The 144,179-nt window shown below is 37.4% G+C and overlaps 8 protein-coding genes and 1 long non-coding RNA gene across 10 annotated transcripts; 6 read left to right on the top strand and 3 right to left on the bottom strand.

Annotated features, from left to right (window-relative positions):
- The first annotated feature begins 15,960 nt into the window (after nt 1-15,960).
- On the top strand, nt 15,961-19,134 carry LOC136811829 (huntingtin-like). Its single transcript, XM_067068453.1, has 7 exons — nt 15,961-16,150; nt 16,999-17,083; nt 17,372-17,492; nt 17,689-17,748; nt 17,891-17,970; nt 18,197-18,496; nt 18,999-19,134. Exons 1-6 carry the CDS (start codon nt 16,123-16,125, stop codon nt 18,384-18,386), a joined length of 564 nt encoding a protein of 187 aa, XP_066924554.1. The 5' UTR covers nt 15,961-16,122; the 3' UTR covers nt 18,387-18,496; nt 18,999-19,134.
- Nucleotides 19,135-21,879: 2,745 nt separating this feature from the next.
- On the top strand, nt 21,880-38,050 carry LOC136811825 (huntingtin-like). Its single transcript, XM_067068449.1, has 7 exons — nt 21,880-21,962; nt 22,441-22,576; nt 23,180-23,716; nt 25,394-25,590; nt 25,980-26,179; nt 37,077-37,227; nt 37,960-38,050. The coding sequence occupies exons 2-7, from the start codon at nt 22,504-22,506 to the stop codon at nt 38,020-38,022; spliced, it is 1,221 nt and encodes a 406-aa protein (XP_066924550.1). The 5' UTR covers nt 21,880-21,962; nt 22,441-22,503; the 3' UTR covers nt 38,023-38,050.
- Nucleotides 38,051-38,198: 148 nt separating this feature from the next.
- On the top strand, nt 38,199-43,183 carry LOC136811826 (huntingtin-like). Its single transcript, XM_067068450.1, has 5 exons — nt 38,199-38,283; nt 39,522-39,758; nt 40,441-40,669; nt 41,396-41,724; nt 42,146-43,183. Exons 1-5 carry the CDS (start codon nt 38,230-38,232, stop codon nt 42,230-42,232), a joined length of 936 nt encoding a protein of 311 aa, XP_066924551.1. The 5' UTR covers nt 38,199-38,229; the 3' UTR covers nt 42,233-43,183.
- An 8,920-nt stretch (nt 43,184-52,103) lies between these two features.
- LOC136811817 (fibrinogen C domain-containing protein 1-like) lies at nt 52,104-53,047 on the bottom strand. The gene is given in 2 exon segments (XM_067068444.1): nt 52,104-52,508; nt 52,511-53,047. Coding segments are annotated over 2 exon segments (942 nt in total).
- A 6,764-nt stretch (nt 53,048-59,811) lies between these two features.
- Nucleotides 59,812-60,124, top strand: LOC136811820 (uncharacterized). The gene is made up of 2 exons (XR_010847276.1): nt 59,812-59,855; nt 59,888-60,124. It is a non-coding gene; the product is annotated as an uncharacterized lncRNA (long non-coding RNA).
- A 16,258-nt stretch (nt 60,125-76,382) lies between these two features.
- LOC136811824 (DNA polymerase alpha catalytic subunit-like) lies at nt 76,383-132,439 on the top strand. The gene is made up of 36 exons (XM_067068448.1): nt 76,383-76,467; nt 76,730-76,884; nt 77,364-77,592; nt 77,926-78,195; nt 101,965-102,027; nt 102,241-102,382; nt 112,430-112,491; nt 113,016-113,105; nt 113,730-113,789; nt 114,595-114,645; nt 114,899-115,010; nt 115,198-115,267; nt 116,466-116,505; nt 116,676-116,765; nt 117,513-117,580; nt 118,043-118,085; nt 118,544-118,697; nt 119,314-119,432; nt 119,638-119,730; nt 120,157-120,207; nt 120,853-120,893; nt 121,733-121,814; nt 122,292-122,417; nt 123,388-123,476; nt 124,216-124,253; nt 124,550-124,631; nt 124,967-125,043; nt 125,440-125,495; nt 125,887-126,015; nt 126,703-126,778; nt 127,449-127,547; nt 128,300-128,394; nt 129,749-129,853; nt 130,503-130,570; nt 131,258-131,357; nt 131,798-132,439. Exons 1-34 carry the CDS (start codon nt 76,432-76,434, stop codon nt 130,560-130,562), a joined length of 3,153 nt encoding a protein of 1,050 aa, XP_066924549.1. The 5' UTR covers nt 76,383-76,431; the 3' UTR covers nt 130,563-130,570; nt 131,258-131,357; nt 131,798-132,439.
- Nucleotides 82,394-100,695, bottom strand: LOC136811828 (uncharacterized). Of its 2 annotated transcripts, XM_067068451.1 has the most exons (4): nt 100,427-100,691; nt 99,806-99,900; nt 87,085-87,177; nt 82,394-83,647 (listed from the first exon to the last, which is right to left on the bottom strand). In XM_067068451.1, the coding sequence occupies exons 1-4, from the start codon at nt 100,485-100,487 to the stop codon at nt 83,324-83,326; spliced, it is 573 nt and encodes a 190-aa protein (XP_066924552.1). In that variant the 5' UTR covers nt 100,488-100,691; the 3' UTR covers nt 82,394-83,323. The 2 variants fall into 2 exon arrangements, with proteins under 2 accessions (XP_066924552.1, XP_066924553.1); XM_067068452.1 differs by lacking the exon at nt 87,085-87,177 and having other exon boundaries at nt 100,427-100,695.
- Nucleotides 108,459-111,583, bottom strand: LOC136811822 (Kruppel-like factor 18). The gene is made up of 4 exons (XM_067068446.1): nt 111,369-111,583; nt 109,613-110,584; nt 109,110-109,175; nt 108,459-108,644 (listed from the first exon to the last, which is right to left on the bottom strand). Exons 1-4 carry the CDS (start codon nt 111,525-111,527, stop codon nt 108,459-108,461), a joined length of 1,383 nt encoding a protein of 460 aa, XP_066924547.1. The 5' UTR covers nt 111,528-111,583.
- Nucleotides 132,440-133,977: 1,538 nt separating the features above from the next.
- LOC136811823 (uncharacterized) lies at nt 133,978-137,543 on the top strand. Its single transcript, XM_067068447.1, has 6 exons — nt 133,978-134,058; nt 134,381-134,522; nt 135,030-135,189; nt 135,698-135,848; nt 136,247-137,011; nt 137,384-137,543. Exons 3-5 carry the CDS (start codon nt 135,162-135,164, stop codon nt 136,848-136,850), a joined length of 783 nt encoding a protein of 260 aa, XP_066924548.1. The 5' UTR covers nt 133,978-134,058; nt 134,381-134,522; nt 135,030-135,161; the 3' UTR covers nt 136,851-137,011; nt 137,384-137,543.
- The last annotated feature ends 6,636 nt before the right edge of the window (nt 137,544-144,179 follow it).

Below are 144,179 nucleotides of genomic sequence, written 5' to 3'. Positions count from 1 at the left end.
CATTGAAAACATAACGGTACCGGTATTTCGTAGGTTTTCTCTCGGTATTTTGCCAAAATCTTAACGGGACTTCGGGATTTCACACCCTCGGATACCTGTTTTTTGTTACCCGAACTACTTTTCGAATTACTTTTAATTTTAATTTTATTACGAATTAATTGGAATATTAGGTGAAATTTTCAACTTTCATTCGTCATGTTTGGTATCTCTGATCTTCTAATGGGTATTTGATATTAATAATGGTCTGGAAATCGAGTCTAAATATAAGCTAGTTTACATAAATTTTAGGATTAATTTATTATTTATGTGGTTACCCCAAACCCTTCTAAAAATCAATTACGTTAAAATTTCTAAATTAGGTTTTGAAATACCTTATTGGAACTGATTTTGGCGGGAATTTAATTTGTCGGATGGCCGAAAAAGTTTTTCGGGGATTTAAATCAGCGGTTGCTGAAATTTTGAAATTTGAAATGGTCTAAAAACAACAAAAAAGCACCTTTTAAAATTAGAGAATGAATGAGAACTCAATGATACAAAGGTAATGATGGGGGTCTAAACAAAATTGGTCGATATCATAACTTTTGATTGATTGGTTGATTGGATAAGATACAGTGATCTCTAATTACTTGACTGGATCGGGCTTGCTATAATAATAGAAGTGAGTCCAGCTTTTGGGCTGACTAGTCCGCATGTTGCTTTCCATTCGATTACCATTAGTTTATCTAATGTGTAAAGGAAAATGATACCTCTACTCTATATTGCAAATGCTTACCATATCAAACATAATCCAACACATAAAAACCCCCGGTATGAGCAGTCACAAAACAAAGAAGACAAATGAAATTATATTTAAATAGATATTTAATTCATTTATAAAATTCTAAAAACAAAGCCTTTACAAAAAGCTTATATTGGGTTTCAACTAAAGCTGGCTCGCCTAGTTGGCCCGAGCCATTTGGTCTACTATATGGCCCACCTTTTGACTCGCTGATTTTGCTGAATAAGCAGTTTTTCAAAAAAGCGAGTAAGAGTCGATCGTCGATATAAGGCGACAATTACGAAATTTGGTGCTGACGTACACCTTCAGCCAAGTCTAAAACATACTTTGAGGGGTCCCTATTGAGCTCTGGGCCAAGTCAAGCTAGGGAAGGAATGACATTCCTGAGAAATTAAAACAGCGCACGGCTTGAAGTTAGCCCAGTGGTATAGGGCGTTAGGTTCACGATCCCCAGTTCGAATCGGGTTAGGGGCACCTTTAAAATCTTTATCCATGTTGGATCAGGTAAGCTTTACAGGGCCCATGGGCACCAAGCGGAACAGTGAGAGCGACTGTTCCGCTTGACACCCAAAGTAAATTTTACTGACCAGAGCTCCCCGCATACTTTCCCTCCTACTTTCACTGTTCCGCGTCGCACCCAAGACTCGTTTGTTCACTGTTCCGCGTCGCACCCAAGACTGATTTTTTCACTGTTCCGCGTCGCACCCAAGACTGATTTTTTCACTGTTCCGCGTCGCACCCAAGACTGATTTTTTCACTGTTCCGCGTCGCACCCAAGACTGATTTTTTCACTGTTCGCGTCGCACCCAAGACTGATTTTTCACTGTTCCGCGTCGCACCCAAGACTGATTTTTTCACTGTTCCGCGTCGCACCCAAGACTGATTTTTCACTGTTCCGCGTCGCACCCAAGACTGATTTTTTCACTGTTCCGCGTCGCACCCAAGACTCGTTAGTTCACTGTTCCGCGTCGCACCCAAGACTGATTTTTTCACTGTTCCGCGTCGCACCCAAGCCTGATTTTTTCACTGTTCCGCGTCGCACCCAAGACTGGCAACTCTACCGACTGTTAACTCTTTTCGGCAAAAAAACCCGTTTGCGAATTTTCTTCGGCTTTGGGCTTTTTTCTTAGATAGTGATTCGTCTTAGACTATAACATAGTCTACTTTTAGGGCTCATATTGCAAAGAATTTTATCAATGTGTCCAAGAAATTTAATTTGGCGGGAAAAAACTTAATCTTGACGGGAACTTAATATGGCGGATTTTGGATAAAACCGCCAAGTCCGTCAAATTTTCTTCCCGCCAAAATTAGTTCCAATGACGTATCATAAACTACTGGGTACTGGTCTGAAATCATAAGTACTGATGTAGTACTACACGAGTAAACGAAAAAAGGAAAATATTTTGGATTTAATTTTGCAACTAAAAGTCTATTCGCTTTAAGTGTGCACTAATTCTTATCTTCCTTATCATTTTTCTACCGAGGCTTCAATTTCAATAAATTTGGTGTCGCTAAAAAGATATTTCCAAGCGCTATAATTTTCAAAAATGAAATTTCAAAAATAAAGATGAAAAAAACTAAAAGATCAAGCATATGCAAGCATACTTTCAGCCTTAGAAAAAGAAACTTGGATGTAAAACAAATGAATCAAAAAGAACGGCGTTTTTTCCCTTTCATTCAAAGTAAATATAAGAAACATAAGAATATAAGGTAGTACAACATCTAAACCTTGATAAATAAAAACTTTCAAAATGCTTGAAAAAAAATGAATGGGTCTTGTATCAGTATAAGCATACTCTGTAAGATTTCATGATCTTGTAAACACTCAAAAAATGTCTGTATTGAATACCTGGTTCAACCATAAGTTATGTAGGAGAATTACATGGCACTCTCCCGATGGTAAAACAGAAAAGGTATATGATTTCGTTCTATCATGTAGTTGGATTAGAAAGTTCACAACAAACTGTCGTGTTTACAATTCTTATGATCTTGACACAGATCACAGGGCCGTTATAGCAAGTCTCAATACTCCAGTCACGAAAATCGCACGCTTTATTGGTAGAAAAAAGACAGTTATCAAACAGAGAATAGACTTCTCAGCACCGCTATTGACGGTGTAGCAGAATCTAACTTTCATTATACTGTAACCGAGAACTTTTCAAATGAAAATTTGGATGAATCGACCAATACTGAACTGACTGAAAAACTTGTTACCGTAATCAAAAGTAGCGCAGACACTACATTACCGAAAAAGAATCGTGTCAGATAAACTCAACCCTGGCATAATGATGAAAAACTGAAACAATTATTTCAAACGAAAGACGAATTAATGTCAAATAACAGCGATCATAAAAGTCTGGCTTCCATCCGCAAAAAGATCAGATCACGTGTCAAATATTTGAAAAATAAGCATTTTAAACAAGAAGCTGAAAAGATAGAAATGTCTTAGCGATCAATCGTGAAATAGAGAAACTGTTTGCGCGAGCCAAAAATCAGCAAACAACTCTCAAACCAATCAATAGTGCATGTCCACCCGATAAAATTTTGGATCATTTAAAAAAAAATTTCAATCCGGATGATCCATCTAAAACACGAACACCTGATGAATTGACCGAGGAAAACCTCCCAGACTTTGTAGAAGAACTCCGTACACTCTCAGACAATACCCCAATCATCGACACCCCTCCCTCTGCAGAAAAAATTCAGAAACACCTGAAAGAGCCCAAAGCAAATAAGGCAAGTAATGACATCGAGTCTGAACTTTTGAAAATATTGAACAGTCATCCGATAATGATTCAAGTAGTCCCTCGTATAATGACCAATCTTTGGGAAAACCTTGACCTCCCTGTATCCTTGGGAAATTCCCGTTTGAAAACATTATGGAAAGGGAAGGGATCTAAAAGTGACCCCACGAAATACAGAGGTATCAGTATTGGCTCTACCGTGTGTAAACTTACCATAAACATTATCCTTAGCAGACTTCGAAATTGGTATGAATCCCAGTTGTCTGATCATCAAAATGGATTCCGTAAAAACCGTGGAACTACCGATGGAATATACACCATCAAAAGGATACAACAAATATCTCATCGCAAAATGCAACCAATCTTTCTAATGTTCGTAGACCTATCGGCGGCCTTCGACCATATCCCTCGTAGATGGTTATTCAAATCGATACAATTGCGTTTCAGACCTGATCAACTACCAAAAATGATAAATATTCTCAACATTCTTTATGAGAAAACTTCATTGACGTATGAGGAAAATACGTTTACGACTTCGTCAGGGGTTAGACAAGGTGGCCCAGAGAGTCCTCTCCTTTTCAATCTTTACATAGACTTCGCTATGCGTCTCTTCATCGAAAAGGGGAAAAAGGAAAGAATTGATTTTTTTGAACATTCGTACCGTATCAATATGAAATCGTTCACCAGAGATGAAAGAGCGGCTCTTAGAGAACAAGGGAAAAAGCTCGCTGGAAAATCAATTCTCGAATGGTGTGGCTATGCTGATGACCTCGTCCTGTTTGTTAATTCTCGAGAAGGTCTCCAGAAAGCTGCAGAAACTCTTGATAATCTTTTTTCGAAATTCGGTTTTGACAATAAATGTCTCAAAAACTGAAACTATGATAATTAATTGCAACACAGAATATCCTCAGTCAATCGTAACTCTAAGAGGAATGATTCTGAAAAATGTCGTCGAATTCAGATATCTTGGCTCGGTTATCAAGTATGATGAACCCAACACAGGCGACTCCGAAATTAACCAGCGCATACAAATATCTCAATCAAAGTTTGCTGAAATGTCAAATTTATTACAAAATTTCACGATAAATTTAAGAACCAGAGTCATGTTCTTGAATAGTTTTGTGCGTAGTCGTTTGTGTTATTCGTGTCAGAATTGGAATCTTACTCAATATCAGTATGATCGTTTGGACTTGGCATATAGAGTATTTTTGAGGCGTATGGTTCGTGGTGGCTTTCGCTTTTGTGACGAGAGCAATGGTGATTTTAGATATATTATTAATAATGATCGTTTGCATCCAATATGTGGTACGTCAGATTTAAATTTATTTATAAAGTTGCAACAGCGCAACTATGCATTACACGTGGTTAGAATGTCCTTGGAAAGAAATGTTAAGTGTTTAACTTTTAACGATGATAAAAATGTTAGAAGAGGTAGACCAGTAAAGTCACTTCTCAATCAGGTGACTGATAATGAAAATGTTTCAATAGACCAATTGTGTAATATTTCCCTAAGCAAGAAACTTGGTAGATCGACTTAAAACCAATTCACTGAAGTTGGTTCTTGGTCCAATCTTTTATCTAGAAATATATTTTGATTGTAAAATTTATAATAAAGAGTCATGACACAATATCTTTGTATCAAACTCAGAGTTTCATGGTGCACAGGCACCAATCTTCAGTGAAATGAGATAACGTTAGAAATATAATAAAGAGTTGACACAATATCTTTTTGTTTCAAAAGTAAAGTTTCAGTAATTTTATTGTAAAATTCAGGTAGAAACTGTTCCAAATTGAAGGTAATCTATAACAATTGTTATTTTGCAAAAAAGTGGCTCCCGAAAGAGATTTTGTAGAATTATGCGGTCGCCTAACACGACTTCCTGGTGAAATTGCTTTGATAGCACACGACTTGCGACTACCATACGGGTTTTTGCAACCAATACAGGCACAACTGTTACTAAAACCGGCGACTAAACGAAAATAAGGACACTTTGACTGGTATTCAAAACAAGACGACACTTCACCTTGTTTTCTTTTAGCGCCTTTTCCACAGCGACAATGGCGATTCAAATTTGATGTTGACAGTTTGTCTTCTGTCTCTGTGGTTGGTTCTTTACCTTTTGGATCCGAGCATGCATAATAACCGACGCAAAAAATATGACCCACGCAAAAAATTTGACCCACGCAAAAAATTTGATCCAGGCAAAATCTTTGAACTACGCACCCACGCAAAAAAATGACCCACGCAAAAATATTGACCCACGCACCCACACAACCCACGCAACCCACGCAATTTAGCAGACTCAAACGTATATAATCCAATAATTTCCCAACGATTCGAGATCAAACGATCCAACGATCTAGCGATTCAATGATCCAACGATCCAACGGTCCAACGTTCCAAAGATCCAATAATCCATTGATATAATGATCTAATGATCCAATGATCCAGAGATCCAAAAATCCAATATGATCCAAAGATCCAATATGATCTAACGATCTAATGATCAAACGATCCAACGATCCAACGATCCAACGATCCAACGATCCAACGATCCAACGATCCAACGATCCAATAATCCAATGATCCAACGATCTAATGATCCAACGATCCAACGATCCAACGATCCAATGATCCAACGATCCAATGATCCAACGATCCAACGATCCAACGATCCAACGATCCAACGATCCAATAATCCAATGATCCAACGGTCTAATGATCCAACGATCCAACGATCCAACGATCCAATGATCCAACGATCCAACGATCCAATGATCCAACGATCCAATGATCCAACGATCCAACGATCCAACTATCCAATAATCCAACGATCAAATGATCAAACAATCCAACAATCCAATGATCCAATGATCCAATGTGATCCAACGATCCATTGATCCAATGATCCAATAATCCAACGATCCAACGATCCCCACGATCCAATGATCCAATGATCAAACAATCCAACAATCCAATATGATTCAACGATCTAATGATCTAATGATCCAATGATCCAACGATCCAATGATCCAATAATCTAATGATCCAATGATCCAATGATCCAACAATCCAATATGATCCAACGATCCAATGATCCAACGATCCAACGATCCAACGTGATCCAATGATCCAACGATCCATTGATCCAACGATCCATTGATCCAACGATCCATTGATCCAACGATCCATTGATCCAACGATCCATTGATCCAACGATCCATTGATCCAACGATCCATTGATCCAATGATCCATTGATCCAACGATTTATTGATCCAACGATCCATTGATCCAACGATCCATTGATCCAACGATCCAACGATCCAACGATCCAATGATCCAATGATCCAACGATCCCCAAAGATCTAACGATCTTAGATCCAATGATCCAAGATCCGAGATCCAAGATCCGAGATCCAAGATCCAAGATCCGAGATCCGCGAGATCTGAGATCCGAGATCCAAGATCCGAGATCCAAGATCCGAGATCCGCGAGATCCGAGATCCGAGATCCGAGATCCGTGAGATCCGAGATCCGAGATCTGAGATCCGTGAGATCTGCGAAATTCGATCCTAGATCCGAGATGCGAGATCCATGATCACGTGGCTTACTGTACGTGACGTCAGTTGTGCTTCTTACACGGGCGATCAGCCCAAAATTGCAGCCTAGCTGTACACAAATCTTGCTTGTTGGGAGAGAGTTATATCGGATCACCCAAAGTTACCTTCATTTTTTTATTTTTCATTTTTTTATTTTTTTATCCACGGATCGCTGATAGTCACCTTTCCGGGGGTTTTGTTGTTTGGAATTGATTAACTAACAGTTAGGTAGGGTCAGGGTTGCTAGTAACGGCTTGTCACTGTGCCGGGTGCATACTCGGCGCCTTGGGCCCCGCAGGGTTGCTAGTAACGGCTCGAATTTCAGTCAGGTTAAAAAAGTGGTACTTTTACCCATATTATAATAACATTACCCCCGTCTTTTGCCAGTTCGGTATAATATGTTATGAATTGCGTTAATTTGCTGTGCGGCGATGGCTCAATGGATAGAGCGCTGGCTTCCGAATCTGAAGGTCTTTCTTTGGTGGTGGTTCGAATCATTGAGTTTCAAGCCGAAGGCTAGAGGTCAATCTCCTTGGTAGGATTTGAAGCCAACAAATCCTACCAAAGTTGCGCGGCCTTGAGCGACCCGCCTGGTTTTCACACAAATGACAGATTGAAACTAAAATTTACCGCTTAATTTCGAAAAATATATCACTCGAAAACAAAGGAATTGCTAGATTCAATCCGTCATCAAAAATACGGCGCATATTTTAAGGCTTCAATTTTTCTTGCCTGAGAAAGGTTGGAGATTGACCTCTAGCCTTCGGCTTGAAACTCAATGGTTCGAATCCCACTCGGTGCGAATAATAAGTTGGCCGAAATTGATGGACAAATGATTGACAGGTATGAAAACTCAGTCAGAAATGAGAAACTAAGTCTCAGAAACTCAGACAGTCAGAAAAGAGAAAGACAGGATCAGAGATAAGAAAATAAAATAAAAACATGAAGGTACTTTGGGTGATCCGATGTAACTCTTTCCTGCTTGTTGGCTCTGCTCTGGTGTTTTTATTTTATTTTTGTCTTGTTTTAGACCCACCATGATTAAGTAAGTTTACTTTTATGTCTACACTATTCCCATGCTCAGTATGTTCTAAGACAGTCAAAGAAGAGAAGGTAACTCTATATTCTGTGACTCCTGCAAACTTTGGACTCACCTAAAATCAGTTACATCAATATGCCTTCTTACCTGTCTTTAAAAATATAATTAAAAGTAATCACGGAAAAGGACGCGAAAAAAAAAGACATAAGTGTGAGAACAGAGTAATCAAACTCGTTAGAAAAAGTACCATTAGAAGTCATAAAAAATCAACCTGAATAAATGCAATCGAAATCCCAGAGAACTTCATAATTCCCCAAACAACATTACATTACTATGTCAAACTCCCATTACATAAATTTTACAATTACGTCAGAGTAGACTACGCTCGCCACCGAAGAGGTTTATTTGAAAAGGGTAATTACATTTTATTGTTCGCTTTTTTTTTAAAGATTGGCCGGGTTGGAAAAGTATGAATTTCTTTGTACATATTTTACCTACCCCAAATATTTAGGAGGCTGAGTTTTAAACAAATGGTCAAGTTGAAACGAACGATAAATGTATCAAGGTCTGTTTTATTTACCCCCTGGTGACTTAACAAAAGAGACTTAACTCGATGTTACAATCCAATTATTGAAAGTTTGTCTCGGCCTTTTTATAATGAGCGAGACATACGTTCTCTGATTACGCAATTTTCATATTGACATTTTCGAGGCATTTTGATGTAACTGAAAATGCTCAGGCTTAACTCTTGCTGAATTTCAATTTTTATCTACCAGTCCTAACGACTGGTACTGCCCCAAATGTCTCCTTGGGGCTCTTCCCTTTAATCTCAAGTCCCAACCTTCCCTCTCTGGTGCCCTAAACCCTAAACTTATTGATGTTGCTCGTAATCTTCACCTAATTTCTGACCACTGCCAAAACAACTGTCTGGACCTTGATAATCTCATGGCTGCTGACTGTAAGTACTACAAAACTCCTGACTTCCAAAAACTTGCCCGTGAAAGAGGGCCCTTCTCTTTTTCTTCTCTTCACCTTAATATTGCTTCAAATAGCTCTACACATAGATGATCTAACCACTCTTATTTCTAAAATCAATTTTAATTTTGATGTTATGGCGATCACCGAAACCCGTATTTTGAAGGGGAAAAAACCATCTTTCAACTTCAATCTTGAAAATTTTCAGGAACCAATTAACACGCCTACAGAGGCTTCTGTTGGTGGCACTATGTTATACATTTCGAAAAATTTCTCTTTTGAACCCCGCAAAGATCTTGACTCTTGAATCTACTTTTGCAGAAATCCAGCATCCAAACTCTACTAATATTATTGTTGGATCCATCTATAAACACCCTCTTTTTTCGCTTGATGAATTCAATAAACTTCTTGAACCACTTTTGAATAAAATCAACAAAGAAAATAAACAAATTCTTTTGCTAGGTGATTTCAACATTAATCTTTTGAACACTTCTTCTGATCCCAATATCTTATCTTACTTGAACAACCTTGGATCACACTTTCTTATACCTAATATTTTTCTTCCGACTCGAATTACTGACCACTCCATGACACTTATTGACAATATTTTTTCTTCAATTTCTGAAAAGCGTACCTTTTCAGGAAATTTGCTTTATTCTATCTCTGATCATCTTTCTCAATTTCATCTTGTCTGTGGTCCCTCTGTAAAACCAAAGAATGAAAAAATCTTCCGAAAGGACTGGAAAAACTTTAAACAACAAGATTTTATTTTTGATTTTCTTAATATTGATTGGGTAAATAAATTATATCGAATAACAGATGTTGATCAAGCTTTCAAAACTTTTTATGATCTTATCCAAGACCTTATTGATCAACATGTCCCAACTGTTGTTGTGACCAAACGCCAACAAAAAACTCGGGCTAAACCATGGATCACCCCCGGAATTATTAAATCAATCTCACAACGTCAATTTTATTCTAGAAAATATATTCAAACCAAGGACCCTATTATGAAATCTTTTTACTATCAAAGATATAAAACATACAAAAATCTCATAGTTACTCTTACACGTAAGAGTAAGACACCCCTGTCTCAGTGCCCCGGTGGCATGATTTCAGTACATGATTTTTTTCAGTACATGGTTTCAGTACATGATTTTTTCCTACGTCACTGCAGTAATCAAATTTTTATTGCACTCATTTGTAATCATCCTAAATGGCTTGGGAATTCAAGAACTGTTTTTTATTGTCGCTGTCTTTATTCAATTTATATCTCAATTCACAAATGAGTGCAATAAAAATTTGATTACTGGAGTGACGTAGGAAAAAATCATGTACTGAAACCATGTACTGAAAAAAATCATGTACTGAAATCATGCCACCGGGGCACTGAGACAGGGGTGTAGTAAGAATAATTATTATTCCAATTTTTTCTCCGTTCATGCTACAAATATTTTGAAAGTCTGGGAAGGGATCAGAGATATCATTGGATCTGATTCCAAATCTTCTCCTTCATCTGTTCGTGTCAATGGCCATCTCAACTCTGACCCAAACGTTGTTGCCAATGGCTTCAATGACTTTTTTACTTCTATTGCAGATACTGTCCGTTCCAAAATTGGTCCAACCAATCGTCACTTCTCTCACTATCTCAAAAATCGCATTAGGAACTCTATTTTTCTTGATCGTGTTAACCCTGCTGAAGTTTTACTAACAATTAATTCTTTATCCTTTAACAAATCATCTGGCCCTTATAGCATTTCCCCAAAAATTCTTCGTCTTCTAAAGTTTGACCTCTCTGGACCCCTTTCTTTTCTTTTTAACCTTTCATTTGAATCTGGTTGTTTTCCCTCAATGCTTAAACTCTCGAAAGTTATTCCCGTTTTCAAAAACAAAGGCTCTCCACTTGAAATATCCAATTATCGCCCTATATCTCTTCTTTCCAACATAGAGAAAATTCTTGAGAAACTTATGTACTCTCGTACGTCTTATTACTTTCTTAGATTCTCATCGAGTATTTTTTGAGCGCCAGTTTAATAATTGGAGTTGAGTCCCGAGTGGGATTCGACTTTTCAGACAAAGGATTTTCGTCGATTTTGTACTTAACCATAAATTTATGTCTTTACCTTTTTGGGTTTTCTTTGGAATCGATTCTCTTCCTCTTCTCTTCGTCATTAGGGATCCCTCGTCATTATGCGTTTAAAATAAGTCCATTCTAATTTGCCGGAACCCGATTTCAACGTCATTGTAACACGCCCGGAAAAGTACCATACCGATTTAAATATTTGGAAATGATTGTCCGTGTTTGTAATACTCTCGGGTACCTAATGGCCGTCCCCCCCCCCTGCTAATTAATTTTTCGAAAATTTTCCACTACCCATATTAATTCAGTCCCGAATCTAGCCACATATTTAACACGTTCGGGACAGTCCCGAATTCAACCTTTTTGTTATTAAAATCGGGACCGTCCCGAGTAGTGTATTCCCCCTTCTTTAGAAACACTCGAAAACGTATTTTTTTAAAGAAGGCGGAATACTATGTAAGGGCAGTAAGTCCATATTAGTATATTCCGCCTTCTTTAGAAACACTCGAAAACGTATATTTTTAAAGAAGGCGGAATACTATGTTAGTGCAGTAATTCCAAAGTAGTGTATTCCGCCTTCTTTAGAAACACTCGAAAACGTATATTTTTAAAGAAGGCGGAATACTATGTTAGTGCAGTAATTCCAAAGTAGTGTATTCCGCCTTCTTTAGAAACACTCGAAAACGTATATTTTTAAAAAAGGCAGAATACTATGTTCGGGCAGTAAGTCTATAGTAGTATATTCCGCCTTCTTTAGAAACACTCGAAAACGTATATTTCTATAGAAGGTGGAATACTATGTTAGGGCAGTAAGTCCATAGTAGTGTATTCCGCCTTCTTTAGAAACATTCGAAAGGGAATTTTTTTAAAGAAGGCGGAATACTATGTTAGGGCAGTAAGTCCAAAGTAGTGTATTCCGCCTTCTTTAGAAACACTTGAAAACGTATTTTTTTAAAGAAGGCGGAATACTATGTTACTGCTGTAAGTCCAAAGTAGTGTATACCGCCTTCCTTAGAAACACTTGAAAACGTATTTTTTTAAAGAAGGCGGAATACTATGTTAGTGCAGTAAGTCCAAAGTAGTGTATTCCGCCTTCTTTAGAAACATTCGAAAGGGAATTTTTTTAAAGAAGGCGGAATACTATGTTAGGGCAGTAAGTCCATAGTAATGTATTACGCCTTCTTTAGAAACATTCGAAAGGGAATTTTTTTATAAAAGGCGGAATACATTGTTTGGATTTTTTGTTCTAATATTTTCGCCTTCTTTAGAAATTTTGAAATAAGGAAAATCGGGACTAAAAATTTCTCGTTGCCTTATATACTTTTACTTGAGTCCCGAATCCAATATGTTCGTAAGGTAAATCGGGACTAAAAGTTTCTCGTTGCTATATATACTTTTACTTGAGTCCCGAATTCAACCTTTTCGTAGACCAATTCGGGACCGTCCCGAATCAAACCTTTATAAAGACAGATTCGGGAACGTCCCGAAATTTACATTTTCAAGACAAGCTATAATTAGCCCGTATAAATAAAGATCTGCCCCACACTTCCCTGATTTTCAAATTCAAGCCGCCATATCCATCTTTTCAGTGAGTCAGATATTAAATATGTATTATATATATACTTTTACTTGAGTCCCGAATTCAATATGTTCGTAAGGTAAATTGGGACTAAAAGTTTCTCGATACTATATATACTTTTACTTGAGTCCCGAATTCAACCTTTTCGTAGACCAATTCGGGACCGTCCCGAATCAAACCTTTATATAGTATAGACAGATTCGGGACCGTCCCGCAATTTACATTTTCAAGACAAGCTATAATTAGCCCGTATAAATAAAGATCTGCCCCACACTTCCCTGATTTTCAAATTCAAGCCGCCATATCCATCTTTTCAGTGACTCAGATATTAAATATGTATTATATATACTTTTACTTGAGTCCCGAATTCAATATGTTCGTAACGTAAATCGGGACTAAAAGTTTCTCGTTACTATATATACTTTTACTTGAGTCCCGAATTCAACCTTTTCGTAGACCAATTCGGGACCGTCCCGAATCAAACCTTTATATAGACAGATTCGGGACCGTCCCGAAACTTACATTTTCAAAACAAGCTATAATTAGCCCGTATAAATAAAGATCTGCCCCACACTTCCCTGATTTTCAAATTCAAGCCGCCATATCCATCTTTTCAGTGACTCAGATATTAAATATGTATTATATATACTTTTACTTGAGTCCCGAATTCAATATGTTCGTAAGGTAAATCGGGACTAAAAGTTTCTCGTTACTATATATACTTTTACTTGAGTCCCGAATTCAACCTTTTCGTAGACCAATTCGGGACCGTCCCGTATCAAACCTTTATATAGACAGATTCGAGACCGTCCCGAAATTTACATTTTCAAGACAAGCTATAATTAGCCCGTATAAATAAAGATCTGCCCCACACTTCCCTGATTTTCAAATTCAAGCCGCCATATCCATCTTTTCAGTGACTCAGATATTAAATATGTATTATATATACTTTTACTTGAGTCCCGAATCCAATATGTTCGTAAGGTAAATCGGGACTAAAAGTTTCTCGTTACTATATATACTTTTACTTGAGTCCCGAATTCAACCTTTTCGTAGACCAATTCGGGACCGTCCCGTATCAAACCTTTATATAGACAGATTCGAGACCGTCCCGAAATTTACATTTTCAAGACAAGCTATAATTAGCCCGTATAAATAAAGATCTGCCCCACACTTCCCTGATTTTCAAATTCAAGCCGCAATATCCATCTTTTCAGTGACTCAGATATTAAATATGTATTATATATACTTTTACTTGAGTCCCGAATCCAATATGTTCGTAAGGTAAATCGGGACTAAAAGTTTCTCGTTACTATATATACTTTTACTTGAGTCCCGAATTCAACCATTTCATAGGCCAAATCGGGAATTTTAATTTAGTCCCGAATCCAAACATTTCGTACGCAAAATCGCGACTCAATTAAAAGTATATATAGTAACGAGAAACTTTTAGTCCTCGTTTACTATATAATAGTATAAATCAAACCATCGATCAATTTTTTTTTTCATCGATTTCGACTTCCTAACTACGTCGTTCTAGTTCGGGACAGTCCCGAGCGGGACTCAAGTTAAATTAGGCCGCGCCAGTTTGGTTTTCGTAGATCTCACTCAACCATCCATACCTTACTTAATATTGTTGAACGTATTCGGAAATCTCTTGATGATGGTAACTTTGTGTGTGGTGTTTTTGTTGATTTGCAAAAGGCTTTTGACACTGTTGATCATTCTATTCTAATTTCAAAACTGGACCACTATGGGGTTAGAGGAAAGGCTAATGACTGGTTCAGATCATATTTATCTAACAGATCCCAGTTTGTCTCTATTTCATCCAATAAATCTTCTATTAAAATAATCCCTCATGGTGTTCCACAAGGCTCTGTTCTAGGACCTCTCTTATTTTTAATCTATATTAATGATCTTCACAATGCAATCTTTTCAAGTGAAACTTTTCATTTCGCCGATGATACCCATATTTTACATTTTAATGATGATCTTCTTTCCCTTTGCAACAGAGTCAATCGTGACCTAAGATCCCTCCAAACTTGGCTCAAAGCCAATAAAATATCCCTTAACGCTGGAAAAACTGAATTTTTAATTTTCAGACACTGTCGAAAAATTCTTCCTTTTGTTCCTTTTCTTAAAATTGGAGGTAAGAAAATTTTTCAAAGTTTAAATATCAAATATCTTGGCGTTTTGATTGACATGCACCTCAACTGGAAAGCCCACACTACATCTTTATCAGCTAAACTTGCCAGAGCAAATGGTATTATATCTAAGCTCAGGCACTATGTTTCAACAAAAACCTTAGTTAACATTTATTATGCTCTTTTTCATTCTCATCTTCAGTATGGTTGCCAACTCTGGGGTCTTACTGACAATACCACCTCCAAGCCTATATTTATCCTTCAAAAGAAAGCCTTACGTCTTATTACTTTTAACAACTCTCGATGCCCTTCTTCTCCACTCTTTTCTGATCTCAAAATTCTCAAGATTTTTGACCTTGTCAAATGCCTTAATATATCTTTTGTCCACAGATTCCTAAATAACAAATTACCCTTTGATCTTCTGGAGTTTTTTAACTTTATTCAGCTCGATGCTGAAGACGAAAACACTCAAGATACCAGAGGAGCATGTTTGAAACTACTTTTTGTTCCCTCCTACAACACCATTACCTTTGGGAACAAATCTTTCTCTAAGTTTTGCATAACACATTGGAACAGCATGCAGCGATCTTATCCAAATATTACCCTGAGCTCATCTGATTTCAGTTTTGTTAAATCTCTCGCCCTTACTCACTGTCTTGGGAGATACTGAGCACACCCCTCCCCTACCAAGAAAGGTTAGCAAACTTTTTTTAAATTTATTTTTCATTACATAACAAAATTCTTAAAAATATATAAACATTTTTAACTAATTTACAATGTGTTATAAACGCAATCTGTACTTAGGTGGCCGCATCTTTTTGATTAGCTAGACTATAAGGCGGTCTCCTTCCATATATTTTTTGTGCATATCATCACTTGTATCTTTTCTGTAGTGTTAAATGGTAAATAAATACTTACTTACTTACTTACTTACTTACCAAACCTAATTTAACTTTTGGTGTTGTTTTTTTGTAGAAAGGATAATTCAAAGTGCCTTAAAATTTTTTTTATTTTTATTAGAGTCTTATAAAGGTGGATAAAAAATGACAGTCTTGTTGTTTTAATTTATCAAAATGGCTGATAAAATAGTAAAAGCATTTGAAGCTCTGAGGAGCCATTATTTGCAAGAATCTACTCAGGCTGTAAACTTGGCACAAAAATCTGTTGCAGTAGCAGAGGGAAATGAAACAACTTCATCACCAAATCCAAAGTAAGAATATTGTCTTTTAATAATGTTATATTATGAAAAGTTCAAATTATGAATTGGTTAAAATACTTGTATTTGTAATTGAAAACTCTCTGGACGAAAATTTATCCAAGGCTTTGTCATGTGAAAAATGAAGGTCTGTCCTGAATAACATTTCCAAAACTTTTAAAAGCTTTTGAATTTGGGTGTTTGATAGAATGTTCTGATTCATTTACAGTGATAAAAAATTTTGAGAATTTTTTGTTTGCAGTAAACAACTTTTCAACAGAAAATTTTTTTTAATTATAAAAATTTTCAGATTTTTTCAGAAAAGTTATCCAAAAAATTAAAAGAATTACAAAAATAGCTAAAATTTGCTAATTTTACCAGTTTTAACTACCCAGGTAGTAAAAATTTTTCAACATTTAACACATAGATACCACCCATTTTAGTATTCAACTACCCTGGGTAGTAAAATTTTTTTTCTATTTTTCGTCACACCACCACTGTAGTAAACGTTATTATGTCTGAGATTTTACTACCGACGCCCCCTGTGTCCTGAATAACATTCCCAAAACTTTTAAAAGCTTTTGAATTTGGGTGTTTGATAGAATGTCATGATTCATTTACAGTGATGCCCCACTCTTGATAGATATTATATATAGTGCTTTGACGTGTTTGCTATCACACACCTCAAATAATACTGCCCATATTGATATTTTCATTTCTGACAACTTTGAAAAGCCATTGGCAGCATTAACTAATGATTAAAGAGCTCCTATTGATGAGGGCCATGATGGTATAGAGTTTTTGAGGCAACGTCAATATCAAACAAGTTTTGATGAATGTAACTTTTGTAAAATTTGTTTTAGGAAAAAGGATTCACAACTCACTAATTCGAGAGAGAATCAACTTCTGCAATGTCATCTCAGATTATTTACCCATGCAAACAGTCAAGTAAGAGAATGGAAAACTTACAATAGATTACAGATCTGTACAGATAAGTTTATTTGTCAATAAACAAATTGGCATAAATCTCCTTTATGTACATCAATTAACGAGTTTTAGGAAAGTTTTTAGTTTTAGGAAACAAATGTCAATACAGTGCCCCATACACAAGTAGAGCTTTTCAATATATATTTCAATTTGCTAAAATTTAAAAACATATACCAATTAACTAAAACCTTGTAATGTAGTGGCTAATTTGTTGGAAAAATATTGTACCTATGAAATATTTTAATTTAGAGACATCAATGAGTTTCCAAGGTTGTTAACACTTGCAATGGAGTTGTTGCTTGTCTCTTGTGATGATAACGAGGCAGACGTTCGTCTTGTTGCTGGTGAATCCATCAATAAAATTATGAAGGTAGTTGGTAGTCTCTATACAAAACCTCATAGAGTATTCTATCTCAAAGGTTAATCGGTTAATTTTTGAACAAATCTGTATTTTTGCAGATTTCAAACTCTAATACTTCTGAGCATTGAGTAGATTGTGATATTTTCCCCAACCCTGAAAGCACCCATAGGGCTTTATTAAAACTGTAACAATGTTTTTTTAATAGGCTTTCCTTGATTCAAATATTGGAAGGATCCAAGTTGAACTCTACAAAGAAATTAAGAAGGTAGGTATACACCATTTTCTTAAAAATTTCTAGAATTCCTAAAAAAAGAATACAAAATTTGATTTCAAAAGAATTTGATTAATGGTTGAATAAAGATGTTACATCTTTCTCAAGTCTTTTTTTGATTCCATTTATTTTGTAGAATGGATCTTCGAGATCATTGAGAGCAGCCATGCAAAGATTTGGGGACACAAGTCACTTGATAAGAGCTCACAAACGCAGGTACGCAACCTCGTCAATTTCATAATTATTTGACCTTTTTCTTTGCAATGTTTTTTGTTTTTTGTTTTTTCAGAATTACATTACAAATTTGCTTCCACTATCGGTTTATTTTAAGTAATCTATGTCTCCCCTAACAGCTAAAAATTAAGCAAGATACCAGTTGTTCTCTGGTTGTAGTTTCAGTCCATGGCTCAGTCCATATATACACTTCTTTTTCTTGTTCCAGACCTTACGTTGCAAATTTGCTTCCATGCATTGTGAAGATAGCAAAGAGGAATGATGATTCCATTCAAGAAAATCTTGGTACTTTGTTGTCAAAAGTCATTCCTGTGCTGGGGCCGTTCATGACTGAAGCTGATGTCAAGCAGGCACGACGGAAGCTTTTTATATCTGGTACGGCGAATGAGGAAATTTAAGCGATTTTATAGCGATTTGACCGACGAAGAGGAAAACTTCGGGTATTTTTGTGAAAATCTGGTACGGCGGCCGCCGTACCTGCCGTACCCGTTGCGTCGTGCCTGTCAAGGTAAGATGTTGTTTTCATAGATTTGTTTCATTTGCATGCTCCTGTGTTATGTTTTTCGTCTTAAACAGGCATTTAAAAAGTTTCTGAAAACTATAAAGATATCAACCAGTAATTAAAGTCCATTCGCTTTAAGTGTGTACTAATCTTTGTTTTCTTTTTCCAACCAATGCTTCAATTCTAACATTAATTCTTCTATTTTATATACCATTCATTATTAATTTTTTGAATTGTTTTTCTCTATCTAAAATTGTAGTGCTCTTAACTATTTTTTTCGACGATACATAATTTCACAAAATTGAAACATTGGTTAAAAAATGATAAGCTGAAAATGAAGATCAGTGCACACTTAAAGCCAATGTACTTAAGACCCATTCTTCAAACATCATTAAAGTTTCAAAATACCACTAAATTTAAAATCGGTTTCATGGCTTTGGAATCAGCAATAAAGATGGTTTTTTGAGGTTTATTTTATGTTCAATTAACGTTTTTCTCTTTTGTTCAGATATTGTTGAAATCCTTTTTACCAAATTTGAGGGCCACATCAGCAGTGCAAAGAAGAACATCATCTTCTTCACTTAACAGTCTATGCCAATATTCTCGAAAACCCCTTTTCTTCTATGGTTGGCTTGTTAATATGCTGTTGGGTTAGTATATTTGTTAAAAATGCATTTAAACTATTTAACAGGTTTTTATGGAAAGGTATTATTCAGAATAACATGAATTCAGATTAACAATAAAATGGTGGAACACCAATATCTTTCCTAAGCCAGACAGTTCTTGCATAGTCTTAGGCTCTATCTTCATCTCCTCATTCTTCTATCTATTTTATTGGTTTTGATTTACTTCCTTGCTTACTCTTGGTAGTGTTATTATTGTTAGTGGAGTTTAATTGTCATCTCATAACGGATCATCCATTCTTTAACACGCCAAACTCTGACCATCTCACCTGGTTGATGAACCAAAACATTCAAAACAACTTTAAAAATATTTCATCTATTAATACATATTCATTGTGCTTTATTATTTACTTTGCTATTCTATTTTTCAGGTATGATAACTCCATTGACTGACAGTCTACCTGTACACACTATACTTGGAGTGTTGCTAAGTTTCCGTAACATAGTACCTCACTTGGACAGTGACCATTCAAAGCATGGCATCAAAGGAAGTTTTGGATCAAAGAAAACACCACTCAGTCCTACTAAAGGCAGGGAAGCAATTCTGGAGAAAAAGCAATATTTGCAGGTATTATTTTTTTTGCAACATCATTTTAAATTCAAACTGAGTTTAAAAAGTATTTACATTTCATTCGATCCTACATAAAATTCTTATTTCTAATTGAATTGATGTGACTTGTTTTTAAATCCTTTTATTTTATTATCCTGATCGGAATGTTTTAATTGTTATGTTTATAATTTTACTAAGTGTTATTGAACTTGTCACTGTTGCTACTGAAAGATTCAAATCTGGATAATACAGGAAGTCCATAGTCAAAATCTACAAATTTTACTTTTTTATGGTTAAAATAATTAATCTTATCGTGTTTAAACATTGCGATTGCATTTTAATATAGATTTACGAAGTGACAATGTTTTGCACCAAACATAAAGATCACAACGTGGTGACTGCAGCTCTGGAGAACCTGTACCAAGTGTGGCAATGTCAAGCTAAACCTTTGTTGGAGATTTTATTGTCCTCCACTGGTATCGCTCCAACGATTACTGGTGACCTGAACACTGAACAAGGTAATATTGAAATTTCGTTTGACTTAGCATTTGATTCTTTCATTAGCGTGTTGCTGTTTTTGAGGAAACAGTGCTTTGTCAATTCAACTTCATTTTCGTAGAATCAATGCCTTATAACGTGCAGTATAGATAATCATAGCTATGTAAGTAAGTAAGTAAGTAGTAAGTAATAGTTTATTTTTCATGTTGACGAAAAGGTAGCAACAAAGGCTAATAAAAGTCAACGCTACTTTACAATTAAAAAAGACTAATGTTTTGTTGGCAGCTCATCGTCGCTGCTACTGAGGCTAGATATTGACAGCTTTTGGTTGGCAAAGTTTTTGTTTGTTTTTATCAAGTGAAGGTTATCTGTTCTGGGACTTCCTCTCACACGCCAAATGAAATCACAATCACATTCGGAGTTCCATTTTTTAGCTTTTTCGCACATCTCTTTGATTTTTCTTCTTTCATTGATGGTGAAATCATCAGTGATGCTTAGATGATATCCAAACTTTTTTAAGGCTTTAAGGTTGCTCATGATTCTTTCTTTTTCTTCTTCACTTTGCAAGGTCACCTTTATCGGACGATTTTTCTTCGATTTTTCATGTTCGAACCCAATACGATGTTGATGCGTTGGTTTGATGTCGCGGATGCCGATATCTTTGAGCAGATCCTCAATTTCCTTTTTGTCCTCTTCTTGATCTTCTTCTTTCGTGTCTTCAGCTTGTTCACAGAGTCCATGAATTATGATGTTTTTTCTTCTTGATTCGATGTCTCGTTTTTCTCTCCTCTCCTCTTCTTTTTGTTCCGCAACAACAGATTTAAGATTTTCCTTGTGTGCTTTGGTTATATCAGCGCAGGTTTTACGGGATGACTCTTTCATAAAATCTTTTGTCTGTTGTATCTCTTCTTTTATCATTTTCCTTGTTTTGGCTTCTAGGTCGCTCATCTTTTGTGTTAGCATTGTTTCGATGTCGTTGTTGATGACTTCTCGGTTTTTGGTCAGTTGTTTTTTGAGTTTTTTGATTTCGTCGTCTTTTTTAGCAATCTGCTCTTGCATCATATGGTACTTGTTTTCTCCGATTTTACTTCTTAAGGATCTCGTTATTCGCACACAATTGTGACATACATATTGATTATTGTACGTGTTAGCGAATATTTGCAGTTGGTAAAGTGGCAATTGTGTGCATTCGTAATGTACCATACGTTGGCAGCTACGGCATTTGGGTCGATTTTGATCTTCATCATCAATACACGTAACAAGGGTGCATGTTGCAGTTGTGTTTGTTGCTTCAATTGGTGGGTCTTGGGTGTTTTTATCGCGATTTTTGTTCATATTTAGCGAATTTCGATGCTTCTTTGAGTTTCCACCATTTTTTTGAAAGGTTGCTGGGCCTTTATGCTGCATGCTGTTTGTCTTTTTTTTGAATTTCAAAATACTAATTTGTTGATTAATCTTGTGATTCATTTCCCGTGAATGTCTGGTTTTAAATGATTACTATTCATCATTTTCTAGGTCGAACCGATTCACCAGCACCAAGTGAGACCACTGACTCTGGAATGGCCAGTGAAGTACAAAGTCTCTCATCTCTCTCCCTGGCTTCTGGTTCAACAACAGATCTAAGAGACAAGAGTGATGCTGTGAGCTTGGATCTTTCTTTGGGTGGAGTATCAGGAATCAGCGAGGGTGGCCAGCAACAACGCCTGTTTTCTCTGCTATACCGAAAATTCCCTCAGTTCAGGTGAGATGAAGCGAGATTATTTCAAATTTCTTATTAAACATGTGAATGTGAAATCTTGGTCATCATACATCAACCTAGTGGTTATTATTTTAGACCTACGCCACCTAAATCAGATTTTTGTAGTGAAATCACTGCTTTCTCGGCTGGGACGGTGAATTTCCCCTATAATAGAATTAAATTGGCATTCATATACATTTCAACGTTGACCACATCACCTATTATTTTACCTTTTCATTTACATTTTGACATTTCCCATTTCTCGATTTGTTAAGAATGATCTGATTTCAAAACTCCTCGGTCTCATCTCTGTCTTAGTAAAGTGTTGAAAGTAGCCTGTACTTAAAAATAAACTAAACCCAAACAAATTATGAAATCCATTTTCCGAAGGAAACATAAAAAATACACACCTTGACCACTAAATAATAGTCGAAAGTTCTCGTATGTCTGCTTCATTTTTGCTATTATATACATTCTTTAGGTCAGCAACATTGAAACGGAAGCTCTTTCACCATCAACAGAAGTCATTGAAGACGATCCTGAAATGGACCAAGAAAATGAAGAAGGACTTAAATTGCCCAGAACATACACCAATGGAAGCATGGTCGAAATTGAAGGTAAAAAGAACCTTTTTCATAGCTCCCAAAAAAATCCTTGTTACGGGGATAGCTATTTTACCAAGATTACGATTGGCGATTGACGAAAAGTCTCAAATCCTATCTACTTTATACCAACTAGTTTGAGAGTAAACGATTTAAGTTAATTTCATACTCAAAGTTTCAAAAACGTTTATTTCACTGAAGATTACCATCCTGGATGGCATTAAACTTTGAGTTTGAAATTAACTTAAATCGTTTTCTCTAATCAAACTAGTATAAAGTTCTGTTACCATTAACATTGATTGTTATTGGTTTTGGCTTTCACAAAGCATACTCACCAACTAACAACATGCGGTTGCGTCCCACAAAACATCCAACGAATACTAAGGGTTAGAAGGGGACTAAGAGTGGTCTACATTGATGTTTGAAAAAAGTTATTCAGCATACCATAAAGTAAAAATAGGTGGAAACCTCGCTTTGAGCATAATTTAATCTCAATTAATAGCTAAAATTGAATTTCCATGAAAAAGAGAGGAACCCACTTGTATTATCCTAAAAGGAAGCTATCTGGTGCAGTTACTCAAATAATAAAACATGCCATTTTGATAAATTTTTTAAAAGGTGATCCGCTGGGTGCGAAAAGGGACTGCTTAGAAAGTGCTTTCCTCGACATTCAAGAAGAGACGAGTAGCCAAACCAGTATGGATGAAATTTTTCGCAACGAGTCATTTTGTAGCACAGTCGTCCAAGCTGTTGTGGAGAGACAATTCAACATTGATGCTGTTGCTTGCACTGGCGTTCCACTCTTAAATTGCGTACAATTGTTATGCTCTTTCCTACTCTCTGGTCAGCCTGGTAAAGTGTTACCAGACTCGAGCACAAGAGTTAGTGTCAAATCTCTGGCGTTACATTGCATCGGTTCGGCTTTGAATCTCTTCCCAGAAGCATTGTTAGCTAGAGTGTTACCGAAAGAACTGCAAACGGAAGGGTCCAGCCGACAACTTGTGAGGGATGTATTGGAGTTAAAGAATCACGAAGATCCACAAATCAAAGGATCGGTTTCCGCTGTCATTGGTCACTTCATACAAGCTGCAATAAGATTCTCGGTTGGTCAGTTCACAGATTGGAATTCAAAGATGTCAGCTAAATATGAAACTGGTACGTAAACTTTATTAGTAAAGCGCAAGCTCGCAAGCTCGGTCGTTATTTGACCTCGGGCAATATTTCTCAGTTCAGTCCTCACTAACTGGTCATTATTGTATTAAAATGACATTTTGCTAATTTTAGACAACGCGCCTATTTGTTGAAAGGTGAGTGAGTCACTTTTAACCTCTTACCCTAAAAGTTTATAGAACAAATGGAAAAATCACAGACAGAGCATCTACAATAATGGTCATAATATATTGGCACTTTTGGCTTATTTACAATTTTTCGAAAATTGAAGTTCGAGCGAGAATGTCAATTTTTAGGCCTTCAACTTGATTTCATCGATTATTTCGATCTGGGAGGGATTTATTGGTTTCTAGGCGATATTTCAAGCCCTACTGGACCATTTTTGAACTTTTGGATCCTCAGATCCTAAGGTCCTAGTCTAGCGTTAAAACTCAGAGTTAAAACTCTACCCTTCGAGCCTACTTTAGAGCACTTACAAATCGATTGTGGTTTCAAAACACCCCGGTGAATTTCCCTTTTGTGCCAAGTATTTTGTCCATCATTGTCTTTGAAAATCAAAAATGCCGATTTCTACTCTGCGGGGGGTCTAAAATTAGGAGAAAACCCCAAAAATGTGAAAAATAACCCTTTTCCGACCATTTTGAGGCATTTTCATTAGGTCAAAATCAATTTTTTGTGAAATATTTAACTTTTTGAAAAGGTCCAATTTACGAAAAGTCAAAAACGTGAAAATTTCAGAAAATTTTAACTTTTTTTCAAGTTTAAGCCCCTAAAATTGACAAAAAGCGGATTTTGAGCCCGAAAAATTGCTTGAAACTTGAAATTAGACCCCCCGCTGAGCAGAATTTGGCATTTTTCAGTTTCTCAGACAATAATGGTCATAATATATTGGCACTTTTGGCTAATTTACAATTTTTCGAAAATTGAAGTTCGAGCGAGAATGTCAATTTTTAGGCCTTCAACTTGATTTCATCGATTATTTCGATCTGGGAGGGATTTATTGGTTTCTAGGCGATATTTCAAGCCCTACTGGACCATTTTTGAACTTTTGGATCCTCAGATCCTAAGGTCCTAAGTCTTAAGTCTAGCGTTAAAACTCAGAGTTAAAACTCTACCATTCGAACCTACTTTAGAGCACTTACAAATCGATTGTGGTTTCAAAACACCCCGGTGAATTTCCCTTTTGTGCCAAGTATTTTGTCCATCATTGTAGAATCTAAAAATCTTTCTACATAAGGTCTCACTTTGTTTCTCGTTCTGCTTGGCCGGCGTAAGTCAAATTGATTGCGGTTGGTAGAATTAGTATGGTAATATCTTATCGAAAAAGGTACATATCAAAGTAGTATGTAAATAAGTAAGTAAGCGACCGTAGTCGGAGGCGACTCCTCCTCTTAATTGTTGAGCATCAAGCAGAGAGGCATCAAGTACCATTTTGGGAATCTTTGGTATGACCCGGCTGGGGGTTGAACCCACAACCTTGCGAACCGTAGCCGAATACCACTGCCCTACGGTCACTATCAAAGAGCGGATTACTCATACTTGAACCAGTTAGTAATAATATAGGTTGATGAAATTCAGATATTTTTACTTTCGATTGCTGGGACGAAATATGAAGTTTTATGTATTCATCGAAATCTTTCTTTTCTCTCTATCTTTCTCCAGAACCCATTGATTTGATGGATGCGTTGGGTATCATTGGTGATCTGTTCAAAGATGAGTCTGCTGTCACCATCAAACAGAATTGTCATACAGCAAGACATTGCATCTTGGGATTGCTCGGTAGTGATCATAACATCTTAGCGTACGATTTAGTACAACAAATGATCGGCCTGTATGATTGCTCTTATTGGTTGGTCAAAGTAAGTTTTCTTTGAGTATCAGTATGGAATATAATACAACCCTATCAACCCTAACACTTCCATTGAGAGATTACGTAAGCATGAGATGAGCTGACCCCAGTGCCATCTCATATTTATTTTGTCAGCGAATTAATGATGACGTCAGTTAGATCATTCGGATCCTAATGACCTTTTATTCAATTATCGACGCCAGGGCTGGTAATATTGCCGTAAAATGGAACTATTAAATCACATATCAAAACTAATTTGAAAAAAAAAATTCAAAAGATCGAAATTAGCCATGTTTGTTTAGATTTTTTGTTTTGTCAATGACATGTTATGTTCTTTTTAACACAACACAAAGGTTTTTCTCTGATAAAATTGTTTTTGGCTCTTTCATATTAATATAGACTGAAATTCTGGAAACGTTTCATCAACTGGACTACAAACTGTTACAAATCATCGAGCCACACTGGATAACATACAAACACCTATCAACGCTGAACAAGAAATACATCAACATTCAACAACAAGTTGTCCACGTGTTGACTCATCTCCTTGGTGATGAAGATATCAGAGTACGCCAAGCGGCTGCTAACTCCATTGCCAAGTATGTTATATATTCATCCATTGCTTTCAAATGAATTTATTCACGTAGATGTAATGTCCCTTGCTCGTTTTTACAACATCGAGATTAAATCAGTAAAATTGATTCAGAAATGAATTCACAATTACAAATCCTATGGAATCTCCAAAGGGCGTACGAGGTTTTGAATTACCGCCATCCCGGCCATTTTTTTGAAAATTACCGTTATCCCGTCCAAAATTTTCGAAAATACCGGTCCCGCTGTTTTCCCCATAAAATTCTAAGGACTAGAATTCAAAATTCGGCAAAATGGAATGGGATGTGTATGAGATAGATCACTATTTTCGTATTTTGCTTCGATTGCGAAAATTTACAAAAATAAACTAGTAAACTACTTTTCTAAAAAAATGTACTGGTTGTCCCAGAAAAAAGTGTATAATTAATAGCGTATAATCATATAATCAAACGTTCAGACCTTGATTATATGTCAAGGTGGAAATTTTTAGAAGTTAAAACACAAAGACTTTTTATGTTAATGTGGTACAGGGAGGTCCAACTAAAACCTTGGTTGGTCCTTTTTTCAATTTGAATCATTACCATCACCGAGTTATGTCATTTTAAAGTTAAGGCACGTTTTTGAGAATTTTAAAAATATTGAAAAAATAGTAAAGTTTCACGAAAGGAGCTTCGAGTTTATCTTGATTGCTCTGCCAAACCTAGATGACCGTCCAAGAAGGAAATACGATCCTTCATCCAGAGCATTTTCGATGTTGTGGGTTTCGGTTCTTTCAACGTTTTCTTCATTATCATCGACATCTGAAGCATCAAATTGGTCGGGCTGCTCGATTGTTTCTGCAACTTGGTCAGATGCGCCTGTCTCGTCATGTACGTCATGTACGTCATGGTCATGGTCAGCTGGAATTGTTTCTGCAACTTGGTCAGATGCGCCTGTCTCATCATGTACGGTATGGTCCTGGTCAGCTGGAATTCCAAAATCGTTGGTAGACGCGATGACTTCGCTGATCTTATTTGAGTACAGATAATGTGGTAAAGTCCCCATCTTCGCCATAGTCGTTTCCTGGCGTACAGTTCTCTGGCGAACAGCTCTCGTGTAACTGTTAGCCCAAGTTTGCAAACGGTTTTCGTCTTTTTTATCGAGAGAAACTGAGGGCGTCTTTTTTGGAAGAATGGGAGCAAGCTTGTTGAAATTGAAACTGCCTTCAGGAGGTGGATACCAACTTCCTTTTCGACTAGTGAAGTAAAATGCGGACCAAGGGTGTGTGCGCTTTAATGATTCTTTGATGGATCGCATGAATTCTCTTGAGTACTGTAATTGACTCATCAAAACGTGCTTGACGTGGGTTGTTGAGTGAAAATGCTCAATGGATAGCGTCATCATGCTGAGTAGATTAGCATCCATTAATGAAAAAGAAAACATTTCCAGATTTTCCATCAACTTTTTGATTGTCCAATCTGACATTTGCAAAGATACGAATGATTTTGTCGAAACAAATCCGTGTGCACCAGTCAATGCTGAAGGGACTTTGGCTCCACAAGTTCTGATATCTTCTTCAAATCCGGAGATGACATTCAACGATTTCGAAATTAGTTTCGACGCTTCAGGTAGAGGCTTAAGTTCATAATCACCTATAAACGATGGTTTGTTATCAAACTTTAAATGCTAAATAGTTCTAAAGTCGACATTTTGTTTGATGGGGATATGTACTAATAGTTTTCGCTCAGCGTAAGATATTTTACCGAATACTTTAATTTTGATAAATTATATGCAGCTGCGAACTAAATTCCGAGCACAATGCAAAAATACAGTCGCACCAAGTAGGTAAAACGGGCACAGTACTAGATCTTTCTCTATTTTAACAGTTTCAAAGAGACGTAAGTTAGAAAGTTGCGAGTTGGTGAGTTGCTAACAAATCTACGGCAACCGTCTAAAAATATTCATCGTGCTCAACATGATGCTGGAAATGTGATAGAATATAGTTTACACCAATTCAGAAACTATTGAAGCTTTAATCCTTTTAGCGATGAGTCTACCTACCTAATTATTCTATTGTTAAAATAGTTTCAGTAGCCGGTAATTTTACAACTTACCAAACTCGCGACTGTAGTTCTTTCCTAACTCTTTCAAAAATCCTAATTAAATTGAGTTATTCTACTTTCAGCTTCGCTGCTGATTGAGGATAAAAGATGTAGAGTTCTAGGTGCAAGGAGTGACCAAAAAAAATCATAATTATTATAACTAATACACAAACCTTTTTTTTCATGGATTGAAAAAGCTCGAAGTAAGTTACCAACGGCATCCAAAAATGTTGCGGTGTGGATCATTGTTGATACAACCTTAACGCACGATGTCTTGTAGTCAACAACATATACGACGTTATCGAATTCAACACACATACCAAGAGGTTGATAGAGTTGACACTGGAGTGCTTTACCATCAAGGTTTCCTTCCTTCCCACTGCCAATAAAATCTTTTAAACCTTCGGATTCATTCCAAACGCAGACTTTGTGCTCTTTTGGCAAAGAAATTATAATTCCTGATTTGAAGCGTAAGATACGATGGACTCCGTATTGTAGAATGGTACTGAATTCACCAGTTGATAGATCTGTAGTGGATAATCAAACATAAATACTTTAGTTTTAGCTTCAAACTGTTTCGAGAAAAAGTTACAGTAAAACTGAATACAATGACTAGGTCCACATCGTCGTAAAATTAAAATTGTAAAGAACTTATTTTACCTTTGAGATACAGATTGTCCTTATCAGCAAAGAAGACCTTCTGACCAAACACACAAAGAGAAACGATGAAAGGGATATCTTCAGGAATCAAAAGCACGACATTCACTTCACCAACAACACCATATCTAGAATCAAGTCAGATATTGTTTTAACTTTTAACCGAAGAATAAATTGAGAGAAATTTTCTAAGGAATCACAAGTTTCAATAAGACTATTGAAAATTAGATTCGCTACTGTATTTACCATAATGTTAATAATAAGGACTTGTGCACGAAAGGATTATGATATATTACTTAGGTGTGAGATTTTTATCCTTTCTTATTCAATTTTAAATTATCAATTACCCATCAAACGCTGCTTCTATTTTCACGATCTCTTTCTTCTCGTTATTCACACCAAAGATAGTTAACAAGTCTTCTTTAGCGAACGATAGTGCATCAAAAGTTTGTTTTCCAGGAACATTGACCGCGAATTCAAGGAAACTGTTCAATTTGTGTTCTTCTTTCTTATGATTAATATGCCGGATAACCTAGTAACGACAGTAATAACAAAAATAATAATAATAACAATAACATCATTCATTTTAAGTGATATGCTCCGTCCGGAAAGTCTAGTCTCCATTAAGCAACATTGTCTACAGAGGCCCATCATCCTTTTTTGCCTAATTGTAGAGGAAGGGGATGGGTACTCCACGACAAAATGCATTAAAAAGGGGAGGGGGTCATAAGAAAGTGGTCTTGACCAGATTTTGCTGATTTGCCCAAGGAAAATTATGGTTTTAGCACTTTTTTAGGAAAGATCTATCAAATAGGGATCATAATTAAATGCTTTTGGAGGTAAAAATTCGAAAAATGACCCCCCTACAATTAAACACAAAATAGTAATGGAAACAGAACAAGAACAGGAACAGAGACAAAAACAAAAAATAAAATATGACATAATTAGTCATTGTATTCAAGGAAATCGAAAAATGAAACCTTATCCTTCATTTGCTTGAATCTTGATTTCTCATCGAGGTGCAATCCAAACGATTTGGCATAACTTGACATTTCTTTCTTTGATCGGATTTTGGCGAAATCCTTCAAACCAACTGGAATGAAGCATATTTGTTGTTTACGTTTGAAGTAGTAAAGGCGATTATCTTTGTAGAAGATTTGTTCAGCATCCACTGCTTTGACAAAATCGATTTTTTCAACTGGGTTATGCAATTGGATTTTGTGAATATTCGAGAGTTTTTTCGATTGGTCATTGCACAACATGTAAAGAGAGCCATATGGACCCAGACAAACATCTAAGGGAGTGGGATACATCCCGACTTTGTTGTGTTGAGTAAACTTGGTCACCTCTGGAATAATAGTGTGTACAACGTAGCCTACTTTTGACAAATGATCAACAACTTTACGGTCTGATAATTTAAGTACGGCTATCGGATCTTGACGATCTTTGTTTCGCACGTAATCATTTTTCGTAATTAGTTTTTTCATGATTGCCATTTCTTCTTCGGAGGATCTGTTTCGCAACGTATGTAAAAAGCTCAAACATCCTCTCTCATTCAACAACTTTAAAAACCAATTGCTAAAAGAAGCTTTAAAACTCTTCCCGAGATGTGGTGTGTCCGGAAGTGGGAGAGCTAACGCTAGTTCTGGATCGATGGTTTTTTTCTCGTGAGCGTCCTTTAGAGCCAAAAACATTTGCTTATTCCCCTCCTCACAATCCGTGGTAACAATAAAAACAGCTCTTCGAACACACTGGATGCCCTTAGAGATGCAAGGCTTGCAAATTCTAACTGCAGGGAAAACACTAACTTGACCATCATCGATGCAAGCAGCACAAAGTTCCTTATTGTCAAAACAGTCAGCGCAGAAGGAATTACAATGTTTATTGGGTTCTAGAATCAAGCAGTTACCATTAGCATCGTCGGCGCATCCTTTACACATTTGGATAACTTTCACATGACTCTCGAACATCTCGTGTATTTTTTCTCCGGTTTTCCCTGCTTTGGTGTATACTCAACAGAAAGAGGCAGGGATACCCGATTGTCAATGGTAGTTACTGAACCAACAACTGCTTCAGTAACAATAAGTTCCTGTAACATTTTCGGATCTGGAGGATCGTTTTCTTCGACGAACTCGATGTCTACTGGTACAGTCAATCCGACGTTGGTCTTAGATACCGGGTCGAACTCAACTGCAGGTTTCAGAGCAGTACCATCGTTGCTATAAGAGCATGGGAAAACGAGAAGTTGGGGATTTGAAACCAACGGTATCGGGGCTTCATCTGTCGCTTCACAAGAAACCATAAGATGCAGTTTGTTGAGTGGTTGTATGATTCCAGATTTGGTGGTAAACGCTGCGTTTTCCCTTTGGCATATTGATTCCGAGGGGCCCCCAAGATTCATTCTTAGTTTCTGGTAGTCTCGGTTGCGGTTAAAGTCCCTACCTTGGCCATAAAACATTGGCCCTCGAATAAAATTGAAGGTTTTTTTGCCGCCTAAGTATGTTATGGTTGAAAAGAATTCCAAGACGTCCTGGTCAAAAATATGGTCTGGGTCTAGGAAGCTGTCGACGATATCGGATAAGTCATAGTTTGCAAAGGGGTATGAACCCCCCTAGGTTTATTTCATCCCCCCCTATATACCCATCCCCCCCTTTTGTAATGAAATCTTATCCCCCCCCCCTTTTTTTTTACAGAAAATCCGTTTCGAAGGAAACTCGCTTTCCCACCTACCAGCAAAATTATCAACAAGAAAGAGTATGAAGTATTATAGTCACGAGCCAACAATGACAGAATATAACTGGCGTTTTTCATTAATCTTGATCATTTTAAAATCTAATCTAAAATGTGTGTGTTCTGTTGAAAGTTCTTCAGGTCCCCCCCTTTTTTATTTGACCCCCCCCTAGATTCCCATCCCCCCTAGTTTTTTCGGCAGATCTCGGTACCCCCCCTACAAAGGCCCTCCAGAAAGTTGGCATCCCCCCCTATTAAAAAGGGGGGGGGGTGCAAACTATGTAAGTACTTGTAAAAAATTTGATCCTTGGAGATTTTTTCTTCTCTGATTAATCGATCCAGCTTGATGACAACTTCGTCCATTTGTTCGAAACCACACCCCGAAATACGCCACTTCTCAAAACTTGAACCATCTAAATGATTGGTATCCATACAGTCTGCAATGTCGTCAGTCTCCGATTCAAATGTACTTTCAGAGCTAAGGTCAGATTGTGAGAGGAGATCTGCTTCCAATTCAGGATAGTCATCATCTGAGTCTAGACCAAGATCGTCATCGTCACTGTGTAAGAAAGGTAAATAAAATTAGAAATGACAAAGCCGACCTAACAGTCCCAGTACCACAGACGACTTTTCACATTGACATAGAAATCCTTATACAGGCACAGCAGGTGGAAACCATGTGGTACAGGCTTCTAGGTTGGGAGCGTCCCATCTACCCAAAGGGTTAAATGGTTTAAGCTAAAAGGTACGGTAAAAAGATTCAATTCGCTCCGAGTTTGATAAGAAATTCAGTTTGATCCGAGTTTGCTCAGGTCGAATCTTTTTTCCTTGCAAAATATTACTTTAAGGTTAAGCATACAAATTTTCGCGATTTTCGCGAAATTTGGCTTTTTTCGCAAAAGTAAATGTCTGATTCTGAACAAGGCGATTCGTGAAAGTTTTTGCTCGCGAAAAATTGTTTAAAAAGTTGAAAATTTGTTAAACTCCGATAGTCACTGTCACTTTTGAGCTATTTTTCGTGTGAAAATTTTCATCACCAAATTTGCGAAAGTTTATGCTCGCGAAAAATATTTTTCTCAATTTCGCGAAAATAAATGTCGTAAATTTCGCGAATTTTCGACCTCGCAAAAGTTTGTACGCTTAACGTACGCAGATTTGTAAATAGTTTTTGATAAAAACTCTGCAGAGCTTCTTACGCATACGGAACTCAATGGAGACAGAGGATCTGCTTGAAAAATTTGACCTGCAATCACGGTCATAATATTAGAGAAAAAAGGGAGATTTCCACGAATATAGCCTGAAAGTCAATAAAACCCTTCCAAATTGAAATATTCGATTAGTTTTAACAGATAGCTCAAAACTTCTCTCGCCTGAACTTCAAATTTCGAAAAGCGAGGAAATAACCAAAATTCTATATTTTGACCCTGATTGTTTAAATTGATATCCACTGGGGGTATAGAGACAGGTGTATAACAAATTGACAAAAAAACTTGATCAAAATAAACCTTAGCGGGTCATGAATGACGTAAACAGGACTACAAAATGGAAGATGTGATATAACGTTGCTTGCTCCTATTTTACCATAAGATTTGTCGACAAAGTGAATTCCGTACAGTTTAAAATAACATTTCAACAGTTTTTATGTGATGCTAACTCCCAACTTCTGAAAAACAGCTTCATTTGGTCAAAAAAATTGATGCTATGAAATATTTTTTTCTGAGGTGGATGTTTCCTTTAAAAGAAGTGTGTGTATATATAATTAATATAACATTCAAGCTTACACTGTGAGATAACTGTCGTCGTATTGGTCGTCAAATATACCATCCGCGTCAACATCAATGACTTCAGTCGACGGCGCTGAAGCAGCTTTCTTTTGAGTTGATCCTTTGTCAGTCTTGCGTTTCTTCGCTGGTCTTTTCATGAAGTCTTCTATTGATCGCACTGGTCGAGTATCCTTTGATGTCAATTTTTCGACGCATGCAGTGTAATGATCTATGTAAAGGGAAATAAAAATATTATTTAAAATTTGGACCCATTTTATTCATATATATATTGGCATTATAGTCCCAGTTGTACCATCCAGCTATGGAGAAATAGAGTTATAAGTTATAAATATCTCAGTTGTATCTCAGAGGCTTAAGAACCTCTCGGTATTAAAATTATTCTATACTTACGTCGTTCAAAGTAATTTTGTATTAGGTATAACTAATATTTAAACGTTTCCTAACAACCCTTAAATGGGATTTTTCGAATGGAGGTTATTCATACTGTTAAAATGGTAAATACAGTTGACGCTCTCTAATTTGAATTCCCCTTGAAAATCGAATTAGAGAGCGTCGAATGTATATATAATAAGTTTCTCACCGGTTTTCAATTCTTTCAACTCTTTCTCTTCAATGTCTTCTTCCTTTAATGGTGGTTCTCCTGTTGTTCGATTATTGTCATTTTCAATAACGATCTGGATATGGGGTGTTTTCGGGGTAAAATTGATCCTCTTCTCATACACCAAGACTAATTGAGGAATGATAAAACGTCTTTGTAGAGTAGTGCTAGTAATTTTGTATTTTTCCCCCAGTAACATCGGCTATCCCCTCCCCCGTTTATGAAAGTCCAACCGCCCGTTTATTTTGATTTATACCTTTACAAAGCATTACTGAGTACTCATCAATGTACTTCATTGTCTATTTTGAAAAAAATCAAATTTCATCGGATTTTTCCATAGATCCTATATCTACTACTAGAAAATAAACTACATTTATGGACTGACACTGGAGTGATTGGAGTCAGGCGGCAGTGGTGGTGCATATTATGGTTGTTCTTGAAAATTTGTACATATATTTTAAGTACTTTTAATAGGTGCTAAGAGAGTCGCTTTTCCTGTTTAAGCCAGATAGATCATGTATAAAAATCGTACCGTGAAGTGTGTCCGTTCCATTGAGTATTGTTGGCAGCTCAAGTACCAGCTGATCATCGGTGTTGATCGCATACATCGATGACATGTTATTTTCTTTTCGCATCAGTCTGATGTCTAAAGGATTTTGAAGTCCAGCTTTCAGCGCTGCCTGCTCGACACCACCTTTGGAACTAAAAGAGGTATAGACGTCGTTATCAAACTTGATACAGGTGACAATCTAACAACCAAGTATGTAGTTCTAGCCAAGGTATTCTGATTCTAGCCTCGTTTTGAGGCTAAAACTCGTGACCACGCTCCGAAAAATCAGAAAAAAAGAAAAAAAAACGCCCCCAAATAATCACCTAAGCCAAGGAACAAGTGTGCAAAATTTCAGCCTAACCAAACAATTTTAAAAGTCTCCAGCCTGCCCCAAAGTTTTAAGCCTCGTTTTGAGGCTAAAACTCGTGACCACGCCCCAAGAAATAAAAACTTACTTTGAAAAAAATGAAAAAGACACAGATATGTACAGATATCTGTAAAGCACGAAGGGTTAGACCCGCCGCGGTCTTGATCAAAAAGTGAAGCTTATCCTTGGTGGTACTTGGTGGGGCTTTGTAGGATTTCCTACCCGGGGGTACTAGGGTTGGCGGATGACGGGTATGTGCGGACGGGACCTCCGAAAACCGACCCTTAGAGAGACCAAATTTTAGTGAAAATATGACCCTTAAAGAGACTTTTTTGAAAAAATTTTCTTCGATTTTCAAAAAATTTCCTAAAGAGGGTGAATTTTCCCACCCTTAGAGAGACTTATGAAGGTGAAAAAACCGACCCTTATCGTCCGCACATACCCAGCACCCATTTTTGCCTAGTAACCACCCCGGGATTTCCTACCAAAGTCACGTGACTAAACCATGCAAGTTCACTGGTTCGAGAGATGCGAAATAGCGTTTGCCGCCAACTTTTCCTGATCTCGCACTCCGAGAACAATGAAAATGCTATATCCTATCCGCCTACCCATCACCTCGAAATTCAAAAAGTCACAAAATCGTGCTTCACTTTTTTTTGCTGCAGAAAGGTTAAATCTGAAAATCTAACCCAAGTAAAAAACAAGCTGAAATTTCAGCCGAAAATTCGACCATTTTTGAAGCTTCCAGCCTGACCCAAAGTTTCGAGGTGACAGACAGACAGATACACACACAGACATACATTCTAGCTCAACTTTACGAACCCAAAGTTCTCCTCCTCCCTGTTTGTAAAAAAAGCCTGAAAAAACCCATTCCTGTCAGGTTGCCAGGGGAGGGAAAAATTCATAACAATCTAAGTACTTTTAAATGTGCAAATAACTTTGCATAACATAACAAAAACCAAGAAGTACAAAAATTAAGAATTTACCAAAATTCAAGAGAAAGTACCAACCTGATGAAACTTTTAAACTTCTTCACATCTTTTTGTGTATCATCTGAAACGGCTACACGGAATACAAAATTTTCCTTGTAATTTCTTCCAGAGTTCCCAAAAGTATAAAAAATAGCTCTGCAATTAATAACAGTGGACACAGACATTTTTTTTTACGTTTTCGCACACCAACATACTAATATAGCGCAACACAACAAACCACACAACACAAGACGAGCTGATCCAATTCGAAAAAAAAAACATTCGAAATTCGAATTTTTGTCTGGTTTCTACGCGCCCTTTGATAAATTGAATAAACAAAACAAAGAGTTTCCCTTTTTCAAAGAAACCAGGCTTTATAAAGCCCCGTGCACATTCGCATTAACGTTTCAAATAAGTTTTTTTTATGAAATGGAGTAAGATCCTTATTTTTTTTGGGAGTTTTTCGCGTTTTTTTACCTTGTTGCTGACTCCTGTGATAAGCTTTTTGTATAGTCCGAAAATTTTACGTACTCTACATATGACTTTTACCGAAATACCGTTGTTTTTTATAAGAATTACCTCATCCCGGACGGAAAATCAGGTCTTTTACCGTCACCGTGGCTCTTGCAAAATACCGTTTCCCGAACACTTTTTATCGTTTTTACCGCTTCCCGGCCTTAAATTAGGCCTTATCCCGAGTACCGCCAGATCGTACGCCCCCCACTCCAAAGTATCATGAATATTTAAACATCTGTAGTAACGGACACTAACTGACAGATTGCACAAAAGGCGCTTTCGGAAGCCGTAGTTCGATGACAGGCCCTTTCTTTAAATTAGGCGAATAAAGTCCTCACATATCACTAGTTTCGGCGTCTGTTTCTTTCTTATACCTTTTAAGTAGCAACTCATCAATTTTATACTGCGATTTGTGGTATTTAAACGCAAAATTCATACCTTATTATACGAAAATAAGTAGACACAAAAGTAACATGAAATTATTATTATTTGCTTTTTCAAGGACACCACGGATGGTTTTAATTAAAAGGGGTTTTAATTGACACGAAATTTTTCAATTTGTGTTACGTCAGGTTATTTTCGTGATTTTGGTACTTGTTATCCAAATTTTTCGGTATAGGAATGAACACTACCTCATTTTCATTTATCTAGAACTCAAGATCTACTCATGTGTGCCGCTTTGATCGATAACACGAACGACCAATCAACCAATGACAAGTTTGAAATGATCAGTTGTAACCTGGCTGCTGTCTTGAGGAAGATTTTCGAATTACAAATCACATCTGTCAGCAAGTTTATGATCGTAAGTTTAAAGCATTGAATTATTTTATTGAGTTTACTTCGTTAGCGTGGGTACCTTGTTTTCTATAGCTCCAAATTTAAACTTTTAGCATAGAATGCACCCCCTGGGCTTAGGGGCTTTGTGAGGGTGGGGCTATGTTTCTAGAATTTAGCCGGGGGCTGAAAAATGCTGGGGGCTGGACCCCTCTACACACTATGTTTAGCTTTCCACCTATTTCTACTTTGTACGTGTACAAAGCAAATTTGTAAAGCAATGCTCGTGTACAAAGATTCATAGCCTTTTTTAGTCATTAAAAAGGTTTCAGTTTTACGTAAGTGTCCCCGTTTCATATCAGACACATGTCTTACATCAAGAACTGTATCTCCTATTGTTATCTATTGTGCTCGATTTCGTGCTGAATAAACAAAGAATAGTTTTTCTTTCCCTTTCTTGCTCCACATCCGTGTCAATTCAATGAGGAAGAGCTTTTAAATTAAAATTGAAGAGTAAGCAAACGACATTAACTTTACCTTTTTACACGAATATTATTCAACGGCCTTGAAATTAACACGAATTGTTCTGCTTTTTCAAGGAAATAGCGGCTGGTTTTAATTAAGGGTGTTTTTATTAACACGAAAACTTGTGTTAATAAAATGACTAGTAATATTTGTGTAATAAGGTATTTAAAAACAAAATCATTAATTGTGGGCTGAACGCTCGATTTATTATCATTGTTCCCTAATTTTTTTATAGCATGGATGTATTCACTGTTTCTACATCCTGTCAGAAGTCTATCCTCCCTCTAAATACCCTTAAGCTTGGGAAATCCTTCCCTCCGGTGCGTCCTCATCAAAACACAAGAAAGTGAATGAGAACCAACAAGCCATACGTGACCGAACGTTTACCGGGCTACTAAAGGCAAGTCCGGCTCCGTCGTTACCCCTCGTGCCACGGAAATTGGATTTTGCAGCAACGGAGGACGGTAGAAGCACGTGTGGTATTTTGAGCACAACTTTGGATATCATGTCGGCTGGATGGATGATGTTGGATCTACAAGCACACCAAGATGCATTAAAGGTTTACAATAATTCCCTATTGTTACATGCATCCATCATAGTTCTGATTAAGAGCTTTGATTTTCCTCTCATAAAATATAATCCTTCAAGCAATCAATAGTACAGTTTAAGTTAAAGTTTCATACTAGACACAATCATCATCAGATGTCTGTAAAAGAGTTTGTTAACCCTATCAAGGTGTATAGATACGTAGAAAAAAAGATGTTCTCCAATTTTTTTGCCTAAACATCTCTAGGATACTGTATCTAGTGATCGGAAAATGCAATTGACTTGAAATTTTGACAAGTGTTAGGTATTGGTATTGATAATCAAAGCTTGCCGCCAAAATTTCAGCAAAATCGGACGAGTGGTAATGCTTAAAGTGACCATTTTAGGTAAAATACGGACCGGTCTGAACCGCTCACATGACTAAATCTAGATTTTGCACACTGTCTTTATAGATGGTCAATAAAAATCTCTAGTCAAAAGCTCCATTAGTTCCCGAATTCCGGCAGGTGGTCAACGTGTATTTTACAGACCGGTCTGAAAAGTACTAAATACTCATGGGAACGAAATTTTCTGTAACTAGTCTCTTTTATTTGACAAATCAGCCTTTAGGAACAAATTTCATTCAAATCGACCGAGTCAATCAATCAATACATGATTTTGATCAAATTTACATTCTGGTCTGTAAAATACCAACCAAACAGGTTGCTGAACCAAAATTTTGTAAAGCATCTTCAATTATCCATATATCTACATATTGGCAAAATTTCAAGGTCACAGCACTTGTCAATCTTGAGATTTTAAGGGGGGCCTCGAGCCCTCTCCCCCAGGTTGCTTCCCTAAAAGAATAGGAATATGCTCAAAGGGTTACGAGTATCACCAATTAAAGGTATTGTTCATAGGGTTTCCATGGCGAGATGTTGAGATGTTTAAGAAATTTTGCTGACTCAGAGTGTTCCTGTGTTTTTAGCTGTTTTCTGCTGAATCAGGGTGCCTCAACCATAGATTTATAAAGCCCGAAGGGCTAGATGTAAAGCTTTTGATGAAAAGTGTGCCGTGGTTAGCTTCGCGGGTTTTCAAAAACAATTGCAACAATATTTTTTCCGACATTCACTTGTTTTGCCTGCGATGGCTTAAAGCCCGACATCTAGCCCTTCGGGCTTTATAAATCTATGGCCTCGACTTGCCTACTTCTAATGTATAAATCCTTCCATTAGATCTCACTTTATTCGTTTCTTTCTTCTTAATACATAGTTGTGCGTTCACATGCTGTGTGGTGCTTGCCTACCATTCCTCAAGAAGAAACCATCAGAAGCTATGGAAACGTCCACCAGTCAAAACACAGCTGACGTTGGACTGACCGATTCGTGGAGCGCACTACAAGACCAGTCTTTGCAACACTTCGCCAAACAAATCTTCTTACATGTAACCAGGGTCTTACATGTTCTAATGCACGTTATTGAAGAGACCAACCCTTTAGCCAATGTTAAGGTATACGCGTTCGTACGCGTTGCTCGATATATTTTAGAGATTCTTTCGAAATTACTGGCTTGTTTACTAGCCTTTCATCATTTTGATAATACCAAGATTCTTATTTGGTTAAAATAACGTTTTTGTTATATTATGTTAAGTCTAACCTATGTGATAGCCTCGTCCACTAAAACTTTCGCCTCTATGTGGTTTCTGCCCTTTTAGAATGTGAAATGGGGTGACCTATAAGAAGGGGGATTACATATATTACATATATTTAAAAGATTTAAAATTAATTATTGGTGAGTATTTATATGAGGACTCATTTTGCCCTTTATGTATTACAATGAAGTGAATACAGTCGCTCTCATGTTGTCTTCTGACCAGCCACCAGAACCGTTGGAAAACCAACGGATCCGGTGAGACTCGAACTCACAACCATGTGATTCTATCATTGAGCTACGGGACCTACGAGGACTCAATTGTCACTCGGTAGAGCTGGAAGTGAATTCTTGTCTACTGACTGGACAGAGACAGTGAATTGGGAGAAATCCTGAGAAATCCATCTCCGCATTGCTCCATTCTCCACATTGGGGGCTGGTCAGAAGACAACATGAGAGCGACTGTATTCACTTCATTGTAATACATAAAGGGCAAAATTCATGATGAGGAGTCGTTGCAATTTTTGTACCTGATTTTTCAGACAATCAGCAGTTTTGTGAACCAGAACAAGGACAAAACACCAGGAGGATCTGGCAACAGACCGAGTGCTTCACCAAACGTTTCAGCTACACCATCTCCAAACGCTACACCTCAAACCACCACATCACCAAGAAAGTTTGCGTTACCGAGAGCCATGCAGCGAAACAAGCAAGAACCAACGCCGCAACCTGATGCGAGCAAATTGGTGGAAGGCGGAAGCACGCCGTCAGGTAAGAATTGTGGCTTCCGAAATCATGAAAACACGAAAACATGAAGGTCCTTTAAATTAACCCATGTCCGTTCGTTCGTCCGTTCGTCTGTTGCCAGCTTTTCTCGGGATTGGCTCATTAGTTTTTTCTAATTTTTTGCAGTATGATGCAAAATGGCAATGCCCAAAATGTGACGGGGCCCGATTTTCGGGGAAAAAAATTTTGTTGTCTTTGTTTTTTTTCAAACAAAAACATGATTTATAAGAATGTCCACGATTAAGCATGGTTCAATTTTCAATGAAACTGATTTTGGTACAGGAACTTTCTAAAAATCGTCAGAACAGCCGAGAATCGCCGGATTCCATGAATTTCTCGAGTTGTTCTCGTATTATTATGCATTTTCATACTATTGTTCTCATTTTTCAATTGTCTTATTACATCAATCTTCAGGTAGGTCCATTCAGCATGTAGCTTGTTTTGACTTGAGTTTCTTTCGCTGATCTTTTTAAATTTTATAAATATGGTGTTTTCACAACTTGCTCAGTATTGATGGTGTTTTCACAACTTGCTCAATATTGAAGCAACGCATAGCTCAGTATTGAAACACCGCATAGGTAGTTGTCTGTATCGACCTACGCAGCTCTCTTCTTTTCAAAATACGTGTATATTTAACGCCTCTTATACAGTTTTAGCTCACTTTTCACTTTAAAGTCGAAAGAGCTCTCTGAAGAAAACATTGTTTTATAGGCGACGGGAAACAGACACCGTCCAATCAAGGCACCCCTCAACCTTCCAACACAGACAAGAACGAACGTCTAGGGAACTTTGTCAATCTACCACAATTCATGAAGCTGCACGAAATCCTGAAAGGAGCTTTCAAGAATTATCAAACATCTACCGTGTTTCATGCACTTGAGAAATTCAACGGTTTCGTGAGCGGTATATTGGAAGCGTTTGGCTTGTTAATGGAACTGGCGACTTTTAGCGAGTTGGGGACGCACGCTGAAGAATTTTTGGATTATTTGAAAGCTACGGCCCGCGTGGAAGAGGAGATAACTTTCTTAGCTGTCCAACAAGTATTTTATTTCTTCTTTCTTTTCATGGTTTTATTTTACTAGTTTACTTTTTAATCCTATCTCACCATGAGGCTTTTTCGATCGCTTGTGCTGGAAAACTTCTTCCTTCTTGTACAGGCTCGTTTTTTCTTTATTCATTTTTCCGAATTTTTTAAAGTTAACTCTAGATTTTATCTCCCCAGCCTAAATATGATTAGTTTGTTACTCAGCTATCACCTCGGTAAAAGCGAAATATTCCAGTTCAGTGTCACGAATCCCATTGTTTTTTTATCATGGCTTATTTCATTTTATTATTTTTTCAACTGTAATAAAGGGTTGCCCCAGGGGAATGAAAATGTTGAAGGAGCTCGATAAAAACGTGATTTTTATACAAATTCTAACTAAATAATTACCCTCCTTGATCTTCTTCTTTTCTCTTCAGCTTTTAAAATATCTTTTCGGTACAAACGCCGCTACAATCAGGGACAAAATATTTGGCACAAAAAGGAAATTCACCGGGGTGTTTTGAAACCACAATCGATTTGTAAGTGCTCTAAAGTAGGTTCGAAGGGTAGAGTTTTAACTCTGAGTTTTAACGCTAGACTTAAGACTTAGGACCTTAGGATCTGAGGATCCAAAAGTTCAAAAATGGTCTAGTAGGGCTTGAAATATAGCCTAGAAACCCATAAATCCCTCCCAGATCGAAATACTTGATGAAATCAAGTTGAAGGCCTAAAAATTGACATTCTCGCTCGAACTTCAATTTTCGAAAAATTGTAAATTAGCCAAAAGTGCCAATATATTATGACCCTGATTGTCTAAGAAACTGAAAAATGCCAAATAATGCTCAGCGGGGGGTCTAATTTCAAGTTTCAAGCAATTTTTCGGGCTCAAAATCCGCCTTTTGTCAGTTTTAGGGGCTAAAACTTGAAAAAAAGTCAAAATTTTCTGAAATTTTCACGTTTTTGACTTTTCGTAAATTGGACCTTTTCAAAAAGTTAAATATTTCACAAAAAATTGATTTTGACCTAATGAAAATGCCTCAAAATGGTCGGAAAAGGGCTATTTTTCACATTTTTGGGGTTTTCTCCTAATTTTAGACCCCCAGCAGAGCAGAAATCGGCATTTTTTATTTTCAAAGACAATCAGGGACAAAATATTTGGCACAAAAAGGAAATTCACCGGGGTGTTTTGAAACCACAATCGATTTGTAAGTGCTCTAAAGTAGGTTCGAAGGGTAGAGTTTTAACTCTGAGTTTTAACGCTAGACTTAAGACTTAGGACCTTAGGATCTGAGGATCCAAAAGTTCAAAAATGGTCTAGTAGGGCTTGAAATATAGCCTAGAAACCCATAAATCCCTCCCAGATCGAAATACTTGATGAAATCAAGTTGAAGGCCTAAAAATTGACATTCTCGCTCGAACTTCAATTTTCGAAAAATTGTAAATTAGCCAAAAGTGCCAATATATTATGACCCTGATTGTAGTGATCCAGAGATGTACAAACTACCAGAAAGCACTGAACAATTGACATCCATACACAGTGATCAAATCACAACCATCCACTAAACAACAAAACACAGCTTATGCTTCTCCAATCGACTTCAAAAACGCATACGAAGCTTTTTTTAGTCACCCTTATTCACAGCTATCTGATTCCTTGCATATGGTGCCCGTTGCAGATCCTGCTATTGGATCTTTTGAACGAGGGTAAGGTTTTTCGTGATATCTTTATTAACCGTGACATAGACTAGTAAACTAGTCGTTGAAAACAGACCCATATACCAAAAATCAAGCTCCAAATAAAAAGAATCGAAGGGGTGAAGTTGCGTCTCTTTTCTGAATTTCAACGACTAGAAGCTACTTCCCTCAAAAAACGTTGTTTAATTTTATAACTTTTTTTAGGTTTTTGAGAATCCATCCAACTTTTTGACTAAATGATATTTCATAATAACCTTGAACATGGGAACATATAAATAAATGAGCATTTCTAAAAACGCAATAGACAGAAAGAAAAATAAGTGCAATCCCGCACGGGTCAGACATACAGAAATCTGTATCTGTAACTTCTAGTCGGTTATTTTCCTTTTCCCTCACGCGCGCTAATTTCGAAAATATGTGGCTTTAGAAACATTCTAAAACGTACCAAGAGAGTTCGAAATGTTGCAGAATGTTGTGTTTTTATTTATTTTGTGCTTTGAACTTTGAAGAGTCACTCTGGAATGTATGCTGGAATGATAGTGGTTGGATTTTTGTTAAAGATTGCTCCATGGATCATCCCTGCTTCGAACAAACTTGGAAGTACAGGAGTATATACTTAGGCTCCTTGTTTTTGTTACCAAAATAAAGCACTATTTTTTCATTTCGAAAGATTTGAGTAACATTGTTTTTAATCACTTGTCAGATCGTTTCTATCGTGGACATTTCTATTTCTATTCAGACAGTGGACATACAGAATGCATGGTAGTGTATTTCATAATGAGAAATGTTAACAAAGAGAATATATGTTACGTGGGTGGTGGCAAGCACAATTCGAGAGGTCCACCAAATGTGGCTGATGGTCTACAGCTGGATTATTTTATTTATAATTTTTAACAGAATAATCCTCGAGATAGGAGACCTTTAAAAGATACCTTTTCTTTCCTTTTGTGGATTCTACCGGAGACCACTATGAGTATAGAAATAATTATTTGAAAGTTTCGAAATAATCAAAACATGTTTCAGCTTGATAAATGCGAAGTACAAATCCAGAAATCAAAGTAAATCTTTATATATTTTATACTTTTTTTACTCTTTTCAAGGGAATTTTGCATATTTTTTTACAAAGTGGTAGGAATCTTTTGTCGTTTTAGGTGCATAATTTTTTTTTAAATTCTTGTATTCCTCCGTTTTTATGTATGGTGGTAAGCTTTATATTTTCTATTTCAAAAAATTTGAGCAATTTATTTTCAATGCTTTTATTGATAAAGTAGGGTTGTTACTTTATCTGCTTTTTACTTTTTAGGCAGTGAAATTTTATAAACAACACTCAATACATTTTTTGTTGTGTTTAATTTTTGTAACATTTTGTACAATCAACACAGCGACACACCTCACAATATTTAAAAAAAATTCTGCAATAAGTCTTAACATTAAAGTTTTTTCTTTTCCTTTCCACCCGCCCTTCTTTGTTTATGTTTTCGGCCGCCATCTTTTTTCGTCGCTTGTAGTGACGTCGAATTTTATAAAAATACACGGCGTCGACAAATTCGGGCAAGTTCTCCATCGCCAAAAAATTGGGTTTAAATTTATAAAGCTCGACTGACGTCAATCAACTGAATCTATTAGCGCTTCTACAATCTCGGACAAAAGTTTGTAGACTTTTTAAAAAATGTTATGAAAAATTTCAAAATAAGCTCTGAAAACTCATTTTTTACCAGGGCAAATATGTTGTTTTTATTGGATTCCGAGAGGTTGGGTGACAATTCCAGGAGCCAAATCCATAGTTCTGGCAAACTTCTGCCAATTTTTATTGTCTGAGATTGAAGATTGAAAGGTCAATGAGTTTTGCTCTTCAACCTTTTCGAAAAGACATCTCTTACTATTAGAACATTATTTGAGATGATTAATCAATTTTAAACAAATTTTCAGAGCTCTCTGTTGCACCCACCACCCGTGTGGCTGAAGCTGAAGATCTTCCCGTAGAACAATATATTAACTTTGTTTTGCCTTTACGTTTCTTAAAAGCCAATTACTTTATGAAAATTTTGTTATTCTTCGTTTCAGCTCCAAAGCTTTGAATATGTTCAAGAGTTTTAAGAAAACATTGATTCCTCAAGGAAGACCTATCGTCAAAGTCAGCAAGGAAAGGGTACGCTATAAAGTTCATGCACATTTCCAAGAGTTTTGTATGATATGATATGATATGACAATTTTAGCCCGGATGGGGCATACATTTGCTCAATAGAGTGGATACACTCTTTTCAAATTACCCAGAAATGTGTGAACTTATTATGAATTAAATCGTGATTTAGCGTTGTACATTTTGAAGCAGTTATAAGGTTAATTTACTCGTTTGATCTCGTTCTCATCTGTAGTAATATTGATATGTATACTAGTATTTTTAAAGCCGATGAGCGATTTGTATTGAAATATCCTACAAAGGTTTTTCAAGTGGATTTAGTTGTGTAACTTCTGCCATTATGGAAGCAAATGTTCGGTTCGCGTAAAAAGTCCGAACAAGTCTTTACAAATCCGAACGGTGGCATCCATAATGGCGGAATGCGTAACTTTGCAATTCGCAAAACCTGGTGAAAAACTGCAAATTGGCACACTTGAGGTGTTTTTTTTCAAAAGAATTTTCAAAAATTATGATTTTCAAGGCCTGGGCACTAATATTTTTATGTTTTTTTTTTTGCTACAATCGAGCCTATGAATAATTTAAAGCATCTGAAGTTGAGCCCAGTGTGTTGCGCAAGTTCGACAATTTAAGAATTTAATTCCATCAAAAGTGTTAAATTCTTTTACAGGTGGCATCTATCCAATCATACATTCGTTTATTTGAGCCGTTGGTTATCCACGCCTTGAAGTCATACACTACAACCAGTAGTGTAACTTTACAATGTCAAGCCATTCATCTGTTGGACCAACTCATTCGTCTACGTGTCAATTACTCGTTACTCGACTCTGATCAAGTTTTCATCGGATTCGTGTTGAAACAGTTCGAATTCATCACTAGTGGACAAATAAGGTATGGACGAATGCAACGATCTCCGGGCCCGGGGGATACTAGGGTTGCGATTTGACGGTAGGGGGGTGCCGTCCGACTTTTGAACTTTGGACCCTTACCGGGACTAAAAAGGAGAATACTTTGTGGATTTTACTATCCTTATTGGGACAAATTTGATCAATTTTGACCAAATTTCGATCTTTCCGGGGGTAAAAAGTTGAAATTTTCCTATTTCTCCGACCCAACCTCGTTCCCTGCGCATTATGAGCTTTTTGATGCTTACTGATAGCGCTAGATAATACCCTGGCATTGGCTGGTTTTCGAACGCGTAAGATTACGTAATTCAAAAACAAAACGTCAGATTTCATTCGTTCCTGGGTTTGAAACCATTGCAATGCAGTGTAACTTTGTAACGTCAGATTTTTTTATGACGTATTGTTTTGAGAAGTTCCCCCTCTAAGAGGGGTAACTCGCATCAGCCAACACCAGGGTATTCTCTGGCGTCAATCAGTAACGTAAATAAAGCCTGGGATACACGAAGACGAGGTTGTCTCCGACCCTTAGTTGAACTGAAATTTGATTTTCTTATCTTTCTTTGAAAAGTTAAGTATACCCCCAACGATTTTCTTAGTCACAATTTCAAACTATCTGTCACGTGATCACGTATAATAGTGCTTTTTTTATAAGTCAAATTAAAGATAATATTTGGGAGTAAAAGAAAGCGACAGAAAGGGTGGCACCTCCATGCTGAGTACGATAGATAAAAGCTACTTCTTTACGCAACGATAGCCTCCAAGCAAAATGAAAGATCGAAAATTGTTTCAAAATGTGACCTCACTATTGCTGTTGTAAACAATAAAATGGCTGTTGATTTCGAACAAATTTTGCAATCGAATGTTTTAATCTGAAGAAGCTAATCAAATTTCAGAAAACACTAAAACTTTTCCCACATCATATGACAACAATCAAATGACCAATGAATTTTGACAACCCAAAATCCTAAAAGACAACAGACAAAACAAACCAAATTTCACTAGAGACACATTACTAGAACCATTAGAAATAAATTTAGCTAATAGGGACCCATAATTTAAAATGAAATATAGAAAACGTTCTATTTTTATTATGTGCATGAAAACATTCGAAAGAGTAACAATAAAGGCTCCTTTGTGTGAGAAATGTGTTTTTATTAAAAATATCATTTCAAAAACTTTTTCTAATTTTGTCGCACTTGTTTTACATACGCATGCGCATACTGATGCCAGGCTAGTGAGCGTTTATGAAATATTGCCGACTCAGCATCGTTAGACCTTTCAATCAAAACAAAACCTTTAACATCTAAAAGCTGGTCTCCACTTGCGCGCCTCGATCGCACTTTATCTAGAAAAGCTTCCACGCTATTGGTCAAAAGAAAAATGAAGCAATTCCATTGGCGCGATCTGACGTAACGGTTGGAAAAAGTTGAAATGTATTCTACTTTTTTTTCGAGCGCGCGCTACATTTTTATGACGTAATTTTTTTCCAAGCAAAAAGGATTGAAGCCAAACGGTGCGATTGCAGCGTGCGTAAGTGGAGACCGGCCTTAAATACAAGGTAAAAAGAATGCACTTCAGTCCAACCTAGATCTTGAATTTGTTGTAAATGGTGGTTAATTTTTCTAATAAGGAAATATTCTTTTTAAAAAAACACCACACAGATTTCCAATCTGTAGTTGTGTTGTTGTTCTAGAATGGTTTTGCTGTCGATTGGCGTAATGGGCTCTTCCGGGGGCGGAAGATATTGTCCAGGGGTATCGAAAAAATCCTGAAAAACTGCCATGTCCATAGGGTGAATTTGGAATGTCCAGGGGTAAATTTTAGTGTCCAGATTTGATGCTTGTCCAGTAATAAAACGCGTGTCGATAAATAAGTAATAAAAAGTCGAAATGTCCAGGGGTAGATCATTGAAAAGATATATTTTCCACCCCCATGAACGAATTTTTTCTGGAAGAGCCCAATGATCTTGAATTACATTGTTGAGTATTTGAAACAAGAAAATTAGTTAGTCACTTATTCCCATTCCTTTTCCTACATCTCAAGCATATAGTAGAATCTCAAAATCGATGCCTAAAGTGCCGACTTTTCGTCGTTAAATACAGGTCTGGTGTCCAAAATAGAAAATTCAATCAATGTGGAGAGTTGAAGCAAAATAGAGAAAAAACATCAAGGTCGTCGGTGTATAAGATTCACTAATCAAAGGGCTATTATTGATTTTGTTTGCGGAAAAAACTAAAAAAAGCGAATCAGAGCACTCTCAAGGGAATTAGTCTAAAAATTCAATGACGTCGTTTCTACTCCTAACCATGTTCGCACGTGACGGTTATGTTTCGCTCTGAAACGGAATGAAGCCTATTCATTTCGTTGCGAACATGGTCTAAATAGGAAAATAAGAAACTGGTTTTCTATGTAATACCTAAAGATGATTTTTTGAAATTATTTCTTTTTCTATTTCAGTTCGCCGGAGACGTTTATACCAACCGTGTTTCAGTTTTTGGTTTTGCTATCGTACGAATGTTACCAACCAAAGTTTACGCAAGCAAAAGCAATTATTGGTATGCCATGCATCATGAGATTATGTGATGAAGTAATGGCCTGTGAACAACCTGCCGTCACTCATGGTATGGTATTTATTAATCAAACGCTCTCGTTCAACAATAAAAAAAAAGTTCATACCGTGTTTTGAAAATTCTAGCAAAAATTCTCTTTTCTGGACTATAGGAGGGGGGGGGGAGTTTTGTGTATTTGCATAGTTCGTCCCCCCCTTTTTCTTAAGGGGGGATGACACCTGCCGAAAAAATGAAAAAGGTGGGTGTTAGAAATTTTCATGAAAAAGGGGGGATAGCAAGGAAGGGGGGACAGTTTAAGAAGGGGCTTACATATATATATTTAGGGATCTATGTTAAAAATGGATTTTTGGAATCATAAACTGATTACCCCTTCAAAATGTGCCAAAACATGTATAATTTCAGAAAAAGTAGAACAAATTCGGTAGAAACCTTTTTTGACTTCCCTACCGGGGCCTTTAAGGCCACGCCCACCTCGGAATCTCACTGCTAGGTTGCCTAAAAAAAGAATTCTCAAAAACCTATCAAGTTACCCCTCATTTGAAAAGTAATTTAATGTAGATTAAGAAAAACATCATGACTATGAATCAAAAATGAAGTGATAAGGTTGTAGAGTACATTACATTGCTCTTGAAAGAGGCTTTTTTAGTGTAATCGTGTAATGTCTTAAAAAATTCATACTTTTGCAATTAATTCATACTTTCATTATATTTTTTGGAAGACCTACATGAAATAAACATAAGTGCTTATTTTCTACTGATATCATACATTTTGAATCTACAGGATCATTTTAAAAATTTAAAAACTATAAAACCAATGATAAAGGAGCTCTTTGACAAATAAGAAATTTTGTTGCTCTAATCGAGAACAGTCGAAGTTAGAAAGTCCGTCAACCTCTCAAACCTTATACTATCCAAAAGATATTTTACAGAGTTTGAATGGTACTTCCTTTGCTATTAGATTTTAAAAAAAACTATAAATTGAAATTGAAGATTTTGACAACATCGTAATCCTCACAGTTCCTAGATATTGGACTTTAATTTTAGGCGCAATTACTTGGTCGACAGATGTCTTAATTATTTCAACTTTTTCAGGGAATGTCCAGTTGTGTCTGCTTTTATCAGTTCGTGTCATGTATGAAACTGTTACTGGTTGAACCTTTTCTACTACTCCTAAATGTCTTGTCTCATTACCAATACCCTCATGCCAAAAGGCAATAACATGCTCCCCAATATCACAAGTCTTTGGACTTTACTGCTCCCCAATATAACAAGTTTTTTTGACTGTATTGTTTCATCCCCTTGACCTTGTAAAGGAGAGTTGAGTTCCAGTGTTAGTGATTTACTATCATCCCTCTTACCCACAATTCCATGTATAACATTTCTAAGATCTCCAATAGTCGTCTAAGAGCAACAACGTGCAATACTGAGGTAAGAGCTCAAGTTTTCGACATACTCTTCTGTGGAGAGGTTGCGATAATCTTTTCTCAAACGAAAGACTGCAGCTGTTCGCTTGAGAGACATGCATGTAATTTTGGCATATTTCACTTCATTATACATCATTTTGTTCTTAAGTTTATCATCCAAGTTTGTTTCTACGTACTTCTAAAGTAATTTCTTCTTCTGAGTTATATGGGCCTGAGATAAGTCTCCAATAATGAGTACTTTTTTGACCCTTCACTCAATCTTGCCTTTTCTTTTTCAGTAAAGGCTTCAGTTTTCTGCTTCTTGACTTTATCAGCCTATTCAAGTTTAATTACCTTGACTTCTTTGGAGGGTTTTATAAACTTTTTAAAGTTATTTGGATTTGTTTGCTCAAGAATTTCATGTTTTTATTGAGTACCATGTTCTTTATACATGTACCTACTGAGCTCTTGAAAAAATACTGCTATCCTAAGACAAAAAGTCTGATTTACTCAACTCTGTATGATTTTTTTGAAAGTATTGATCAAAGTATAACGATTTGGATAGGGAAATGATTGTAAGTGCTTAATATACTCAACATGCGTTTTTAGAGGGAAAATCACAAAATCATCATTTTTTAGCAGGCATAACTTTTTATAACCTCATTTTTAGCCACTACTTGTGACCTTTTTTGGAATCTGCATGAAATTTTCTTTCCAATGAGGGGTCACATGACTATCTTTTGACAAAGAAAAAAATCACTCCTAGGGCGGCCCCTTTGAGCAGTCGGTGGACCCTAAATACCCGGGTAGGGAAACCAAAAATGGTTCCTACCCTAAAAATTGATGTTTTTTCAAGTTTTTATAACCTATGGCACATTTTAAGAGGGTAATCAGCATGATCTGTTCCTAACATAAATCCCTAATATATTGTAGATTATTTTCAATCACTTTTATGAAATTTCGTCTTCATGAAAAAAAGTTTTCTGTTAAAGCAGTGTGAGTCAAAAAGAAGAAAGAAGTTTATTATTTCGCTTTCTCTCTCTAAAGATATTTAACATATATACCGGGTGGGCCACAAAAAAGTTTCTCTCTTTTAAACTAATTTTCTATAAATCTAAATATTTTTAAAGAACAATTTCTATTTCATTGGAAAGAAGAAAGATAAACTTAAATTTTGATGCGTCATTTATTAAATTCGATTCATTAGATCAAATGCTATCCTCAATTGAATAAAAAATTACTTTCAGAAAGAACTCGAAAACGTCGAAAATCGACCTATCAAATTTTTAGATTAAACTTGGTAATCGAAATAGCCTTTACATGATTAAAAGTATTTTTCAGTAATTAAAACACATGAATTTCGAAACTGAAAGGTTTGATGGCTTTATAAAGAAAACCCTTCAAAAGGAATTTTCGCTAGAATTTTTATAAGACAGTTCCCACGTTTGGTCTATTTATAAAATGTTTCACGATCAAATATACAAACAATAATAAAGGTTCCTAGCCTCCCGCTAAAAAAAAGCCACTAGATTATACCGCCAGGAGGTACATGAAATGTGAGATTGTCTTTTATAATGATAATGGTATTTCAATGTTTGAATTTATTTTATCACTAATATTATATTATCTATCAACAAAATTAGAGAACAAATAATACAATTTTTCACCATTTCATTAAAAAAAGTCTTATATTTTTCTACGGACTTTGATTTCGGAGAATTTCAACTGTCTCCCGTGCCATGAAAATGGTTTCCAGATGTTGGTAATGCTCTCCTTTCTCAACTCGTCATACGGACCGTTGAAATTGACACTATGACAACCTTTGAACCACCACCCAGCATTATAGTCGATAGCACAATTAGCTGACGCGTGTTGGTCATTATCACGATCATAAGTGCTGAATTTCATTGCATCATGATAGGTCATGCCATCCAATGCGTTGCCCGAGTATCCGGAGATGCGAAGGTCATATCCAGCCGCTTCACTTCCTACCTCGAAATTCGAATATTTGGCCCATTGAAACGCTCCAGTTGACAATACGATCATGTCAAAACGTACTTCCGAACCTTTCATGAAAGATTGAGCTGTCAATCGGTACAGATTTTCGTTACCGATCCAATGCTCTCTGTGAAGCCGATCGAAGCCTTCTCGATATTCGTCCAATTACGAACGAAATTCTCGGAACCGTCAACTCTTCTTTGCACCAGTGTCCATCCTCCTCCATCCGTTGTTTGGTCACAGAAGACTTGCGTCACAAGCGAATTAACATTCTTATTGATCAGATATAACCCATTGATTCGTTCGCCTTGGACGTGATGCTCCTTGCAATCACGCCTGACGGGCATAGCTCTACAATCACAATAATACTTCTCTACCATTGAGTAATCTTCAAGACAGAAACAAGGATCGCATGGGTTGTTTGATTTGAAATGACAAACTCCATTTTGCGTGTCATCCTTCATTTTCAAATAACGTACCTCTTGGCTGGTCTGAACTATCTTTTGATTGGCTAATGACAGTTTTTGATTGGTTTGGGCCAGTTGTGTTGTCAGTGTCTTGACTTGAGCCTTCAGTTGAGTGATATCATCTGCTCTACTGGTTACCGGCAAAGTTGCCAACAATAATTTCATGATTGTATCATTGGCATCGTAGTTAATAGAATGTAAAGATTCTTTTCGCCATTTTATAACAATTCTACGAGAAGATGCTGGAAGGCGAACAGTTGTATCTTGTGAAATAACTTTTATTGGAACCCTTCATCTTAGAGGAAAATAAGTAAATTACGTAGAAAAGGAGTGCACTTTCATGATGACTTGCAAATAAAGAACACTTTTTTATAAGAACATCCAAAAAGGTTATTACCCTCCAGATGTTCTTAACTTTCTGTGTTCTATGCCTAAAAATTATTCTCAATTTCACCATTTTGTGAGTTTTTCTTCAGCAATTTTCCTAAGAAATTGGATGTTTTTGAGTCCATAAAGCATTATATTATTCATCAATTGTTCTTGATAAAAATGTGTCTCTATAATGGTCACTGTCTAAAAAAGTGACGTTTGAATAAATGGTATATCAGCTGTGTAAAAAGAAAATATTGTTGAAGTGGTGAATATTCTCACAAAAAAATCATGAAAAAGTAAACCCCAATGCCATCTGGTCAAACAAATCTTGTAAATTTTTAAATAAGCCAAAAAATTTTTTTTAACAGTTCCTATCCACAATCCAACTCTTCCTTTTTAGTGTTCGGGATCAGGAAATTAACCCCCCCCCCCTCCGGACAATTGTACATCCGGAATTTTGTTCTGGAAATTTACCCCATTAATTTTGACCAATCTAACGAATAGTTGTAAATTTGAGTTTTGCCGAATCTGTTGTTTTCAGTGGAGTTTTACATTTAAATGTAGCGGATTGTAAAATTGGAATTTACAGTTATCCACAAAAACCAACAATACACCTTTCCCGTAATTCAAGGAAACGCAGGCAAAAACGGGTTTGTTTACCTCCAGAGACCGAACGGTGGAGAGCATCAAAATGAGGAAAGTTTGAAATTAAGAGCTCTACATAATCTGAAAACACACTGACAAAGCTAAAATTATTCGCATATCAAAATATTTAATTTTGGAAATAAAAATCACTTCTGCCCCTTGCCACTCCCCCCGGTAGCTACGGCATCAAATTTGTTGTTTGATATAGATCGGACAAATATTTTGGTTTTAGCCATTCCAGCTTTGAAGCCGATCGTTCAAGATTTGTTTACATCACAAAGTCAAACGCGTCCTGATTCAGCGAAAGATTTGGATACACAGAGAGAAGTGATCGTTTCTATGCTACTTCGTGTCGTACAATACCCAGAGGTAAGAATTTATTTATAATTCCTTATTTATAAATACCCGATATATGTGTTTCTTAATTTTCAAAAAAAAAAAAAGAATTGGTTAAAAAACTGTCCTGTTAAAAAATTGAAAACTTTTACAAGCAGTTAGAAGAGCGAAGAACTCGTTGGATATTTGCCCAGATTTGCCTCCTTTTTTGAAGTCGTGAAAACTGGGAATATGAAAGAAGTGGACAAATATAAATAAATGATGACATGTTAAAACCACTCCTGTAGAGTGAGGAGAGGGTGCACACTTTATTAACTGCGTAATTTTCCAAACTACCTTATCGGCCCTAATTTAACGCCGGCCCTTATCACGCCACAGCCTAATTTTGAGCTTACGCCAATTAGGGCCGTTAATAACGCCAAAATTTATAAAAATGGCTACTTATGCTTCAAATTAGTAAATAATGACTAAAATTTACATTTTAGTGTCATTTTTCAGTAGTAAACTGTTGAAAATTTCATCGAAAATCACAGATTTTTAAATATATTAGATATTTCACTGAAGTTTTAAATATGGAGTAAAACAATGGATAATTTTCGTCTTCGAGTCATATCTAAAATCCTTTAAATGGTGAAATAATGATAAAAAATTAACGCCGCATTTGGGTTAAAATTCCAAAATCTTGGCCCTTTTTGCGCCACGAGCCCAAAAATAACGCCAATAAGGGCCGGTGTAAAAAAGGGCCGATCTCATTTCACGAATATTACTAGTCATTTTATTAACACGAATTGAAAAATTTCATGTTAATAAAAACCAGCCGTTGGCCGTTGAATACTTGCCAAGTAATATTTGTGTAATAAGGTAACAAGTTGATTCGTGATCATTTAAGACGTCATTAAGTTTTGTAAGAACCTAAAACACTTTTGTATTTTCATTGAAGGTTTTACAAATTTTGACCACTGTTTTGAACGGATCGAAGACGGACGATAAAAAGTGGAAACGATTATCCAGAGTCATCATTGATACATTGTTGCCAAGTCTCTCCAAGCTTGAGGTATATGTAGGTTTGCTCTTTTCAATGTCGTTGTGTCTGGCCCGCCCACGCATCGCCCAAAATAAACATGAGATTTGGATGAGATACCATTGACGGCGATAAAGCGTTATCGGTGCTTTAAAGGTTTTGTTTTTTAAATAGGAGTGATATCGTCTGCTTACTCATCAATTTTAATTCACAAGCTTTTTGGACCTACCTTGAGGTAGTGTCCTATAAATTAACCCGTGTTCGTTAGTTAGTTCGTTCGTTAGTACGTTAGTTACCAACTTTTCTCGAGATTGGCTCATTCAATTTTTCTGATTTTTTGCACAAAGGTGCATTACTATAAACCCTCGAATGTGACGGAGCCCGATTTTCGTAAAAAAAATTTTCCGGCCGGTAGAACCGGAAATGTCCCGAAAAAAGCGGTTTTTTAAGATTTTCTCGAGATTTTATCATTAGTTTTTTAAGATTTTTTGCACATAGATGCACATTAGTACTGCCGAAAAGGTGTCGAAAACCGTTTGCCGAAAAAAAAATTTTTCCGGTCTGTAGAACCGGAAATGTGCCGGAACCGTCGTTTTTTCACATTTCCGTCACATTTTTTCAACTTATTTAATTGTTTCTTTACAGAAAAATGTTCTTTATGATGATGCCCAAAACTTAGCATCGTTTGATTTCCAAAAAAATCATCCTTTGAATCCGGAACTACAGACCTAGATAGAATTTTAATTGAAGGTGATAGGTTGTATAAGTTGTTGAACACAAATGATTATTTATCTGTCGATGAAATGCCACGATTTATCGAAACTAACGGTATTATCACCGAACTTGACTTTTTAAATTTAGAGACTGGCGAAGCTAAACTAATTGATGACTACCCCACTCTTCAAATTCCACTGAGTACTAGTCAAAGTCCTGAATTTAATACTTTAATGATTATTGGCGGTTTTACTATAGCTATTATGAAAAGGTCCCAATGTTTCTTTGTCTTTGATTCACACAGCCGGGACAGCCGTGGTTTACTAGTTGAAAATGGAGATGGAGCTTCGTGCCTTTTAAAGTTTGATAATATTTTTGAACTTGAAAAATATGTTAAGTTTTTTTATTTAGAGTTTCGGGAAAAAGAATTTCAACATTTTCAAATCCAATTTATTCAAATTAATGAACCAAGTGAAGAGCTAAAAAGGATTCTTCAACTAAGTTATTCTCGATTTGTAAAGAAAAATTCCAGTGCGACACCTAAAAAACGTAAAAATAATTGTGCTGATGGAAATACTAGAAAGCGACAAAAAACACGTCAGCAAAGCAATCAAGCCTATTATGAACAAAACAAAGAAAAGATAAATGAAAACAATAAAGCCTATCATGAACAAAACAAAGAAAAGATAAGTGAAAATAAAAGAGTTTACTACAAAAGAAATAAGGACACTCTAAAAGAAAAGCAAAAAATTAATGCTCAAAAAAAAAATCTGATAAGCAGTCTGATGACCCAGTGAAAAGATTTAAAAAAATTATATATGAAGGTCCTTTTTACATATGTGTTTCTTGCCACAGATGTCTATATCGACGTTCAGTTGCTAAATTTTCTCCTGAAAAATACAACATGCCAGAAGACGATTATTGTTTAGAAGTAATTTCTTTCGATGGGAAACTGTATATTTGCAAAACGTGCCACAATAAGCTCAAAAAAGATAATTTACCATGTCAGTCAGTTAAAAACAAACTAAGCCTTGATGAACTACCAGCTGAATTCAGTACTCTTCGCAGACTTGAAAAGGTTTTAATTTCTCGTAGAATTTTATTTAAGAAAATTGCAATAATGCCAAAAGGTCAGTTTCCCAAGTTAAAAGGGTCAATTTGTAATGTTCCAATCGACATAGAAGATATTGCTAATACCCTGCCAAGAAAAACTAGTGATAATGGTCTTGTCATAGTTAAACTTAAAAGAAAATTAGAATATAAGGGACATGTAATTTTTGAGGCAATTAGGCCTGATTTTGTTCAGCAAATGTTAAATTATTTAAAAGATAACAATCCTCTTTATCAAGACATAGTGATTGATGTCAGTAACATTTCTGATGATGAAACTATGGTGGGAAATAATACAGATGTTACTAACATTAATACAGCCAGCAATGATAACGAAGAAATTTCTGATGAGGGTAGCAGAACACAAAATGACACTTCAGTTTTAGAACTTGAGACAACAGCAAACCCACTTGACGTGTTTCGCTCAAGTGCAAATGAAACAACTCTTATGTCCCATACTCCCACTGAAACAGAAATAGATAATGAAATTTTAACATTAGCACCTGGTCGAGGAAAAAACCAATTTCTATTTTGAATGATGAAAATTGTGAAATGCTTGCCCATCCTCATTTGTTTCCCAAGGTAAATTTGGATTCAACGTTCAACGCAATGTTAAATTGAGTCCCTCAAAGTACTTTAACCAACGATTATTGAACTATACTCAAAAATTTGCCTCTGATCCAGACTACATATTTTTGCTAACTCTGTGATTCAACAAGTCTCTTTGACCAGTCAAATAAATGTTGCCATGAGAAAAGTTGCAGCCTCTAATTTAAATGCGGGAATGTTAAGTCAAAATTTCAAAGAAACAGTGAAACAATTTATTGCAAATGACAAAGCCTTTGCTTTTATGAGTACAGTTAAAGGAACTCCAGCATATTGGAAAAAATTTCAGCAAGAAGTTTTGGCAATGGTTAAACAATTAGGGCCACCAACTTTCTTTTTGACTTTAAGCTGTGCTGATCTAAGATGGAATGAATTGATCTCCATAATTTACAAACTCAAGGGTCAAAATGTTACTAACGAATTTATTGAGAATCTTTCTTATCATGAAAGGTGTGATTTGTTAAATAGCAATCCTGTTCTAGTAGCTAGGCATTTTCAATATAGAGTTGAAGTATTTTTTAAAGAAATTGTTTTAGATGGTTCACTTGGCAAAACAACTTATTATGCTATTCGGGTTGAATTTCAAGTACGTGGAAGCCCTCATATTCATTCTTTTCTTTGGATTTTGAATGCGCCAACATTAACTCCGGAAACAAAATCTGAATACGTAGAATTTGTTGATAAAATAATTAAAGTTTGTTTACCATCACAACAAGAAGATCCTGAATTGTTTAACCTTGTAAAAACCTATCAATTACATCGTCATTCGAAAACTTGTCGTAAATATAAAAATACGCCTTGTAGATTTCATTTCGGCAAATTTTTTTCTGAGAGAACTATTGTTTCAGAGCCTTGCCACAAGAATTGCCACAAGAGCAAAAACGAACAATACTGTCACTGAGAAAAGAAGTATTAAGTAAAGTGAGGACATATATAAATGAAAATCTTAATCCAAGTAAAAGAAATTTTTTTAACCCAGATGCTGAAAATTTCAGTCCTGTTCCAACCATAGATGAAATACTTAATGAATTAGATATTCCCAAGAATGAATATGAACATGCTCTGTCAGTATCTGAAGATGATGATTTTGGGTAATCCTAAAATACGCAACCAGCCACAACCAGCAACAACCAGCCACAACCAGCCACAACCAGCCACAACCAGCCACAACCAGCCACAATCAGCCACAATCAGCCACAACCAGCCACAATCAGCCACAATCAGCCACAACCAGCCACAACCAGCCACAATCAGCAACAACCAGCCACAATCAGCCACAACCAGCCACAATGATCCACAACCACCCAGAAAAAGGTACAACCACCCAGGAGAAGGTACAACCAGCCAGGAAAAAAGGTACAACCAGCCACAACCACCCAGAAAAAGGTACAATCAGCCAGAAAAAAGGTACAATCAGCCACAACCACCCACAACCACCCAGAAAAAGGTACAACCACCCAGGAAAAAAGGTACAACCACCCACAACCACCCAGAAAAAGGTACAATCAGCCAGAAAAAAGGTACAATCAGCCACAACCACCCAGAAAAAGGTACAACCACCCAGGAAAAAAGGTACAACCACCCACAACCACCCAGAAAAAGGTACAATCAGCCACAAAAAAGGTACAATCAGCCACAACCACCCACAACCACCCAGAAAAAGGTACAACCACACCCACAACCACCCAGAAAAAGGTACAATCAGCCAGAAAAAAGGTATAATCAGCCACAACCACCAACAACCACCCAGAAAAAGGTACAACCACCCAGGAAAAAAGGTACAACCACCCACAACCACCCAGAAAAAGGTACAATCAGCCAGAAAAAAGGTACAATCAGCCACAACCACCCACAACCACCCAGAAAAAGGTACAACCACCCAGGAAAAGGTAAAACCACCCAGGAAAAAAGGTACAACCAGCCACAACCAGCCACAATCGGCCACAACCAGCCACAATGATCCACAACCACCCACAATGATCCACAACCACCCAGGAAAAAAGGTACAACCACCCAGGAAAAAAGGTACAACCAGCCACAACCACCCAGAAAAAGGTACAACCACCCAGAAAAAAAGGTACAACCAGCCACAACCACCCAGAAAAAGATACAACCACCCAGAAAAAGGTACAACCACCCAGGAAAAGGTACAACCAGCCAGGAAAAAAGGTACAACCAGCCACAACCACCCAGAAAAGAAGGTACAACCAGCCAAAACCACCCAGAAAAAGGTACAACCACCCAGAAAAAGGTACAACCACCAAGGAAAAACGGTACAACCAGCCAGGAAAAAAGGTACAACCAGCCACAACCACCCAGAAAAAGGTACAATCAGCCAGAAAAAAGGTACAATCAGCCACAACCACCCACAACCACCCAGAAAAAGGTACAACCACCCAGGAAAAAAGGTACAACCAGCCACAACCACCCAGAAAAAGTTACAACCAGCCAGAAAAAGTTACAATCAGCCAGAAAAAAGGTACAATCAGCCACAACCAGCCACAACCATCCAGAAAAAGGTACAACCAGCCAGAAAAAGGTACAACAACCCAGAAAAAGTTACAACCACCCAGGAAAAAAGGTACAACCAGCCACAACCACCCAGAAAAAGGTACAATCAGCCAGAAAAAAGGTACAATCAGCCACAACCAGCCACAACCATCCAGAAAAAGGTACAACCACCAAGGAAAAAAGGTACAACCAGCCACAACCCCGGGGGGGGGGGGCACTTAGGCAAAAATAGGTACGGGGACGTGCCGCTGGTCAGGGTACCTTTTTCAGTGTTGCAGAATTACTGACAGGGTATCTAAAATTGCAAAATCCTGATCTGACAGGGACGCAATTTCATGATGTGTGTCTGACAGGGTCTGTTTTTGCCGTTCTTGCATGTAGAGTTCTTTCGCAAATCGTTTTGACGCGGCGGTGAGCAGACCCCTGCGAGGGGCAAACAGCTTTTTGCAAATACTTATCGCACGGCCAACACAGGCGCTTTGCTGCTGTTGTCTCGCACCACACGCCCGCCATTGCGCCCTCTTAAAGGGATCGAGGCTAATTTAAACGATATCTCTATTGAACTATTTAGAATAAATGTTCAGCTGAATAGTGGTACTAACAACATTGTTTCCGGAAATATTTTTTGAAACTTGTATTCTTTTCGAGTTCGAAATCGAAACCTTTTGAGTCTTGCGCATCTCCCAAACAACATAGGTAATCAAACAAAGCAAGCATTTGCTCTCGTCCTCTTTGTAAAAGCTTATACTTGCAAAATAGTCCTTTCAAACCTAGACTTCATCAGTTCTGATTTTGAGACCCTTACCGTAGGATCACGTAAGATTCCGATTCCTTTTATAACATTCCACTTGCCACTTGAAAACATATGATAGTTAGTTCCGACTAGTTGAAAACAATGAAACAAGTTGGCCGATTATAAAAATAATCGAAACATTACAGCACCTGACCCCGAGAATGTAGGTGAAATTTGAATCAGACCTGAGAGATGTAGATTTGCATTTAAAAAAATATTGAATGTTTTAAACAAAATTTGAACTCCCAAAATCCTTTCCCAGGGGTTAGTTTCATTACTTTTGATAGATAGGCTAATTTTTTTGGTCTTTGAAGTTGACTCCCATTTTCGTTATAACCCTTAGAATGTAGGTTTGGAATGGCTTCATAGTGTGGAAAGGGGTCTGACCCCCCCCTTCTTAAACGAAACCCCCCCTTCTTGACATCCCCCCAACCTTTAAAAATGCCTATCCCCCAAGGGTTTTGGGCTAAATCTTTTATGGTAAAAAGGGAGGTGAAACAGTAAAGAAAAAGTAAGTCTGACAAATAGAATACCACTTTTTAGTGAAAATAAAGAACTTCCTTTCATGCTGACCAAATTTCATAACAGTGCTGGAAAATAATCTACAATCTTTTAGCGCTGTGAACCCTACGTTAAATTAAGGCCTATTCCCTGTGCCAAGGGAAGGTTCACCTCCTCCTCCTCCATAGTAAAATGTTGATATTTTTTCGATTGAATTAATTATAACAGGAAATTTTAGAAATATTTTATGCCAATACAATATTCTAAAGAGCTTTTGGTATTCTGAAAATTGGACTTTTTCGCTTTTTAACCCCCAGAATGTAGGTGAAAAGATTCGGTTGCTGAGAGCGAAATTTCAGTATTCATCGGAAAGTTTTGTTCTCTAAGTGAAATTCATACTTTAGAAATATACTCTGACAAAGAATTAATAAATATATTATAAATAAATAAATAAATAAATATATTTTATCGTGCTACAAATGATGAAAAGTAAAAGAAAGGACGAAAAGAAGAGACAAGAAAGTTGTTTTTATTTTGTAGGTTGAAGATTCTGTGTTAAAATATGTGAATAATGTAACAACACCTCTGCCTCGCAGCCCCGGTGGAACTTTTCCCACATCGGGTCAAAAGATTTCTACTAAATTCCCAATGGGGATAGAAATTTTATTGTTCAAAACTTAGGCATATTTTCTGATTGGGCTGGGGTCCCAGCTGGTCTGGGACACGTCGTAAAAGCTTAAAATGCCAACATTAATCATCTCTCAGGTAATATCTTTCATGTTATGTCGAGTCGTCGTCGTCGATTCTTTTGGTCGGTTTTCCAGGTATTGAGGTTTAATGTTTATGCATGCTGTAGTTTTTTAGCCTGGAAATGTTGATATCACGTTATGCTTTACGAAAAACGCGAAAAACGTGTATAAAGAATAGGTTTTTAACATAGAATCTGACAGGGTAGGTTTTTCAGGGTAGAATCTGACAGGGTAAGGTTTTTCACAGTAGGATCTGACAGGGTAGGTTTTTCATCAAATTTTTCTTCTGACAGGGTCTATTTTTCATCAAATTTCATTTCTGACAGGATCGACTTTTGAAACTCCAGCGGCACGTCCCTGTCGGTCGTCAAGGTCAGTGCCCCCCCCCCCCGGGGCCACAACCACCCAGAAAAAGGTACAATCAGCCAGAAAAAAGGTACAATCAGCCACAACCACCCACAACCACCCAGAAAAAGGTACAACCACCCAGGAAAAAAGGTACAACCAGCCACAACCACCCAGAAAAAGGTACAATCAGCCAGAAAAAAGGTAAATCAGCCACAACCACCCACAACCACCCAGAAAAAGGTACAACAACCCCGGGGGGGGTACTAGGTTTGCGAGGTGACGGGTATGTCCGAGCCGAAAATCGAAAATCGACCCTTTGAGAGACAAAATTTTGGTGATTTTGGGACCCTTTGAGAGACTTTTTCCTAAATTTTTGTCCATTTTTTCCAAATTTTGGCTTGATTTTTACCAAATTTTGGTCAAAATTCTTGGAAATCGTGACCGTTTGAGAGAGAAATTTTTGATTTTTGTGATTTTTGGACCCTTTCAGAGACTAACTTATCAATTTGTACTCCTTTGAGAGACTTTTGAGGAATGAGAAAAGGTACCCTTATGGCTCGCACATACCCGGCACCCATTTTGCCTAAGTACCCCCCCCCCCGGGACAACAACCCAGGAAAAACGGTACAACCAGCCACAACCACCCAGAAAAAGGTACAATCAGCCAGAAAAAAGGTACAATCAGCCACAACCACCCACAACCACCCAGAAAAAGGTACAACCACCCAGAAAAAAGGTACAACCAGCCACAACCACCCAGAAAAAGGTACAATCCACCAGAATAAAGGTACAATCAGCCACAACCGCACAGAAAAAGGTACAACCACCCAGAAAATGGTACAACCACCCAGGAAAAGGTACAACCACCCAGGAAAAAAGGTACAAACACCCACAACCCAAATTTAAAGACTTATACCACAACATTTTTAAAATCTACCCTTTTCCTTTATATTTGATTTCAAAGGTTGAGAAAGTTCCATATTCAGCCCTCACAGATTTCATCTTGAACTTCTTTACTGTTTTGTTAAGACACCAGGCATATGACTGGCTCATTCTAAATAATTTGTGCATACCCCTTTGCCCTAAAGGTTGGTACATGTTAGTAGACTTGGGTGTTGATTGTGAGAAGTTGTTGGTTTTGTTTGACTTTGTTTTTGGTCAACTCCAGATCAGAAATTTTGTCCAGGAGACTTCCCTCATGCTGGAGTTGACTTTCTGTCTTTCCTTATTAATAGTGGAAGTAAGTTTCTCTCGCTTTAGGTTTTGTTGTCCTGCATGTTTTGTTACAACCCCTTATCTCCCTAGTTTTCATCATTTTATCATGTTATCAGTTTGATCATTTTCAAAAAGAAAAAATATATATTTGTTATCCTTTTGGTTTCTTCTGTTAACCTATTGTTTTTTGTTAAGCCTTTATTTAACAATCAAGGTTATGTCAAAGTTAATTCAAGTTTTTAACAATTTCATCATTTTTTAAATTCAAAAAAGAAGGTAGAAAATGAACATGAAAAAAATTTAATATTTTTCCTACTTGATCAAAAACTGTACCTTCTGAAACTTTGTACTGCGCTGATTTCAAATATGTTTTCAGATTGTTTATACCTTTCTGGGATCAGAAGCCATTTTTTGAAGAATCCAGGAGCCATTTTTGCTCAATGAACGATATGAAAAACCTGAAAAGAAAACACTTTTGAACGAGCTATGTTCTTCTCAACGAGGTATTACTTGTAGTTGTATTTTTTCCCTTCAAGAAAAATGTATTGAAGTTTGCAAACTGTCAATTTTTCGAAATAGACTTTAGTTCAAATATTAAGGAAAGTAATTTTAAAATTTTGTGGAAATCATTTTTTAATGACTTTAGAAAATAGTATCGATTATCATTTAGAGTAAGGTTTTATTTCAGTACTAGTGTTATATCTCACTTTTATTTCTATTTGTGTAAATTTTTATGTGATATTCTAACAATTGCATCTTTACATTTTCATACAGAAAAGAAAAAATTACCTTTCTTGGCAAATAGATATTGTATTCATTACAGAACCTTTTGATATGATAAAAATATGAGGTCTATGAGGGCTGAATAGGGAACTTTCTAAACCTTTGAAATCAAAGTTCAAGGAAAAGGGTTGGTTTGAAAAATATTACAGGATAAGTCTTTAAATTTGGGTTGTGGGTGGTTGTACCTTTTTTCCTGGGTGGTTGTACCTTTTCCTGGGTAGTTGTACCTTTTTCTGGGTGGTTGTACCTTTTTCTGGGTGGTTGTGGCTGGTTGTACCTTTTTTTCTGGGTGGTTGTACCTTTTTTCTGGGTGGTTGTACCTTTTTCTGGGTGGTTGTGGGTGGTTGTGGCTGATTATACCTTCTTTCTGGCTGATTGTACGTTTTTCTGGGTGGTTGTGGCTGGTTGTACCTTTTTTCCTGGGTGGTTGTACCTTTTTCTGGGTGGTTGTGGCTGGTTGTACCTTATTTCCTGGGTGGTTGTATCTTTTTCTGGGTGGTTGTGGGTGGTTGTGGCTGATTGTACCTTTTTTCTGGCTGGTTGTACCTTTTTCTGGGTGGTTGTGGGTGGTTGTACCTTTTTTCCTGGGTGGTTGTACCTTTTCCTGGGTGGTTGTACCTTTTTCTGGGTGGTTGTACCTTTTTCTGGGTGGTTGTGGCTGGTTGTAACTTTTTTTCTGGGTGGTTGTACCTTTTTCTGGGTGGTTGTGGCTGGTTGTGGCTGGTTGTACCTTTTTTCTGGCTGATTGTACCTTTTTCTGGGTGGTTGTGGCTGGTTGTACCTTTTTTCCTGGGTGGTTTTACCTTTTCCTGGGTGGTTGTACCTTTTTCTGGGTGGTTGCGGGTGGTTGTGGCTGATTGTACCTTTTTTCTGGCTGATTGTACCTTTTTCTGGGTGGTTGTGGCTGGTTGTACCTTTTTTCCTGGCTGGTTGTACCTTTTTTCCTGGCTGGTTGTACCTTTTCCTGGGTGGTTGTACCTTTTTCTGGGTGGTTTTACCTTTTCCTGGGTGGTTGTACCTTATTTCCTGGGTGGTTGTATCTTTTTCTGGGTGGTTGTGGGTGGTTGTGGCTGATTGTACCTTTTTTCTGGCTGGTTGTACCTTTTTCTGGGTGGTTGTGGCTGGTTGTACCTTTTTTCCTGGCTGGTTGTACCTTTTCCTGGGTGGTTGTACCTTTTTCTGGGTGGTTGTACCTTTTTCTGGGTGGTTGTGGCTGGTTGTAACTTTTTTTCTGGGTGGTTGTACCTTTTTCTGGGTGGTTGTGGCTGGTTGTGGCTGGTTGTACCTTTTTTCTGGCTGATTGTACCTTTTTCTGGGTGGTTGTGGCTGGTTGTACCTTTTTTCCTGGGTGGTTGTACCTTTTTTCTGGGTGGTTGTGGGTTGTTGTGGCTGGTTGTGGCTGATTGTGGCTGGTTGTGGCTGATTGTGGCTGGTTGTGGCTGGTTGCTTATTTTAGTATTACCCGATGATTTTCACCTATATTTGAAGCGTGATTCAAATGCGTGTTTTGTAAACAATTATTTTACTGAGGGTCTGAAAGCTTGGCAAGCAAATCTGGATATTCAGCCTGTAATTATTACAAGGCTGTTACTTACATGTGTGCATATCTGTCCAAAACTGAAGATGAAGTGTCTCATGCTATGAACCAAGCTGTTCAAGAAGCATTCGAAAACGATTTAGACAAATATCAGCAAATGAAATCTATTGCACATGCTTATGTTTCAAAACGGGAAGTAACGAGAAACTTTCCCCACTGCATCTCCATTCCAGGCTGCTAGACGTGTACCACCCAACACCTGGAAGACCGTAAATGACGCATGGAACGGCTTCCATAGCGTCCCTCTTCGCGAGTCAGACAAGCATCTAACCACGTTCATTACACCCTACGGTCGTTGGAGGTATCGTGCTACACCCCAAGGGTTCTCCGGGTCCGGTGACGGATACAACCGCCGATTTGATCAGATATTATCGGACTTTGTAAGGAAGGAGCGTGTCACTGACGACGTTCTTCATCATGACGCATCTCTCAGGGAACATTGGTGGAGAACCTTCGAAATGCCTACCACGTCTGGTAGAGCAGGAATTACGATGAACCCAGACAAGTTTCAATTTGCCCAACGTACTGTGGACTTTGCAGGTTTCCGAATTACAGATACGTCCATTGAACCACTCCCGAAATACACTGATGCAATACGTAATTTTCCGACACCGAAATCAATCACCGACATCCGCAGCTGGTTCGGTCTTGTGAACCAAGTGTCAAATTACGCCCAACTACGTGATTATATGGAACCCTTCAGACCTTTCCTCAGTCCACGTGTACAATTTCAGTGGTCTCCCGAGCTCGATCTTGCTTTCAGACAATCCAAGGAGTCAATCATCCAAGCCATAAACGAAGGTGTTACTATTTTCGACCCAGCCCGCAAGACCTGTATCCGTCCAGACTGGTCCCGTAAAGGTATCGGCTATTTCCTCTATCAACAACATTGTGAATGCCCAACCGATACACCAGATTGCTGCAAACTAGGATGGCGGATTGTTCTTGCAGGATCTCGTTTCTTGTCAACAACGCAACAACGCTACGCACCTGTCGAAGGTGAGGCATTAGCTGTCGCTTGGTCGCTCGAACAGTCAAGTATTTCACACAGGGCTGCCCCTCGCTTATCGTTGTAACCGACCATGAGCCTTTGGTGAAAATCCTCGGAGATCGAACGCTCGACGAGATTACGAACGATAGAATTTTTCGGCTGAAACAGCGAACACTGCCATGGTCCTTCAAGATTTATCATCTACCAGGGAAAACGAACCTCGCATCCGACGCCACGTCACGCTATCCATCGGCTGTCATTGGATTATTGACTTTTGCTGACCAGGTAGAAGATGCCATTAATGCGGCCATTCGTGCTGATACCAACGCTACCTTCAACATGAGCTGGGACCAGATCATTGTTGAGACAGCTAAAGATCCATCGCTTTCCCTCCTGCTGAAGCACCTACAGTCTGGCTTCGACGAAATCCAACCTGACGAAATTGCCACAATATCCGAGTACTGGCGATATCGTGAGTCTCTCTACATATTGGATGATGTATTGCTTTATCAAGATCGGGTTGTTGTTCCACCATCTCTTCGCGAAACCGTCCTTTCGATACTTCACTCAGCACACCAAGGAGTATCTGCCATGTCATCCAGAGCTCAATCCACTGTCTTCTGGCCCGGTATGTCAAGAGATATCAATGCAACACGTGCCAACTGTACCCAATGCAATCGAAATGCTCCATCCCAAGCGGCCATGCCTGCAGCCCCACCATCGGCACCGTCCACTCCATTCGAGATGATATTCGCTGACTTCTTCTCTTATGCTGGTTCCCACTATTTACTCGCCGGAGATCGACTATCTGGATGGGTTGAAGTTTATCGTTCGCTACACGGTAGCAATAAATCTGGTGCCAAGGGACTCATCACTGCGTTACGCTCTCTTTTCGCCACATTCGGTGTACCTGAGGAGCTATCGAGTGATGGCGGCCCAGAATTCTCCGCACATGAAACTGAATTGTTCTTGAAGAAATGGGGAGTGAGTCACCGTATTTCATCAGCTTACTTTCCCCAGTCCAACGGTCGCGCAGAGGTAGCGGTTAAGAAATGCAAACGTCTTCTCATGGAGAATATCGACCCGAACGGTTCTCTTGACAACGATCGTTTCCTACGTGCTCTCCTTCAGATGAGGAACACACCCGACACTGACTGCAAGATCAGCCCCGCCGAAATCATCTTTGATAAGCCGTTACGTGACGCTTTCTCCTTCGTAAGTCGTCTCCCGATGTACACCAACCCCTCCATCCGTCCAACATGGCGTGACGCTTGGAACAAGAAAGAAGAGGCGATGCTCACTCGGTTTTCACGGTCATCAAAACGCTTGAACCGATTTTCCCGCCAACTACGACCGTTGCTCGTTGGCGACTACGTCCTGATCCAGAATCAGCATGGAAACCATCCTACAAAATGGGATAGATCGGGTGTCGTCGTCGAGGTTAAAGATCACGACCAATACGTTGTCAAGGTTGATGGTTCCTGTCGTGTCACTCTACGAAACCGTCGATTTCTACGCAAATTTACACCGATCACTTCGACCATCACTCGACCAACAACGCCTATGAGGGTCGACGTCCCGCCACTACGTCAGCCATTGCATCGAACTTCCGAGGTACCTGTCCCGATCACGGCAGGAACCACAACTTCTGACGTACCACTTTCCACGTCTATTGAAGGTGACCAAGATTTATCACCAACGATTGTGAGTGATTCACCACCCTCTAATATTCAAACCGAGGGTGATAGGAGAACTGTAACTCCAACCAACGGGGATTCAGTCGCATTGTCTCGTCTCCGTCGTACAACAAGACCACCCGCAAGATATGAACCAGAGAGTGGAACCTGGTCTTGAACTATATTGATGTTTTGGTTATTTACGCGAGTTATATTTGTTTGTTATTACGAACGATCCTTTGCGATCTGATACGTTAACGTTCATGATTTACTCGCTAGCTTTGTTTCATTTCTAAGGGACACTCCCTGTTGCTTGACGTCTTGCACGTCATTACTGACAGTTTGCCTAGTTTACCCGGCGAACGGGAGGAACGATGACATGATATGTGTTATTTTTTTTCTTATGTTGACATCATCTTACATGGTCTCAACGGGTGTTGATCTCATCTTATATGCTTTCAACATGGGGGGGGATATAGGATTTTATGTCATGTATATATCTTTCTCTTGTTCTTTAGATTAACATTCATAGTTACTATAAATAAACATATGAATAAGACATTCTTCACATATCAGACAGCTTCACCTAGCCTAGTTAACTAAGCCCGTATTCACAAGGCTAGGACACACGGCTTATGGCAATATAGCGTTTTTCGGCGCTTTAAAGATTTTTTATATTTACGGATTTTAAGTTTGCCTTGGAATACTGTTATTCAGTCACAACCATCAGATTTATCCAAGTGACTGAATCAAACTAGCTTAGATTTCTAGGCTAAGCTTCACCTACATTTTTATAATAAAATAAAACCTTAGAAAATTTTTTTTGTTTTGAATGGAAATTTTCCTTTATTATAAAGTGTGTTAGGTGTTATTAAAAAGTATGTTAGCTTTTCATATTACAAAGTGTGTTGATTTTTATTACAAAGTGTGTCAAGTGGTATTACAAAGGGTGGCATCATCATCATGTTAGTGCAGACCCATCTATCTGATTCGAATCTAATATTGAAGACAATACCCAATCTCAAAAGCAAAGAATCTAAGGGGTATTTTAGAAAAACAGAAGAATATTTAAGGGGGGATTAGAAAATAAGGGCAAAGTACAAATGGAGTTCCAAATTGAGAGGGGAGAAATGGATAAGGGGTGATTTGCTGTTTAAGGGGGACTGAATAACATGAATGAAACCATGGTTTTATTTAGTCGGGGTTTTTGTTCGTTGGGGAAAAATTTCGTCACCTAGAGGCATTTTCGTCACTTTTCCCCGACCAAAATTTCGGATTTGTCGACTAAATTCTCCAAAAGAAATGGTTTCCTTCACTAGCTCGAAAATTGATTCGATGTGTAAAGCACTAATTTCGGTGAAAAAAGGTGTAAAAAACTTAGATTTAAATTTTGGTTGCGGGATAAAAAAATCGGGTACAAGTTTTGGTTGGGTGATAAAATGTCGGGGAAATATTTCGTCGCGGAAAAATTTCGTCACCCTTTCAAAGTTTTTGTCACTTTCCCCCGACATTTTTTCCCCGATAAGGTAGACCGCTAAAGAACCAATCAGAACAACGTATTTCACCTGTATTGGATCGCACAACCAGTCAATAAAGTAGAGTTGTTTTTTTTAAGTACAGTCCCCCAACAAGAGGAAAGACTCACCAAAAAATCTACTTTTAGGCAACTCGAACAAACAAGAATTTGAATTCCTGTTTAATTTATTACCAAATGATATTGAAACAAGTTTTATTAAGAGCAGAAGCTTTTCAACATATTTAATCATTCTCAATTCTAAAAATTTCCATTTGTTTTTTTTTAATTAAATTTCATGGCAAATTAATCCCGTTTGATTCGAATAAGTTATGGTTCATCGATCCGGTGACAGTCTTAAAATGCAGAGATTGACAACCGCAACCAGATGGGATTGCAATATATACAGTAAGGTCTCTATAGATCGAACCTCTATAACTCGAATGAAGAAGACATTTGAACATCAAGTTATATGATATCCCTTCAGTTAACAACGTAGTGCCTTATAAGCTTTACTCCATAACTCGAAATTTGTTTCTGCCGACCTGCTGAAAAAATTGGTTTTCTATATTCCTTTTTGCCATCATTCTTGGCTCAATATTTGAAACATTTCCATTACAGAAAAATCCAAACTTGCACGAAGCTTTGGTAGAATTCACTTCCACAAAATCTATGAAGCGAAGGTATACATTTTTGATAAAAAACATCCAACCTATTTATTTCAATTTAGTCTTTTATCTCTATTGAAGTGTTTCATGTCTTGTTAAGTTACGTAATTTCCACCATTATGGAAGCAGACGTTCGAATTTGTAAAAGTGATCCCTTACGCAAAACGAACGCTCGTTTCCATAGTGGCGGAAGTTAAGGAACTTAACAAAAAAAGAACCTCTATCTCTAAGAGGATCTTCTATATGAATCTGAGCGAACCGTGGTGCAGTGGTAGAGCATCTGGCTACGGTTAGCAAGGTCGTGGTTTCAACCCCCAGCCGGGTCATACCAAAGATTCTCAAAATGGTACTTGATGCTTCTCTGCTTGATGTTCAGCAATTAAGAGAAGGGTAAGGGTAAGTGGAGAAATCCAGGGAGAAAGAGTGGCGCTCTACTCTACCTTCGGGTAGATAGCTATCGAAAGAGGAGCCTTCGGGTCGCCTCCGACTGCGGTCGCAGACTTACTTACTAATCTGAGAAAGATGTCTATAGTCTTGACACGCCCCATCCTTTCACATTAGCTACCCTCGTTTGTGTTCATCAATCGAAAGAATGACCAAACAAGTGACGTCATCAGAACCATCAACGCTCGAAGGAGCTCATCAACACCCGTTGGCGGATACGCCCCAAGCTGACTATAAGAAGTACATCATCAAAAAGGTTAAAATGTTAATGTGAATCATTACGTTGACTCTCTCTTATTCGATCTTCAAGGGACTAAGAATTCTCCTCGGATTAGAGAGAGTCGTTAGAAGAAGATTCGAATTACAGAAAGTATTTTATACTAATTTCTACCTGAAGCGACCGAAGTTTTAGTTCGAATTATAGAAAGATTCGAATACTTTAGGCGTACAAACTTTCGCGAGCAGAAACTTTCGCGAGGACGAAAAATCGCGAAATTCACGACATTTACTTTCGCGAATTTAACGGAAAAATATTTTTCGCGAGCATAAACTTTCGCGAATCAAGACGTAAAATTGAGAATTTTCACATGAAAAAATGGCTTAGAGACACAAATACTTCTTGGGTTTGGCTTGAAACATTTGTCCTTTGACTTATTAGTCTTTTAGCAGGCTAAAAAGTGCCATAAAAGATACATTTTATTCAAAGTTTGAAGTTTTATAGATTTTCTATTTTGTTAAGAATTTTTCGCGAGCATAAACTTTCGCGAATAGCCCTTCCTAGAATTTTTAAAGACATTTACTTTCGCGAAAAGGGCCAAAATTCGCGAAAATCGCGAAAGTTTCTGCTCGCGAAAGTTTCTACGCCTAAAGTACTAGCGGTTCAAATAACAGAGAGTTTATTCTATTAGTTTGTTCACCGCTGCAAGAAAATAAGCTGTCTGAAAAACTAAAATTAATTGAAATTTACGACCTCCACTGCTAAATCCTTTTACTTTTGGCCCGTAAATTGAACGTGTTTAATCTTGAATGCGGGAACTCTTAACTCTGCAACTCTTGACCCACAGGTTTTGTTTATGGTCAGTTTTCAGTTCTTTAAGAAATTGTTATCTACCTTTTAAATTTTTTTTCTGACAGGCTTGGATGGTCGACTTCGTGAAAAGATTATGTTTCAGTAAACAGGCGAATGAAACGCAAAAGAAAAGTACCGTTCAACTGTTGACATGCTTGAACCTGGAGGACATCGAAAACATCTTGGAAAACAAGGTAAAGAACATGCCATATCAACTACATTGCTGGCAAACCCCTCCCTAAAGTTTGTTTTGAACTAAGGGACCTCTATGTTAAGGGTAACTTAAATTCTTAGAGCGTCACCTTAAACCTGCGTCAATACCATGAACTAGCAACGGTCAGTTTATGTACGTACTGTATAGATTTTCTGTTAATTTTTCGTTCTATTTCTCCAAATAAAATTCATTTTCCGGCATCCTTAAGCTTAAATTTTCAAAATTTCCCACCTCGGGTTAAACCATGGTCGGCCCTCGCGCTGTCACTAAACCTCAATTCCCGTAATATCAAAGTGCTTCCTACGGCACTGTCTGAGCAATAAGTAAGGCTTGAGGGGTGGGGTCTCTCGTAACAATAATATTCCTGCAAACTTTGCTGTTTCGTTTGCCAATCGAGCTCAAGAAATTACGGAGAACCCTAGTAGATCACGGGATGTAAATAAACTTTCCGAACAGCTAAGTGCATATAAAACAGTTTGTCCCCATGATCTTAAAAACTCTACTTCTCAAGCTAGGTAAATCAGGCTGTAAACCCGAGCATGGCTGTCTATATACCCTTGTAGTTAGCCAAGAATCATGCCAAATAATGAAATGCAAATTATCTCAAGTTATTCCCCCTCCGTGCCTATGAAAGTACAAGTTGAATAAAGTAATTTTAAAACCACCCATTCCAGGGAAAGGTTGGAATATGACTCTCGGCTTCTTCTTGCTTAAAACAAGAGTTAAATATTTATTCAAAGTGACATTTTGAAATATAAGTTTTCGTATCTAAATTCATATTTGTAGGACTTCAACCACAACTTATTGGAGACGTGTATCAAACAAGCGCATTTTACGGAACAAGTACAAATGCAAAATCCAAGAAGCGGAACAAATAGCGCACGAATGGTAAATGATTTAACGTCCATATCTTTCTTCCATTCTTTACATTGGAGGGTCTTCTTGGATTTTAACCTAATGATAACAGAAAATTGTGTTTTTATGAACGTAGTATGGACGCTTGTTGGACGAAGAAAATAACAGAAATTAAATTCTCTCCCTCTACCCTAATACAGGATCTTCACCAGACGTTCGGTGCTGGTGAATCAACGGATCGTGAGAACAAAGACCATCTTCTTCTCCTTTCCAAACGAATTGTGGTCAATAAAATACTGTCCACCCTACCCTCCATATCGAACACACACGAATACAGAGGGTTCACATATTTCTCGTACAACAAAGACAAGTTGGTGGCAATGGCGACAAGTAATGTTCTATTTTTTTTGTGAATTTAAACATTTTTCAGAGCTCTATCACAATTTGAAGTATACATGTGATAATCCGCCCCACTAATGCGAACAATCACGCGCTGAAAATTTTATGAACCAAACTGAGTCTGGTTCTAAATGGTCGTGTTCTAAATAAGCAAGGTGAAAAGTATTAGAAACTGGTTATAAGCTAAAATACTTAAACTTTGGTCTAAAAAAATGTATTTGAAGTGGTTGCGTCTAGTGGTAGCGCGCTCTTCTTCTGCCTGGGAGGTTGTGGTTCCTCTCATATCACCAAGTTTCCCAGGTGACAGACCGGGTCGCTGGAAGAATCGGCCCTCAAGATAGATACGAGTTCGAACCCTAAACTATAGTCATTAAATATGACTTTTCTATAAAGAATCTATTTTAAATAAACTGATACATTTCTTTTTCGCAGGTGTTGAAGAGCGATCGGAGTATTTGATGACGATTCGTTGCGTGTTGCGTTTCTTATCGCCGTCCTGCTATCAAAACAAATTGTGGAATCTTGGTCATGAAAACGGTCAAGCTGTCGCCAGGTTAATTCCCTTAAAATTTTCGGTCTAGTTGCAATGTGCAAAGACTATGTATATAAAAACTCTACGCCGCTTCACCTGCCATCTCTTTGATTAGATTTTTTATCAGGTTTTTTGAAAAGTGGTAACTTATGGCATACCCTTTATTGCTCGATAGGTCATTTCACGGTCGGAAGGAATCATGGATAATCAGCGACCGCCGTGCCCTGATAACGACTTGCTGTTGCTTTAATAAAATTTGGATGTTTTGTGTCTAACTAACAAGGAGTTTTTACGGGGGGGGGGGGGCTCAATCAGTCCTGATCATGATTCATTTCGAAAGTGAAATTGATTACCTATACTCCAATTCAGTTTCTCGTCTAAATTGCCTACATCAAGTAGCGGTACCATTACAGTTAAAGATATAGATATAGCTTGGCTGGGTCTGAGAATTAGCATAAAGCTCGGTGATCCATATCAGTCAAAACCCTGACTTCGTATCCGGTCTCCAATTCTGAGACGAGTTGAAATTTTGTGTGTGGAATCATTGAAATAAATTGGCGAACTATAATTACCTTGGAACCTCTAGTAAACTTTAAAATCAAATCATATAAAATCATAACTTTCCCTATCATCACCAGGTTCATTTTGATGTTGCCACAAATGTGTGTCAATTGGATCAATGAACAACAACAAGACATTTTCGTCACTTTGGAGTTGTGTTTCCACGTCACTGCTTTGGTGAGTCATGCGCGTTTCTGTTTCTACCATCAACTTCTCCTCGATTCCCGTTTATCCATTTATCCAATGTAGGAATTCTTCTATGCCCTTAGTAGACTATGCTATAGTCTAAGACGAATTCGAATAATAAAGAATAACCTCAAACACGCAAATTAGCAGTCGGGCGGAAATTTTGTTCGCGCGGGCGGGTACAAACTCGGAAGGGCTCAATGTCTAGTATTCATTTAAATTCTAGCCGTTCAGTGCCTAGAAGCGGCCGTAGTACGGTGGTAGAGCATCTGGTTACGGTGAGATCAACCCTCAGCCGGGTCATACCAAAGATTTCCAAAATGGTACTTGATGCCTCTCTGCTTGATGCTCAGCAATTAAGAGAAGGACCAAGGGTAGGTGGAGCAATCCAGAGAGAAAGAGTGGTGCCCTTTCTACCTTCGGGTAGATAGCTATCGAATATAGAGCCTTCGGGTCGCCTCCGACTGCGGTCGCAGACTTATTTTCAGTGCCTAGAAATAGAAATGAAGGTTTAGGACGTTGACTGACTGTCACAGAGAATATGGATAACAACGGCTCTCTCTGTCCTTGAGATTCACACGTTTACTAAAAATAGACAAAAAAAACGAACAATTTTACTATTCCAATCGGTCGGAGATTATAGAAGTGACACCTCCCAAATGTATCGATTCCACTTTGTGTATTACAGAGATTGGCGACACATGGTTAAAAAAAACACCAAATTATACATAGGAACAGATTGCCACTTACTGAACGAGCCTTCTAACGGATCAATTAAACACTTTCTTTATCACTTAAATATTGTAGAGCTCTGGAGATTTTAATGTAAATACGTAGTCTAGCAGTTTTTCCGTGTTTTTTTTGTAGCTGCTACACTGCCAGGAGTTATCAGTATGCTTGATGGCATATATGATATATTTGATATATTTAAGATTGACCTCGTGCATTTGTATTGAAACTTTGACTTTCAGAGGTTTCGGTTAAAAGGGTCCTGGTTCAATGTTGGTGGGACAGTTTTAACGACACTTGATCCATGATATTCGTTCGAGGTTTATGAGAGATTTAAAATATTTTTTTTTCATTTAGTGGCTTTAGTACACGACGGTGAAATAGCCAACTTGACCAAAAAATTACCAACTCATGACCAAATGGATGGTGCACAGAATGAAACTAAAGGTTAGTTTTGATCAGTGAATTTATAAGCCCTGTCCTTCAACGTATTTTTGAAATCTAACATGATAATCAAACAGCACGTTTTTTACCAAGAAAACAAACCAATAAAAGTCTTCCATTGATCAGATCGTTTCGTAGCGAAAATCTGTTTGGAATTGTTATTCGCAGTTTGACTTTCAATGGTGCAAAAATAATAATCTTAACAGATCTTAAAGGTTACAAAAAGTATACTCTTGCCTTACTTTAAATTTTTTCTTTTTTGCAGGAAGAAATTGAACTCGCAGAAGCCAGTTGTTTGGCTGTTCATTGCATTACATCACTACTATTGGAAACCACTTTGTCGCCGGTCCCAGGGAACTCGGCAATCAGCAAATATTCAGTCATTCATCGGTCACGTGATTTCCCGTTCCTAGGGTCCAAGTAAGTGTATGAAAACTAACGTCTTATTTAAGGAGGCATGGCATTTTGCCCTTCATTCCCTAATTTACGACGAAAATCGGCAGAAAGTCGGCTATTTAAAGTCAATGTCCTCTTTGGCGTATTTTTCGTGGAAAGATTTGAAATTTCCAACTCTTCTGCCACTTCGATTTGAAATTAGATTATGGAAGGCAGAGAGCGTAATATTTTTGGTCCGATTTTTGTATGCAAAAAGAAAAAGCTGTTACAGAGTTGCAATGTTAAGTTATAATGCCTTTCTTCAAACCGGCAGTGTTCAAAGTGTTCAAAATGTATATCCTGTATAGTCTAGCATGCTAGACGACTAGTTTGGTCACAACCAAAACAAACAAGAATAAAACTAATGTAGTTTATGCAAACTGATATTATCCTGTTACGGTAATTGTAATACTATATAACACCAATGTTACTTTATTATATTACCTGTATTATTACGTCCTCAGAGCTGGCAAGAAATTGATCGCCATCCGAAGTGAAATCGAGATGTCGTTTAATCAACAAGTCTCATGTTCATGCACGCAAATCAACACCTTTTTCCATCCAGTTGTTCCCAGTCTTCTTTCAACCAAACAACGCAAACAGTACCTGATCAACGGATGCATGATGGAAGCCAAATTATACGTTGCTAACCTCGAGCTACCCTATGATTTGGATCAGTTCAATATGGGACAGGTTCGGAAAAGCGTTTTCTATTAGTTCCATGTCAACTGTGCATATACATGTACAACTGTACAAAGAACCTTCTTTAGGGTAACGTCCATAAACTCAGCATCACATTTGTTGTACACTATAGCAATCGCAATTCGGGCACGGCTCCACATTCGTATTTGACGTACAATTTAGAAGAATTCAGGTTACAGAGAGCATTTTACACTGTTTCCAGTTGAGGGTCCAATGATTTATTTCGAATCACAGATTCTACTTATCAATATTCGAGCTAGAGAGAATTGGCTGTACTGCAAAAATAGCAACAACGATTAATTTAGACTCGTTTCATTCATTCAGATTTCAGCATCGGCGATACGACAACGACTGGTGACGTCAGACGTCCAAGAAGACACAGACAGCGACGATAGCGATTCACTGATCATCAAAGTTAAAGAGAAAGTCTCCACACCCAGCACGTCATCTGAAATCTCCACCAGTTATCGCAAGTTGGAGGAATTAGACATTCGATCGTGTTTACAATTCTTGTTGGAACAGTACGAGCAATGGTTGTCGATGTATGCTGTACCCAAAACACCGCTCATGCTGAAAATGGAAGCCATCAAATCGGTCTGTTTATACCAATCCTATTTTGATGTTCTTTAAATCTAATGCAAGCGTCCTCCCGCAAGCTTCAGTTGTGTGCCTATTGTAACATACCACTATCTTTTTGAGCTCTAATAAGATGTAAATCCTTCAAGATTTACAAAATAATAGTGGTCATGATAGCTTCTATGAAATTTGTCTCAGATAAAGTTTAAATATTTAGCCACAGCTCTTTTGCATGTTTATTCTTAGCCTGTACCAAACTCTTCTTCGCTAAAAAGATAACGCCACGCAGCGCCACGCAAGGTTCAACTCACTGCCAGATTTTTTCAAAATATAAAAAACCTGCGCGCCGGTGGATGAATAGTACAGGTGAATTTTTCCTCGACTTGGAGTTTTTTATTCGATAATGATACCGTGTTGTTACGCGCACGTCAGATTATTTTTAACCTGACGTGCATAGATCCGTTTTATATAGCCGTTGTTAGAAGCACGTCAGGTCGCGGAAAGTTTTAAAATTGTCTAGTAAAATTCTCGATCATCTTGATTAATTCGACGAATTCTCAAGTGCGCCTGACGTGCGTTTAACCGTTTTTATATAGCTGTAGCTAAACGCACGTCAGGTCAAATCTGACGTGCATGGAGCCTGACGTGCGTTTAACCGTTTCTATATAGCTGTAGCTAAACGCACGTCAGGTCGAATCTGACTTGTTGCTGAGTCTGACGTGCGTTTAACCGTTTCTATATAGCTGTAGCTAAACGCACGTCAGGTCGAATCTGACTTGTTGCTGAGTCTGACGTGCGTTTAACCGTCTCTATATAGCTGTAGCTAAACGCACGTCAGGTCAAATCTGACGTGCATGGAGCCTGACGTGCGTTTAACCGTTTCTATATAGCTGTAGCTAAACGCACGTCAGGTCAAATCTGACGTGCATGGAGCCTGACGTGCGTTTAACCGTTTCTATATAGCTGTAGCTAAACGCACGTCAGGTCAAATCTGACGTGCATGGAGCCTGACGTGCGTTTAACCGTTTCTATATAGCTGTAGCTAAGCGCACGTCAGGTCGAATCTGACTTGTTGCTGAGTCTGACGTGCGTGTAACCGTTTCTATATAGCTGTAGCTAAACGCACGTCAGGTCGAATCTGACGTGCATGGAGACGGACGTGCGTGTAACCGTTTCTATATAGCTGTCGCTAAACGCACGTCAGGTCGAATCTGACTTGTTGCTGAGTCTGACGTGCGTGTAACCGTTTCTATATAGCTGTCGCTAAACGCACGTCAGGTCGAATCTGACTTGTTGCTGAGTCTGACGTACATGTAACCGTTTCTATATAGCTGTCGCTAAACGCACGTCAGGTCAAATCTGACGTGCATGGAGCCTGACGTGCGTTTAACTATATAGCTGTAGCTAAACGCACGTCAGGTCGAATCTAACGTGCATGGAGACGGACGTGCGTGTAACCGTTTCTATATAGCTGTCGCTAAACGCACGTCAGGTCGAATCTGACTTGTTGCTGAGTCTGACGTACATGTAACCGTTTCTATATAGCTGTCGCTAAACGCACGTCAGGTCAAATCTGACGTGCATGGAGCCTGACGTGCGTTTAACCGTTTCTATATAGCTGTAGCTAAACGCACGTCAGGTCGAATCTAACGTGCATGGAGACGGACGTGCGTGTAACCGTTTCTATATAGCTGTCGCTAAACGCACGTCAGGTCGAATCTGACTTGTTGCTGAGTCTGACGTACGTGTAACCGTTTCTATATAGATGTCGCTAAACGCACGTCAGGTCGAATCTGACTTGTAGCTGAGTCTGACGTGCGTGTAACAGTTTCTATATAGCTGTCGCTAAACGCACGTCAGGTCAAATCCAGCGTGCATAGATCCTGACGTGCGTGTAACCGTTTCTATATAGTTTTCGCTAAACGCACGTCAGGTTGAATCTGACTTGTTGCTGAGTCTGACGTACGTGTAACCGTTTCTATATAGCTGTCGCTAGACGCACGTCAGGTCAAATCTGATGTGCATGGAGCCTGACGTGCGTGTTACCGTTTCTATATAGCTGTCGCTAAACGCACGTCAGGTCGAATCTGACTTGTTGCTGAGTCTGACGTACGTGTAACCGTTTCTATATAGCTGTAGCTAAACGCACGTCAGGTCGAATCTGACGTGCATGGAGACGGACGTGCGTGTAACCGTTTCTATATAGCTGTCGCTAAACGCACGTCAGGTCGAATCTGACTTGTTGCTGAGTCTGACGTACGTGTAACCGTTTCTATATAGCTGTAGCTCAACGCACGTCAGGTCGAATCTGACTTGTTGCTGAGTCTGACGTGCGTTTAACCGTCTCTATATAGCTGTAGCTAAACGCACGTCAGGTCAAATATGACTTGTAGCTGAGTCTGACGTGCGTGTAACAGTTTCTATATAGCTGTCGCTAAACGCACGTCAGGTCGAATCTGACTTGTTGCTGAGTCTGACGTACGTGTAACAGTTTCTATATAGCTGCCGCTAAACGCACGTCAGGTCAAATCCAGCGTGCATAGATCCTGACGTACGTGTAACCGTTTCTATATAGTTGTCGCTAAACGCACGTCAGGTCGAATCTGACGTGCATGGAGCCTGGCCTGTGTCGTGCAACCGGTTTTAAACAAATGCCAGGTCAAGACTTGTTTTAAGATAAAAGATTGCGAAGTTTTAGACATCTACTTTTGTGAATCCAAAAGAATGTATTTTGAGAGCAAAAAGTTTTGCGAATCGCTGAATAAAAATGAAAATTTACAGTTACAAATGTTCCATGAATTTGATAAAGACGGCTGTTCTTGGACTAAATTTGAAGTTTTACAGTTCTTTAATTTTTCAAAGAATTTTTTGCGAGCTTAGTTTCACGAACTACCCTGTTAAGAATTCTCAAAGACACTTACTTCCATGAAAAAGACCAAAATTCGGAAAAATTTCTGCTTGCGAAAGTTTGTTTCTTCCGTTCTTAATACATTCTTCTCGAGATGCATAAAAGCAGGCCTCGTTTTCAAATATGTTGTCAAGGTAACTTAACATCATTTGACATGTAATTATTGTTTATAAACGTTTGCGCTTGTTTTGAAATTGGTAATTGCGATATGGGAATACATTTACGACTACTTAGATTTGATGTTGAATAATTATTCTGTTTGAAAACGAGGCCTGCCTGGGCCTGCAATGCTTTTTACGCATCTCGAGAAGAGTGTATTGTGAAGGAAAGGGGGTGGAATAACCCGGTAGAAAAACAATAGAATGGTAGGGTTCATAATTGAGAGATATTAGAGTGATCTTCCTTAGGAAAACGAAGGTTTGATACGTTTGAGCCAAAAATCATAAAATGGGAGGGGGCTATTGAAAAGTAATTTTGTGGTTGTAAAAATCGCAAAAAAAGAAAAAGTCCCTTGAACAATTTAGCACGGAAGCGTACGCCTAAAGTATTTTACAGACAAAACTCGCTTGGTTGTCTGTAAAATATCACCATCCAAGTTAGATCCAACATTTTGCGCGCAACTGTAAAATACTCCTATGTCGTAAGATATTTTGACACCCAAAAATTCGTACTCTTCTGTGCTCATTTGTCGGGGATGTGACTAAATAGGGACTTGTACAATTTTTTTCTAGTCTTGTTGGAGGGGTATTCAATGCCTTATAGTATTACACTCTTTGGTCAAAATTTAACAAGAAAGAATTAAGGAGAGAATATTACTTTTCTACTGATTGAATGAAATTGTTTTGCTGGGCGACCTGCCGTTTGCGAATAAAAGAAGTTGGGCAATGGCCTATGAATTGTTAGTCTAATTTTTTTTTTATTTGGGAAATTAATTTGGTGCAATGACTTTTAATTTTGCCTTTCTTTCCACGTTCACCATTCTACTTACAAAAAGTTTATGTACTAAAAGTGTAAAATCTAGAAAAATGATAGAATAAAATGTAGTTGGGTAGCCTTGGCATAATATGTCTTTCTTTTTTCGTTGAGTATAGGTTATTTACAGAAGGTTTGCCGCCTAAAAGTATAAAATCTACAAAAATGATAGAATAAAAAAAGTTTGGTAGCCATGTCATAATATGTCTTTCTTTTTTTCGTTGAGTAAGGTTATTTACAAGAGGTTTGCCGCCTAAAAGTGTAAATTCTAAAAAAATTATAGTTACGGCAGAGTCTCTTTAACTAGAATCTCTATAACCCGAATGTGTCCTTCTTTCGAACGATCCTTTTGGTCCCGTCAGAATAACACTATTATCAGTGTCTATAACTCGAATGTATCCTTAACTCGAAAGAAATTGACCCCCCCTAAGAGTTCGAGTTATAGAGACTCTATTGTATAAGGTACGGATCCACATGGATCCACGATGACTTCCTCAAAAGTCATGTATCATGCATTAAAATCAACAAGTCAACGCAACTGCAAATGCAACTGAGTATGCCCCCTAGAAATACTTTAATCGGATTTCAAAAATCAAAACGCGTAAAACTTTCTGAATCTACTTAGTATAGCATGCTAGACGACTAAATTAAAGAAAATGTAGGGTAGGATAAAGGAAAGTGTAGGTTAGTTTACAACTAATATTATCCCGTAACGATATCATATTATCAAATAACGCCTATATTACATTCACGATAGACGACTCCAATTTAGGGTTTGCTTTAATCCGTTAAACTTTCACGAATTTTTGTCATTTTCGCGAAATTAAAACTCGAAAAAACGCGTCAGATTGCTAACTCGCGAAACTAAATCAACGACGACTTTTATAAAGAGATAACCAGCTATGTTTCAATTTGAGACATGTTATAAAGTGGCTAATTCTGAGAAGAAGTCACTCTTACACCAACGTTTGAAAGTTACTTTAATTTCGCGTGTTCTATATCTAAAAATGAAAAAAGCTGGTTATCGCTCTAAAACCGCATTTTTCAGTCTGAAGTCTCCATTTATGGCAAAGAAATGTTTATTTTCAGCTGCTTTCAGGCTCATTCGCGAAATTAAATCCATGCAACATTTTTCAAAACTCTACAACTCGCGAATTTAAATCCGATTGAATTCGTGATATTTTTAGCTCGCAAAATTTAATTTCGCGAAATTTGATCCAATTCAAGTATATTCGATATTCGTTCAAATGTGAAACCCATTATCTTCTAAATGTTTTTTTCACTTAAAGTAACATCGACATCATCTGAAACGAAGATTGATGTCGAATCACCTGTGCATGATCTGTCCACGTGGTAATGAACGTTGGAGAGTACATAACTATCCTCTTTTGCTGTTGCTTTTCGTTCATCTCTTTTCAACCGTTTCTCCTTCTTCATAAAAATCAAATTATGTGGTGATGCGAGTGGCAGTGTGTTGATTGGCTTATTTTTGCAGTCTTTTGCTCCACATTTCTTGATCTGTTTGTTTTTTCTTCTCTTAAGAACGAGATCTCCTGACTCGAGTACGAGGGATTTTGTGACCTTGACTTTCTAAAGAATAGAAGAAAAAGAAGAATAAATGAATAGGTAATCATTCTACCAGAGGTGCCAGAAATAAATTATCTTCTTTGAAGTAAAATTTCTCGATTTCTATCCCTTTCAAAAAACTAAACGTTATAAAAGTCTTCAAATGACAAAAATCAGCTTGAAAGGGGATGCGGGACGTTTTTGTGATGTCCCTGCACGACGTTGCCAACAGGGCAGCGAAGTCTGAGATCAAGAAAAAGAGGAGGAAGAACAACCATCCTCCGGAGAGGAATGACACCACAAGAGCTGAAAGCGAACGATCTTGCTCAAGCAAAGGGTTATCCAATTAGTTGACCACTGTACTAAGTACGAGCATTTTTGAATGTTAAGTTATTCAACGAGGTTATTACCCGATTGAGAGGGCGATACTCGATATAAACAAAATGACGCAATCGATTTGTACAAATACACCTATCCATACTTAACGGCGCGGCCAGCTTTTTAGGGGACTCGGTCGAGTTTACTAGTACAGATTTCTTTCGTTGACGGTATCGAAAACAAAGGTGCAGGAGTGCTCTTTGAAAAAATGTAAGACCATTGAAACGAAAGAGTAACGTCACTTTAGTTGATCTTGTTTGAATGCGAAAAAAAATTTATGCTCCACCGCAGAGATTCAGGAAAAATGCTTTTCGCGCGGAAAAGTGCTTTGGCTTGGTTTGCTTAGGTTGCAGTTTGAAAATGCCGTGCGCCGGAAATAAAATGTCCCCCTAAATTCCTACCCAGTCCCCTAAAAAGCTGACCGCGTCGTTAAGTATGGATAGGTGTATTGTGTACATCAAAATGACGTCACATAAATTTGTATTACATGGTATAGACCGACTGACGTCAATTTTTGTGCAATGCAATGTTTGCGTCAATCTTTACAAGTAAGAACGCAGGGAAAGGGAAGTATTTTTTGGTCGTTGAAAATATATTCTTGAGTGGAATATTATTAAACAAAAAGACTTTTAAAAAAATTGAAAAATGAAAATGAAAAACGAAGAAGAAAAAAATCAACGTCTTGTAGAATTGTGGTATAAATACCATTTTCACAGGAGTGATTCTTCAATCTTAGATCGTCATCGCAAATTTTTTTTCCGTAGACGGGCGGAAATATCTTTAATGGTCGGAAATATCATAGCGTAATGGTCGGAAATATCATTTGATGGTCGGAAATATCTTTTGATGGTCGGAAATATCATTTGATGGTCGGAAATATTACTTGATGGTCGGAAATATCTAAAACTCTAAAAATTTGAAAATTTAATGGTCGGAAATATCCCGCGCTTTTAAAAATGCTTCATCAGCAAAAAAAATGTAAACAAAAATGGTAGCAAAGGTGGTGACGACCCTGGACACCGCCGTACATTGCGCGGTGGAGTCCGGTGGGCGTCCGGTGGTGTACGGTGGTATTTTAGGTTGGATCAAAAACACCGTACAACACCACCGTACAACACCACCGTACAGAATCCCACCGTACACGGAATTGCCACTGTACGATTGTCCGGTGGATGTACGCATGCTCACAAGGTCAGTGATCAGTCGGAGTCAAGGAAAAATTTGTAATCTTTCCGAAAGATAATTTAGTTTGTGTGAGCACAGAACGCTAGTTCTATATCGCAAAAGAAGAAGCATGTTTTGAAAAATTTCGAAAGAACGAAGCTGTGATGAAAATATCTGGCGTCTAATCGTCGACGTCGAAAAGCCGATAGTTATGTTGGGAACAAAGTTGATGATGAAATACTTTCCATTCGCTCGGCTTTTGTTTCGAGGAGTTTTTCTTTTAGTTTTTGATCGTTCGGCGATTGAGGGAATCAGAGAAAACACGCACCTAGTCCGCCCTTATTCCGCCTAAGGTGTATACAAGAAGGCGGCGGCCTGACATGTCTTGTACGGTGGGAATTCAGAAACCTGATCGACTTCCGGCGGTATTTTTCGTGTACGGTGGGACATGTACGGTGGTAAAATAGGTTAGGCTCCACCCACCGTACACCCACCGGACGCCCACCGGACTCCACCGCGCAATGTACGGTGGTGTCCAGGGTCGTAGGTGGTGTTGTGTGGCTAACTTGTTTGTGTGGCCAACATGTTGTGTGTGCCAGACAAACTTTTTAGAGAGAAAAAGTGGTATTGACCTTTTTATTCTAACACGACTCTTCGTTCTTTCTTGTCTTTTTTATATCCTTTCCTCCTCTGGCCCCCGCTGTAAGGGTCATTTTTTGGCCAAATTTTCTCTGCATGCACTGCCAGCTGGATGCACTGTAAATGTTCGATTTTGGAAGCCAAATTTTCCGCCGAACAGTCGTTTTCAGATCGAGTGCCCCCCCCCCGTAAGGTCTAGAATGGGAGGGTGTCCGGGTAGGGTTAGGACTAGCATTAGGGTGATTTAAGATCAGTGGGGGCTAGAGGAGGAAATGATATAAAAAATACAAGAAATAAACAAGAGTCGTGTTTGAATAAAAAGGTCAATACCACTTTCTCTTCCTAAAAAGCTGTCTACGTCTTGTGTAAAATACTGTGTAAAGAACTAAGAAAAACAGATAGTGTCCGAAAAACTTAAAATAAAAAACTACTCTTGTCTGGCACACACAACAAGTTAGCCACACAACACCACCTTTGCTACCATTTTTGTTTACATTTTTTTTGCTGATGAAGCATTTTTAAAAGCGCGGGATATTTCCGACCATTAAATTTTCAAATTTTTAGAGTTTTAGATATTTCCGACCATCAAGTGATATTTCCGACCATCAAATGATATTTCCGACCATCAAAAGATATTTCCGACCATCAAATGATATTTCCGACCATTACGCTATGATATTTCCGACCATTAAATTTTCAAATTTTCAGAGTTTGGGATATTTCCGACCATCTAAAGATATTTCAGACCATCAAATGATATTTCCGACCATTGCGCTATGATATTTCCGATCATTAAAGATATTTCCGCCCGTCTACGGAAAAAAAATTTGCATCGTCATCACTGTGAAAAAGAATTTTCAAAAATGTTCAATCAATCAAAAGATATCGAACAGATTTTATTACTGGTTGACCCTATAAAGTTGTATAAAGTAGTAAAAACATCGCAATAAAACAGCCTTTTGACAATCAATCAATAATAAACTTTGTTTGATATCTTTTGATGGATTGAATATTTTTGAAAAATTTTTTCACAGTGATGATGATCTAAGATTGAAGAATCACTCCTGTCAAAATGGTATTTATACCACAATTCTACAAGAAGTTGATTTTTTTCTTCTTCGTTTTTCATTTTCATTTTTCAATTTTTTTAAAAGTCTTTTTGTATATTCCACTCAAGAATATCTTTTCAACGAGCACAAAATCGCAATTCAATTCGAATTCTATCAAAAGTTACAGGTCTTTCTTGTCTCAGCTGCAGATTATTTTGAAACAGACTTTACCTTATCATCACAATGGTACAGCGGATCGTGCTCTTTCGTCCCTAAACAAAGTAAATGGAACCATCTTTTGGGGCTGCACTTCTTACAGTCAACCTGAAAGAAAAGAGATAAATTATTTTTTGAGAAATGATTTCAAAATAATGTAGAAACTACAATAATTATCAATGTCAGAAATTTTCGCGTCCAGAAAATTTCGTGAATTTTGCAAATAACCCACTAATTCGCGAAATTAAATGGTCGCGAAAAGATCTTACGACTGACTCGCAAAAATTAATTCCCACGAGATACATCCTTGATCATTATTTGCTGGGAAAATACAGTTTAACGAAAATTTATTCATGCGAAACAAATTAATCTTCGATTACCAAACTAATTACTTTTCGCGTGTTTTGATGGAATTTAATTTCGCGAATCAGCAAGATTAATTCATTTCGTAGGAATTAATTTTCGCGATATTGGATTCAGCCAGAAAAAACACTGGCAAAATAAGCTAAAAAGCCTGTTGTTGTGTTCTAATAAGCAAAAAATGACCAAGAAAATTTTTTAAAATGTATTTTGCGTGAATTAATTTTCGCGAATCAGTCAAAAGATATTTTTCGCGACCATTTAATTTCGCAAATTGAGGGGTCATTCGCGAAATTCGCGAAATTTTCTGGACGCGAAAATTTCTGACATTAAAATAATTAAATTCTATCAAAACACGCGAAATTTCGCGAATCAGGCCATTTCAAATCATGAAGCGAATCTCTACCAAAAATTAAAGTTTATAGAACATGTCAAGTTGTCCAAATTGATAGCGCAGGGGACTTGTAAAGCAGGGGTTCTGTGTTCAAAGCTGTTACTGAGAGCGTCCGTTTGGCCTCTAAGTATTTATTTTTGCCTTCCAATATTTTTCTTTTTCATGTTTCAATATTTTCAAAACTAAATAATGCCCTGAATATCTTTTCAACAATATATAATTTGTTAAATCTTGAAATCAATCATTTCGACTCTTTTATCTGACAGATCACGAAAAGTAACTTTGACCTTTGAAAAAAGCATTTGGACTGTATTTTAGCCAAACAAAACAATTTCATTACACTTGCATATTACTTTACTACTTTTATACAGATTTTTATGACGCGCCTTATGTTGCAAAACTATATCATCTTGGCTTTCAATGAATTAGCTTTCGCTTTGATCAAAATGAAATTTTCGCTCAGTAATAAAATACTTTTTCGCTTAGATAAAAGTCAATTTTCTCGCTTTGATAAACTCACTTTTTCCGCTTAGATAAACTCATTTTTTTCGCTTGGATAAACTAATTTTTTTCGCTTAGATAAAAGTCAATTTTCTCGCTTAGATAAACTCACTTTTTTCGCTTAGATAAACTCACTTTTTTCGCTTAGATAAACTCACTTTTTTTCGCTTAGATAAACTCACTTTTTTCGCTTAGATAAAATAAATTTTTTCGCTTAGATGAAAGTCAATTTTCTCGCTTAGATAAAAGTCAATTTTCTCGCTTAGATAAACTCACTATTTTCGCTTAGATAAACTCACTTTTTTTCGCTTAGATAACCTCACTTTTTTCGCTTAGATAAAATAATTTTTTTCGCTTAGATGAAAGTCAATTTTCTCGCTTAGATAAACTAATTTTTTTCGCTTAGATAAACTTACTTTTTTCGCTTAGATAAACTCACTTTTTTTCGCTTAGATAAACTCACTTTTTTCGCTTAGATAAACTCAATTTTCTCGCTTAGATAAACTAATTTTTTTCGCTTAGATAAACTTACTTTTTTCGCTTAGATAAACTCACTTTTTTTCGCTTAGATAAACTCACTTTTTTCGCTTAGATAAAATAAATTTTTTCGCTTAGATGAAAGTCAATTTTCTCGCTTAGATAAAAGTCAATTTTCTCGCTTAGATAAACTCACTATTTTCGCTTAGATAAACTCACTTTTTTTCGCTTAGATAACCTCACTTTTTTCGCTTAGATAAAATAATTTTTTTCGCTTAGATGAAAGTCAATTTTCTCGCTTAGATAAACTCACTTTTCTCGCTTAGATAAACTCACTTTTTTCGCTTAGATAAACTCACTTTTTTTCGCTTAGATAAAGTCTTTTTTTTTCGCTTAGATAAACTCTTTTTTTTCCGCTTAGATAATAACTTTTTTTCGCTTTGATAGATTCACATTTTTTCGCTTAGATAAAATCATTTTTTTCGCTTAGATAAACTCTTTTTTTTTCGCTTAGATAAACTTATTTTTTTCGCTTAGATAAACTTATTTTTTTCGCTTTGATAAACTCACTTTTTTTCGCTTAGATAAACTGACTATTTCATCGCTTTAATAAACTCACATTTTTCGCACTGTTTTTTTTCGCTTTAACAAATTTTTTCATTGGCAGGCTTGTTCTCTGGTTGGTAGAGATTCACCATGCTGAATTTGAGCTCTGGCGAACGCCGTGTGGCCCGGCAATCGTCCTTACGGGAAGGTCTTGCGCTGTAATAAGTCCAGACCGACTTAAGGCAAAATCTAATCGGGCGCTGTGTCTTCAATTTTGGTGCTACGTCTTAGATATTTTGCAGGCTTGTTTTCCATTTCGTAGAAATGCCTCACTGAGAGTTTGACCCGCTGAAAACGCCGTACGGCCCGGCAATCGTCCTTACGGGAAGATCCTGCAGCGCACCTTTCGCTGCCCCATAGCTGGGTGACCGGTGACGGTGGAGTGATAAGATTTGGCATGCTTTCCCCCTTCGATATGCTTGATAACTCCAGAAAGTTTCAAGCCGTGAAACCCACCCAGTCCGGGCTAGGAGAGGAGGGTCATTTACGGTCCCGTAGCACCCTTCTGTCAACTTTTCAGGACTTTAGACCTATGTTTTCGGAATCTACACCAAAAAAAACATGAAATATCAAAACCTTTAAAATTTTAAAGGTGACCCTGACCCGATTCGAGCTGGGGATCCCAAGTGCGTAGACCCAATACCGTGGAAAGCACAGGTCGAAATCATATATCGACGCTGTGCCGACGAATCGAGATTCTATTCAGCGCGCAATCAACGAAGACAAAAGTAACCATGACGACCATCCAAGATCTTGGATGAAGTTCAAAGTTGATATTTTTATTCCCGTTGAAAACACAACTTAGAAAAAGTCATCAATGCTTTGTAAAAAGAGTCAATGATAGAGAATCAGAACATAAAGTCTGTCTATTATTTCGATTCAATTAAAGTGATATTTCCATAATTAATAGTTGAGTAATTACTGTTATACATTTGGGGATCATGTAAAAGATTTCTTTCGAAAGAAACTCACTTCAATTACACTTGGAGGTTTCTGGGGAATTCGTAAATAGTAAACTACATACTGATACAGTCTGCTAGACATTAATAAGGTAATATTTGCTCTTCATCTTTGATTCTTTCTACAGTGATTAGATTGACACATGCGGGATAAAATTTCTATTATTGGTCTTCAGAGGTTAATATATTCCTTGAAAACTTAACCTCTGATACTCAGGGTATGAACCCAACGCCTTATACCACTGGGCCAACTTCAAGCCTTGCGCTGGCGAAATTTCTCAGGGGTGTCATTCCTTCGCTAGCTTGACTTGGTCCAGAGCTCATTAGGGACTCCTCAGAGTATATCTTGGTCTTGGTTGATGGTGTACGTCACCGCCAAGTCGTTCACGAGTTGTAGAAACGTCGCACTGCTTTCCATCACACAGGGGGCTCCGAGCTGGTCTGGTACGAGTTCTGAACCCCCTCTATAGCCTTTCCGTGAACTTTTCAGGACTTTGGACCACTTTTTTTGGAATCTACGCCAAAAAAACATAAAATATCAAAACCTGGTCAAAAAGTAGACCGAACCTGATCGGATTCGATCAGGGGATCCCCAGTGCGTGAACTTTGGACCACTAAGCTTACTGCTGGCCGAGCGCTGGGGTGTGAGGGCTTGTTAATGAGCTCTAAAGCGCCCTTAGAGCATTCTTGAGGCTTGGCTAAAGGTGCAAAAGTAAAGCAGCACCACCCAAAAGCATAGCATAGCATTACTAACATCACTAGGAGAAAAACCTCCACCTCCGCTCCACGGCACCGGGAGTTCCCAGGGGGTCCCCCATCCAAGTACTATGCTTAACTTCCGTGATCTGACGAGAACAGGTGCTTTCATCCTGGTATGGACGTGGAGCATGCCTGGAGTGCTTTTTCTGGCTATTTGTACCTTGCTCAGAGCTGACTAAGCAGTCAGGCAAAGTTCTCCGGTGAGACCGACTAAATAGTCAGGCAAAGTTCCCCGGTGGGACCGATTGAGGCCTCTACAGCCCTCCACAGCCCCCGTAGCCTATCGGTCTCCTTCTGATACACTCTGCTTTGATCTCCCTCAAAGCCAGCACCCGCCATCAGCCCTCCAAAGCTTTTAAAAGGCTTGGAAAGGCTTGAAACTTGGCGAAACTTGGTCAAAATTAGAAAAAAATGACCTCTTTTAGGTACCAGCACAGACGGCCCCTGGGGGTCCTGGTCGGGGTTCCAGGGGGTTCAATTGGTGCCCATTGGTCAGGGGGGATGTGATGGTACACGCTTGCACCGGTGAGGGTCCTTCAAAAATCCTCAAAGTGTCTTCAAAAGCCGGCAAAAATTGCCGAAAATGACCTCCTTTGGGTACCAGCCCCGGTGGAACCAATTGAGGCCTCTACAGTCCCCCACAGCCCTTCGGATCGCTTCGGATACCCTCTGCCTTGTTTTCCCTTAAATCCAGCACCCTCCATCAGTCATCCGAAATTTTTAAAAGGCTTGGAAAGGCGGAAAGGCTTGAAAATTGGTCAAATTTGGAGAAAAAAAAATGACCTCCTTTGGGTACCACCGTGGACGGCCCCTGGGGGTCCCAGCTGGTGTGCTGGGGGGTCTGATCGGTGCTCACTGTTCAGGGGGATGTGATAGTATATGTCTGCACCGTTAGAGGTCCTTCAAATTTCCTCAAAGTGCCGTCAAAAGCCGGCAAAAATTGCCAAAAATGTCCTTCTCAATTGAGACTGTTACACCCCTATCCCACCAGGAAAAATCGCCGCTGAGACCATAGTATAAGAAAGCCGCGGCTGGAATGATGACGATATTGTTTTTGTCGTAAATGGATGTTCTATCTGTGTCTCCGTGGTTTATAAGAACTAAGTCGAAGGTAACAAAATCCTTAACCTTAAAAGTGTTCATAATATTCAATTGAAGAACAATTACTTTTCAAGTCTCAAATCTTTCTCACTATCCTCTCTAATTACCTTATCTGAAGTATATTTTTATAAATTCCAAATAATTTTTTATAAATTTAGGACCAAATAACACACATTTTATTAAAAGAACTAATTTTCAAATGTTAAACTTTAAATACTTGCTGTCCCCTCAATACTGTTGTTTTTCGAATGGAATTTTCACAGAATGCAGCTTTAATATTTATTTACTAATACCAGTAATAATTTTTCAGAATAATCATGAAGGCATTTCGAGGCACTCAATTTTCTTCAAGTTCTTAAAGCACTGACATTCTGACGTTCTAGTACTTTTAAATCAAGAGTCTTTTCTTTTAGTTTGATGTTATGAATGCGTGAATTATCAAGAGATTTGCGTTTGTGAGCAAAATTACGTCTAACGAGGGAGTTTGTTAAAAGTCAAATTAAGTTGACAATGGAAAGTGTCACTGAACCATAAAAGAATTCGTTCCTACGACATAGATAGAACAACAGAAATTCAGCTGTACTCATTCCAGCCGCGGCTTTCTTATACTATGCTGAGACCAATTGAGGGCTCTACAGCCCTCCACAGCCCCCCCCCATAGTCCTTTGGATACCCTCTGCCTTGCTCTTCTTCGAAGCCAGCACCCTCCATCAGTCATCCAAAGCCTTTAAAAGGCTTTGGAAAGGCGTGAAAAGGCTTTGGAAAGGCTTGAAAAGGCTTGAAAATTTGTAAAAATTCGTCCAAATTGGAAAAAATGACTTTCTTTCTCCAGGAGATTAAGGTGGGGTCAAAATGCTTGCAACGTCAGGGGGGGTCTTGCAGTTACTCCTTGACACTATGTGGAGTAACTGCAATTTTGGACAATTTCTTCAGACACCACCACCCTTGCAGTTATTCCATAGTGTACTAACTGATTTTACCCTCAAAATTGGTGTATACCACCCCCAAAAATGCCAAATTTGGCAATTTTTTCACTGTATTCCTCATTTTTGGTACCATTTTACTGGGTACGTCCTATTAACGACCGTTCAAGAGTTAAATATCTCAATCATTTTCCAAGTTTGTTAAAATATCTTTCATGCCTTGATTGAAGAAAAAATTTTGTGATTTTTTTTTTGACTTTTGAAAAAAAATGTTTTGAATTTTTTTGCTTCCGGAATTTTTAAAAACCTAAAATTTTAAGTGAAAAATTGAAAAATGTGCTCACTTAGTACACCATATTCGACCAAAATGAACAATTTTGGGCTTAGGCACCACCCATGTTGCAGTTAGTCCACTGGTGGAGTAACTGTTTTCCCAAATTTTGGTTTATATACCACCACGGTTGTAATTGTCATAGTGTTTATATAATAACAGCATGACCCCCCCTGGCAACGTTACAAATCATTTTCAGAAGCTCATTTTGGGCTCAAACGAAGCGTATGACTAAGTAGAATAAGATTCAGTCTAGGCAGATGTTTTTTCATTTTGAAATTTTGCGTAATTCGCAAAAATCCTCAATTTTGCGCTATTTTGATGACGTCATAAAAATTGAAATTCCAATAACTTTTGATAGAATTATCAAAATAATTTCAAATTTTGAGCAAAGATGCATAGTATTAATGTTTTCAGAATTAGAAAAAAATTTCATCGAAATTTGATGACGTCATCACTTTTCGGCCAAAAAACTAAAATCCTTGAAAAATGCTGATGTCATCAAGATTTTAAAAAACTTTTTAAATCTTTTGAAAATTTGCCTTGAAATGTATTTTTGGTGAAAATTTGAAATTATTTTGATGATTCTATCAAAAGTTATTGGAATTTCAATTTTTATGACGTCATTAAAATATCGCAAAATTGAAGATTTTTGCGAATTACGCAAAATTTCTAAATAAAAAAACATCTGTCTAGACTGGATCTTATTCCACTTGGTTATACGCTTCGTTTGAGCCTAAAATGAGTTTATGAAAATGATTTGTAACGTTGCAAGAATTTTGACCTCCACGGACCCGCCTTATTCCCCTGGAGTTGGGCACCACCGCGGACGGCCCCTGGGGATCCCGGCCGGGGTTCCAGGGGGTCCAACTGATGCCAACTGGTTAAGAGGGATGTGAGGGTACACGCCTGCATCAGTGTGGGTTCTTCAAAATTCCTCAAAGTATCGTCAAAAGCCGGCAAAACTCGCTCCGTGGACCGATTTCGGGGCCTCCCGGACAGCAAACGGGGGTTCCCAAACGGCCCCCGGACCTAAGCCAGAAAGGGTGACACACATGCTTTGCATATCGACCGGTTTGGATGTCTGGGGTATCCTGGAAGTCTCGCTATAAAGGGATTTCCGCATGCCCAAAAATCGCCATTTTGACCCGCTGGAAGGCCCTTTCCGGGTCAGGAACAGGCCACCGGGGTTCGTACGGGTCGGGACCGATGCCCTGCGTCCATCCCAGCCCATCAGAACATTAAAGAAGGACGTCCGGCTTCAAGCGTGCCTTAAAACCGGAGATTTAGAAAGTTGGTATTAAAAGCTTTCCGGACTCGTTCCAGACTTTCACGGGCCTTCGGAAGGCCCAGCCGGTCTGGAATGGTCGAAGGTACCTTTCTGCTTTGTTTTCAGACCGTTTTCAACGTTAAGGAAGGCTTACAGGACTTTTGGGGGCCAAACAGACGATTCCCGGACAATTCCCCCCTGGTGAATTCCCCCCCGGTGAATTCCCACCCAGTGAATTCCCCCCTGGTGAATTCCCCCCCGGAAAATTCCCACCCGCTGAATTCCCCCCTGGTGAACTAAAAAACCATGTAATTTGAAATAAGCGACTTTACTATTTATCTTATAAAAATCTGTGCAGACGACTATCATGTAAAAATCTTTCAGTTCTTTTCTCAGAATCAAAAAAAATTGGCGTTATGTGATTCTTAAAACTTGTAAAAATACTTGACCCTAAAATTGGAGGTTTGTTTCGATTGAAAGTTTTAAATTAATCTCTCTAAGGGTCGGAAAATTCAGGATTTTCAGGGAATTTTTTTATTTACAGAGAAAAAATTGTAATAAAGTCTCTCTAAGGGTATGACTTTTTTCAAAAATCGAAAAAAAAATTTCAAAATAAAGTCTCTAAGGGTCGGTTTTCGGAGGTCCCGTCCGCGCATACCTCTCATTCGCCAACCCTAGTACCCCCCGGGGTTACAGTCCATGATTTCGAAACGTAAAAACACATATGAAAATATATGGGTGGGAATTCACCAGGGGGGAATTCACCGGGTGGGAATTTTCCGGGGGGGAATTCACCAGGGGGGAATTTACTGGGTGGGAATTCACCGGGGGGGGAATTCACCAGGGGGGGATTTACTGGGTGGGAATTCACCGGGGGGGAATTCACCAGGGGGGAATTGTCCGGACACCCAAACAGACCGAGCTATGGTTACGGTACTCTTAAAAATTGCATTTCCGGAATTTCCTGCGCCGGGAAAAGCCGGTATAATATCCCAAACGACCCAAATCGCCGGTCTTTATGCCCGAACATCTTTTCCACTTTTCAAGTTCATTATAACAAGCCTTGGGGGCCTTGCAGAAGCCTCCAAGGGTTTCAGAGAGTCACGAGTTCCGGAGGTTTGCGAGGGTGTCCGGACAATTCCCCCCTGGTGAATTCCCCCCCGGTGAATTCCCACCCAGTAAATCCCCCCCTGGTGAATTCCCCCCCGGTGAATTCCCACCCAGTAAATTCCCCCCTGGTGAATTCCCCCCCGGAAAATTCCCACCCGGTGAATTCCCCCCTGGTGAATTCCCACCCATATATTTTCATATGTGTTTTTACGTTTCGAAATCATGGACTGTAACCCCGGGGGGTACTAGGGTTGGCGAATGAGAGGTATGCGCGGACGGGACCTCCGAAAACCGACCCTTAGAGACTTTATTTTGAAATTTTTTTTTCGATTTTTGAAAAAAGTCATACCCTTAGAGAGACTTTATTACAATTTTTTCTCTGTAAATAAAAAAATTCCCTGAAAATCCTGAATTTTCCGACCCTTAGAGAGATTAATTTAAAACTTTCAATCGAAACAAACCTCCAATTTTAGGGTCAAGTATTTTTACAAGTTTTAAGAATCACAACGCCAATTTTTTTTGATTCTGAGAAAAGAACTGAAAGATTTTTACATGATAGTCGTCTGCACAGATTTTTATAAGATAAATAGTAAAGTCGCTTATTTCAAATTACATGGTTTTTTAGTTCACCAGGGGGGAATTCAGCGGGTGGGAATTTTCCGGGGGGGAATTCACCAGGGGGGAATTCACTGGGTGGGAATTCACCGGGGGGGAATTCACCAGGGGGGAATTGTCCGGGAATCTTTGCGAGGGAGTTCCGGAGGGGTCCGAAAAGTCCGGAACACCCAAATTGGGTCGGGCCACACCTAAGGAAGGTGTGGTATACATATGAAGCACAACAGACTAGTGGTTGGTGAACTACGGTCGATAGACCGTCTGGCTACTTTGGCTTACTTCCCAATTCTATGCTACACGCCCTACTTTGAGTGACTGTGACGTCATTTTAAGGCTTTCAAATATAGACGCGAGTTGGTAGGAAAAGTGAGTTTATCAAAGCGAAAAAGTTGACTTTTATCTAAGCGAAAAAAATGAGTTTATCTAAGCAAGAAAATTGACTTTTATCTAAGCGAAAAAAACAACAATCGCAAAATTGCGACTTTAAATATTTCCTTGAAAATGAAGGTCATGATTGGCATATACTAGCAAGTAGTTGCCACTAAGAATACCCCGCAGAGCTTCCTTTCGAAATATCCCTAAGTAAGCAAAATAACGCATGTGTAGATTTTAAATTCGTTTTATCGATAAAATATAAGTCAGAGGAAGAAAGCTTGGCTTCAACTTTACTTTTGAGATGACATGGGATAGACGGTCGCTCACATCTCAAAAAGAGAAGTTATCGCTCACATATTATCACAGTGAAAACACCGAAAATTCTGAAATTGATTTGATTCAAAGTAGACACTTATAATAAAAATAAATATGCTCATCTTTTTCGCCATACTTTGTTTACTTTGTAAGAACTAATTACCGAAAGATATATTGCCTTCAATCAAGAGTTAGTGATTTGATTCTTATAAAGTAGATGCTTACAATAAAAATAAATATGCTCATTTTTCGCCATCCTTTGTTTACTTTCTAATAACTAATTACCAAAAGGCATATTGCTTTCTCAATCAAGAGTTATTGATTTGATTCTTATAAAGTAGATGCATATAATGAAAATAAATATGCTCATTTTTTTCGCCATCCTTTGTTTACTTTCTAATAACTAATTACCGAAAGATATATTGCCTTCAATCAAGAGTTATTGATTTGATTCTTATAAAGAAAATGCTTATAATAACGATAAATATGCTCATCTTTTTCACCATCCTTTGTTTACTTTCTAATAACTAATTACCGAAAGATACATTGCCTTCAATCAAGAGTTATTGATTTGATTCTTATAAAGAAAATGCTTATAATAAAGATAAATATGCTCATCTTTTTCGCCATCCTTTGTTTACTTTCTAATAACTAATTACCGAAAGATACATTGCCTTCAATCAAGAGTTATTGATTTGATTCTTATAAAGAAAATGCTTATAATAACGATAAATGTGCTCATCTTTTTCACCATCCTTTGTTTACTTTCTAATAACTAATTACCGAAAGATACATTGCCTTCAATCAAGAGTTATTGATTTGATTCTTATAAAAAAAATGCTTATAATAAAGATAATTATGCTCATCTTTTTCGCCATCCTTTGTTTACTTTCTAATAACTAATTACCGAAAGATACATTGCCTTCAATCAAGAGTTATTGATTTGATTCTTATAAAGAAAATGCTTATAATAAAAATAAATATGCTCATCTTCTTTGCCATCCTTTGTTTACTTTGTAATAACTAATTACCGAAAGATATATTGCCTTCAATTAAGAGTTATTTGCCATCCTTTGTTTACTTTGTAATAACTAATTACCGAAAGATATATTGCCTTCAATTAAGAGTTATTGATTTGATTCTTATAAAGAAAATGCTTATAATAAAGATAAATATGCTCATCTTTTTCACCATCCTTTGTTTACTTTCTAATAACTAATTACCGAAAGATACATTGCCTTCAATCAAGAGTTATTGATTTGATTCTTATAAAGTAGATGCTTATAATAAAGATAAATATGCTCATCTTTTTCGCCATCCTTTGTTTACTTTGTAAGAACTAATTACCGAAAGATATATTGCCTTCAATCAAGAGTTATTGATCTGATTCTTATAAAGAAAATGCTTATAATAAAGATAAATATGCTCATCTTTTTCGCCATCCTTTGTTTACTTTCTAATAACTAATTACCGAAAGATACATTGCCTTCAATCAAGAGTTATTGATTTGATTCTTATAAAGAAAATGCTTATAATAAAAATAAATATGCTCATCTTTTTTGCCATCCTTTGTTTACTTTGTAATAACTAATTACCGAAAGATATATTGCCTTCAATTAAGAGTTATTGATTTGATTCTTATAAAGAAAATGCTTATAATAAAGATAAATATGCTCATCTTTTTCACCATCCTTTGTTTACTTTCTAATAACTAATTACCGAAAGATACATTGCCTTCAATCAAGAGTTATTGATTTGATTCTTATAAAGTAGATGCTTATAATAAAGATAAATATGCTCATCTTTTTCGCCATCCTTTGTTTACTTTGTAAGAACTAATTACCGAAAGATATATTGCCTTCAATCAAGAGTTATTGATCTGATTCTTATAAAGAAAATGCTTATAATAAAGATAAATATGCTCATCTTTTTCGCCATCCTTTGTTTACTTTGTAAGAACTAATTACCGTAAGGTATATTGCCTTCAATCTTATAAAGTACCAAGTAGCAACAAAAGAGATATCGCATTTACTTTCTTTAGGCGCTAAAACGGGCGTCAGTCAGGGCGTACGGAAGGCGTTTTGACATCAGAACCTGAAGAAAGCCTAGTCCCTTTTAACAAATATTTCCCTTTTGGAAAACGGGAAATATTTAATTAGTTTATCTAAGCGAAAAAAGTGACTTTATCTAAGCGAAAAAAGTGAGTTTATCTAAGCGAAAAAAGTGAGTTTATCTAAGCGAGAAAAGTGAGTTTATCTAAGCGAGAAAATTGACTTTTATCTAAGCGAAAAAAATTATTTTATCTAAGCGAAAAAAGTGAGTTTATCTAAGCGAAAAAAGTGAGTTTATCTAAGCGAGAAAATTGACTTTTATCTAAGCGAAAAAGTATTCCATTACTGAGCGAGAATTTCATTTTGATCGAAGCGAAAACTAATTTATTGAAAGCCAAGATGATATAGTTTTGCAACATAAGGCGCGTCATAGATTTTTAGCATCATATCATAAAATTTGGTTGAATTATGGTGATTTTTGTTTAAGGACCCACACATGGCCCCCTTCGGCCTCAAAGGGTTAAAATAAAAACAACTTATCAAATAAAAATTTTGATGATATTAGCCTTGAGATCGAGGCTGTACGTACCCAATCTGTCATATCTGGAGCGTCAGGAAACAAACTTCGTGGTGGATCCTGCACTCCGCATACCCGACATATTCTTTTCACCCAGAGTCCATCACCTAAATTCGACATTAAAATGAAATTACCTTATTGGTATATATTTTCGCGTGTTACAAATTTTCGCGGGTACTTAATTTCGCGAGTTTTTCGGTCAATTTTCGCGAAATTTAATACTGTTTAAATTTTTCAAAATTACAAAATCGCGAAATTAAATACACGCGAAAAATTTTTTCTTAGTATTTTGTTAGTATTTTTACATCAAAAACGTTGTGTTTCAGCAAAATCAGTCTTTTTCTTGCTTTATATTCCCACTTTCTGAAAATACCTAGTTTAGTGAATCGCGAAATTTAATACACGTGAAAATTTTCCAGAAGTCGGCAATCGCGAAATTTAATACACGCAAAACACGTTTTTTCGAAAAAATTTCGCGATTCGCGAAAATTTGTAACACGCGAAAATATATACCAATAAGGTATCAATTTTAAAGAATAATGACCTTAACATATTGGGATAATAATTAGAGGTTCCCTTAAAAGTTCACTTCAGGGTCAAAAGTAAAAACAAAAATGCTGGAGAAAAAAATACCTCCAATACGGATAAGGTCTTTTCCAATTCGTGTGCGATACGCAACAATATCAAAATCCATCTTCGGTAAGGTGCTATGTTCTAGGAATGTTTCTATGAACTAAAAGAAAATTCAGGAAATAGTTATTAAAGTAATTGCTAAGTAGTCCATTTACTCTTTTATGTTTAATTGTAGACCCCTTACCTCAAGCTTTGGAAAAAATCACCCCATTTCACTTAATAATGACCTCCCTCATTTTATGAGTTTTACCCACCCCTTGTTAATTCCATCCCCTGCCAAAGTCTCTACCTCGATCAACACTTAGAAATTTATTGTCCTACCCTGGTCAAAAATCGCATTTTATGACATAGGTATCCCAGTCAAAATCAAGAAATGGAAACCAAACTCGTCAATGCTTTAAAATCAAAAGTTTTCCCCATGAAAATCAAACTACCTTAAAAGTTCTCACCCCAGTGATTTTTTTATTTCAAATTCAAACCCCGTGACATTCATAGCCACCCAAGTAGGCTTCCAAACCTCACTGGTTCAATAAGTCATACCTTATCGGGGAAAAAAATTCGGGGAAAAGTGACTAAATTGTAAATTTGGTCGGGGAAAAGTGACAAATCTGAAATTTTGGTCGGGGAAAAGTGACGTGTAACCTGTAACCATGTAATCTCTGTAACCATGTAACCTGCAAGCATAACCTACGAGACAATGCGCTACTTTCAAAATCAACTTTCTTTTTAAGGAAAAACTGAATTTTGGATTTATATTCTAGCCACAAAGGCAACCAAGAAAGTTTCCACCACCTAGGTAGGATTTTTTCTATAATATGGATATTTCAATTTCCACCCATTTCCAAAGTAAAACCCTGTTGTGGCAATAGCCCCTCTTAAATGCTGACCCTCTCTTCGGAATTAAATAACGAAAAGACTTTGCAAAAGCCCCGTTAGGAAAGGAGATTCCTCGAGATCGCCAATATCGATTGACAAAAGAAAAGTGATTATAATTGAATTCCCATATCAACAAAGTACTACATAAACCTTAAACTTAAACTTTCAGGTCTGAACACGACCATAAAGTCTGTCTATTATTTCGATTCAATTAAAGTGACATTTCCATAATTAAAAGTTTAGTAATTACTGTTATACATTTGGGGATCATGTAAAAGATTTCTTTCGAAATAAACTCATTTCAACTACACTTGGAGGTTTCTGGGGAATTCGTAAATAGTAAACTGCATACTGATACAGTCTGCTAGACATTAATATGGTAATATTTGCTCTTCATTTTTGATCTTTTCTACAGTGATTAGATTGACACATGCGCGATAAAATTTCTATTATTTGTCTTCAGAGAGTTACTATTTTCTTTGAAAACCTCTGATACTCAGGGTAATCTCATTACTGTCAGTTACTTAGGTAGTGTCAAATTATCAGGGCGCGTCAAATTATCAGGGCGCGTCGATTTTTTAGGGCGCGTCGATATTCTAGGGCGCGTCAAATTTTTAGGGTGCGTCAAATTATTTTAAAACTCTTTTTATCATTTTTAACAGGCAGTTGTTGAAAAACCAAGTTTCGTAACATTGGTTGAAGAAACGGTCCCTGCACCTCCACTGGTAATTAATCTTAAATAACGTTTGGTGATTCATATACGAAATAGATAAACCGCTGTTAAAATGAATCTGAATCTCAGTCTAATTCAAAAGAAGTTTTCGATGTCGTAACGATTTGAAGCTTTGAAGCTCGATAATTCGAAAAAATGCTTGATATTTCGAGAAAATTGAGCAAATTTTGAGTGTAGTACACTATTAATGATTATTATTTTTTAGACCGTGCTTAGTCTATCACTGGTTGCAACAACACAAGGCAAATCGCATTCGCACGAAATCATTTCCATCTCTGGTCTTGTACACAATGAAATCCATCTGGAGAAGGGTGCACCAAAACAGCAATTCAAACAGAGCTTCTACTGTGAGTTTTTAAGACGTTATTTGTATTGTAGTCCAGGCGGTCGGGCTGGATAGGATCGATAATCAGAACGGATCGATGAAGGATCGATAAAAGATCGATTACTTATCGATTCCGATAAGGGATCGATAGAAGATTGAGTTCTAAAAAATCTCGAGTATCGATCTTTCCATGATCCCTTATCGATCTTTTTTTCAATCGATCCTCTATTGATTACATATTGGTCCTCTATCCATTACTCTGCTGTAAGGTCTCACGTCTTTCAAATGTCTTGATTAAGCTCAACTTTATGTGTCGGTGTACCTTTGCGAGTTCGTGTATCGGTGTTTTTCTGCGACGGTGGTGGTTAGCTTTTGATTTAGCTAGATCCAGTCCTTTTGCATTAGATTCCTATTTCCGCCCTTAAAAGATTCTCCTGAATTTTCCGAGATGTATCCGCTATTTTTCCCGGGTTAGTCAGCATGAGATTGGAAAGGGTTTTCTTTTAAAGATAATCTTGTGTTTACTTACGAAACAGCCTAACATTCACAAGCTCATTTTTCAACTACCCGGAGTTTTGGTCTTTTTCCACTAGAAAAGTGGCAGCGGAATCTTAATGGAGGAAAAAAAATCTTATGCAAAAGGGTGCACCAAAACAGCAATTCAAACAGAGCTTCTGCTGTAAGTTTTTAAGACGTTGTTTTTATTGTATTGTATTATAGTTTCATTTTGTCTCACGTCTTTCAAACGTCTTGATTAAGCTCAACTTGGTGTACCTTTGCGAGTTCGTGTATCGGTGTTTTTCTGCGACGGTGGTGGTTAGCTTTTGATTTGACTAGATCCTTGGCTAAGAACGACAGTAAATCACTACCTTTGCCGTTGGCTGTCTAAGCTAGTCTAAGGTAGAAGAAGTTCAGTCTACACCAAGGCTATAATCAGTTGTTTTTTCACTAAAATAATGGAAAAATGCTAAGAACATCGTAATAAATTTTCTTGGGAATTCTCAAACAAGCTCAATTCGTAGCACTAAAACAGAAACAAACTTGTGACTTTTCCTTTTCAAGATGTTATTATTCATTCACAATATTTTATTCCTACAATCCAGATTTCATATCTTTTTTCACAATATGTTCGGCAGTTTATGTTATAGTACCGACGTAATAAGTTTAACGTTTTTGTAGGCTTTTTATGTAGTCAATAAGGGAGCCTTGAAGTGATGGAGTATTTTATTGTACTGTCCAGATGTTGTCACTCTTTCTTCTATCTTGTCTCCTCTTTGTTTTTCTGTGGTGATTCTTTCGGAGATACTTTCCTTAGGGGATGTTGCATTTTCTTTCTGTCTTTTCATTGATGTTTAAACTAATTTTTCGTTGTCTCTGGAGAAGATTTGGTTCATGCTAATCATTTTCCTACTTAAAGCTCTTAAAATATAGGTCCACTATATCAAGCTTGAGGACGATGTTGTGTTTTGGTTGTATCTCGGCCTGATAGTAATCTTAATATTTCGAATCTTCTCCGCTGATGTTTTCGCGTTTAACTGGTTTTGAATTCAGAGTTCTCCTTCTCTTAGATGAATTGTCTTCACCATGACTGTAGAGCCTCATCTGCCCTTGCGTTTTGATTTTGGAGTTCAGCCTCTCCTAGACGGACTGCCCTCCCGGGTTGCGGAGCTCCATCTACCCCTTGGTTTGAACTTCCTGTTTACATGTGCTTTCGCATGTCCTAAAAATACAAATCAAGATTAATATTTATTATACACATTTTTTTATAAGACCATCAAACGCAACAAAAAATAGAATGCAAATTGCAAAAACAGGGCGGCCTGGATCGCGGCGACCTACTGGTACAGGACCGAAAAAATCGGGGGCGGTCTCGTATCTTGCTAGTGGCACTTAATGGGCACTTAACATGGACTTAATAACATAGATACTTACGGTAGGAAGCAATGCAACGGCTTCGCGCGTAACGGACGTTTTTTCTAACGTCAAAAGAAAGTGTGAAGTTTTTTATTAGTTTTTTGCTGTTTAAAGTCGAGAAAAAGAAGAAAATCATCGCATTTTTGCATCAAAAAGATTCTTGAACAGATTCTGAATCTTTTGGTGTATTTTCCATACTAAACGTCAACAGGAAATGGAAAAAATGAACTTTTTGCTCCTGATTCTGTTGTTTACATTGACTGACTCATGTGCTATTCAACAAAAACAACGAGAGTACGCACTGTACACATCCAAAAGAACTTTCTACTCAGCTCCAATCACGTATTATGCAAACCATTGCTGTTATAACAGACTGTTACTGTGTGGAGATGTCGAAATCAATCCTGGACCCATCTTATGCGCCTCATGCAACAAAACAGTAAGAATAAACTCGAAACGGCTTGAGTGTGTATCGTGCAAAGAACAGCTTCACCATAAATGCGCCGGTAAGAATGTTCGAATAGATAATGCCCGTGTTCCGTATCTATGGACCTGTCACACGTGTACGTTAACCATCCAGCCCTTCTTCAATATTCGAAACTTGTCTGATTTGGATTCTACAGTGCCCGATCTAACCAACGGCACTACGCCTCCCTCTGTGGCTCTGCTCGACCAACATCGAAAGCACCTCTCCATAGCGCATCTGAACACCCAATCAATGAAATCTACCTTCGCCGAATTCGAATCATATCTCTCCACACACCAGTTCGATATAATCACCATGTCCGAAACCTGGTTAAAAGACAATAAAAACTTGCTGTCTCACTATGAAATCGCAGGCTACGAAAAAGACTTTCGAAATCGTGACGCTAAACGTGGAGGTGGTGTCGGCTATTACATCAAATCAAACATCCTACACAAAGCCCGAAAGGATATCGAATCTTTCGACACAACCATTGAGCATCAGTGGATTGAACTTACCGGTAAGAATCGACTTTCCAATGTCCTAATCGGTATTGTTTATCAGCCCAGCAGCAAGTCTCGTGATAAGCTAGATTGGTTAGTTAAATTCGAGTCACTGATTTCCCAAGCGACACTCGTTCACCACGGTCCAATAATCATCACAGGAGACTTGAACATCGATCTGCTTGTACCCTCACCTGAGCACGAAGCCTACAACAATATCTTGGGCACGCTCAATCTCAAACAACTAGTATCCGAACCCACGAGAAAGTCGAGAACTCTCATTGACCACGTCATTACCAACACTGATACGAAATTGATCGCCAGTGACGTTGTCTTCTGTGACGAAATATCCGATCATGACTCTCCATTTTGTATATTAAAAATCAATAAACCTCGATACGAACCTCGACACAAATACATTAGCGACGAGCGAAGCCTTGTACTTGAAAGCTATGTTAACGATTTTCGTGAGCTTCCATTGAACATCGTGTACGCTTTTGACAACACCTCAGATAAGGTCAGTGCACTCAATAAACTAATCACTGAGTGTATTGACCGCCATGCACCTATACGAAAAGTTAAATTGACACGCCCGTCATCTCCGTGGATGAAAGATCTAGATGTACGAAACCTGCAGCGTCAGAAAGAAGAACTTCGAGTGAGTCTGAAAAACGATCGAAACGACGTACAGCTGGAGCAACTCCGAAAAACAAGAAACGATCTCAAATCAAATATCCGAGACGCAAAGAAAAAGTTTCTAAAAAACCTTCTCGCAAATAAAACTTCCTCAGAATCATGGAATGTCATCAACAAAATTCTTCACCCTCGCTTGAAACGTATGAGTATTGATCCAGACGAAATCAACAAATTCTTCAATTCAACTGCTGTTCGCACGACGGGGAAGAATGCTGGAGAGCTCTCAAAATCCTTTATTCGCGAGTTACCTGATCATCCAGATAACTTCCATCTTCGCCATGCGACTCATGACGAAGTACTTAAAGCCATCCAAAAACTGAGATCGGACTGCTCAACCGGCCCAGACAATATCCCATCAAAGTTCGTCAAACCAGTGTCAGAATACCTCGCATCACCCCTGACTCACATCATCAACAGCTGTATAACAACGTCAACTTTTCCAGACGACTGGAAAATTAGCCGAATCTGTCCTGTACCCAAAATCAACGATCCCCAATCACTAATCGACTACAGACCCATCAGCATCCTACCAATCCTATCCAAGGTATTCGAAAGAGTTATTCTTCAACAACTTACAGACCACATTGAAACGAAATCTATTTACCTCGACAGTCAATCCGGTTTCCGAAAATCACATTCAACCACAACTGTTCTACTTAAACTGAAAGATGATATTAAAACTGCTATGAGTAGAAGTGAAGTGACCTTATCGATTTTTGCCGATTTCTCGAAAGCTTTTGATACAGTTGATTATCGTATTCTACTGGAGCATCTCAACAATCTTGGCTTCTCCCGACAAGTCTTGTTTCTTATCGGTGATTATCTGTCCAACCGTAAACAGTACGCTCAGATCGACGACAAATCGTCTAACAAGTTAAACGTTCAGTTTGGTGTTCCACAGGGCAGTATACTCGGCCCTATTCTGTTTAACTTATACATTACCACAATAAACACTAATGGTCAGAGTACCTATCTTCTCTACGCTGAGGATACAACACAACTACGTCACGCAAAAATCAAAGAGATACAGAACACCATCGAATCCGTACAGATAGAGATCGATAACATTAACCAGTGGTCGGACCGAAATAATCTCTGTTTGAATGCTAAGAAAACAAAAATGACTGTATTTTCAACCAGACAGCTAGCACAACGCCACTCGCTTGCTGACTTGGTCACCGAGATAAAAAGTGCCGGCCAAGACATCGAAAAAGTCCAGAACTTCAAGATTCTCGGCGTCAAATTCAACGAGCATCTTGATTGGACCGAGCATGTTAATCAGACGCTAAAGTGCTGTTTTGCTAAACTACGTAACTTGAAACAGTTTCAAAACATCACAACCTGGCACCAACGTAAAATGCTAGTGGAGTCTTTGGTCCTCAGCAAATTAATGTATGGATCTGTGCTACTTTCAGATGCTGCAAAATACCAACTAAAACGTTTGCAGAAAGTTCAGAACGCCGCGGCTGGTTTTGTGCTGAAGCGCCACGCCTCCATCAAAGATGTTATCGAGCTGAAATGGCTACCCGTCACCGAAATGATCGACTTCACCATGGCAAAAACCGTACACAGCGCACTCCATAACCCCGATTGGCCATCTTACCTACGCCTATCCAAAGTAACCAACCCTGACAGAGAGCTGCGTTCTGAAAACATTATTCTGCATGATGTTGAAAACAGAAATCGTGTGGCTGGTACCTTTGAGCACGAGGGTGCTACATGTTTTAATGATTTACCTATTAACATAAAGCATATCGAATCAAAAGATAGCTTTGCAAACCTAGCTTGGAAATTTTATTTTGATAGGGCATTAGCTAAATCATTGAATCCTTGAAATTTTTCAATAATCACCTATTTGAAGTTACCTAAGTATCTCAATAACTATATTCTTGACAATATTGCGAATTCTAATGTTTTACTACTTCAGGATCCTAACCTAACTCCATCCTTTCCTTTTCATTGAAGCTTACCTTAGGTTTTGACACATTGAGCTTTAAATTAGTTTAAAATTTATTTACATTTATGCTTAATATATCTATATATATTTTTAACAATAAGGCTGGGACAGCATACTCCTCTTGCATTTTCGTTGTTTTTGTTTTTGTTTTTGTTTTTAATATTTAGCAATTAATTCTATTAGCGACGTATCACATTCCTCAACCCAAACGCCTCATCGAATTAACTACAATATTTTTTTTATTTTTTTTCACACTTCTCACAATCTTGTTTCTATGCCTAGTCCTCGGCCTATATAAAATTATAATATATTTACGAGATATTATTTATCTAAGAATAGTTTATTTATTTCTTACTGTCTGCCATAATTTATCTAGGACGACTATCTTGCGAACAAGCCGTTATCCAGTTTAACTATTACTAATCGAACAAAATTCCAAACGTCATATCTCAGTATTCTGATTCCGAACTTCACTTAGTTTTCCTTATTCCTTCCGATGAGTCCTTCTTCCCGTATCTGTTCGAGTTGTTAGTTATTTATATATTTTATACACACAGCATATACATTATATAACACTTTTCTTGTAAGAAGAACCAATATTTTTGGAGATCAAGGAAATAATAATGTTAAAAAAAAAAAAAAAAAAAAAAAAAAGTCCAAAGCCATCTTTGTTGGTTTTTGCTGCTTGTGATGGTTTGAAAGCAGCTTTTTTGCTCTTCTTTAGGCCCCCAAAAGCACGCTTAGTGAAATCCTAAAAGAAGGAAAATAAAGCAAATTTGTTTAGCTCTCTATAATTCGTACTTGTGTTGGACACCCAATCAGAATTTGATTCGGATATTGGATATTAGAACGGCGCTGTTTTATAGTGTCATTGACCTTGGTTGCTTCACAGGCGACTGAGGTTCGATTCCCACTCGCAGCAGTTCACTTGGCAAGTGAATGAATCTTCGCCCGGGTCAATGCATGTCATGCGAGGGGAATTGGGTAGTCAGTTCAAGGTGCCGACGGGGCGCTATAGTCTATATTTGCGAAAGTGGGCCTCAAAATAAAATAGAAAAACCAAATAGAAAAAGAAATAAAAATGTATTTTGTGAATATTAGGTTCAAAATTTATGTTGTGTTACTATATTTTTCATCTTGGAACTTCCTGGATTCACAAAGTATTTTTGATATACAGATGTTATGTTTTCTATGGTGAGGTTTTTTTGTTACTTACTTTTGGGCTTCCAAAACCACCTTGATTGACAAATGGTTTAATAACCTTTCTTTGGCGTTGGTAGTTCTATAAAAAAAGAAAAGTTACTTCGGATCAAATATTCTATAGTTCAATTCTGAATTTCGGTCAGGATATCATCTCTTGACGATTTTTTCAATTTAATTACTTCTAAAAGAGACATTTGATAATGTTCTATGCATCTTCCCAAAAAATACTTTATCTGGTGTAGCCTGGAGGCCACTGTATATAGCGATTAATTGCCTGGAATCATAAGGCGCTTTTTAAGATTTAGTTTTGCTTTGACGACTCATAAAGCATTCCAACCGATTCCGGATGTTTTTAAATGGTGAACAATAGATGTGAGGATAAAAATTTTGGTATTCTTTTTCCCAACGGTGACCTTGCCAAGTGGCCTAGTCTACTTCACAGGGACAGTCAAAAAGCAGAGTCAAGCCAAAGGTAGATTCTATACTACTAAGGTGAGAGGTGGAAATTATAAATACCTTAGGTAAACCAAAGCCACCAACATTCAATGGGTTCTTATCTTCGATGTACCAATGTGCATTTGCTTGGCAACCGCTGGAGGTTGTTTTGGGTTGCAGCACGATAGTCTGGCAACCGCTGGAGGTTGTTTTAGGTTGCAACTCAAGTGTTTGACAACTGTTGGAGGTTGTTTTGGGTTGCAGCTCGATAGTCTGGTAACCGCTGGAGGTTGTTTTGGGTTGCAGCTCGATAGTCTGGCAACCACTGGAGGTTGTTTTGGGTTGCAGCTCGATAGTCTGGCAACCGCTGGAGGTTGTTTTGGGTTGCAGCTCGATAGTCTGGCAACCGCTGGAGGTTGTTTTGGGTTGCAGCTCGATAGTCTGGCAACCGCTGGAGGTTGTTTTGGGTTGCAGCTCGATAGTCTGGCAACCGCTGGAGGTTGTTTTGGGTTGCAGCTCGATAGTCTGGCAACCGCTGGAGGTTGTTTTGGGTTGCAGCTCGATAGTCTGGCAACCACTGGAGGTTGTTTTGGGTTGCAGCTCGATAGTCTGGCAACCGCTGGAGGTTGTTTTGGGTTGCAGCTCGATAGTCTGGCAACCGCTGGAGGTTGTTTTGGGTTGCAGCTCGATAGTCTGGCAACCGCTGGAGGTTGTTTTGCGTGGCATGTCAAGTGTTTGACAACCGTTGGAAGTTGTTTTGCGTGGTATGTCAAGTGTTTGACAACCACTGGAGGTTGTTTTAGGTTGCATGTCAAGTGTTTGGCAACCACTGGAGGTTGTTTTAGGTTGCAACTCGATAGTTTGTGACGCTGCGTCTTTACCTTTCCCTCTGTTTACTTCTCTCTCCATATGTTCGATAATAGTACTGGTGAGAGACTCGTTCTCTGCTCGCAATTCATTATTTTCTTTCCTCAAAGGGAGGACGGTTTTGTTATGCTCAGCCGCCTTCCTCTTCAGAGCAGAATTTTCGAATTGGAGGCAAAGTTGGCGCTCCTATAATACATAGATCAGAAATTGCTTGTTTTAGTTGACAGTTATTCGTCTTTAATAAGATGAGTCTACCGATTTAGTTAAGTGAGTGCAGAACGAAGTTTTCTAAGCAACTCAATTCAAAAAGGAAATTTAGCTTTTCCACCGCATTAAATCTATTCTTTTGTTTGATAGGTCCCTGATTAAATGATTAAATAAACAACTTAGGTATTAAAGCATATTTAAAAAAGTTATTTAGGCTTAGGCCTTAGGCTCAATTTTTCTTGAATGGGTAACATTAACATGATCTTGGCAGATTTCTGTTTTGTCTTGTGTAAGAAGGTACAGCAGAGTCTCTTATCTCGAACCCCTACAACTCGAATGTCTCCTTAAAACTCTAACAAATTTTCTCGTCCTTTCAGTTAACAATGCCTTATAAACCTTCCTCCATAATTCAAAATTTCCTTAACTCGAAAAAATTTGTGTTCTCCGTGCGTGTTCGAGTTTTGGAGACTGCACTGTATTAAGTATGAACAAAGTATTCAGCCAATGTCGAATAAGGCGTTGTGGTATAGTGGTCATTGACCTTGGTTGCTGTACAGGCGACTGAGGTTCGAATCCCACTCGCAGTGGTTTACTTGGCAAGTGAATGAACCTTCGCCGGGTCAACCCCTGCCATGTGAGAGGGAATTGGGTAGTCAGTCCAAAGTGCTGACGAGACGCTAATTGAAAGCGTCTATAGTTGCGAAAATAGGTCCCAAAGCCTCCTGTAACTCAACTAAATAGAAATTACGAATGTTCAACTTACGTCCATCGTGCGACGGAGGTCGATGTTTAGACGAATAATTTCTTTATCTTTTTCTGAAAGTTTTCCTTCCAGAAAATAAATGGTATCTTGCAATTGCAAGATAGTTTGTTGATCATCTGTCAATGTATGAATATCCATATTAGCCATTATATCACTCATGATAACAATATAATGATACAAGATTCGAGTAAAAATTCTCTGCGAACACTTTACTCAAATCTAGATTCTCGAATAAAGAACAAAATTTTCAAATTGTTTTTCCTATGGTTTTTTTTTATTTGACGTCAATTTTTTTAACTTTTATTTGATATCATCTTTCTTTTCATTGACGTCAATTTCTTCAATTAATATAACAATAATAATTTAACAGTATATCCTACAGTATATATATTAAAGAATAAATTATAGCTTTGACTTAAAAAAAAATTTAAAAACAAAAATTAATAGAGATCACATGATCACAAATAGTTTAGAGGGGGTATATGTAACAAATCCTCCATTACTAAAAATAGACAAAAATAACGACAAATTTCATAAAGAACGACATATTTTGCCGTCCACAAATCCGACCGAAAGTGACTGTACGACCCCTACGTATGCATTCCTCTTTGTTTATCACGGGAATTAACTGCATGTGGCTTAAAAGAACGACAAATTACGCATGCGTGTTACAACGCAGGATTCTTTAGAGGAACTGTTAAGCATATTTTTGCGATTTTTAGGGAGCGGTAAATGATTCTATATTTGTTTTATCCATACTCGCTTTAAACCTATGAATGAATTATTTTCACTGGATTTTTAATCCGATAGTTCCATCATCGGATTATAGAGACATTTTTTTCCCGTTCGGTCGTACGGTTTAAATAGTATAGTACGGTCTATTTGTATAAAAATTGTGCACAAAGGCGCAAAAGCATGGCCATGAAACTTTGCAAAATTGTAGTTTAGGGGTCAAAAATGGATTTAAATCTCACCCAGTCTCACCCAAAAATGTTAATGACTTTCGGCACATCTAGACTGCACCAGTAGTCTTATTTAAATTAAGTTTTTGTTTATTTTAGTCGTCACAAAAACCTCTGATCAACTGTTGCCATACGATTTCCAAAGCACACTCAAAAAGAAGGTAAAACAAACTATTTCTTTGGGAGTCATTTACACGTCTTTCTTTACCCTAGATTTTTTCAACATTTCGCCTTAGCAAGCGAATTATTTGTCTCACGTTTATCGCTTTGTAGTAGACTATGTGCGCATTGTCTGTTTGATAGAAAATTCCCGTACGGAGACCTCTGCGATGAAGTATGATTTATAAATAGCGACACTCCTCTCGTCGTCTCCCCTCTCTTACCAACACCCCATCGCAGCGGTCGGTTCGAAAAATCTCAAATGGGAAAAGACAATTACAACAAACTCTTTACGGCAATGGATTTTGAAATTAGCTGTAGATACTGGGTACACCCAAGCGAGTTATACGCATGTCCAAAATCAACCCCCGGATTTCTTTCTCATGGAATCTATTCGACATTCGACAAAATTAAAAAAAAATACTTACTGTTTATTCAGTTTCCTAATTTACAACGATCCATCGATTTTTCAACTTAATCGTCTTACTATTTTTGGAACTCGACATATATTGTATCTTTTCTCTAGAATGCTAATATCCAAGTCTCACCGAACGAACGCGCCATGTTGGGTTTATTCTTGGCCAAAATACAACAAATCGACCCCGATGTTCTTGTGGTAAGCAAATTCTTGACTGAATTTATTTTTTGAGGGTAAATTGTTAACAGGTAGACCTTTTCATAAATTACGTCACGAACATCAATTGCCTCGTTTTGAAATTATTGCCATGGTGATTAACTCCCAGCGGTCTTTATTGCAACTACTTTCTTTTCACAAAAAATATTTTAATGTCTCAAGGGATATGATCGCCATGGAAATTGTTTGAATGCGAGGCAAGTGATGTTCGTGACGTAATTTATGAAAAGGTCTATAGCGAACTTAACTTAACTAAGGATTGAAATTAGACAGACAACATAATCAGGTTTAGGCCATGGTATACACGTCGACCAGGCCACGCCATTTAAATGTGGTGAGTGGCTATTCTCCTTCTTTCTTTTGTAGATTTTCCTTTCATACCTTAGAGTCATGATATACACACCGACCAGGTCACGCTCTTGAAATGAGGCGAATTGTCATGCTATTGTCATGTTATTGAACTTGGAGAAAAGGGGTGTTGAAACTTTTTGCTGAATTTTTTTAGACTTATTGAAAGTTTTTGCTGGTATTCCTGTTTTTTTTTAGTTGTTGTACTTGTTTTGTTCATGGGTTTTCTCTCTTTTATGTCTTCCTTTTTTACCTTAGGGTCATGATATACATGGATTTGATCTCGATGTTCTATTGGGAAGATTCACAGCCACTAAGGTGAGCTACTTATTTTACTTACTCGACTAACCCTGTCGGCAGGCCTTTTCATTGATTACGTCAGGTAGAAATCTATTCCTCGTCTCAAAATCGATTTCCAATCATTTCTAAATTGAAAACGAATACAGTTCTTAGAAATTCCGTTGGGAAGCTGTTATAGTATTACGAAAATGAGGCTATAACTATACATACTCATAAAAGCGTTACAACTTATTACAAGGTATAAGCTTCAAGTTTACCGAGGTCGAATGATGTCCGGAGGAGGGGGGACTCAAGGTTAAAGACCTACCGTACGTGCGGCCCTTTCAAATACGAATCCGACTTCAAAAGGCCTAATTTTGGGCCGCAGGTACGGTCGTTTTTAAGTCGAGTGCCCCCCCCCCCCCCGGAATGATTTCAATTGTCTGTATTGCGAGCACATCATTGAAAGGCTTCAAACATTTTGACGTCATTCGATTTCTTTTAGCTCGAACCCAGTCCCCTGTCTTTCAGTTTTTTAGTACCTACAATAATTATTGATAAGTTTTTACAGTGGTACAGAGTGGAGTCTGTGTAACTCGGACACGCACGGAGAATTTTGTTCGAGTTATTGAAATTTCGAGTTATGGAGTAAGGTTTACAAGGCATTGTTAACTGAAGGGACCATAGAGCTTGTTCCAGTTAAGGAGATATTTGAGCTATAGAGGTGTAGAGTTATTGAGCTATGGAGACTTAACTTAACAAGTTTTAAGGGTGTGAACTTGCGAGAAAAAAAAATCAGCTGAATCAGGCCGAGTTATGATCGCAATTTACATTGTTTTGTTAGGTTCCATTTTGGTCCAAAATCGGTCGCTTGAAGAGAAATCAAGTTCCAAAGGTAGTAGTTATTCATTTATTCATTATAATTCAAGCAATTCTTTCTAAAATTTCTTGCCCTGTACAATATGAATTTTGCACCTTGGGAAACTAGCCACCGAATAATGTTTTTTTTTGCGCTCATTTCGGTTGTCTCTATTTTTCCTTAACCGTATACGTCCAATCTATCAAAACACAAAACTAAGAAACCTTGAAAGCCTATATCAACTTCAAATAAGTTTTTTTCACTGTTTAGAATTTATCCTCTTTTTTAGAGTTCTGGCAAGTTTGGTACTTCAGACAAATCGCCGTCATGTGGTCGCCTTGTTTGTGATATCAAAATCAGCGCTAAAGAATTAATCCGCTGTAAAAGCTATGATTTCAAAGGTAGGAACAAGTTGACACATTTTCTTTTTGAATATGACTTTTTTATCACATGATAAAAGTTACCGGAAAATTTCGAAAATATGTTCTACTTTGCTTTGTAATATCCATTTTCCTTCTCAGACGATAAACCTTGCTTTGACCACTTCAATTAAAAATTACAGATTTACCGTTTTCTTTTCTTTTCAAGAATTGGTGTCGGTCATTTTGAACAATGAAAGAAATGATTTGTTACCAGAAGATATTCCGGTCAAATTAAGGTGCGTTTGTCCACAGATGTTCAGAATTTAGACTATGCTCAGACGTTATGTTTCGTATCGTTCCGGCATGCTTTCCGTTACCGATCGAGATTGTTCATATTGGTTCTGGAACGTTTCGGAGCAAGAAAACGGGGTAGTTCCGTTTCGATGGAAAAACTGGAGCGAAACCGTTTTGATCTGTTTTCCTTTGTAACGTCTTCTTTTTTGACGTTTCGAATTTTGACGTTCACACTTGTTTCGGAACCGTTTCGTTTCGGAATGATACGGAACCGTAACGTGTGAACATGGTCTTAGACTCAGGGTTCCCAGCGGTCAGGGAAAACCTGGAAAAAGGCTGTTTTTGGAAAAAGTCAGGAAAAGTCAGGGAAAGTCAGGGAAAATCTGAAAAAATGGACGAAAGTCAGGGAAAACTCAGGGAATTTTCTCAAAGGTTGAGTTATAATTTCAAAATCAACAATTAATTTTAATTATCCATTTCATCTTGGATTCTGTTATTTTTATTGTAGGGTAGTTTCTCGAGAAAGACAACTTAAAAACAAAATTTATTCAGTTCTGTGTGTAAAAACAACTTTATTAATTTCCTATGACCTTTACAACTGTGGAAATAATGGTCAGGGAAAAAAGTATGGAATTTAGTCCAGGTCATGGAAAAAGGCACATTTTCACGTGTGAAAGTCATGGGAAAAGGCCCTTTTTAGGGAAAAAATCAGGGAAAATATTTTCTCTAAAGCAGTGGGAACCCATAGTGACAGTTCAGTTTGGAGGATATCATTATATGCTTCACATAAAAAATGAACCAAGGCAACGACAACGGCAGCCTTTGTGACAAAATAATAAAAACAAGAAAGTTTTACAAAATACTCGACTCGATGCTTAACTTAGATAGTACCAATTCGACACGACAAGCCCATTTTGATTTCAAAATAACCATTTTTTTGAAGCTGCCGGGAACGAATTTTGCTTCATGGTTCAGCTTTTGATCCAAATAATGTCAGGACAAACCAGTCCAACATTTCACCCAACATACGCAAAAATGGCGCAAATATTAGATGACGAACATCATCCAATACGTGTTTTTTCCTTCTTTTAAATTTTACATTGGTACAAACCGAAAGATGGTATGTTGGATGAAAATGTTGGACCGGTTTACCATGGTCTTTATAAATTTCATTAATTTCTTGTTTTTTTTTTCTCATAGGAAAACGGATACTTTGATGAGCATGATTTGGGAAAATAGGGTATGATTGACGAGTTACTTTCACAAAGTTCAGTAGACATTAGTCTTTAATTTTTTTTATCCTTATAACCTTAGCCGAATGCTCTACCTTTACACTACGGCTCACCAATTCAATGTGATGGTAGTGAAACTTTAAATTCTTTAATATTTGATATTTCCACTAAACACTAGATGGATGCGATTTATAACCTTCAAATCATGTACGAATTGAACATTCTACCGTTGGCTTATCAAATCACCTGTATCTGTGGAAACGTCCTCGTACGTGTTTTGTTTATTTAATAGAGTTCAGTGTAGCACACTGTATCACGGACTGGGACCCCGCCCCACTGGAAAAGTTTGCCAAAATTTCGTCCCAGTGAAAAAAATTCCCTCTAAATTCAGTACTACTGGGAAATTGACTTTGATTTCATCCCGATTCGAAATTCAATTCATGATATTCATGACGTAATGTTTTCTACGGAAAGGCCCCGGTTTTTGCCAGTAGTCGCAAAATTTTATACAACTTTTGTCTAGTTTAAATCTGCCACTACTGGCTAAAACCGGGGTATTTCCGTAGAAAACATTACACATGGATATCATGAATGGAAAGAAATTCTCCGAATCCCCACTGAATTTTTTGAGCTAGGTAAATTGAACTTCTATCCATTTGGAGTTCGATAGAAACATTCATCCCCACTGTGGGAAAAAGTTTCACCGGGGCTGTGAGACAGGGGTTTGTAGCGCTCTTCTTCCTGTTGAAAGTTTCAAGATGAACCCAATCGCTTGTTGGCCGAAATATTGTATTGAATTTCTCTGAAATCTCAAAAGATCGTCCGAAAATTTTATGGCCGAATTTTTATGTCATTAATGTACTTTTTATTCATTGCTAGAAAGCTTATTTTGCAGGTTGCACCTTTATATACTGTTATACTTAAGTTAGACCAAGGAACTTTAATAAAACTCATTTATTTAAGTTCCTTGATTAGACCATGCTATTTAACAATTTATTTCTTCTTCTTTTTATAGTCGAGGACATTGCTTGGTGGTCGATCAGAAAGAAACGAATTTCTTCTACTTCACGCTTTCTCTAAAAAGTAAGCACTTTCTCGTCGATATATTCAATTCTGGGAGAGTACTAATAAATTAAACATATATTTTCGAATACAAGCTTTTTATAAGAACAATTTTATAAGAGCACCAGACTCAGATTTATGCCTTCAGAACAATAGCTTTTTTGTTTGGAGCAGTAGAAATTTCAGAATATCTCAGGCCCAAATTAATTGTTTCTTATAAAAAACAAGCTTGTAGATTGTTTGACGGCTATCAGAAATTTAATCTTTGGTGGTCCAAAGACTTTTACTGGCCGTCCATCGACAGGACATATAGCTCGGATCCACCCCGATTTCAGCCAAAAATATCCCTAAGCAATAATTTAACAGCGTTGCTCAAGTATTTATATGAGAGTGATTTCTTTTTAAATTGGAAGGCTTCTAGAACTTTTAAATTCTTCTGATACATCAATCTACTCAATAAATGATTATTTTTCTACTTTTCAGGAATTACATTCTCCCTGACAAGTCATATAATCAAAAACATATCGTAAGTTCAGCTATATATTGTTTTGAGGATACTGGGTCTGAGTTAATCTAGCTCAAATTTTGTAATACTATTTCATTCAGTAGGCGCATAAATAAATAGTCGAGAGCAGACTCTTGACTGAAGTCTATCTACACCTATTAACCCCTAAAGACACATATGGGTTGGTTCGACCCAGGTTAATTTGACGTCAAATAGCTGTGTCTATGACTGCCTCAATTCATTGATTTGAGATATTTGACATTATTTTACCCAAACTCAAACCAAAGCTCCTTCAAAGCAGTTTTTCTCTATGTTTATTTAACGGAAACATCCGTGAATACCGGTTTTTCTATTTAAACAGAAGAACCAGCGGTAGACACGCCTGGTCTCTTCCGGTGTTTCTGTAAAAAATATTACACGGTCTAGATATCAAAAAACGATTGTTAGATGTACTAACAAGAGAAATCTCTTCATTTAAGCATACCACTGAACACGAGGAGGAAAATGATGAGATCGCTCCAACACAAACACAAGCCACTCAAAGCACACAAAAACAAGGAGCAAGTAAGAAAAGATCCAAGGGACGCAAGAAGCCTGCTTATCCTGGTGGTCTTGTCCTCGAACCAAAGAAAGGTATGACTTTATCGGCAAAGGCTTAAGCTCTAGTTTAGACGGCCCACTCTTTGCCCTGTCTATTCTAATTGTGAATTAAAGTTGGCATAAAGTAGGCTGTCTAAAGTCAATGCAATGCCCTATTTTGATGTCAATGCAATGCCCTATTTTGATGTCAATGCAAAGATTTTAGCTGTCAACTTTTTGCCCAGCTTCTGCCGTCAAGTCGGCCGTCTAAACTAGAGCTTAAGCGCTTTTAAAGCATTTTTTTCGGGAAAGGCGAAATGACATCCTTCTTCCTTTCTGAGAGAATTGTGGTCTTGTCCTCGAACCAAAGAAAGGTTAGTCTGAATCGCTGACCTCTACTAAACGCGAGGTAGTTATATAAAGAGCACGAATCCGTTAGTGGATGCCAGCAGCCTAAATAAAGGTATGACACGGTGACTTTATTATCGCCAGGGTTAAGCGCGAGTTTTCTTTCGAAGGCGAAATGACACGAAGTTTATGATCCTTCCTGAGGAAACTATCTGTAACTAAGCCTTATGCTCTTATAACGTTTGCTCTTATAAAAAACCGTGTATTTCTTGACTGATTAGGAGTTTTTCTAATTTCAATAATCATCTCTTCTTCTTCATAGGATTTTACGACAAATTTATTTTGTTGTTGGATTTCAACAGTTTGTATCCTTCCATCATTCAAGAGTATAATATCTGTTTCACCACAATTGCCAGAGAAATGAAGAAGTCTGTCATCGAGGTAAAGCCAACCCTCTCTCTCTCAAATTCGAATTCATGATATTCATGATGTAATGTTTTATTTTGAATTTAAACAATGAAACTATTTGCAAACGCCAGGGCTACAATATAAAATATTACGTCATGAATATCATGAATCTTTCTGTAAATCGATTTTCAGTTCCCGTCGTTCGTTCCTGTTTTTTCTTACTCACTAAATGTTTTAGGGCGAAGAGCTGTTACCCGATGTACCCGAATCAGGATTGGAATTTGGTATTTTGCCGACGGAGATTAAACGATTAGTCGAACGACGACGACAGGTTGGTTTTTTTTTCTGATATGTTACTGTAGCCAATCAACGTTGATTCGAGAATTTAGAATCAGTGTTGAAACTTTTCCGTCTGTAGACGGAAATCTACACCTGTTACCAGTTGAATTATTTAACGGATTTCAGGTCTAAAAAACAATCCTTCAAAACAAAATTTAGTGAAATTGGAGTCAAATTTTAGACTTTTCGCTGGTTGCAACACTGACTGTAGACTGACGTTTCTTTTCTTTGAGCTTTTTATAAACTCCCCTGTCCAGCAGACATGTGCATAACAGATATTCACATGTGCTTAACACAAAATGATGAGCCACGTTTCCGAGTTTTCCACACAACCTGCTTTTGTAATCTCTTCGGTAATTCAGTAGGAATTGACTTAAATTGTTCGGTTAATTGAGTTTCTGTCTTCGTTTTTTTTCAGGTCAAGAAATTATTGAAGACAGTAACTGAAGGTTCTGAATTGTATTTACAGGTATTTTTCATAAGTATTTCTTTCCGTCTGCGGCTGAATAAAATAAATACTGGTGTTAATTTTCGCTACGACGGGCAGGATTCCTGCAGCCTTCATTCGCACAACGGTACTTTTCTACAGACTAGCCCGAAAGCAAAGCATACACGGTCAATAAAAACATATCAACTTTGCTTTAGAACGAAAGTTTGAATACCTGAGTTATTACTAACTTTATTTAGCACTATTGTGACAATGTGACTTGCCGTGGCACTCATAAGGTTCGACCTCGCGAGGTTCGCCCTCGCGTGAGCATCGCTCTCCCAGTGTCGTTCGAGTGTCATGGTATACGCCATGGCTTGGCAGCTCGCGTCTGTCAGCGCCGTGATTCCTACTCCTTCATGGGTAGGACCCTTCCCGAATGCATTCGGAGGGCTCATATCTATCTATTTATCACTATTGAGTATGCTAAAAATGAAATAATTTTGAATCTAACCACTGTCAATTCGAGTTCGCTCGTTTGAGGTTTAGTAGTCTTACCTCAAAACATATTTTGTGAATGTATATTGAGTTTATTGTTCTACATCTGCAATTTGAGCTTCCCTAAGCTCTGATCTTTTGTGTACTTTATCCTTTTTTTCATTTCTTAAAATCTTTTGTTATTTTCAGTATGATATTCGTCAAAAAGCTTTAAAGTTGACCGCAAACAGGTATTTCTAGTTTAGCTATTTCAGCTTAGATTATTTAAATGGTTATTGTCAATTTTGAGCTTCACAATATATTTCCCCGGGGGGGGGGGCAGCTGGGCAAAAGGACCGACGGGTATGTGCGGGTCCTAAGGGTACCTTTTCCAATATGTTTAAAATGCACTGTAAGGGTCGGAAAAACTAGAGATGCACTGTAAGGGTAGAAATTTCAGAAAATTCTTGAAAAATCTAGATATTTTGACCAAAAATGCTAGAATTTTGACCATTTTTTGCACGAAAGGGATCGAAAATTTGGGGGAAAATGCACTCTAAGGGTATGATTTTCACTGATTTTTGCTGCACTGTAAGGGTGCAATTTTAAAAGCCAATTTTTGGCCCGCACATACCGTCAGTCCGCAAACCCAGTGCCCCCCCCCCGGGTATATTTCTCAATAGTTTCAATGCAATCACTTAACAATGATTTACAAAAACGGTGACTACCTATTTTTAATGACTGACTTTCTGCTTTGGTTGGATGAATTTTCGCGGGGATTAAATTTCTCGCGCATTTTAGTGTCATCCACGAAAGTAAGTCTAGATGAAAATTTTCAAAAGGCTTCATTCACGAAAATAAGTCCCCGCGAAATATTTCAAAATCCATACTTGCTCTTTTCAACGGATAAAAAATGATCCATCGTCAAAATTATCGCCATTAGAAATAGTTTCTGTATTCATTCTGTTTTTATATTCATGAAAAAAATTCTCCGCGAAATATTTGAAAGGGTGTCAACGGACACTGATAATGATGATAACAATTGGATTTCTTCAGACCTTAATGTTTGCATATATCTTTCTACCCATAGTATGTATGGTTGTCTTGGTTTCAGTCATTCCAGATTTTACGCTAAACCTCTTGCAGCTTTGGTTACCGGAAAAGGGCGTGAAGTAGGCTTAATTTGCTTTTCCTAATTTATTTATTAATTTTTGCTTCTTCGATATTCTTATTATCTTTTCATATCTTGTTATGAAAATGAAATATATCACAACCTTCCATAAATTTAAAAATGGTAAATTTAATCTCCGGGTGTGCCATAAAGGGCTATTCGATTTTATATCTATACAGGATGGTGGACGAAAACCTCCCTGGGGTAACCCAAGAAGAATTCCCAGGGGTTCTAAAGGGGTGTTTTTTAAATTTTTCTTTGTAAATTTCGCCATTTTCCTGGGAGTATACAGACATTTCCAAGAATTTCCTTTTCACTTGAAAAGGTTCGTCCACGCCCTCCCCCTCTATGGGATTTTAGTTGAACAGCCCGAAGCTGAAAAGGATCTGATTGTTCCCTCCCCTTCTTGGCATCCTCTACCTTAAAAGATGCCGATCAAATATATAGAAAATCTATTTTTCCCCTCCACCACCAATAGATTTTGATGAAAACAAAAGACTTGGCATCAAACCTTGGCCTTGATGTCATTTATGGAGATACAGATTCTATCATGATCAACACTAACTGTGATGATTGGAACGAAGTCAGAAAGATTGGTACCAAGGTATGTTGCTATTCCCACCCAGCTGGCACACAACGTTGTTTTAACGTTCATCTACCGTTATATGGACGTTGTGAACGTTATACAAACGTTGAAACAACGTTGTGTGCCAGCTGGTCATAGATTTAAAGCCTGAAGGGCTAGATGGCGTGCTTTATTAAACTCTTCCAAGCAAAAATAAGTGAATATCACAAAAAATATTCCTGCTATTGTTTTCAAAAACCTGCGAAGCTTCTGATTGGTCAAGCGCTGAAATTCTATTGTAATGTCACGTGACTTAGGTAGGAACCTCGGCACACTTTTCAGAAAAAGCACGATATCAAGCCCTTCGGGCTTTTAATTTTATGGTTATTCCCAGCACCTATGTGACTTCAACTTCTGCTTTTTAAATTTCGTCACTCAGAGATGTATTGATATACTAGGTGCATTTATATACAAGCAGAAACATAGCTAAAACTCATTGGTAGCTTATTGTCCCAGCGTCGAGCCTTTTATTAGCATATCACATCATTGCGCTGACAGTGGTGCTGTATGTCTGTTTTTGAAGAAGCAGCGTTTCGTCAATTCAAGTTCATTTTGGAAGAAACGGCGCCTTTAAAACATTCGACCATTGCTTTGTTGCTTGGCCTTTCTGCCGCTCACGGCTTCATGTTTCTTGCGGTCGAAAGTCTTGTTTCATCTAACGTTTCCAGATCATCTAAAAAGAACGACAAAGAACTTTTAAAAAGCGACAAAAAGAACGACAAACCTTAACCCTAACTATCAAAGAACGACATATTTCGCCGTCCCAAACCACGACCTTGGCCAATGACTACCACTCTTACATATTCATTACTTTTTGTACTTTCCGCTATTTAACAACTAGCGGTTTAAAGAATCATAAATTACGCATGCGTGTAAGTTTCTATTTGGGTGAGCTGGAAACATTAGAACATTAGAGTCTTTATATAGATTATGGTGATTACTCCCATAGGTTAAACAAGAAGTCAACAAATTGTACAAAATGATTGAGATTGACATTGATGGCATCTTCAAGTCCATGCTTTTGTTGAAAAAGAAAAAGTAAGTACAAAATTTTTTTTATAAGAACATAAGACTGCGATAGCCAAAATAGTAAGAATAAGTTGAGAACATTTTTGCGAACTCTTACAACACCAATTTCCTTAGATATTGCATAAAAATACTCACAAAATGGCGAAAATTAGAACATCTTTATAAGAGCATTTTTAGACTTAAAGCTCAAAAAGTTAAGAACAGCCAATATTACACTCGATATTCTTACATAAAAATACGTATATAAGTCTAGCTTACTAGACGAGAAAATTTTAGTCCCTTTTTGTCCCATGAAACAAACAATGAAATCATGGGACACATTTTTTTTTCTTGTGTTGGTGGGATTTAGCATGTTGCATTGCACCAACGCAAAAAAAAACTTCTCGTGTCCCCAAGCCTTAAGTGGGATATGCCAAGGAAAATTGAAGGGCATAACTAGATTTTAAACAAGCCAATAGTATCCTGTAAAAAAATTTTTTATCACATCACACCTACAATATTACATACTGAAGTGAGCACTTTTTAAACACCAACAATACTACAACAATAATCGAGTTTTCATCAAATAGACATCTTTACCCAACTGGACTTGAGTGGGAAATTTGATATTTGCGTGTGTTATCGCGAGACTTTATATTAGATTTCTTCAACATATTTTATCCTAATATTATTATTCGTTTTGACCAATAGAAGGAGAATGGTCCAGATAGTCACTTTGTAGTTTAATATTTAAATTTTCTCTCTTTAGATACGCAGCTGGGATGATCCTTGATCGAAAACCTGACGGTAATTATACAAATTTTAAAGGTTCATTTTTTGTTAGAAAAAGATAATTCAAGTGCGGTGCTATTTTTGCAATCGATCAAATATCTCGAACCTCTAAGACTCGAATGTATCCTTAACTCGAACAACTTTTCTTGCCCTTTCAGCTAACATTGTCTTATAAACCTTACTCCATAACTCGAAATTTCCAAAACTCGAACAAATTTCGATTTTCCGTGCGTTGTTCGAGTTATGGAGACTTCATTTCATCACCACGAATATTTATTTATGCCTTTTTTTCATATCTGTTTCTTTAAAAGGTACTTTTGTGGAGAAAAGAGAAATGAAAGGGTTGGATATTGTGCGACGTGATTGGTCAGATCTTGCCAAAGATGCCGGAAAGTAAGTTGTTGTACTCCAGCTCTAGTCTAGACGGCCGGCATTCTGCCCTGTCTATTGTGGGCAGAAAGTTGATAGTTAAAACCTTAGCTTGGAAAAGACTGACAGTTATCATTACATTGATGTTAAGTATGTCAATTTATTGTTTACACAGATAACTTTCTTCCTACTTTAATTTACAAATAGAAAAGGCAGATTAGAATAGAATGGAATAGGCAGTGCGAAAAACAGGCCGTCTAAACTAGAGCTTATAGATTTTTCTGGCCTTTGGCGAGCAAAAAAATGATCAAATCCTAAAAGCTTTAGTAACTAATTTCTTATTTAATGTTATATTTCAGTTACGTCCTTGGTGAAATTTTGTCAGCAAAGTCACGTGATGTTATTGTGGAGAATATCCACGATTATCTCCGTAATCGTAAGTTGATGATTTAGCTCTTGTTGTAGAATTTTTTACTGCTCAATCCACGGTCTGATTACAATGAATTTTAAACTACCTTATCGCACTAACAGGATTACTTACGTAAAATGAGCTAGGTATTGCTAACGATTGGACACACTTTGGAATTTTGAGCCCAGTTCATTTTTCCAAAAATTTTGCCTTTTACACGTTAACGAAATGACGTACTGGTTGAGTCCATTAAAACTTAAATGATTATTTAAGAGGGCGAAAGAGGTTCCTTTCAATACTTCAATGTTTCAAATATTCAAATTTTGATAAACGTCGGGACCTAATTATCGAGCCGTTGGAATTGATCGATTATTAGGCACCTGAGAGTAGGTTTGAAATAAATTTGTCATTTTTCTTCTTTAGTAAAAGACCAAATTGACAATGATCAAGTTGACCAATCAAAATATGAAATTCACAAGGTAAAATGAGTACATTTGTACAGCTTGCTTTTCCGTTAATTCATGGAACCTTTTCTCGTATGTATGTTAATACATTTTGATTCCGGATAGAAGATTTCAATGGCCTCAAGAAGCCTACGTTTATTATGTCATCTCCAAGAAATATTGAACTGTTTCCCTGTCATATGACATCATCAGCTTTTTTTAGGGAAAAGGTCTTTCCTAGAAATTCAGATTTGTTTCCCCATTTGTATCGAAAAAAGCTCTCTCCTGGAAAAGGGAAACAGATAATTCGCAGAAGTGAGCTCGTTGACTGCTTCTTTAATTCCAAACTGCTTCAATCACCCTGCCGTTAGGTATTCTGATCTAATTGGTTTTACAAAGATGATCAGTTAATGGTTTATTTTTACAGAGTCTGACGAAGAACCCAGAAGAGTATCCAGACAAAAAGAGTCTTCCACATGTTACTGTTGCTTTGAGATTGAAAACCCAGGGTCGACGAGTTGCCGTGGGTGATACGATCAGTTACGTCATCTGCGATGTAAGTACATTTCGTAAATACTACACTTTATAGTAGATTATCGACAAATCGAACTTCTACAACTCGGATGTCTCTATAACTCGATCAATTTGTGGTCCCCTCAAGGAAAAAACCTTATGAACAAGTTTCTATGACTTGATCTTTTCATAACTCCGATAATCTTGCGCTCCGAGTGGGAACACGCATAGAGAACGTTATTATCATTGTACTTTGTCTATAATAGCCCCGGGATATGGGATACTAGGTTTGCAAAGTGATGATGGGCCAAAAATCCAAAATCTACTCTTAGAGAGAGAAAGGATTAACGTTTTTGGGATCCTTACAGGGGCTTTCCCTTAAGTTTTTGTCGATTTTCACCCAATTTTGATTCAAATTTTTGAAAATTACGAGCCTTTGATTTGGGAGGTTTAGAAACATTCTTGATAATAAAACCATTTTTCAACTTTTTGTAGAAATAACATGGTCGGGGGATGACTTGGGATTATAATTCCCGAGGTTCAATGAAAGGGGAAGACAAAGCAGGGAGACTAATTCTTGGACCAGGCTACATTTTTCTGCCTAAGCAAAACTGCTAGAACTAGGCTATTTTACAGTTAAATATAGGTACTTTGTCTTTTAAACAGGCGAAGACTTCTGTCGAACACCGGTTTATGAAATTAATTTATATTTTTTTCTTCATCTTCAAAGGATTCTTCAAAACTTGCTGCCACACAGAGAGCCTACCATCTTGAAGAATTAACAAAAAGTACAAGCTTGAAAATTGGTATCCTTTTCAAAAGATTACAATTGATTTGCCTCTTGTTCCTTTCTTTGTAAACTTAGTAAAATAGTTTTGATGTCTTTTTATGTGTATAACCTAGTTTTCTTCTCACTGTATCTCACTGAGTTATCAGTCAAAAGCGAAAGGGTCCTGCTTACAGTCTACAAAGGTCCTCCGCTCAGTGAGGTACAAGTACAGGCTTTTCCGTCTCGAAATTCAAAAACTTCTCCAAAGTTTTGATAGTCTAGCAAGCTAGACGACTAATTCAGACATAGTAGAATAAAGCAAAAAGTAATGGAGGGAACAAATTTTAGTACAAACTAAATCCTGTAACAATAATCGTATTATCGTATAACGCCTATAATACTGTATTACACGTATTATGAACGACTCCAGTCTAAAATTTGAAGAATCTTTCCTTATTTTTTGCTTTGACCATTCTTTTTAATGAACTATTAAATAAGCTAAAGTAAATCTTACATTGAATTTTCCTAGACCACCCAAGGATCCACTTTAATTGAAACGTTTTTTTGGTAATTATGTGTGGCGGAGCCACTTTTAGGTTATTTTCATCACCGTATCCTGCGAAGAGCTGTAATCAAAATCTAGAATCATTACACACATACTTTATCACTTATTTTATCCTTGACTCGATCTCCCCTACAATTCAAAGACAAACAATATTACTTATCGAGTCAAATTCATCCATTGGTGTCTCGATTATGCGATCCAATCGAGGGAACTGATGCAACTTTCATTGCTGAGTCACTTGGTAAGATGAGGCTTGCCTGCTTTTTTTTATTTTTTTTGATCCTCCTACCGGGTGCGGCAAAGAAAGTATACAGGATTGTCAAGGTATTGTGAGCTTATGGTTGACGATTTTTTCGTTGGTTCATTTTTTATTCTTTAGAGGAAAACTTAACTTAGATTTTGGTATATAAAACTTTAAAATCAAAATGTTATATTAAAAAACTGAAATTTTTGACCTACCTAAGAATGACAAAATTTATTAATCAACAACAAAATCTTTAGTCGTAAACTCTTCACAAAACTGTGTACTTTTTTGGCACACCTGTTATATTTACCGAAAGTTAGAAATCCATTACCGTAGAGGACCAAGTGCATATAAAAGCACCTTTCTACAGAAATCCCTATACGGGTACTCAAAAATCATTGAGAAACAACCTGCAAGCATTTGAAATCAATTTGACAATTTTGGTCGTCACGGATCGATGGTTTCCTAAAGGTTAAACTGAAATCCTTCCTAGGCAAGTTTTACCCCGTTTACCCCATTGAACACCTGAGCTGAGCAAAGAATTCATGATTTTCATGACATAATGTTTTATACGGAAGCACCCAAAAAAGACCGGGTCTTTGTCAATAATTTTGAATTCAAACAATAAAGTAGTGGCATATGCCCGGAATATTTTGAGTACTTCCGTATGAAACACCACGTCGTTAACATCGTGTAAATTTTCTTCAAAACTCATTATTCTTGTATTTTACTTCTTTCATAATTTTTAGGCCTGGACCCGACACAGTACAAATCAGCAACCAATCATCATGGTGGTGACGATCCAAATGTATCTGTCTTGATGACCGATGAAGAACGCTTCAAGGTATTTCAATGGTGTTAACTTTCGTGGAGATTAAATTTCGCGGTTGAGCTTATCCGCGAAACTTTAAGATTTTGCGGGGACTTAATTTCGCGGACGGCATATTGGGTGACAATATTTTCACGATTTTTTTCCTCTTGCTGTCAAATAATGCATGTTGTTTGTTGAAATACGCATTATTAGCGCTTCTTTGATGCCAGTAAACATTCAAAAAGTATTTATTTGACATTTTTTGAGATTTGTTTAGAAACATTTCGCCGGATTAAAAGTCCATCGCCAAATTTTGAAAAATTTTCTTGCTTGAGAAAAGTTGAAAATTCATGTACTGAGCCTTTGTCTGAATTCAAAGGATCTCAAGATACCAAGGTAGGAATCACAAAAATTGTTCGATTTGGCTGAAATTTGGGGGCGTTTTTTTTTCATTTTTCAAAAATTTTGATTTTTGGGGCCTGGTGGCGAGTTTTTTGCCAAAGCGAGGCTAAAACTTTGGGGCAGCCTTCGGAGACTTGAAAAATTGTACGATTTTGCTGAAATTTTGCACACTTGTTCCTTGGGTGAATATCTGGGGTGTTTCTTTCACCGTTTAGCCAGTTATTTTTAAAGGTTTCATGCAAGTTCGTCCACCCTATAATTTGAGCATCTACAATCGGGCCTTTGCGTTAGTTGTAAAAATACTGAAGTGCGTTGCGCACGTTCGACTATTTTTGCAAAGACCCAGTTTTACGTGAACATTTGATGATAAAATCCTTAGGGTAGAGGCTTCCTACCTCGAATCTTTCCTTTATTCGAACAAGTTTGTTGGTCCTATCAGTTAAAAGTCTCTTAAACCTATCTCTCTTCATAATTTCGAATTGAAACAAATCTGTGAACGCTGTATTTTGATGCCAATCCCTTCCTTATACAGGGTGTCCCGTAAAAAAGTCCTGTTTCAGAACACGACTTCAAGTAGAAAAGTTTTTGTGTATGCATGTCAAAAATTAGTATCGATCATTAATGTGTTTTTACTTTGTTTGAAAGAGACGTTCATACAGGTTCATGAAAATATTTTATTACACGATTGATGCTTTAATTATGTTTGATTGATGCTTTAATCATGTTTGATTGATGCTTTAATTATGTTTAGAAGTTTATTGCTTCATTGTAACCATTTAAATTTTCTGCTCTCGTCGTGTTCTAACATAGGACCCTTTTTTGGGACACCCTGTACAACTTGTAAGATAGTGAAATGAAACCATTCTATTGGTTACATTCAAGTGTTACGTCACATCTAACCAATAGAATGGCTACATTCTATTTCGGAGCGAAACGGAACCGTCGCGTGCGAATATGGTCTAATACTCTACTTATTATATTATAGGAGGATCCATTGAATTGTAGCCAATGTAAACAAGATTATAAAATGAACCATGTGCGAAATGCATTGCGATTGTTCATCAGGGAAAAACAACATAAATATTATAACGTAAGTCGATACTAATAAATATACCTAAATGCTCGTATCAGCCCCAACTCACAGGCACGACGGAAACTTTTTAAATCTGGTACGGTGAATGGGGAAATTTAAGGGATTTCACCGACGTCGAGGAAGATTTTGGGATTTTTTGTGTAAATCTGCCGCACCCGGTGCGTCGTGCCTGACTCATCCAAAGATTTGGTTCGAGATTGCTTGGGTTGGATGACGTTGAAAATGTCTGTTTTTACGAGTATATCAGTGTGATAAATACAGACATTTGTGATAATTGAACATACTCTGCTTCCTGTTTGATCGATACAGAGCTGGCGTTAGCAAGGTTTTCTTTTCTCATCTTATTCCGGAAAAATTCGCAAATGTTTTTTCTAAGCTGTACAAACTATTTTACTAATAGATGAATTTCTTTTTAACCCAGTGTTAAAAGTTCTTCCGTTTCAGACGGATTTCCGTCTCGTTGAAATGTATAAAAAGGCTTACCCGTCTCAAAATTCTGCATAATACACCAAAATTTCTAGAATTTCATAATATAATGAAATTTATCTTCATTTTTGGACGAAAAACCTTGCTTTGACCACTATTAACCAACTTTTTATTTAATGGAAATCTCGACAAGCTCTTACTTATTTTCTATTCTTCTTAGTGTTGGCTAAAAACTTCAAGAACGCGCACGTATGTCAACAATGTCATCGTGGCAACTTGAGAATCGAAGTAAGTTGTTTTCTTTATACAATAACACTGTTCTAAGAGTATAGGCTACGTCGTATCTTCCTTCGTTTTGAGTGTAAAACTCCTACTCTTCAAACAACAGTAAGGCCTAAAAGCCTGGAGCTGTCTACTGTGTAGACTATAAGAATCAAGTTCTTGCACCAGGTGTTCAAGAACTTGACTCTTTGCTACCCCCTTAGCTTTCTCAACTGACAACTGACCACTTTGTGTTTTTGTTAGGTGTACATTGTCAGGAAATGTATGCAATGTCATCTTTAGGGCATTTTTATTTCGAAAAAGACACATAATAGGATTCAAAGGAAATGATTTTTTTTTCTTTATTTTTCTGTGCTCATTTTCCATGGATTCTCCATTAATTTTAGACTTTCGAGTTATTCGAATCTTATAGTAGATGGTTCATGGTCAGCCTACTTGGCTATATATGAACTGAAAAGAAAGCAGGAGGACCGGGATTCAAACCAGGAAAGACGTATAACCACCGGGTTATCTCTCCAGGCCCGGTGGAACGACCGTTAAAGTAGGAGGCTGAAGGCTCAAAATTGGATAAAATTTGCTAGGAAAATCTCATTTGCTCAAAACTAAGAGGCTGTAGTCTCCCCAGTCTCCCCGCCTCTGCCGGGCCTGTATTCTTGTAATGACTTAACCTTTTTAAATGCATTTCCTTTTCAGTATACTGACAGTGCATTGTACAATCAGTTCTTATACTTGTCGATTATTTTCGACATCAGCAAGTCAAACGATCATCGACAATCGAGAGCTTCTGGTAAAGGTGAGGTCTAATACTAATTTTTTTCTTCTGATCTAATTGAAGTCCTTATTGGGCCTTTCCATTTTATATCCATACAGGGGGTGGACGATTTTAGTTCGTCAACCCTCACTTTTAAGGTATTAATAAAAGAATTGTTCCAAGGTTCCACGAACTTTTTTTTCAAAGGCACGAACTTTTTTTCAAAGGCACGAACTTTTTTTCGAAAGGCACGAACTTTTTTCCGAAAGGCACGAATTTTTTTCGAAAGGCACGAACTTTTTTTTCAAAGGCACGAACTTTTTTTCGAAAGGCACGAACTTTTTTTCGAAAGGCACGAACTTTTTTTCGAAAGGCACGAACTTTTTTTCGAAAGGCACGAAGGGCACGAAGGCACGCAAGGCACGAAATAAATCACACTCTTAAGTTGGTAGTCAAAATCTGTTTTTATTTCATTCTCCTAGGTGAAGAATGGATCACTTTACACAAAGAGGTTGAAAAAGTTCTCCATAACAATGCTTACCGTAATGTAAATATGTCTAATCTGTTCTAAAAAATGCTGACCAAGCATGCATTTTTTTTTTTAAATTCCTTTTAAACTTTATATACAAATTTTACTCTAAAAATATAATTTCTTTTAACATCTGTGTATGTAATTTAGCAGTATTTTAAACTTTTTTTTTGATTTTTGTAATATATCATTTTAACCTTGGGCTAATACCGGTTAACTTTGGCGGAAGTTTTAAACAAATTGGGTGTTGCCATTAATCTTGGATTCCTTTAAAAGATTACTGTTTGTGACAATCGTAACTAGAACAGGACGATGTTTCAACGTTCATCCGATGTTACCTTTAATGAATGTTGATCTAAAACAGTTTCGTTCCTAAAAATACCCACAATTCAACGTAGGTGCGATTTTATTGTTATTTTTGTTTATTTTAATTTTCTTTTATTAGTTTATTTAAAATTTTATTATTACATAATTAGAAAATCTTTTAAAAATCTTTACCATACTTCTTTTACTTATATAATAATTGTTACTGTTGTTAAAAATATTTTTGTTTCATTATTGAGTTGGTTTGAAATAAACATTAAAAAGTTTTAAATTCTTCATTTTAATTTGATTTCACGCTGTTATAGTCAAATATTTGCCCCAGTTTGTATGTAGGATGGCCCAAATATTATCAATTTGCCAAAATACACGTTTTTTTATAAGAACAAATTATAAGAACATAAGGCTTCGATGTTCAAAATACTAAGAACAAGTTAAGAACATATTAAGGCTTCGCGGACTCTAAAACACCCGATTTTTTAGGAAAATGGTCAAAATATTCATAAAATGGTCAAAATAAGAACAAGTTAAAAACACTTTAGGGTTAAAACTCAAAAAATTTAGAACATACGAAGGCTTCAAAAATTTTGGATGTTCTTATAAAAAATGTGTAAGTGACAGCTTCACAATCCCTGATGGTGAATAGAAGTTGTCTGTTCTGTTTTTTCTGGGTACTTTGAAAACGAATGTGAAAGCTCATTTTGTGCATAAAACAAACACTTCGAAAAACAAATTTCTTCGTTCTGTTCGTACATATTTCGTTTTATATTTTTTACAGCAATTAAATAAACATTAAAAATGAAACATTACAAACAAAAAGAAATGAATACAGAAAGTGAGTAAAAATACTTTTCTTCTGTGAAATTTGTTTGTTCCCCTTATCATTGTACATATTGAATTAACCATTAAGTAAAACCATAGTCATTATAAAAACACTGGTCTGGGATTTGCTAACTTTTTGATCATGTGATTATAAAATTAACCAATCCCAAGAGTCAAAAATGGTAACGTGATAAAGAATTATGCAAATTGCAACTTGACTTTTGTTTCTAACAAAAGAAAATTGAACAAAAAGTTAAAACAATACATTTGTAGACCGGGGTTTTTCATAATGACTATGGTAAAAGGTACTTATTTCTTTTTGTGTTTAAGTCTGTTTAAGTTGGCTTCAAGCATTTTGTTAACTCGTGAGAACATTTACAAAGCGCACTTCAGTGGTCTTAAACGCGTTTATTTGTCATTTAAGCGCACTTTGAGATGAATTTTGAATATGACTGGAAACTTAATTTGATTGACTTTTTCTGATTCGTAACATTGTGATTAGGCGAAATCAATTTGATTAGTTGTTTTACGGGTCCGACCAACCCTGAAATTAAAAAAATTGAAATCGAAACAAAATTGATTTTGGTAGTACATTTTTACTTCCGTTGCTTTACAGACTGCCTAATTTTCAAAATTTTGGTAGTTTTTCCAAGGTTTTGAAAATTACATGTTTAATTTTACCTTTATCCATGAATTCCAGCTTTCTGTGTCTTTAAATTTCTATTTCGCATTTTTGTCAGGATGTAGTAGTTTTTGCTGCCTTTTTAGGTGATTTTATTGGTGAAATTCTACATTTACTTTTATTTTTTAGCCGACCGACCGACCCTCTTTTTTTGGTAGCTTGGCCCGTAAAGCAACAAATTAAATTGGCCTCGCCTTACACTGTATAGAGATTGTTTAGTTTTCTTGACTTGTTCCTCTTTTGCGTATTTTTCTATGTACGAAATTTTCGGCTACAAATTTTTTTGTATGTTTTTTTCTCTTAGAAAAAGTCAACTAAAATGTATTTGTTACAATTTCTTTTTGGATTGATGGCTTTTATCCAGTTGCCAACTTCAACATCCAGTACAGGTACTTATGGATTTGATTTTTGCCTCGATCCATTTTTATATATTCTTCTATTTTACCTTATACCTATTTTCGTCGTACCCTCGGGTAGACAGCTTGAAAAAAGGGAGTCCTCGGCAGCGGTCGGCAAACTCAATTATGAGTGTACCAGAGTGTACAGATAAAAACAAATAAACTTTAATCGTTTTATTTTTATTTACAGTAATATATTTCCCAGGTCTATCGACCTGTATGAAATAATCATGTTTAACATTTTACAATTTATGGGGATTTACGGAGATCTTTTTCCTATTTTTTCCCATTCTATTTCTGTATTATTCCCAAGGCAACACAAAGACAGCCGAAGAGATACAGCATTAGCCAAGGCTTTCAAGGAAATTATCGCCACAAGTAATGAACCATCAAAAGCTCAGAATATTACGAAAGAGATCACTGAGAAATCGGGTGAAGTGACAACAGCACTACAAGTATGTCAAAGAGCTTTGTTTGTTTTTACTGAAAATAATCAGATCTTCACATCAACAAATTTTTGGCCATTTTCAGTTCTGAAAAATTCTCTATGTGCCAAAATTTTACCTCCTTTGTATGTGAGGTCCAAAGCTGACTTTTAAATATGTGTTTTATTAGCCAATTAAATAAACTTAGTTTGTTCTCAATTTGATGCTCTTATAGAATTGTTTTGTTAGAAAAGTGTTTAAAAGTCCTAGATTTCTATCATATCCACATAAAACATCAACTCTATCTCTCTATCAAAATATAGCTTGAAGTTTTGATTTCTATTCTCCATCAAACCTAGGCTGAAGTCGTTTATAATGCATGTAATATATTAGTATAGGCGTTACATGATAATACGATTATTGTTACGGTATTTAGTTTGTATAAAATTATCCCTCCATTACTTTTCGCTTTATTTCTACTATGTCTGAATTAGTCGTCTAGCTTGCTTTTCTCCATCAAACCCATTTCTTTTAAAGGATTTGGACACAAAACCAGTAGAGCTGAAGAAAAACGAAGGAGTTGCAGGACTAGATTTCAGTGCAGCCAATTCCAAGTTTGCTGTCACGTTAGTGCTTTCCAGTATTCCTCAATTGATTGATGGCGTTCAAATGAATGATTGGAAACTGATACTTAAAGGTATTTCTTTTGATCAAATATTCTTGATAGTTATTAGGGGATTAGTATTGGTGTAGCGGTCCTCTTGGACTTGTAACAACAATCTCCAGTATACGAATTAAGGCAAGCAAAAAAATCTTTTTGCGTAAAAAGTGGACGAGTTTCAAAAGTCGAATTCAAGAAAAACTAATAGTATGAGAATTTGAACCAAAAAGGATACTACAGCATGTCTAGCTCAAAATAATTCACTATCTTGGATAAGGAGGCATCACAGTTTAGCTTGCGAGATCCTCAAAATTTTAAAGTTATTGCAGTGTCAAACAAGTTTCAACAGAGAAAACCAGAGTTTCTAATGTGACCTACTTTCAGGAAAAATGGCGGATTATTTTACTTCACCTGCCGTCGCTTGAGAAACAGATTAGCTCTATCTAGTGTTTTATATAAGATATCATTGGTTAGTACAGGTTAGTGGGATGTTGAAAAAACGTTTTGGAATTTATTTCTTATATCACTTTTCAATTTTTTAAAGGTTCTTTGGGTATCGCTGCGTCGTTTTTATATTTCACTGGACCTTGGGGAACCGTTGCAACAGCTCTTCTACCATTGTTGGATGTTATTTTCAAACTAACCGATCAAACTGTTCCAAAGACGGAAGAAAGTGAGGAGGAAATCATCGACAGGTAAATCTTTAAAGCTTTTGAATATCTTTCCAACGTGCAATATGAAATAAATGAAAATAAACCCAATAGTACTTTTAAATATCTTTCCAACAAGGAATCGAAATGAAAATGAAACGAAAATAAAACCAATTGAACTTTTGAATATATTTTCAACGTGGAATCTGAAAAATAAAAACGAAACGAAAATGAACTTATGAACTTCGAGTTAGTTTAGAAGCTAACCATATCCACTTAAAAGTCCTTTTTATCGTGTTTTGAAAGTTTGTAAATGATAAATGCTTCTGGGGTTAAGTGAATTTTTCTCAAACATTGGATCAAAAGGGATTTTGCATATTTGCTTCAAAAATATTATAGGTAGGAGAGTCAATTTTATAATCAATAAAACTTTATCCTTCCAGAGTCGTGTCGGCAGCTATCGAACGTGCCAAGTTACAAGATTTCAAGATGGAACTAGCCGGTGTCCGTCATCACTATACAACTTTAAGTGGAGTGACTTCAGCCTATCGTTCAACTGGTAATGAAATCACCAAAGAACAGGCTAATGTCTTATATAACCATGTGTTTGACGAGTTGGTCATCTTTGGAAAATTGGCAAGTTTAATCGAATCGAAATGTAGTTTGCCATTAGATGAGAAAGTTATACGCGTTATTTACGATTGTCTGGCATTCGTTGACTTGTATTCTGAATTATCAACTTTACGGAAATTGGTTCTACTCGATATCGCGTCGTTGATGAAAAATCAATACGGAAAAACTGCTGATAATATTATCGAAATGTATCGTAAAGAATTCGAAACAGATGCTGAATTACTTCGATTCCTTATCGATCCGATTAATTATCCAATGTCTCGATTAATCGTAGCCTCGTTTTACCAACAACGCCATCGACACGAGACTACTGATTTCTTATTGGATGTCTTGGCAACTGTTTTCCCACATACACGCTTTTTCTTTTATAAGAATAACTTCTATAAGAATATCAGGGTGAGATTTCGGGTTTAAAACAATAGGCCTATTGTTTAGAACAATAGAAAATTAAGAATAATGCTCACCCTCAACCAAAGTACACTATTCTTATAAAAAAAAAAGCGTGTATGAAAGGTAATGGAGTCATGGTTTGTTGGAATGAAGCTCTGACTGGCCAATGCTATCAAATGAAAGAGGTTAGTTACATTACACGTTTTTTTATAAGAGCATCCAAAATTTTTGAAGCCTTCGGATGTTCTTAACTTTTTGAGTTTTAAACCTAAAAATGTCCTTAACATGTTCTTATTTTCACCATCTTGTGAGCAGTTTTGGCCATTAGTTTCATTTATACTGAGACAGAAAAATCGTCTGAGACGAGAAGTTTGTAAAATTTGATCTGTGGAGGAGATCCTATTTATTGAAACATGAATGGAAAGTACACTCCTCCATAATGCTCATTTTCTAAATTGCTTGTCTCAGACAAATTAAACGTCTCAGTATAAATAGAATTTGAAGAATTTAGGGTAATTCGTGAAATTCATAATTATAACTGTTTTTTTATCTTGAAGGGCTTTCGTAAGGCGGACAATCCAGCATCAAACGACCGCCAAGAGAACGATATGGCGGGATACACCGGGTGATAGTTCAGAAATAAGTTTAGTGTTAAAAATAGGAATGAGGGGCTTATGATCGCTTTCTAAATTGAAATGTTGTAGTCCTTGTAGGACGTTAGAATGTTATCTATTTCGTAGGATATCTATTTCGACTTTGCCAAGGCCTTCGATACAGTTCCACACCGCAGATTACTCATCATTATCAAGAAACTCGACGCATACGGTATCAAAGGATACACGTTAGACTGGATCAAATCCTTTCTGTCGGATCGTTATCAGTATGTCAAGGTAAATGGTAAACTATCCAAGGAAGGTAAAGTACTCAGCGGTGTCCCACAGGGAAGTGTTCTTGGTCTATTACTTTTTGTGTTATATATCAACGATCTACCTGAGGTTACAAGCTCTGATATGTACCTCTTTGCAGACGACACTAAGCTTGTTGAGGAGATAATTAGTGCTGAATATGGAAAGATGGTCAAAGGACTGGCTACTCTGATTCCACCCAGATAAATGCCACGTGCTAACACTGGGAAAATTTTGGAACATCAAACATACCCATCAATACAACATAGACGAGTTAATCCTGGAGCACGTGGATCAAGAAAAAGATCTCGGAGTGATTATCGTCGGGGAACTGAATTTTGAAGAACACATCTTTGGTAAAATCAAGAAAACTAACTCAATCGTTGGTCTGATCAGCAAAAGTTTTGACTTTCTTTCACTAGAAATACTCCACACTCTTTTTATAGCGTTTGTCTGACCTCATCTTGAGTACGCTGAAGCCGTTTGGTCTCCACGACTCATCGAACACATCGATGCCATCGAGAGTGTTCAGCGAAGGGCCACGAGACTGGTTAGCGGGTACAAGAACAAATCTTACGAATACCGTCTCCGTAAGATTAACCTTCCGACACTGAAAATCAGACTTAAAATTGGCGATATGGTTGAAGTATATAAACATCTTCACGTTTATGATAAATCATCGACCTGTCAAAAGTTTGTCCTTCGCGAACGCCCAAAACGTCGGCACGATTACGAACTACAAAGAAACTTTGCAAATGATGGTGTCAGAGAGTATCAAACAAATTCGTTGTTCTACAGAAGTATTGACATATGGAATGGTCTTGGAGCTGATGTTGTAACTGCAACATCTGTCGCCCACTTCAAAGAAAAATTGCTCACAGAATGGAAAAAATATCCCCATAAANAAAAAACAATGGTCAGTAAAAGGAACGGTCCTAGATTGAGTGGCCCTAAGATCATACACGATAAACGTTAACGGCAAAATATTGAGAAAATAAATCAACTGAGAAAGGTTACATCATCAGGCCAACACCTAGTCCCTCCTAGAGAAAGGGTCCCTTGCCCCTAGCTCCCCACCAGGGCCCCTCAAACCCCAATCCCAAGGAAAATGAGCTTTCAGAAGATTCATCAGACACTATTTAGTATGATTTAACATACTCTGGCCGTGAGTCAGACGGACAGTACCTTCAATGGAGATGAGTGATTTAAACAGGAAAGCGTAAAAGACAGTGATTGAGATGAGATACACAACTAGAAGTAGACGCGAGGTTCGTAAGCAAAAACAGTTTGAAACATGATGTGAACGTTTACACTATTGATGGTATTATTCATTGTATTAAGAGAGATGTTAGGATCTAGTCTATAATATAGTCGGTACCGTAAGGTCGGCTTTGTATCTTATAGTCAGGCCGGGTACTTAGGATTTTATTTAGAATCAAACACACAGCATAACTAGTTTTATTAAGCAGATTTACGCAAAATAGCAAACCGGGGGTTTTTGGGGTGGCGAATATCTCGGGATTGGATGGGGATTGACTTAAATTATCAACACAGCTTCCCCTCCTAGAAAGGTTGATCTGAGGATAACATTTTCGTTGATTTTACAATTGAAAAAAAAAGACTTTTTGGGTTTTTACACTCAGATTTTATTATTTTAAAAAATGTTTTCACTCCGATCACAGAAGTCCTAGGGTAACATAAACTGCCGAATTCAAAAGCTAATCTTTCTGGTTGGTGCGAGGATTTTCTGAGGGTTTTTAAGGAATGTCCAAAACCTTATCAGGTGCGATGCCCACCAGTTTCCACGTTTTTTGAAAGTCAGGTACAGCTGAGAAAGAAGCGTTTTGACGAGAGGATTCAAGAAGTGCTGTTCCAAAAACTCAAAATAATCCTAATTCGAGATATCGGCAAGACAATTAATTTAATGATATTTAAGTTACAAAATTCGTCCAAAAACACAATCGTTCACGAACACTGCAAAATTTTGACTGTGATGCAGATAACATTCTACATTCTAACGGTGTTTTCGATAGTGACGTTTTTGAAACCATTTTTGACGTGTTTTTTCGACGGATATTTGCCCCCGCAGGGAGCCTACAGCGACCAAGGATGGCATTCATGCTTTACGTATAAGGAAGTTGGGCAAACATCTCCTAATTTGCCGCGCGTTTTTCAGTATTCTAGCCGCTTAAATGGTGTCCCAGTAGCATTCTTATCTTGACGTTATCTCGTTTTTATCATCATCAAAAAAAATTTGCCGAGCTAATTGACCTGATTACCCATTTTGAAAGCTCAGTTTGTCTTTTTCTTATCCCTAATGAATCTAGGAAATTTCCTTTTTTATACAACAAGTAGTTGTTAAGCGCTCCGCGTAGGTTAAAAAAAATCACCCAACACAAAGTGTTTGAGTAGTTCTGCTACCATGGATTTATCATACAGACTCTGGATAAACATAGAATGAAACGGTGGAGAGCCAAAGATGTCTTTTATTTTCAGAAAACAATCGATGTACTGGTTTGTTGCAAAGGAAGGCTCGAAGGACTCTGATTGAAAAATGATTACTACTCTTATTCTTAAATGGTCTCTAACTTTTTCTATTCATACTTTTGCTAGCAAAAAGTTGAAAAATAAATGCTAGAATACCAAGTGGATACATTTAAGAAATCTGGTGTGAGAAAAAAATCATAGGACGAGTAAAATCAAATCAAATGCTTATAAAGACACAAAATTTTAAATTGGGAATAACTTTCCAATATTTATCCGAGAAGAGCTGAGATTGACATACATTAGACGTGAGTCCCATAGCTCCACTGTGGTATAAAAATCTTTTGGTGGCACGTGGTGGCACGGTAGATTTTTTGAGGTTGAAGTTTAAAAATTCTGGTGTCGATTTCTATAAATAGCATGTTTTGCATCTTTCTCGCATTTTAAAACGTCATAACGACGTATAACTAGCAATTAATTAGATGAGTTTGAGTCTCGCAGGAAAGCTTAAAGTCTCATTTGGGAATTGGATAAGTGTATTTTGATGAGAAGTGCAATGAAAATGCTATGAAAGCAACATATGAAAGCAGTATCCTTAGCATAGGCGTAACGAGATACTCTGCAAAATTCACGGATGCGAGCGGTTCTTACGACACTGTAATTATTGGTCAGCCTAAGCTGAGCATTCAAATAGGTAAAATTTCAGCCTTGTATTTTTATAGAATTGTTCTTATAAAAAGGCTTTACTTTTGAAACTATTATAACTGTAAATCACTCTCATGACACATTTGTTAGCATTTGAAGACTGATATTTGTCTCAGATCAGATGAGAAGTCCAATATCACTGTAGGGCTAATACCGATGGTCTGGACACTATCGTGATAGGGTACATCAGAGAAAAGTGAAGGGGTACGGTTCTATTTCGTATTCGGTGAAACACCGAAAAATGAGAACGTCAGGGCTCTATTTCATTTTCGGTGCAAAAAATTATTTCTCAGAGGGCAGATCTTGGTTCGATATTTTATTTTGAGTGTTAAGCGTACCAGTGGAAGAGGGTGGTTTGAAGGCGTTTTGGGTGTGAAGCGTATCAGTGGAAGGGTGTGGTTCTAAGGTGTTTTGGGTGCGAAGCGTATCAGTGAAGGGTCTAGGTTCTAACGCGTTTTGGGTGCGAAGCGTATCAGTGGAAGGGTGTGGTTCTAAGGTGTTTTGGGTGCGAAGCGTATCAGTGAAGGGTCTAGGTTCTACGCGTTTTGGGGCGAAGCGTATCGGAAGGTCAAACGCGTTTGGGTGCGAGCGTAATGAAACTAGGCGGGGTTTACTTTCGGTCAGTAAATTTATCTTTGGGCGCCAAGCGTATCAGTCACTCTCACTGATAGGCTTGGTGCCCATGTACCACGCTAACCCGACCTGATCCCTTTTTGTTTTGATTCGATTTCTGTGTTTATTTTTCTTTCTTTCGTGACGTAATTGTGTTCTGCGTTTTAAAAACAAAATTCGATTGACTATTTTCGAACGTTTTGCAATGCAGCGCCTTCCGATTGGAAACCCCAACCTCGTCCTCAGAGGTTAATATTTTCTTTTTGAAAACTTGACCTCTGATACTCAGGGTACTTGACGGGCGCAATAGGCCATTTCACAGTCGCAAAGCGTAAGGGTAATCAGGACCACTGCGCGCTAATAACGACTTACTATTGGTCCAAAGTTTTGAAAAAAATTGAAGATTTTTGCGTCTAGCCAACGGGAAGCCGTAATGGAGGCGCAATCAGTCCTGATTACCCATGATCCATTTCGACTGTGAAATGGCCTATAACACATTACTAGTACACACTATATAACACATTTATTATCTCCCTAATAATATACTGCTCATACGTGATTAAGAGCCCAAAAAAGTGGATTCGTGGAATAAAGATAGTTTTAAATAAACTCTTCAAAAGTACAGGCCGTTTGAATAATCGGGATCAATATAAAAGGGGTTGCGCGCGTTTCAGAACTCTTCCGTCCCTCCACTCTGTTTGCATAGCAAAGACATGTGAGAGTGACAAAAAAAGCCGTAAATGGGCCCTATATATATATAGNGACACCAGTCTGTTGGGTGTTCTATTTTCGATAACTCCCATCTGCAGCATGCGATCAATCTCCATTCGCAATGGTTCCAGTAACGGAATTTGAACTTTTCTCGGTGCAGATAATGTGGAATGGTGTGGCTGATTCGTCGAGATTAATGTGAAATAGCCCTCCTTTCACTTGCCCTAGACTCCCAAATTTTTTTAAAATATTTTACAAAGTCATTCTCACTATTTATAATTTTACTTTTGATCTACTTTTGGTCTTCCACCAAGTTGATTCCTGATATGATTGTAAAAAAGCTTCAATTCCTGGTTGTCCAAGTCGTGGAGTGGGTACTTGGTGACAGACATATATCACTTCAAACGTCTCAGGCAAATTAAGGCCTGTCCAGATTTTTCAAATTTAGCTTAATTTTTTATCACCGTTTCCACTTGTCATATCATATCACTTCATACATCGAAACTCTATTGCAAAATTTTGTATTTTGCTGATTTCTGCTGTTGTCAGCAAAATTTGAAAAAAAAGTTATGCAAAAATGTTCCTATTATTGATATGCAACTTTTCTCTAAATTTCATGTTTATACCATAAGCCAAACTGGAGTTATTCAAAAAACAAGTATTGCTGACGTCAGCATTTTTTGGTTTTTGCCTAATATCTTTTTTTGGGTGAAAAATTTAATTATGGCACAGCTATTCCAGTGATCTACCCTCCAATACGCTTCTTTCGATGTATGAAGTGATATGCTATGACAAGTGGAAACGGTGATAAAAAATTAAGGTAAATTTGGACATGCCTTAATTTGCCCGAGGTTGACTTTTGCCCAACTCAGGCTCGTAACAAAACACCCGTGTCATTTAAATCTATGCTTATCTGGTCCAACTAACTTTCGATCATGATTACTCAAATCTTTCAGCTGGATTCTGAATAGAGGTAGATGTTTTTTTTCTCCAATAGCTCAAACGTCTGCGGCAGTGTCGATCTTCATTTTGATTTTGATCAAAGTAACTCTAGTAACTTTGATTTTAGAATTTGTCTTCTCTACCTTCATTGCGACTCTGTTCTGATTGCAGTTAGTTGATCTTGTCACTTCCCCAAAGAAAAAAGCTCCTATCTCGCTTTCCTCCCCTTGGATATATAATTAGTCTGTATTGATACTATCCATATTCCAGGTTTTATTTGATGGTCCTTTACACACTGAACTTTGAGAGAAATAATTAGAACCTTCACATCAAAAAATTTTCTTTTCCCTCGCTAGACGATACACTCAGTGGAAGGGTGTGGTTCTATTGCGTTTTGGATGTGAAGCGTATCAGTGAAAGGGTGTGGTTTAAGGCGTTTTGGATGTGAAGCGTATCAGTGAAGGGTCTAGGTTCTAACGCGTTTCGGGTGTGAAGCGTATCAGTGGAAGGGTGTGGTTTAAGGCGTTTTGGATGTGAAGCGTATCAGTGAAGGGTCTAGGTTCTAACGCGTTTTGGGTGCGAAGCGTATCAGTGGAAGGGTGTAGTTATATGGTGTTTTGGATGCGAAGCGTAGCAGTGAAGGGTCTAGGTTCTAACGTGTTTTGGGTGCGAAGCGTATCAGTGGAAAGGTGTGGTTCCATGGTGTTTTGGGTGCGAAGCGTATCAGTGAAGGGTCTAGGTTCTAACGCGTTTTGGGTGCGAGCGTATCAGTGGAAGGGTGTGGTTCTGGTGTTTTGGGTGCGAAGCGTATCAGTGAAGGGTCTAGGTTCTAACGCGTTTTGGGTGCGAAGCGTATCAGTGGAAGGGTGTGGTTCTAATGGTGTTTTGGGTGCGAAGCGTATCAGTGAAGGGTCTAGGTTCTAACGCGTTTTGGGTGCGAAGCGTATCAGTGAAGGGTCTAGGTTCTAACGCGTTTTGGGTGCGAAGCGTATCA

The sequence above is a fragment of the Clytia hemisphaerica genome, unplaced genomic scaffold, assembly GCF_902728285.1.
Source record: "Clytia hemisphaerica strain Z4C2 unplaced genomic scaffold, Clytia hemisphaerica genome assembly, whole genome shotgun sequence".
Classification (NCBI taxonomy): Eukaryota; Metazoa; Cnidaria; class Hydrozoa; order Leptothecata; family Clytiidae; genus Clytia; species Clytia hemisphaerica.
This window is presented reverse-complemented; position numbering and strand designations above follow the sequence as displayed.

Excerpts from the sequence above, each read along its gene's own strand:
- LOC136811829 (XM_067068453.1), top strand. The coding sequence starts at position 16,123 with ATGAAACAACTTCATCACCAAATCCAAA. Across the intron at positions 16,151-16,998 it reads ACTTCATCACCAAATCCAAA|GAAAAAGGATTCACAACTCA; the intron begins GTAAGAATATTG and ends AATTTGTTTTAG. Across the intron at positions 17,749-17,890 it reads TCTACAAAGAAATTAAGAAG|AATGGATCTTCGAGATCATT; the intron begins GTAGGTATACAC and ends TTTATTTTGTAG.
- LOC136811825 (XM_067068449.1), top strand. The coding sequence starts at position 22,504 with ATGGACCAAGAAAATGAAGAAGGACTTAAATTGCCCAGAACATACACC. Across the intron at positions 23,717-25,393 it reads GTCAGCTAAATATGAAACTG|AACCCATTGATTTGATGGAT; the intron begins GTACGTAAACTT and ends ATCTTTCTCCAG. Across the intron at positions 37,228-37,959 it reads CTGTCAGCAAGTTTATGATC|CATGGATGTATTCACTGTTT; the intron begins GTAAGTTTAAAG and ends ATTTTTTTATAG.
- LOC136811826 (XM_067068450.1), top strand. The coding sequence starts at position 38,230 with ATGTCGGCTGGATGGATGATGTTGGATCTACAAGCACACCAAGATGCA. Across the intron at positions 39,759-40,440 it reads ACCCTTTAGCCAATGTTAAG|ACAATCAGCAGTTTTGTGAA; the intron begins GTATACGCGTTC and ends CTGATTTTTCAG. Across the intron at positions 41,725-42,145 it reads CTTTCTTAGCTGTCCAACAA|CTTTTAAAATATCTTTTCGG; the intron begins GTATTTTATTTC and ends TTTTCTCTTCAG.
- LOC136811824 (XM_067068448.1), top strand. The coding sequence starts at position 76,432 with ATGACCAAATGGATGGTGCACAGAATGAAACTAAAG. Across the intron at positions 76,885-77,363 it reads TTCCCGTTCCTAGGGTCCAA|AGCTGGCAAGAAATTGATCG; the intron begins GTAAGTGTATGA and ends TTACGTCCTCAG. Across the intron at positions 120,208-120,852 it reads GTTCTGAATTGTATTTACAG|TATGATATTCGTCAAAAAGC; the intron begins GTATTTTTCATA and ends TGTTATTTTCAG.
- LOC136811828 (XM_067068451.1), bottom strand. The coding sequence starts at position 100,487 with ATGGATTTTGATATTGTTGCGTATCGCACACGAATTGGAAAAGACCTT. Across the intron at positions 99,901-100,426 it reads AGACCTTATCCGTATTGGAG|GTGATGGACTCTGGGTGAAA; the intron begins GTATTTTTTTCT and ends TGTCGAATTTAG. Across the intron at positions 87,178-99,805 it reads CTCCAGATATGACAGATTGG|GTTGACTGTAAGAAGTGCAG; the intron begins GTACGTACAGCC and ends CTTTTCTTTCAG.
- LOC136811822 (XM_067068446.1), bottom strand. The coding sequence starts at position 111,527 with ATGAGTGATATAATGGCTAATATGGATATTCATACATTGACAGATGAT. Across the intron at positions 110,585-111,368 it reads ACCTCCGTCGCACGATGGAC|GAGCGCCAACTTTGCCTCCA; the intron begins GTAAGTTGAACA and ends TATGTATTATAG. Across the intron at positions 108,645-109,109 it reads GTGGTTTTGGAAGCCCAAAA|GATTTCACTAAGCGTGCTTT; the intron begins GTAAGTAACAAA and ends TCCTTCTTTTAG.
- LOC136811823 (XM_067068447.1), top strand. The coding sequence starts at position 135,162 with ATGAATGATTGGAAACTGATACTTAAAG. Across the intron at positions 135,190-135,697 it reads TTGGAAACTGATACTTAAAG|GTTCTTTGGGTATCGCTGCG; the intron begins GTATTTCTTTTG and ends AATTTTTTAAAG. Across the intron at positions 135,849-136,246 it reads GAGGAGGAAATCATCGACAG|AGTCGTGTCGGCAGCTATCG; the intron begins GTAAATCTTTAA and ends TTATCCTTCCAG.